Source organism: Humulus lupulus, chromosome X (genome assembly GCF_963169125.1).
Source record: "Humulus lupulus chromosome X, drHumLupu1.1, whole genome shotgun sequence".
In the NCBI taxonomy this organism is placed as follows: domain Eukaryota; kingdom Viridiplantae; phylum Streptophyta; class Magnoliopsida; order Rosales; family Cannabaceae; genus Humulus; species Humulus lupulus.
This window is the reverse complement of record NC_084802.1, coordinates 165,382,137-165,526,315: the sequence shown is the minus strand read 5'-3', so window position 1 is coordinate 165,526,315 and position 144,179 is coordinate 165,382,137.

The following is a 144,179-nucleotide window of genomic DNA, read 5'->3' as shown; positions in this document are numbered from 1 at the left end:
AGGATAGGATCCTTTATTATACTATATATGTATACACAGTTTATGTAAACTGATGACTTCACATGTATACTAACTTCCTTTTCCTTCTTTCAAGACAAAGAAATGGCACAACCAGGAGATCCCAACATTCGCACGATTTTCCGATAGGGAAAAACCAGCTCGGGGCCTGCCATAATGAAACCCCAATTCACAGCAAACAGGATGCCTCCTATGATAGGGACTACCTCCAAATCCCCGGCTAAGGGGAAAGGCATGAGCTCGGCCACTGCGACTGCTACCGCGGTGGAGAAAAAGGGTGCTCCTCCGCCTCCTCCTCAATTTCCATCAGTCCCTACTCTGGACCAGACAATACAAGCCGACCCCCAGCTCTGATTGTTTCGACCACCACCGTACGTATCCCCGTCTACCCTTAGGACTTGGAGAAGATCCTCGATAACTTTCGGGGGACTCTCTATGAGACAGCGAACCACATGGTGGAGCACATATACAAGGACAACCCGATGGACCCGAGGGTAATTGAAGAGAGGAGCCTAGAGAACGTCCTGGAGTCCGCCTTGGGGATGACCCTCACAGTAAGATAGTTGTCGTTAGTTAAACATGCATATATTATTTTTTCCTTTTATTTTACCCCAGTATCCGCCTAACTTGTCTCCTTATTTTTATTTTTGTAGTCGGTCCTGGCTCAGCATTGCAGCATAGCTCGACCTAGAGCTAGGAATAAGGAGCTTCAAGCTGAGCTCCAGGTTGCGTAATCTGCTCTAGTTGCTGCTCAGGAAAATGAGCGGGCTGCCAGAGCTGCCCTTGCAATTGCTCAAAAAGGTGAGCTCAATGCCTAGGCTGCCATTGCATCGTCCCATGAAAGTGATCAGGCTACAAAGATTTCCTTGTCCGCTCTTCAAGTTGAGGTCGCGAAGGTCAAAGCAAAATAGTTGGAGGCCGATGTTGCTATTAAAGAGGGGAAAGCAGCCTCATTGACCTCCATGGAGAGCATGTTGTACCATTGTTGGGCCTTCAACGAGGATGGTAACTTCTCCACCCTGGCTCCTAAAGTGTGGGATCCCTACCTCGAGAAGTTCAAAGATCGGATCCTACAAGAGCAGTCTGAGATCGGGGATGCTTCCACCGCGGGCGAGCAGGAGACTGAAGAGGTTACATCCTCAGAGCGCCCTGAAGGGGCTTCATGGCGTTTTCTTTTTGTTTTTTTTGTTCGTAAACATTTGCCATTTGGCTTAGTTTGAGGTTATTATCCTCGAGACAGTTTGTTTTTAATTGATGTATCTACCTTTTTTTCTATTTGTCTTCTCCTTGATTATTTCTCATGTTTATGCTTTTCTGGACTTGCACACTCAAAATCTTAGGAATCGACTTTTAGATTGGGATAGACATTTTGAACTTGGTTATATCCAAAGTTAATATGTTGATTTCTATCATACCTATCAAGCATCAGGCCTTGGACCCAGTTATATACGAGATTTTAATTATTTCAAACTCAGTCCATGTTAGGTTTTACTGTTATCTCAAGCTTCTAGGGAAGCCATCGAATTTACAATTTTGCTAATTTCTAAGTTTTGGACCTGGTTGACTCTGGGATACTTTTGTATGATTTAAAACTTAGTTCATGCTAGGTTTATTGACACCTCGTGTTTTTCTAAAAGAAAACATCGATTAATCAATTTTACTAACTTCTAAGTTTAGGACCTAGTTATATCCAGGATAGTTTTGTACTTGGTTATGTCCAGGATTTGAAGTGTTTAAAATGTTCTGATCCATCTCGGGTTATATGCCCCCCAAGTAACCAGAAAGTGACCTTTCTCAGTTGCTTGGACAAATGTTTTCACAAGAAATAATACATAAATAAACTATTTGAAAGACAAGAAATACACAGCAATCCCTTCATTTATTAATCAAATGGCTTTTATAACTAAGCCTTACATAGATGGATGGTATCATCATTGATAATACTTCTTCAGGTGTGTGGCATTCCAGGTCCGTGGGACTGTTTCCCCACTCAGTCGAGCTAATTTGAATGTTCCTTCATGCACGACTGCCACTATTTGATAGGGCCCTTCCCAGTTCAGACTAAAGTACCATCTTTGGGGTCCTTGTTCGCCAAAAAGACCCTTCAGAGGACTAGGTCGCCCCAACCAAAATTACGCTTTTTAACCTTGGAATTAAAACAACGAGTGATTTTTTGTTCGTAATGCGCGAACTGTAGTTGTGAATCCTCTCGTTTCTCATCAATTAGGTGGAGAGATGCCTTGAGCAACTCATCATTCTGCTCCTGGCTGAATTTCTGGAGCCTGTTCGTGGTTACTTTTGTTTTGATGGGAAGGACGGCCTCGCTTCCGAAAGTCAGGGAGAAAGGGGGTCTGTCCTGTGGATGTTCGGTGGGAGGTCCGATACACCCATAGTACCTGCGGGAGCTGCTCAGGCCAGACTCCCTCGGCTTCGTCTAACCTCTTCTGAAGATTTTCCTTGAGGGTCTTATTCATGGCCTCGACCTGCCCATTAGCCTGCGGGTATGCAACCGAGGAGAAACTTTTAACTATGTCATGCTTTTCACAGAACTCAATGAAGAGATCAATGTTGAAATGAGTTCCATTATCTGACACGATCTTCTTCGAAAGCCCAAATCGGCACACAATGCTCTTAACCACAACGTCGAGGACTCTTTTTGAGGTCATGGCTGCCAACGACTCGGCCTCTACCTACTTCGTGAAGTAATCGATGGCCACCACCGCATAACGAACTCCTCCATTTCCCATCAGTAAAGCTCCTATTAAATCAATTCCTCATATTGCAAATGGCCATGGGAATGATATCATTGTTAGCTCAACCAGCGAAGCTCATGCAACTCTGGCGAATCGTTGGCATTTCTCACATTTTCGAACATGGGAGATGGAATCTTTTGTCAAATTGGGCCAAAAATAACCATGCCTTAATATTTTTAAGGCCAGGTTATGCCCCCCAACATGATCCCCATAGAAGTCTTCATGCACTTCCTGAAGGATAGTTTTAGCCTCCTCTGGTAGAACACACCATAGCGTAGGCAAGGAATGGCCTCGTTTGTAACGACCCAAATTCACTAATAAGGCTTAAGGGCCTTGATTAGTTTGCCTGGAGGGCATAACGGGAATTAAGTGTGACTTTAATGAGTAAAATGCATGATTATGATTTAAAAGCATGTTTTATGACTATTTGAATATTTGAGATGCATGACTATGTGTATTAGTATGCATGTAGGCCTTGAATAGGTTAGAAGGGCATAATTGTAATTTTGGCCATTATGGGCATAACTGTATTGATATATGTGATAATTGTCGAGACCACATTATTATGTGGATATATCTGTGATCTGTGACTCGAGACGATCCTAGTGAGCAAAGTAGCAAAAAAGTCATGGCAGGGATTTATACCCGGCTCGGGGTGAGCCTAGGGGTATAAATGGGAATTTAGTGAGTATATTGTGGTCCATTTTGACATCGAGGAATATTATTGGTGATTAATTAGGTATCGGGAACTAAGCAATAAATATTAGAGACACTCGAGGAGTTAGCGGGAATTGGAGTGAAATGACCAAAATGCCCTGAAGTGGATTAAAAGACTTGAGATTAAAGGGGAGGGTAGTAAGGTCATTAGACTTGCAAGGGATAGATATGCTGAGGTTTTATACTTAGTGGGAATTGTAGAAAAGGGTAGAAGGCTGAGGAAAGGAAGAAAACGAAAGGGAGAAAACAGAGAGTTACCTAAGGTCGGTTTATCCTTTCTTTGTCAGTTTCTTGAGTATTTTTGGGTTAAAGCTCACGGAGGAGCTAAGTTAGGCTGAGCATCAAGAATCCTAAGCTAGGATTGGAGAATTGGCAGAGGTTTAACAAGAACAGCCTAACACTTGAGGTAAGGCTTTGTAGTTTCTTCAGTTACTGGTTCTGGTTTTTGAACTATGTGTATAAGCTGAGTTTGATGGGAACTTTAGGGAATTCAGGCCAAAGGGTGAGGAAGAGCATGCTAAGGAGCTGTAGAGGTGGTCTTGAAATTGAATTCCCATTAAAGGTATGAAGTTCAGAGCTTTAACTTTAATGTTTTGACTGGTTTCTGCTGAGTTTTGAGTTTAGGGTCAGCTATGGTGAATTTTGGCATTAGGGATGCATGTGCTTGAGTTTTGGGTATTTGGGGTGCTTGGGATGAGTGGAGTGTGTTAATAAGGTTGTTTTTGAGTTTGGTGAGGGTTTGGAGAAGTTTTGGTTGAGTTTGGTTCGAGGAAATTGCAGGAGGGAAAATTGGGAGGTTGCCTGTCTGTGACTAGCGCTACAGCGCTAGACTTTGGGCACTGTAGCGCTAGGCCAAGCTTCCTGGGGGATTTCGCTTCTGTTTGTAGCGCTGTAGCGCCCTCCTAAGAGTGCTGTATCGCTGCCCTATTTTCAGAAAGGGATTTTAGGGTTGTTTGGAAGGGTTTTTGACCAAGGGTTTGGGGTTTGATTCCACCACCTTGCTTGGTGAAACTAGAATTTCCCGGGGGGCTCGAGATTGGTCCCGAGGCTAGGTTTTGGACTTGAGGTTTGGTGACGACTTTGACCTATGGTTGTGTTTAGGTGAGCGCTAGGGCTCGAGAGGGATCATGCTCAAGGAGTCAAGTGATCAAAGCTAGCAAATCGAAAGGTAAGAAAACTGCACCCAGTTATATGTTTGTGATGGGACTAAGTGCTCTCGATATTTGTATTATGTCAATGATGGTATCATGCCATGGGACATGTGATAGCGGCCTAAGGGTTCCGTACACAATATTTGCGCACAGGGCGCAGCTTAGCCACTGGTAGCCGAGGACAACTTAATATTCACTGAGCTCGGTTTAAGCGGGCCAGAGTCAGTGGGATAATGGAGGGAGCAGCCTGAGGGCGCTAGCCCTAGTTATCATTTGTGAACTGATATATGATATGAGTTTATATGTTTAGTATGTTGAATACTTGACTATTCTGAGTGTTGATATGATTAAGAATATCCGATGCAACATGAGATATTGGTTTGTCTGTTGATTGCTTATGCTCTGTTGTTGTGTTTTCTTGCTGGGCCTTGGGTCACGGGTGCTACGTGATGCAGATAAAGGCAAAGGCAAGTTGGACCAATCCTAAGATGGAGAGTCGCGGGGTTGAATGTACATAGCCAGCTGTTCCATGATCGAGGAGTGGATCAGGACAGAGATTGCCTAACTGTCTGTTTTTCCTTAATATGGCTTAATATTGTATTTAAACCTTATATCTTTTGTAAATGGTCTTTAATCTTAATAAACACACAGTGTAATAGTCTTGGCTATCCAGGGCGCTAAAACATGGTATCAGAGCGTCCTAGGTTTATGGGTCCTGAAGACTGGCTGGATATGTACATTCGCCGCGAGAGACAAGCTCAACTTAGGGTATGGTAATTGTGTATACCATATTATGTGTTTAAATGATTTGAGTGTGATATGATCGTTGATATCTGTTTGATGAATAGGGAGCATGAAATACAGATAGGGCCTGGCCCTTGACTATTGCATGATGTTATTGAGGCGTGCTTATTAGCACTGCTGTGCATGTGAATGAATATCTGGATAAATTGCTATATTTTGATTGCTTGTGAATGATTGGAGTTCCAGTGATGGATCATGAAAGGATTATTACCCTGTCATCATAGCCTAATTGCTGAGTCGTTGATTGCAGATTGGCTTGAATAGTTATGCGTTCAAGAAAATCTACACGACTAGCCGGCAAGTCTGGGGCTAGAGATGATGATCAGGGCCAGACCCCTCCGCCAGTCCCTGAGAACTGGAAGATGTTAATGACAGACATGCAGGCTCGGCTTCAGAGCCAAGATGAACAGATTCGAATTTTGTGGCAGCAGTCTCCATCTGGTAGTGTTGCCCCTGTTGTGCCACCTGCAGTGGTACCTGTAGTACAGCCAGTTGAGGTTGGGAATAAATGGGAACGGTTGTATGAGCGATTTAGGAAGCAGCAGCCCCCGATCTTTGAGGGAGGACCAGATCCATTGAAGGCTGAGCAGTGGATGACTATGATTACTACCATTCTTGATTTCATGAGGGTAGAAGGACATGACAGGGTTACCTGTGCAACTTATATGCTGAGGGAGGATACTCGAATCTGGTGGGAGGTGGCATCACAGACCAGAGATGTTTCTGCATTGACATGGGAAGGGTTTAAAGACTTCTTCAGTCAGAAGTATTATAATGTTGCCATCAGGGCAGTGAAAGTAAATGAGTTCGTGGGGCTGGTTCAGGGCAGTATGACAGTTACAGAGTATGCCTTGAAGTTTGATAGACTTGCAAAGTTTGCACCAGATCTTGTGCCTACTGATGCAGCTAGGCAAGACAAGTTCATTAGAGGGCTGAATGCTTTGATAGCCCGAGATGTGAGAATTACCACAGTTCCTGAAGGGACAACTTATGCTCAGGCTGTGGAGAAGGCTCTTACCGCTGAGGAAGCAGAGAATAATATATGGAGAGAGAGTGTTGTAAGGAGGGTGGGCTGCATGGCGGTGCCTCCATAATTTAGTTCTGGTAGGGGCGGAGGCCCCAGTGATTTAAAGAGGAAGACCCCGGAGGCTTAGATCGCTCCTGATCCTAATAGGAGAGATCGGGGTACTCAGGGTGGCCATCAGGGAGGCGTTGATATATGGAGGACTTATCCAGAGTGCACGAGATGCAAGAGACGCCATCCGGGCGAGTGTTGGGCTAAAGCCTGCTATGTGTGCGGGGTGGTGGGACACCTCAGGAAGGATTGCCCGACAGTGAAGAAGAGAGAGACAGGGAAGGTGGACAGCTTGACTCCAGCTCGAGTGTTCACCCTGACGCAGGCCGAGGCCGAGGCTAGTCCCTCGGTAGTGACAGGTCAGCTTTCTAGCACTGGCACTTATTTTACTGTGTTAATTGATTCTGGTGCAACGCACTCGTTTGTATTTGATAAGGTGATTGATAGACTGTGTAGACCTAGTGAGTATAGTACTTCAGGGTTTGGGACTATTTTACCTACAGGAGAGCTGGTAGTATCTAGCATGTGGGTTAGAGCACTGCCAGTGATAGTTGATGGTAGGGAGTTATGAGTAGATTTGATTGAGTTGAGTATGGAGGACTTTGATATGATCTTAGGTATGGACTGGCTGGTTAGATATGGAGCCAACATTGAGTGCAGGAAGAAGATGGTGACTCTTGAGCCAGAGGGCAAGGATCCCTTTGTTTTTATGGGAGCGGTGCATGGACCCCGCGTGCCCAAGATATCTGCATTGAGAGCCAGAGACTTGTTACAGGGTGGTTGTATAGGTTTTCTGGCTAGTGTGGTGGATACCACCCGAGTTTAACCAGTTGGGCCAGAGGAGACAAGATTGGTTTGCGAGTTCTTGGATGTGTTTCTTGAGGATTTGCCTGGGTTTCCATCGCGTAGAGAGATTCAGTTTGTCATTGAGTTGGCGCCAGGGACAGAGCCAGTGTCGAGGGCACCATATAGGATGGCACCAGCGGAACTGAAAGAATTAAAAATACAGCTGCAGGAGCTTTTGGATTTTGGGTTTATCAGGCCTAGTTACTCACCATGGGGTGCTCCACTTTTGTTTGTGAAGAAGAAGGATGGGACTCCGAGAATGTGCATCGACTACCGAGAATTGAACAAGTTGACCATCAAGAATAAGTATCCCCTACCAAGGATTGATGACTTGTTCGATCAGCTGCAGGGTAAGACGGTGTTCTCAAAGATTGACCTTCAATCTAGTTATCACCAGCTGAGGATCAAGGATGAGGACATACCTAAGAAGACCTTCCAAACGCGATATGGGCACTACGAGTTCTTGGTCATGTCTTTTGGTTTAACCAATGCTCCAGCAGCCTTTATGGATCTAATGAACAAGGTGTTCAAGGATTTTTTAGATCAGTTCGTTATTGTCTTCATCGACGACATCTTGGTGTATTCTTGTTCAGAGGCAAAGCATGAACTTCATCTTCGACAGGTTCTTCAGAGGTTGAGGGAGCATCAGTTGTACACCAAGTTTAAGAAATGTGAATTCTGGTTACCCGAAGTGACATTCCTTGGACATATCATAGGTGCAGATGGGATTAAGGTGGATCCATCTAAGATAGAGGCGGTTAGGGATTGGCCGAGGCCAAGGAATGCCTCGGAGGTGCGGAGTTTTCTTCGCTTGGCAGGTTACTACAAACGATTTGTAGAGGGCTTCTCGAAGATAGCACCACCGATGACAGAATTGACACGGAAGAATCTGAAGTTTATCTGGTCACACAAGTGTGAAGGCAGTTTTCAAGAGTTGAAGCGATGGCTTATCACAGTGCCGGTGTTGAGTCTTCCTTCGGGGGAAGGGAAGTTTGTTCTTTACTGTGATGCATCGAGGTTGGGCTTAGGCTGTGTGTTGATGCAGAATGAGAATGTTATAGCTTATGCATCACGACAGCTGAAGGAGTATGAGCAGCTGTATCCTACCCATGACTTGGAATTGGCAGCAGTGGTTTTTGCACTGAAGATTTGGTGACATTATCTATACGGGGAGAAGTGCGAGGTATACACTGACCATAAGAGCCTGAAGTATTTCTTTACATAGAAGGACCTAAACATGAGACAGAGGCGTTGGCTAGAGTTGGTAAAGGATTATGATTGTGATATTCTTTACCATCCGGGGAAAGCCAATGTGGTGGCAGATGCATTGAGCCGCAGAGGTCCAGGTCAGTTGTATAGTTCTATTCAGATCTCAAGGGAGTTAGCTGATGAGATGGTTAGAGCAGGGATAGAGTTGGTGGTAGGCCGGTTGGCTAATATTACTCTGTAGTCGACCCTGCTAGAGCAGATCAGAGAAGGGAAGTTGGCAGACGCTCAGTTACAGAGGGTTAGAGAGGATGTCTTAGCGGGAGTAGCTAAGGAGTATTCTGTTTCTGAGGTTGGACTACTTCGGTATCAGGGACGGATTTGTGTTCCTGCTGATGAGGGGGTCAGACAAGGGATAATAGATGAGTCTCATACGACGCCGTACTCACTTCAACCGGGTGCCACGAAGATGTATCAGGATCTGCGGACTTTGTATTGCTGGCCCAGGATGAAGAAGGATGTGGTAGAGTACGTTGCCAGATGCTTAACCTGTCAGCAGGTGAAAGCTGAGCATCAGCGACTGGCAGGGTTACTTCAGCCTTTGGGTATTCCTGAATGAAAATAGGAGGACATTACTATGGATTTTGTGGGAGGCTTACCCAGGACAGTAGGACTTCATGACTCGGTGTGGGTGATAGTGGATAGATACACCAAGTCAGCCCATTTCCTTCTAGTGAGGTCAACATATACTGTGGATCAATATGCTGAGTTGTATGTGAGGGAGACCGTACGTCTCCATGGGGTTCCTAAGTCTATAGTGTCAGACCGGGATCCTATCTTCACTTCCAAGTTTTGGGGTGGTTTGCAGAAGGCTTTGGGGACTCAGTTGAAGTTCAGTACAACCTTTCATCCTTAGACTGATGGACATTCTAAGAGGATGATCCAGGTATTGGAGGATATGCTCAGAGCATGTGTGATTGATTTTGAGGGCTCATGGAGTAAGTATCTTCCATTTATTGAATTTTTGTATAACAATAGTTATCAATCAATGATTGGAGTGGCTCCCTATGAGATGTTATATGGGAGGAAGTGTAGATCACCCATTCATTGGGATGAGATCGGTGAGAGGAGATATTTGAGGCCAAATATGGTCAGAGGACAAGTGAAGCTATAGAGAAGATCCGAGCTAGAATACTCACTTCTCAGAGCAGACAAAAAAGCTACGCTGATCCTAAGCGTAGAGACGTGGAGTTCCAAGGTTGGGGACCACATTTTTCTTCGAGTTTCACCATTGCGAGGGGTGAGGAGGTTTGGAAAGAAGGGCAAGCTAAGCCCTAGATTCATTGGACCTTTTGAGATCTTCGAAAGGATTGGTCAGGTGGCTTACAGGTTAGCTTTGCCACCATCGTTATCTGGGGTTCATGACGTATTCCATGTCTCTATGCTTCGGAAGTACGTCTCAGATGTGACCCATGTATTGAGGTATGAAGATTTGGAGTTACAGACAGATTTAGCTTATGAAGAGCAACCGATTCAAATCTTGGATCGGAAAGATAAAGTATTACGAAATAAGGCGATTCCTCTTGTTAAAGTGTTGTGGAGGAATAGTAAGGTCGAGGAGGCGACCTGGGAGCTTGAGACAGCGATGCGGGAACAGTATCCTGAATTGATCAGGTAAATTTCGAGGACGAAATTCTCATTAAGAGGGGATAGTTGTAACGACCCAAATTCGCTAATAAGGCTTAAGGGCCTTGATTAGTGTGCCTGGAGGGCATAACGGGAATTAAGTGTGACTTTAATGAGTAAAATGCATGATTATGATTTAAAAGCATGTTATATGACTATTGGAATATTTGAGATGCATGACTATGTGTATTAGTATGCATGTAGGCCCTGATTAGGTTAGAAGGGCATAATTGTAATTTTGGCCATTATGGGCATAACTGTATTGATATATGTGATAATTGTCGAGACCACATTATTATGTGGATATATCTGTGATCTGTGACTCCAGACGATCCTAGTGAGCAAAGTAGCAAAAAATTCATGGCAGGTGTTATCCAGATTTCCGGATAGCGTTTAGATTGATATCCTCGGGGAAGCAGAATTACCAATGTCTTTCACGGTAGGCGACCAGAGCTCGTGGATGGACAGAAAGGCTTCGCCTCTCCTGTTTAGTGTCCGGATTACTCTTCCAAGCAAACACGACACGGAAACTCGTCAACCCTCCCGGACTCCCTAAGGGGTATCCTTCGGGGAAGCCCCTTCCAGGAGAAGCTCTTCAAGCGGTCTTCGCGGAAACAGTTCCGTGCCTCGCACGGAACAAAACCAAGCGGTCGAGTCATGGAGGAGGCATATTTGGAATGATATCCACCTGACACAGGATCCCGCCTGACACGCCCGACAGGTCAAAGCCGCACACATCCCAGCACGCCTAAGGGTACCTTTTCGCCTACTATTCCGCTGACAACTTGGAAAAGACGGCTGACTTTGTGTATTCCCCATACTTTCACATAAATATACCCACATAGAGTCTTGTAGCCATGCTACTACAGTAATTGTATCCCCTATTTATGGCTGGTGTAATTAAGACTCATGTACGTAGAGAAAAACCCTAATCCGAAACCCTAGCTATAAAGACCCCTTCATTTTACAAGGAAGAGGGACGGCCAACAAATCACATAGCAAGAACTCTACTAAAATCTCTCTAGCTTCATCTTCTTCAAGAGAACCCGAGAGAAACATTGTGAGTGTGTGAAGTTCTTGTACACCAGCCATCTTACTGTAATCCTTTCCAAGTATAATAACATCGACTCGTGGACTAGGGCTTGTTAACGCCTGAACCACGTAAAAACACTGTTTGTTTAGTTACATTTTAGCATTTCTACAGTTCTAATCTTTTTAATATTCTGTTTGTATTCGTTTCCGAAAAACTTGGTAAACATTTTGGTGCTTTCATTGAGAGCTGTAGGAAGTTGTTAGTCAGCTCTTTTTCTGTGTACGTTTTTTGTATTCACTTCGTGCTACAGAGATGGTGACTATGAGAAAATCCGCGGTTGACAAAAATGCTAGGGTCAACCCCGATACTGTGATGGAAGATGCGGTGCAAAACGAACCCTTGGACTACTAAGGTGAAGACCCGACATCCCGCCAGGATCGGGTCAGTACCGAAGATACGACATACCTAGAAGACGAAGAAGAGTATGCCCAAGACGGTTATTACAAGGACGGCTGCTACTATGAGAAGGACCCAGAACTGGTCCAAGTAGCCGAAGAACTGGAGGTCACCAAAGCCAAGCTTGCTGAGCAGAAGCGCCTCTCCGAAAAAATGCAGCGCATGATGGAGCGCCTCCAAAGCAAGTTCGGAGACCTAGGCGACTCGGACGAGGACGCCTCTGTTTTAGGTGGTGCTGATGCCGCTATGCCGGATCCAGCCGCTGCCGGACCATCCAAAGCCGCCCCTAACAAGGGCAAAGAAAAAGTTGGAGAGCCTGTACGTGCTGACGCCCCTGCACCTCCTAAAGGCGTGAATCACCAGGCCGACTGCCCCCCCCCCCCCCCCCGCGCGCAGAAGGTCTCTGGCGCTCCTAAGCCCAGACGTCCTTCAGCCCCAAGGGGGCACTCCGTGCCTAAAGGGCCCGGTGCTAAGGCACCCAGGCCTAGGGGAAGGAACAACCGCCCCAGTGATTCCATCAACCAGGACGGTCGGGCTGCGAACTCGCACTCCGAAGACAGTTGGTCCACGGTGGACCTAAGAAGAAGGTTGGAGGCCAAGTATGAAAAGGCCAAAGGAGAAAAGGCCCGGCCTCGCGGAGATGACCTCCGAAATCATATTAATGACAAGCTCCGGGGACGTGACCTCCCGGAGAGTGATACGAAGAGGCTCGAGGAACAGATTGCTGCCTTGACCAAGCTGGTCCGGAAGCAAAGTGGAGCCCTGTCAGACTCTGAGGAGGAAGACCCGGAACCATGTATTCGGAGGATCGCGGAAACGTCCCTCCCGGATAACTTCAAAATGCCTCACATAGAATTATATGATGGGAGGACAGACCCGCGTACCCACCTAGCTAAATACAACAAAATGATGCAAGTGGCGCGTGTCAGTGAGGACGCCAAATGCATGTGCTTCTCACTCACCCTTACCAAGTCCGCGGAGGACTGGTGGAAAAGATTAGCTCCCGGATCAATCCACAGTTGGAAGGAGCTACAGTCCGCATTCAGGAGGTAGTTCATTGCTGCCCGCGACCACGACATGGAGGTTGGATCCTTAACCAACATCAAGCAGCAACCCAATGAGAACCTCAAAGCTTTCATTCAGAGAATGATGGAAGCTGCTGCAAAGACCAAGGTCAGCGATGACATGAAGCTGATCGCCCTTCAATCGGGCCTTACTGTCGGCTCCCTGCTATGGGGGGAAATGCAAAGGAGACGGGCAGAAACGCTGTCCGAATTCATATCAAAAGCTCAGGGAATCATCAACCTTGAGGATGCCTACCAGCAGGCCTTTGGAGTTCCCCCGGCTCCAACGTCTTCCGTGATAGCGCCGAGCTTTGCTTCGCAAGCTCCCGCACCAGCCCTCACGCTTCCAGGAGCCCAATTCACTCCAAGTGTGTATGGGCCTTCCGCGTCTGCTCAGACGCCGAGTCAAACCCATTTCTCTGGGTACGGAGCTGTACAAACCGGATGTAGTATCGCTCCTGGCATGCCGCAGCCGCAAGCAGAAGGCCCAAAACAAAATTTGAGCCAATCGCGGAGCAAACGAAGCGGAAGAAACTCCAACCGGGGAGACCATTCAAAGAAACCCCGGAAGGACTATGAGCCCAAGTTCACGGAGTATACCAGTTTGATAGACTCGTGAGAGAATGTCTATCGGGAAACCTGTAATATGGTCAACTACAGGAAGCCCTCGAAAGTGTCTCACGGAGGAAGGCGTCCGCGAGACTCCAATAAGAGGTGTGAGTTCCACGGAGACGTGGGGCACACCACGAACGAGTGCATTCAGCTGAAGGATGAGATCGAGTCCCTGGCAAGAGCGGGACACCTCGGTCAGTGGGTGAGGATACCCATTATCTATCCCGGACAGGGGGTAGTTCACGGAGCTGCATATTCCTTGGGACAGAGGGGGACCGCTAGCGCTCCTGGAGCCGGTCACCCCCAAGCTCCCGGGTCTCAGTTCCCAGCACTTCCTGATCCAACCGCTCCGGCACCCATTGCCTTGTTGGCTCCAGGACCGGGAAACCCATATCCGCCCGGCCTTGCTCCGTAACCCGTTGACGGACACGTAGCCACCATTTCCGGAGGACCGCACCTTGCCGGAAGCACCCGCAACTCCCAGAAGAGGTACTTGAGGGAGTTAGAACACACCGGGGAGATGTGCGCCTTGGTTCAATCACCTGCTCAATGTCCCCGAATGATGGACCTTCCCATCACCTTCACGGAGGACGATGCTCGACATGTGCACTTCCCCCACAACGATCCCCTCGTGGTGGAAGCCCAAATTGCCAATAAGAAGGTCTCACGGATCTTGGTCGACAACGGAAGCTCCGTAAACATCCTTTTCAAAGCGGCCTTCCACGCGATCGGATTAACCGATACAGACCTGACCCCATGCCCCATCCAGCTTCAAGGGTTCAATGGGGATGCACTCATGCCATTAGGCAAAATTCAACTTCCAGTCACCCTCAGGGGAGAAAGCGACGCTTGTGCCTTCAAGCACAGCACATTCGTGGTGGTCGACTGCCCCACGGCGTATAATGCCATCCTAGGCCGACTGGTCTTAATAGATTGTGGGGCCATAACCTCGATACGCCTCTTATGCTTGAAGTTTCCATGCGACGATGGGCGTATCGGCACCCTCCGAGGAGACCAGCGAAGTGCGCGAAGCTGTTATAACGTCTCCGTCCAATCCGTCTACACGGTCCAGGAGACGGTTGCTGCCATTCCTTTGGCGGAAGAATTACCAGAAACTGGGGGTGCTCAAGAGGCATACTTTGACGAACTCGACCCAAGAGTGGGAATCGAGAAAGCGATAGAGCCGATGGAGGAAGTCGAAGAGGTGATCCTCAACCCGGGAGATCCCACCAAAGTCATTCAGGTGGGGAAAAACCTGCCGTCGGCCATTCGAGATAAGATCGTGGCCACTGTGAAGAATAATCAGGATATCCTGGCATGGTGCCACACAGATATGACGGGGATTAATCCTAATGTTGCGTTCCACGCACTCAACATAGACCCCTCTGCAACTCCAGTTCGCCAAAAGAGGAGGCCGTTAGACCCAGTGAGGGCCGAAGCCGTCAAAGCTGAAGTGGACAAGTTGATGTCCATAGGCTTTCTCCAGGAGTCATGCTATCCCGTGTGGTTGGCCAACCCAGTTCTGGTCCCAAAACCCGATGGGTCCTGGAGAATGTGCATTGACTTCACGAACCTAAACAAAGCCTGCCCGAAAGATTGTTTCCCTCTTCCGCGAATCGATCAGATGGTAGACGCTACTTCCGGGTACGAACTCTTATCCTTCATGGATGCGTACTCTGGATACAACCAGATCAAGATGCATGTCGCGGACCAGGAACACACCAGCTTCCTCACGGACAAGGGTGTCTACTGTTACGTGGTCATGCCTTTCGGTTTGAAGAATGCTGGGGCGACGTACCAACGTCTAGTAAACAGGATGTTCAAGGACCAACTGGGGAGGAACATGGAAGTGTACGTGGACGACATGTTGGTAAAGTCCAAGACCTCCGGGGACCACAGTGACGACCTTGAGGAAGCTTTCGTCGTGATCCGAAAGTACGGAATGAAACTGAATCCAAAGAAATGTACTTTCGGGGTCTCGTCTGGGAAGTTCCTCGGTTTCATTGTCAGCTCCCGCGGAGTGGAAGCCAACCCTGAGAAAATTAAGGCATTCATAGATATGCCTTCCCCCGGAAGCATAAGGATGTCCAGAGCGTTACCGGAAGGATAGCTGCCCTCAGCCGCTTCGTATCCAAGGCCACTGAAAAGTGTATCCCCTTCTTGAATGTGTTGCGAGGAAACAAGAAGTTCGAGTGGAACCCCGAATTCGAAGCAGCCTTCCAACACCTCAAGGAACATTTAACCCGAGCTCCCATTCTATCCAAACCTGTCGAAGGAGAGGCGTTATTCTTATACTTAGCTGTGACTGAGCACGTAGCGAGTGCCGCTCTCGTCCGGGAAGATGGCCGTATCCAGCTCCCTGTGTATTACGTAAGCAAGAGGTTATTGGACGCCGAGTCCAGATATTCAATGATCGAAAAACTCTCCCTCTGCTTGCTAATTGCTTCACGGAAGCTAAGGCCATATTTCCAGGCGCACACCATCAAAGTACTCACCAATCACCCTCTCCGACAAGTCTTGCAAAAACCCGAGTCTTCTGGCAGATTGCTTAAGTGGGCCATGGAACTGAGCCAGTTCGACGTCCACTACCAACCACGTGTTTCCATAAAAGGTCAAGCTCTCGCGGACTTTATTATGGAATGCTCGGGAATAAATGACCTCCCGGAAGATCCTGTCCCGGAACTTCCCACCTGGAAGGTCTACGTAGACGGAGCCTCAAATGAAAAAGGAGCTGGAGCAGGGGTCATCCTAATATCACCCCAAGGGCATCAGCTCCAGAGCGCCATCCGTTTCGCGTTCCCAGCATCCAACAACGAGGCAGAACACGAAGCCATGTTAGCTGGATTACGACTGGCCAGAGAAGTCGGAGCCCAAAAAATCGAAGTATACAGCGACTCCCTACTTGTGGTAAACCAAATATCCGGGGAATACCAGACGAAAGGCGAAAAAATGGCTGCCTACGTGTCTCTCTCCCGCGGCCTACTGCAGCATTTCAAAGGCTACCAAATCTGCCAGGTCCCCCGGGACCAGAACTCACTCGCGGACACGCTGGCCAAGCTTGCAACAGACCCGGAGATCGAACAGTATGGCCTGGTGCCCATCGGGCACTTAGAAGCACCCACTACCGAGACACAGAGGGTAAATGCCATCATCGACCATTCCCATTCCTGGATAGGACCCATCCTCAGATTTCTCACCACCGGAGAGCTCCCCACTGATAAAGCTGACGCAAGGAAGCTCCAATATCAAGCTCCCCGATACGTGGTTATGGATGGAAAGCTTTACCGCAGGGGGTTGTCCATACCCTTCCTTAGGTGTGTTGCCGGAACCGAAGTCAGCGCCATCATCCATGAGGTTCACGGAGGCTTCTGTGGCGATCATACCTCCGGGCTGAGCCTCTCCAAAAAGATCCTTCGACAAGGATACTTTTGGCCCACCATGAAGAAGGATTGTGTGGATTATGTCAGAAAATGTGAGCAGTGCCAGAGGTACGCCAAGGTTCCGCGAGCGCCGCCTACAGAAATTACCTTAATGACCAGCCCCTGGCCGTTCGCCGTTTGGGGCATTGACCTAGTAGGTTCCCTTCCAACTGGAAAGGGTGGAGTGAAGTATGCCATAGTCGTTGTAGACTACTTCACCAAATGGGCTGAAGCTGAACCTATGAACACGGTCACATCTAAAAAAGAACTGGACTTTGTCATCAGGAATATAGTGTGTCGTTTTGGGCTTCCACGAAAAATTGTGTCCGACAACGGGAAGCAATTTGACAGTGAACACTTCACGAACTTCTGTGCTTCGCATGGAATTATCAAAAGCTTTTCCGCAGTCGCCAGACCCCAGGCTAATGGGCAAGTGGAAGCTGTAAACAAAATATTAAAGACCACGTTGAAGAAAAAACTCCAAGCCTGCAAGGCTCACTGGCCGGAAGAACTTCCGCGAGTACTTTGGGCCTATCGCACAACAGAGAGAACTTCGACGGGGCACACGCCTTATTCCATGACCTTCGGTTGCGAGGCCGTCATCCCAGTAGAAATTATGATCCCCTCTCACAGGCAGGACACCTACGACCCTACCCGGAACCACGCCCTTCTCCAGGAGTCCCTGGACATGATCGAAGAGCTCCGGGAGCAGTCGCAGGTCCAACTAAAAATGTACCAAGGCAAGATAGCCCGACACTTTAACACGAGAGTCAAGAGCCGTACATTCGAAGTTGGGGATCTTGTCCTATGGAGAGTATTTCCTGCTACGCAGGATCCGGGAGTGGGAGTCCTCGGACCCAACTGGGAAGGCCCCTATGAAGTCCAAGAAAAAGTGGGCCATGGGACGTATCACTAAAAGAGACTCGACGGATCTAAAATCCCGCGCGCCTGGAACGCGGAGCACCTCCGCCGTTACTACCAGTAGGCCCCGGACCATCTAGTCGGAAGTCCTTGGTGAAATTAGCAAAAGTGAAAAATGTGGAAATAATCCTCCCTGTTGTAAAGCACGTGCCTAGCAGGCAAATTTAATGAAACACGGAGAGATTCACTCCACTTTTACTGCACTTTTTATCCCTGTGTTCAAAGCTGCGTTTTAACAAGTGACCACGCGGTCCGGAGACGTCCGGACCCCACGCTCACTTGGGGGGGTATACATGGCTAAGGAATAGCCATACGCCCCTTGAACAAAACATACACAGAACACCACTTATGTGCTAGCATTGTGTTTGAAATTTTTAAATTGTTTGAAATGTTTAAATTGTTAAGCTTAGGTTTATTTGTTGCCATGAACATGCTTGCATTACGTGTCATATGTGCATTATGTGCTTATGTGAAAATTGCCATTGAAATGCCTGCCAGTATGTATCATGAAAATCATCTCCTGTGTAGCCCAGCGATGGACAGGACTGGGGGTTGAGGCACGTTCATAGAGCTACGCCGAAACACCCCCAACTCCCTGACAAGTCCTTTGCAGAATACTCCGCGATCGCTGTAGAGCTTTGCTTCGCAAGCTCCAGCTCCGGGTCCCGCAAGGTGAAAGATGGCAAGATCCGCGATCGCTGTAGAGCTTTGCTTCGCAAGCTCCGGCTCCGGGTCCCGCAAGGCGAAAGATGGCAAGATCCGCGACCGTTGTAAGCCTTGCTTCGCAGGCTCCAGCTCCGGATCTCACAAAATAATGCATGGCGAGCTCCTCGACCATTGCAAGTTTCAGCTCCAGGAGCAGACATGGTCGATCCCCCACTCACAGCAGGCCTTGCTTCGCAAAGCCCCTGCTCCGGGATCACACCTGGTGGGCGTGGCGATTTCCCCGACAGCAACGAGCCTTGCCTCGCAGGGCTCCATGCCAGGTCCCTGAAGTTGGCCACCATGAGGTTCGCAACAACAGCAGGCCTTGTTTCGCAAAGATCTAACCTTAAGTCTAGCGACGCTCACCAAAAGAACTCCCGTTCCAAGCCATGGAATGGCTCACCTTAAGCAATCCCAGCGAACAGTATAACTACAAGTCTCGGGATTGGCTATTTGCCTTAGGAAAGCTAAAGTACGGTGAAAGGAGCCTGGCCGTTGGAACCAGGAAACCTTCGTAACCTAGAAACTATGTGGGAAAAGACATCAGCCGTTAGAGCTTCAAGTGGGAAGTGCATAGGTTCTGGCCGTTGGAACCAAAACCTCATGCGCCCCTACAACAGTTTCTACCGTATAAAAGTCTACCCTAAGCGCAAAGATAAATAAAGAACTCGGCAGAAAAGAAAGGAGAATGCTATCATTATGGCAAATATGTCTGCAATGAGAAAAGAGTACAAGGAGCTTCGCCCCAAAGAAAAACTCAAATGAAAAGTAATTAAAGATAAAACCCCTTCAAGCATTGGGGGTGGCTTCAACTTCCACGACCGCGGCCTCGGGGACATCGGCTTCAACTGAGGCTGGTGGAGTCGGCTCATTGGAAGGCGGAACTTCGTCACGAGAAGGTTCAGAGGTCCCCGCCTCTCCGGGATCTCCTGCCTCAGGGGCTCCAGCACGTTCGTCAATGTTGTAAGTTCGGACGTACACCTCTGGGCCTTGATCCCACACCTGTAGCTTCTCCCTCATGGCGTCGGCATCCTGTCCCAGATAGCCTAGTACCTCCGGGTTCACTTTCCAGAGTTGATGCATGAGGACCACATGCGATATATTAATCGTCCTGTTCAGTATCACCTCGGCATCCTCCTTCTCCTTCAAGTGCTCCGCCTCGGAGGTTGCCAGCTGTGCCTCCGCGACAGCTAATTGAGCCCTTAGTTTGTCCATCTCGGCCTTGGAGGCATCCCGCTCTCCCTTAAGAGAATCAATCTCCTTGCGCTGCTCCCTATTTTGGCTCAGCACGGATTGCTTCTCGGTCACATGCCCCCTGGCAGTGAATTGCAAGGCCCCGATCTCTTTATCCTTCTCGGCGAGCCCCAACTCCAGCATAGACACGAGATCCTTGCTCCTCTTATGAAATTGCTCCTCCTCGTGCAGCTTGCTCTGAAGAGTGGAATATTCCTCTTGCTGCTTAAGGAGGAGATCATTTTTTTATTGCAAGCGGGCTTCCAAGGTGTCCTTCTCCACCCTGGCTTGGGACAGCTCTTCCAGGAGCTTGGAGTTTTCGACCTTCATCTCATCCGACCGCTGTCTGAACTCATTCTCTGCCTTGGCCCGGTACTCTTGATATTTGGCAAGATATTTCTTGTCCGCCTCTCCCTCAGCCGTGCGCCGGACCTGATCAATCTTCTCCGAAGCCTCCAAGGCCTGTTGAGTCAGATTCTGCTTCTCCGCCTCCAAGGCCTGGCGAGCCAGCTAGCTCTCCTCCAGCTGAACCAGAACTGCACCAACCTCCTGGAACGAGCGTTCCGCGATCATAGATGCCTGCAAGGAAAGACAACAGAATGAGTTAAGCCGGACCAAAAGACAGATGATCCCAAAACACAACAACTGACGGCTTACCCCGGACAATTGCTGCTTCACAGCATGTGTCAGTAACAGCGGATCCTTACTGCTACTGATGGCCCATTTCTCATAATTGAGCTCGCACAAGCTCAGGGCCATGTCCTCCATCATCTCCGCTCCGAACGGCGCCAATGCACGTCCAAGCCTAGGCACCAGCCTTTTCTCCAAGGCCGGGCCATCCAAAACCGCTCCAGCCGGGTGAAGAGACCTCACCCCCTCGGCCAACTCAGCTCTCTTCACGGCAGACAAGTTGTCTGCCCTTCCCTGGGTAATGGCCTTCTCAGACTCCAACCGTCTCTTCAAAAAATTATCGGCCCGTCTTACACCCTCCAGGAGGGCAGCGGGGAAACGGGTTGGTTTCTGCGGAAAGTGGAACTTCAGGCCAGGCAGAGGAAGGTTGGTTGTCTGAGAAGAAGGAGACCCCAAAAGGGTGGACCCCCTTTGGGCTGGAGGAGGAGGCAGACGGGGTATTAAGGCCCCGGTCTGTTGCTTTTGCTGCTGCGGCAGCGGAAGTACTTGCCCTTGTTGCTGCTGCTGGTTTGGATGTTGTTGTTGCTGCTGCTGTGACGTTGGTGATTGTCTCTGTTGTTCTTGTTGCTGCTGTTGTTGTAGTTGTGGTTGCTGTCGTTGCTGTTGTTGTTGCCTTCGACCAGGAGAAGAGTGTCTAAGGCGTTTCTTCTTAGCGCCCTCAGCATCTTCTCCGGGATGCTTGCTCACCCCAGTTGTCTTCACGGGGAACACAAGCCCTTCCCCGTCGCTGCTGCTACTCGAGACCATCATAGTCTCGGAAGGCCCGTCAGCAGGAGACTTCTCTACCCCCGGAGACGCTTGCGCCTCGCCGCTTTTCTTCTTGGGGGTGGCAGATTTACCCCCCCTACCAGCCTTGGTCTTCCGTCCTTTCCCCGTGGATGGGTCTTGGCTGGTGGCAGCCTTCTTAATTAGCAAAGTAACTCTCCCCAACATCTTGGCTTTTGGATACTCTGCAAGAAACATACGAAGCAAGGTTAACGAACCAACAAGCAATGAGAAAAAAGATAAGCGGAAGACAAGTCAATCAACAACATAAAAGCACAAGCAAGTCGGCCAGCAGAGAACAAGAAACAAGAAAAAGAAAAGTTTGAAAGGGACAACCATGCACGAGAAACATGGATGGCCTTCCCCGAGCAAAACAAAACACCGCTTCTTGCTCCAGGAAGCTCCCGTACTCCTTGAAGTCCGGGTATGACATGCTGAAGGAAGAAGGGTCAACCATGATGACACCTTCTGGCAGACTACCGTCACTCAGACACCCGAGAAGTTCATCTACCCTATCGCAATATCTGTCGAAGGGTATCCTACGTGGATCTAGCATAAGGAAGCGGGGATCAAACCCCATCTGAGAGGTCCAGGAAACCTCAGACAGGCTGGGGGTGTGGATCAATCGAAAACTAGTCTTACCTCTCCCGGAGGTACTAGCCCCCGGAGCCCCTTCGTTAGGGTAAGCCGCGGCGTGGCGCGCCTCGATCTCCTCTTCCTCCGGCTGGGGGTCGGGGAACCTCTCCGCTCAACTAGGAGATAAAGTATTTTCGTCCCGGGCTGCTTGGGTGATCACCTTGGACAGCTCCAGGGCAATCTGCTCCCGGATGTCAGCTGACACCTGACTTTGCCCCTGCCACTCACTGGCTCGATGTTTTGGAAAGAGGCGAGTAGCCCATACTCCCTCAAAGATTCGGAGGTCACAAGTCCCTCCACTTTCAACTCTTCCTCATAAAGCCCTTCGTAGAACTTGGACCTCCTTATCATCTCATCACAGCGAGGTGTCCGCGGAATGACTTCTGCAAAATTCAAATACAAGCATTAGAGATCCTCCCAAAAGGCAAATCAAACGCAAAGAAACAAAGTTGAAAAGGAGAGGAAGGAGCACTTACCAGGGATTTTGAAGTCCAAAGATAGGGCTGGCACCCTCTTCAGCGGGAAGCCAGTCGTCAGGAACCAGTACTCCCGGAGGTCTGGAACCCTCGCGGTATGACAGGTGGGGCACATCACGTCCGGGTGCCTTTCCAGCCTGTAAAACCCCACCTTGTCTGAATGACCCCTCATAGGCTGAGACTTCAACCCGTAGAAGTACAGCACCTCCTCCGGAGTAGGAGCTTCCAGTTTCCGGGACTTGCAAAAGATGAACCACCCCGCTAGGAGCTTGTAGCTGGGAGGAATCAACTGGAAGGGGGCAATCCCCGCCTTCACACAGAAATTGGCAAAGTAACTTCTTAGGGGCAAGTGCGCCCCACACACTATGTGTGCCCAGCTCCAGGCACCAAAGCCCTCGTGACTCTGGCTAGCCGACTCGCCCAGCACCGACAGACGGTGCCACATCAGACCTGGGATGTTCTTCAGGCCTGCCTCGGAGGAATACAGCTCCAGCATGCCATAATTCCTGAAAAGGTTCGGCTACTGGTCCATCTCCCAGATTGAACTATTGGAAGTCGGTGGGCTAGCCGCGACCACTTTTGCCTTTCCTTTCCCCTTTGCGCCGGCGACAGGGGAACCCTTCTCCTGGGCAGAATCAGCCTCCACCACAGCGAGGAGTTGTTCCTTTGAGATGTTCGTCACTGAGCAAAAGAAACAAAGAAGAAAACACTCTAAGCAGTCAGCACCCTTGTCATACCCTAGTGGTATCAAAGGCGTCGGGGAGACCCTCCCCGAAAACTGCTTGGAGAGGCTCCCATGGAGCTTACCGAGGGGTTGGCACCGTGCCACCCGAAGGGCAGCAAGGAACCAGACCCAGACTCAGAGCCTAAGCCCACCAAAAGAAGTGTTTTTCCAGAGAAAGACACCCTAAAGGCGTTCATGCTTATGCCCTAAAACAGCAAAACAAGGAACGACTTTCCAAACGCAAATCGTCAAAGCATGCAAAAAAGGCTACTTATCGACTCACATCAATCACATGCCTACCAAAGCCCTATTCACGCATGCACATAAGCGATAATGGCAGAAACCCCAACTCTAACAACTACCAACAACCTAAGGTTTGGGAGGAAAGAGCAAAGTAGAAATACTTACTGATATTCGGGTAGTTGGAGGCTGAAGGAGTAACCGGATCACTGCACAGCACGATCGCGAGAAGTAAAAGCTGCAAAGACGAACGGCGATTCAAACCATGAACTTCGGCGAATAAACCCACTACCAAATCAAAAGAAAAGTTTCTAGATCCCTTACCAAAAGAAGTGGCAAGTTCGAAGGAACGGAAGCTTGGAAGCCTGAGAGTTTGAAGGTTTGGAAATCTGAAAATCCAAAAGATAGAGAATTTGAAAGCGTAAAGAGGAAGAAAGGTCCGTTCCCTCGTTTTTATAGCAGGGAAGAAGTCGTTTCGAATTCCTCAAATGGACGGTCCCGATCTTCCCATTCCGTGTGCATCAGATCCAACGGTTGGAGATGAAGCGACGATCCTATTTATGACTCCTCGGATGGGAATAAAGTATTTATTTCCCATCATTATACCACCTCGGGCCCAGAGTACCATTAAAGACTGTCAAATCATTACTCAGATGACTGACGCACGCATACTCAACCAGTCGCCTCACGCACACGTCTTGGTCGCAGAACCATCCCCAGCATGACGCGTGGTCCTTGCCGCACTTGTGTACTTGAGTTCAAACAGAAGAAATTCCCTTTCTTTTTCATACTAACATTCAGGAAGGAAAAAGGAACCCTTCCGGGAACACAGAAGGTGGCCCCTCGCCTAATCTAAGAAACTGAAGTACCTGGAGGACTGTACAAGCTCCCGGACCTCTCAAAGCTCCGTGACCTTGGGGGGTAAATGTTATCCAGATTTCCGGATAGCGTTTAGATTGATATCCTCGGGGAAGCAGAATTACCAATGTCTTTCACGGTAGGCGACCAGAGCTCGCGGATGGACAGAAAGGCTTCGCCTCTCCTGTTTAGTGTCCGGATTACTCTTCCAAGCAAACACGACACGGAAACTCGTCAACCCTCCCGGACTCCCTAAGGGGTATCCTTCGGGGAAGCCCCTTCCAGGAGAAGCTCTTCAAGCGGTCTTCGCGGAAACAGTTCCGTGCCTCGCACGGAACAAAACCAAGCAGTCGAGTCATGGAGGAGGCATATTTGGAATGATATCCACCTGACACAGGATCCCGCCTGACACGCCCGACAGGTCAAAGCCGCACACATCCCAGCACGCCTAAGGGTACCTTTTCGCCTACTGTTCCGCTGACAACTTGGAAAAGACGGCTGACTTTGTGTATTCCCCATACTTTCACGTAAATATACCCACATAGAGTCTTGTAGCCATGCTACTACAGTAATTGTATCCCCTATTTATGGCTGGTGTAATTAAGACTCATGTACGTAGAGAAAAACCCTAATCCGAAACCCTAGCTATAAAGACCCCTTCATTTTACAAGGAAGAGGGACGGCCAACAAATCACATAGCAAGAACTCTACTAAAATCTCTCTAGCTTCATCTTCTTCAAGAGAACCCGAGAGAAACATTGTGAGTGTGTGAAGTTCTTGTACACCAGCCATCTTACTGTAATCCTTTCCAAGTATAATAACATCGACTCGTGGACTAGGGCTTGTTAACGCCTGAACCACGTAAAAACACTGTTTTTTTAGTTACATTTCAACATTTCTACAGTTCTAATCTTTTTATTATTCTGTTTGTATTCGTTTCCGAAAAACTCGGTAAACAGCAGGGATTTATACCCGGCTCGGGGTGAGCCTAGGGGTATAAATGGGAATTTAGTGAGTATATTGGGGTCCATTTTGACATCGAGGAATATTATTGGTGATTAATTAGGTATCGGGAACTAAGCGGTAAATATTAGAGACATTCGAGGAGTTAGCGGGAATTGGAGTGAAATGACCAAAATGCCCTGAAGTGGATTAAAAGACTTGAGATTAAAGGGGAGGGTAGTAAGGTCATTTGGCTTGCAAGGGATAGATATGCTGAGGTTTTATACTTAGTGGGAATTGTAGAAAAGGGTAGAAGGCTAAGGAAAGGAAGAAAAAAAAAGGGAGAAAACAGAGAGTTTCAAAAGGTCAGTTTAAGCTTTCTTCATCAGTTTCTTGAGTATTTTTGGGGTAAAGCTCAGGGAGGAGCTAAGTTTGGCTGAGCATCAAGAATCCTAAGCTAGGATTGGAGAATTGGCAGAGGTTTAGCAAGAACACCCTAACACTTGTGGTAAGGCTTTGTAGTTTCTTCAAGTACTGGTTTTGGTTTTTGAACTATGTGTATAAGCTGAGTTTGATGGGAACTTTAGGGAATTCATGCCAAAGGGTGAGGAAGAGCAAGATAAGGAGGTGTAGAGGTTGTCTTGAAATCGAATTCCCATTAAAGGTATGAAGTTCTGAGCTTTAACTTTGATGTTTTGACTGGTTTCGGCTGTGTTTTGAGTTTAGGGTCAGCTATGGTGAATTTCGGGATTAGGGATGCATGTGCTTGAGTTTTGGGTATTTGGGGTGCTTGGGATGAGTGGAGTGTGTTAATAAGGTTGTTTTTGAGTTTGGTGAGGGTTTGGAGAAGTTTTGGCTGAGTTTGGTTAGAGGAAATCGCAGGAGGGAAAATTGGGAGGTTGCCTATCTGTGACTAGCGCTACAGGGCTAGCCTTTGGGCACTGTAGCGCTTGGCCAAGCTTCTTGGGGGATTTTGCTTCTGCTTGTAGCGCTGTAGCGCCTTCCTAAGAGCGCTGTAGCGCTACCCTATTTTCCGAAAGGGATTTTAGGGTTGTTTGCAAGGGTTTTTGACCAAGGGTTTGGGGTTTGATTAAACCACCTTGTTTGGTGAAACTAGAACTTCCCGGGGGCTCGGTATTGGTCCTGAGGCTAGGTTTTGGACTTGAGGTTTGGTGATGACTTTGACCTATGTTTTTTTTTAGGTGAGCGCTAGGGCTCGAGAGGGATCGTGCTCAAGGAGTCAAGTGATCAATGCTAGCAAATTGAAAGGTAAAAAAACTGCACACGGTTATATGTGTGTAATGGGACTAAGTGCTCCCGATATTTGTATTATGTCAATGATGGTATCTTGCCATGGGACATGTGATAGCGGCCTAAGGGTGTCGTACACAATATTTGCGCACAGGGCGCAGCTTGGCCACTGGTAGCCAAGGACAGCTTAATATTCACTGAGCTCGGTTTAAGCGGGCCGGAGTCAGTGGGATAACGGAGGGTGCAGCCTGAGGGCGCTAGCCCTAGTTATCATTTGTGATCTTATATATGATATGAGTTGATATGTTTAGTATGCTGAATACTTGACTATTCTGAGTGTTGATATGATTAAGAATATGCGATGCAACATGAGATATTGGTTTGTCTGTTGATTGGTTATGCTCTGTTGTTGTGTTTTCTTACTGGGCCTTGGCTCACGGGTGCTACGTGGTGCAGGTAATGGCAAAGGCAAGTTGGACCAATCCTGAGATGGAGAGCTGTGGGGTTGAATGTACATAGCCAGCTGTTCGATCGCCATGATCGAGGAGTGGATCAAGACAGGGATTGCCTAATTGTCTGTTTTGCCTTAATATGGCTTGATATTGTATTTAAACCTTATATCTTTTGTAAACGGTCTTTATTCTTAATATTTTTGGGATCCCGTGGAAACAGGAAACATCTCTTTATGAAAAGTGTGACTTTTGAGACCAAAACATTTTAACCCTAGTTCCTTTATATTTCAAATCACGTTTTTAATTAAACGACTTGATTTGCAAGTCTAGCACTTTATAAACACACAGTGTAATGGTCTTGGCTATCCAGGGCGTTACATCGTCGGTACAATGTCCCATCCACTACCACATATCTTTGATCTTGATAGAGTATCCTTCTCGCGTCTTTTCTTTCTTCGGGCAGTTTTCCGGTTGTAAGATATTCTATCATGGGAGTCATCCAGGTCGGCCTAGCGTCAATCATCTCAACCTCCGTCACGCTTCCTGCCATGCTTGGACTTTTCAAGAATTCCACTGGTACTACGTTCAAAGTCTCAACTTCCTTGGAGGTGGCGAGCATCGCCAACGCATATGCATTAGCATTCTGCTCGCGAGGGATCTGTTCGACGGTGCCATACTCAAATTTTGATAGCTCTTTCTTCACCTTGGGTAGGTAAGCTGCCATCTTGGTACCCCGCGCTTGGTATTCACTTAACACTTAATTGACCATGAGCTGGGAGTCTCTATAACATTGGACGGCCTGGCCTTCAATTCCTTTGCCACTCTAAGCCCAGCTAACAAAGCCCCATACTTGTCTTTGTTGTTCAATGCCTCGAACTCGAATCGTAGCGCAGTATGGAATCGATGCCCTTCCAGAGAAATCAATATGATCCCAGCTCTGGACCCGTTCTCATTAGAGGAGCCATCCATGAATATTATCCCCAACATCTATACTGGTTCTTTCAAAATCTCTTCTTGAAATCCAGTGCATTCAGCCATGAAGTCAGCAAGGGCCTGGCTTTTGATTGTAGTCTGTGGTACTGCAGTATTTCAGACTGGCTGAGTTTGATTACCCATTTTAATTGGCGTCCCTAATATCAGGCAAAACGCCATCTTTTCCATTAGGGGATATCACGCCTCAACTCTGAGAAGTCTTTTGCTGATTTAATATACTGGTTTTTGAACTCGATCTTCTTCTCGGACCAATACGGCACTGGCTGCATTTTCTGTCACAGCCAAATAAAGGAATAGGGGCTCCCCTACCACTAGTTTAGGCAATACTAGGGGTTCGACCAAATGCATCTTTAGATAGAGAAATGCCAGTTCACACTCCTCAGTCCATTCGAATTTCTTATTTCCCCGAAGCAAGTTATAGAATGGCAAGTATTTGTCCGTGGATTTTGAAATGAACCGATTAAGGGCGGCCACTCTTCCAGTATGACTCTAGAATTCTTTACACGAGCTGGGTGAAGGAATCTCCAATAATGACCTGATTTTATCTGGATTAGCCTCTATCCCCCTTGTATTCACTATGAATCCCATAAACTTTCTCCACGCCACTCTGAAAGTACATTTCTAGGGATTCAACCTCATATTATATTTCCACAGGATCTCAAAACATTCATTTAGGTCGGATACATGGTTTTTGGTAGTCTTGGATTCGACTAGCATATCATCAATATACACTTCCATGTTTTTTCCGATCTGACCAATGAACATGTTGATAAATAACAATTTGTAGCCCAGGAGTTATTTGTTATTTACTCTAAAGGGCATGACTTTATAACAGTATACGTTTGTTGGTTTCATAAAGCTAGTGTGCTCCTGGTCTGCAGGATTCATCGCAATCTAGTTATATCAAGAATACGCATCCATGAAGGACATGGGCTCGTGCCCCGCAGTGGCATCTACCAACTGATCAATTCTCAGCAATGGAAAGCAATCCTTGGGACAAGCTTGGTTCAGGGCAGAGAAATCGATGCAGGTCCACCACTTTCCATTAGGCTTCGGGACCAGGGCAAGATTCGCGACCCAGATTGGATATTTTGCTTCATGAATGAACCCGCACTTTAATAACCAAGCTACTTCTTCCTCCAACGCCTCAGCTCGGGTTGTTCCTAATCGTCTTTGTTTTTGGGATTTTGCGAGTATGCTCTTATCCAAGTTTAGGGTATGCATGATCACACCCGGACTTCTTCCCACCATGTCTTCATGAGACCATGCGCAGACTTCTAGACTCCCTTGCAAAAGTTGTATTAGCTCTGTTTTTCTCTCATCGTCAAGATTTTTCCTGATCTTAACGATTCTCAAAGCGTCATTGGGATTTATTTTTACTTCATCGAGCTCTTCGATAGCTTGGAGTTCTAATTTATCCTTGCCCATTCACGTCGATATCATCGCTTGGGGCGATGCCTCTATCCCTGGCTTTCTGAGGTTCTTCCGTCCCGAGAGCAACTTCTACTTCCTGGGGCTCCTCGCCTCTGTCATGTACGACCATTGTTTGCTGTCCAGGTTGGGATTTTCCCTTCATGGAAATGCTATAGAATTCCCTGGCAGCAAGTTGATCACCTTTGATTGCCATGTGGTGGATAGAGGTTAAGGCTTCAAACATCATCAACGCAGGTCGGTCCAAGATCGCATTATAGGCCACTGGACAATCGACCAACACAAAGTCAAGGAGTCTGGAGACAGTTCATGGACCTTCTCCCAATGTCGCCACTAGCTCGATCGTTCTGATGGCTACTGACCCCTCACCTGAAAATCCACATAGGATCATGGAAATTGCCTTTAAGTCAGTTACAAAAAACCCCATTTATTCTAAGGTGGACCTAAACAATAGATTCACAGAACTTCCATTATCTACTAGTATCCTCCTAACTCTTCGGTTGGCGAGCTGAACTGTTATGACTAAAGGGTCGTTGTGTGGGAATTGGACATGGCTGGTGTCTTCTTCCGTAAAAATAATCAGTTGCTTTTCTAACCGCTAGTCCTTTGATAGTCGTTGCTCTAGGACGAACTCCACTCCATTGTGAGATTTTAGCTAATTGATATATCTCTTCTGGGCACCTCTGCTCATGCCTGCCAGGTGAGGACCTCCGAAAATGGATGCTATATCTCCTCCTGTGATCGGAGGAGGGTTGTCTTGATTCACCTAGTCTCCATTTTGATTCGTTGGAGCCTCCAGAGTTGATTGAATGTTTTGTCCAGTGGGCTGTCTGGGAGTTCCTCGATTCCAGGCGTACTCAGCCAAAGGTCCTGCCCTGATGAGAGTCTCAATTTCATCCTTTAATTGTCTGTAGTCATCAGTATTATGACCGATATCATTGTAACGCCCAACTACCTTAGAGCCATTACTAAGTGAGTTTAAAACGGAAATTGTGCAACTAACTGACTCTACGAGGTTTCTAAAACCAAAAGTGTGACTTGATCAGAAGTTAAGGCTGTAGTCTTTGAAAATGCTTAGTTTCATTGAAAACATTAAGTGTCAAACATCTGGGATCCCAAAATAAGGTTCACAAAATATTTACAACTCAAAAATAGATCTACACCTGGTTAACTATTAAAAGAATAAGTTAATACAGCCATATACAAAATGCCTCCAACCAAAGCAGTCGGGCAGGCCGAACATGTACGCGCCGCCCCCACGCTCTCCATACTCATGGCCGGTTGACTGACTCTTTGGTTTTACCTGCCACACAGAGCACCCGTGAGTCGAAGCCCAGCAAGAAAACTCATACAGTATATAACATATGCATAAAATATAGCTGACATATAATCCACTGATATATAGGAAAACCCATCAGACTGAACAAACACGGCCATGCCGCCCCAGAGGCCTTACCAAAGCCTGGGGTCTCGGTCCTTACCATAAGGATAACTCATGTATCCATTGGGTCCCACCCTGGCTACAAGCACTCCATGTGCTAAGCGTTACTTCTGGCCCCAAGGCCGTTCTCAGCCTTCGCCGCTCTTGGCCTTAGCCGTTCATTTCATTATAATCACACATATAGTACATTTCGAAATAATCATTCAAGCATATAATAATTCATTTAAGGTTATACATCCGCACATAATACAATCTAGGGCCTTGCCCTGCAATAACACTGTGGGCCCATGCCCTGTTCTCGGGTACTACGGTTTTCTTACCTTTGAATTCGGTAGCTTTGATCACCTAACTCCTCGAGCACGATCCCACTCAAGCCCTAGCGCTCACCTAAACAAAATCCATAAGTCAAAGTCATTACCAAACCTCAAGTCCAAAACCTAGCCTCAGGACCAATCCCGAGCCCCCGGGAAGTCCTAGATCCACAAAACAAGGTGGTGGAATCGAGCCCCGAACCCTAGGTCAAAATCCCTCAAACATAGCCAAAAAACCCCTTTCTGTGAACAGTGCAGTGCTACAACGCTCTAAAGAGGGCGCTATAGCGCTACAAGCAGAACCACACATACCCAGAATCAGGGCATAGCGCTACAGCGCCCAAAGACTAGCGTTGTAGCGCTAGTTGCAGACTGGCAACACCCAAAATTGTTTTCTGCGATTTATTTCAACCATTTCAACCCCAAACTTGTCCAAATCTTTCCCAAACCCAAAAACAAACTTATCAACACCTCAAACTCATCCCAAGCATCCCAAGAACTCATAACCCAAGCTCAAGCAACCCAAAACTCAAGATTTACCATAATGAACCCTAAACCCAGAAAATCAGTCAAACATCAAAGTTAAAGACTTAGAAATCATACCGTGGATGGAAATTCGACCTTGAGTTAAACCCTAGACCTTATTAGCTTGCTCCTTCTCAACCTTGACCTGAATTCCCCTAAAATCCCCATCAATTCAACTTAGATACATAGCTCAAACCAGTCAAACCCTAAAACTAAAACTTCTAAAAACTTACCTCAATGTTTGATGTGTTCTTGCTAATCCCTTGCAAATCTTCAAGTATAGCTTAGGATTCTTGATGCTCAGCCTATCCTAGCTCACCACTGAGCTCAGCTCCAAGAAAAATGAAGGGAAATGGTGGGAGAACCACAAACCGATCCTTTGAAGAAAACCCACACTGTTTTTCTCTCTTTTCTTTTTCTTCCTTCTTTCTTTCTTTTTCTCAGCCTTATAACTCTATTCTACCAATCCCAATAAATATAAAGCTTCATTTAACTTATCTCTAAAAAGTCTAAAGACCAAAATTCCCTCCCTATTAATTCTAAACCTTTTTGTCCATGTAGGGCCATTTTAGTCATTTTACCCAATTCCCACTAATTCCTCGAGTGTCTCTAATAATTTCCCGCTTGCTACCCAATACCCGATTAATCACCAAATATACATTCCTCATCATCAAGATTAACCTCAATATATTTTCCAAATTCCCATTTAAACTCCACAGGCTTGATCCAAGCCGGGTATAAATTCCCGCTTTGACTTTTCCGCTAACCCGCTCATTCTAGGATCGTCTCGAGTCACAGATCACAAATATCAACACAGTCATGCCCAAAATGGCCAAATTACAATTATGCTCTTTCTAAGACAACCAGGTCTACATGCATACTAATACACATAGTCATGCATCTCAAATAGTCAAATAGTCATATACCATGCATTAAATCATAATCATGCATTTAACTCATTAAAGTCACACACAAAATCCCATTATGCCCTCCAGGCACACTAATCAAGGCCCTTAAGCCTTATTAGCGAATTTGGGTCGTTACAATCAGTGTGGAATTGACAAAATTTCGAGGGATCTCTCTTCTCCCTTTTATTCTTTAACGGTTATGGCTTTTTCCATGGAAGGCGGGCATAATTCGCCAAGAAGATGCGCTCTCTAGTATCCGTCAAGTCAGAATAAGTTGCATAGTTCGACTTAAACTTCTCCACGAACTTGTTTTTCTTTAACCTGCTCTGGCTTCCTTCACCATTTCCCTTTCTTTTACTACCCCCTTGGTTATTCTGGGCAATGGTTAGAGCTGTAGCACCAGCCACTGTGGTTGCCACTCCAACGGGCTGGACAGGGGCTTGGCTGGTTCCTACAACAGAAGCTCATGCCTCTTCTAGATTAATCCATCTCTGGGCTCAATTTAGGAACTCATCCATAGTGTTAACTCCCTTTCTTTGAAGCTCCTGCCATAGGTCCCCTCCCATGAGGATGCCCATCCTCATTGCCTTGAGTTTAGAACTCTCGTCGGCGTCTCTAGCTCGGGTGGCAACGTTGGCAAACCTACTTAGGTATGCTTTCAATGGTTCCCTAGGCTGCTGCTTTACATTTGCCAGGGAGTCAGTGTTAATCCGAGCTGCCTGAGAACCCTGAAAGCTGTAACGCCCTACTTCCTTAGAGCCGTTACTAAGTGAGTTTTTAAGACAAAACAGTGTGCAATGAACTCGCTAACCGAGGTTTTGAAACAAAAGTGTGACTAATTAAAAGTTAAGGCTATAATCTTTCAAAATGCGTCGTTTCATTAAAACTTCTATTATTAAACATTTGGGATCCCAAAATAAGGTTTGAAAACTAATTGCATCTTGAAATAAGGTTACAGTTGAGAAATCATAAAATCATAGATTATTACAGCCATTTTCGAATAAACCCCCAACCAAAGCAGTCGGGCAGGCCAAACATGTACGCGTCGCTTCACGCTCTCCGTACTCATGGTTGGTTGACTCAGTCCTTGCTTCTACCTGCCACACGGAGCACCCGTGAGCCGAAGCCCAGCAAGAAAACCCAAATAATACATAACATATGCAATTCATATAGCTGGCATAAATCACTGATAACTAGGAAAACCATCATAATAAACAAGCACGGCCATGCCGCCCCAGAGGCCTTACCAAAGCCTGGGGTTTCGGTTCTCACCGCGAGTATAACTCATGTATCCCTTGGGTCCCACCCTGAATATAAGCATCCCATGTGCTGTGTGTTACTTTCGGCCCCACGGCCGTACCCGGCCTACGCCGCACTCGGCCCTTGCCGTTCATTTCATTATAATCACAGATATAGTACGTTCGAACAATCATTCACACACATCATGATTCATTTAAGGTTAAACATATGCACATAATACAATCTGGGGCCATGCCCTGCAATCACACATGGGGCCATGGCCTATTCTCGGGTGTTATGGTTTTCTTACCTGTATTCCGAGCCCCCCTGATGCACTCACGCCGCGAGCACGGTCCTCTAGCACGAGCCTCTCCAATAACCTAGTCACAACACACAAGAAACATCCCTCAACACTAATCAAATCAAAGACCGCTTCCCGGGACCAATCTCGCACTCCCGGGACCTCTAAAACCTTAAAACAACACCCCGGAGACATCCCCCGAACCCCCGGAGCAAAGGCCTAAAATTGCCTAAAAATGCCATCCTGAAATTAGCCTTGTGCCGCGGCACCCAGATAACCAGAGGCTCCCCGCCGCGACATGCAAAACCCGTGCCGCGGCACGCCCTCGCAGACCCAGAATTCTGGGTTTTTCCTTCGCGTTTTCCCGAGCTTCAACTTCCCCAAATCACCCTAAACCAATACCTAAACCCCAAAATCAATTTCAAACATCAAATGAACCATCCAACAACTCATAAACTCTAGATTCAAGCTCAAAAAACAAACATACCCAACAATCCACCCTTAGATTGCAAAAATCAGCAACTTCAAACTCAAACATTAAAACTTAACTCAAGCTATAGATTTCACAATTCAAAATAGAAATCAAACTTAATTGCTCATAAAATCCATACCTCAAGTAGAGAATCCACCCTACAAGCTCCCTTGATTCACCTCCTAAGCTCCCACTTCAGCCCATTTTCCTCTTCTTCTTCTTCTTCTCATTGCCCTAACTCTCCTTCTCTTTATTTTTAGCAAAGCCATCATATAACCCAAATGCCCAAACCGTGACCCACTAAAACCCAGCTGAGAATTGCCTATTACCCTTGCCAAATGACCATTTTACCCTTTCCTACTAATCCTCCTTAGCTAAACCTCAAAGGGCACTTAAGTCTTTACACTTGATTTCAATTCTATCACTTTTTACCTTAAAACTTGTTACCCACAGCAGTAACTAATGGTTACCCAGGTTACTAAATCTCCAATAACCATTACCCGCTAAATCTCAACTTAACCATAAAATTCCCGAGGTACCCCTAGGCTCCTCCCGAGCCGGGTATAGAAATCCCGTTGTGACTCTTGAGTTAATTAGCTCTCTAGGACCGTCTCGGCACGTGCATCACAATAATAAAACCACACTCACGTGGTACAATTCACAGAATACAATTATCACATATCAATACAGTTATGCCCAACATGGCCAAAATTACAATTACGCCCTTCTAACACGATCCGGGCCTACATGCATACTAGAAAACATAGCCATGCATCTCAGTTAAACAAATAGCCAAATAACATGCTTTAAATCATAACCATGCATTTAACTCACAAAATCACACATAAATCCCAACCTGCCCTCCTGGCACACTAATCAAGGCCCTTAAGCCTTATTAGCGAATTTGGGTCGTTACAAAAGCTCTTTTGAAATCCGCAGAGAAATTCTTCCACTAGCTGATAGAGTGCTTTTTGTACTATTTGAACCATTGCCTAGCAGGCCCGATCAGAGTTGAGGGAAATATTAGGCACCTTAACTCTGGTCCAATGTTGTGGCCCATCATCAGGGTGTTGAACAATCCCAAATGGTCAGATGGATCTCCATCTCCATCGAATTTTGATAAATGGGTCATCCTGAAACCCAGCGGGTATGCGGTTGTCGCAATGTTCGGGGTGAAAAGCTCGAGCTCATCCCCTGAATCATATTCATCTTTTTATTTTTCTGATAGGAGTCTTTTCATCGGCTCCTCCATCTGAGCTAACCTTTCGAGGGTTCGTTCTTTGATTCCTTGTTTATTATAGGGCTGCTCAACAGCTCCCGTCCTACCGTACACGTTTGGCGCGTTGTTGTCCCTCCAAGTTCGAGTTTGGTATGGTGGGACATTCCCGTTATCACGTACTTCGGAAGGATCTCCCTCTTAATGAGTGTAACTAACTCCATTTTGGGCTGAAGATCGTTCTGGGGATGGACTTCAGGGCTCTGAGCCGAACTCAGGTGATTTCTCAAATCTGTAATGGACTTGCCACTTCGACGGCTCTCAGTCCAATAACTCCCATTAGCAAAGATTAGTGCTCACGGTTGAGGATGAGGATCAGGGATACTAATCAAGGCCATTAAGCCTTATTAGCGAATTTGGGTCGTTACAATCATTGTGGAATCGACAAAATTTCGAGGGATCTCTCTTCGCCCATTTATTCTTTAACGGTTATGGCTTTTTCCATGGAAGGCGGGCATAATTCGCCAAGAAGATGCGCTCTCTAGTATCCGTCAAGTCAGAATAAGTTGCATAGTTCGACTTAAACTTCTCCACGGACTTGTTTTTCTTTAACCTGCTCCGGCTTCCTTCACCATTTCCCTTTCTTTTACTACCCCCTTGGTTATTCTAGGCAATGGTTAGAGCTGTAGCACCAGCCACTGTGGTTGCCACTCCAACGGGCTGGACAGGGGCTTGGCTGGTTCCTACAACAAAAGCTCATGCCTCTTCTAGATTAATCCATCTATGGGCTCAATTTAGGAACTCATCCATAGTGTTAACTCCCTTTCTTTGAAGCTCCTGCCATAGGTCCCCTCCCATGAGGATGCCCATCCTCATTGCCTTGAGTTTAGAACTCTCGTCGGCGTCTCTAGCTCGGGTGGCAACGTTGGCAAACCTACTTAGGTATGCTTTCAATGGTTCCCCAGGCTGCTGCTTTACATTTGCCAGGGAGTCAATGTTAATCCGAGCTACCTGAGAACCCTGAAAGCTCTTTTGAAATCCGCAGTGAAATTCTTCCTTTAGCTGATAGAGTGCTTTTTGTACTATTTGAACCATTGCCTAGCAGGCCCGATCAGAGTCGATGGAAATATTAGGCACCTTAACTCTGGTCCAATGTTGTGGCCCATCATCAGGGCGTTGAACAATCCCAAATGGTCGGATGGATCTCCATCTCCATCGAATTTTGATAAATGGGTCATCCTGAAACCCAGTGGGTATGCAGTTGTCGCAATGTTCGGGGTGAAAAGCTCGAGCTCATCCCCTGAATCATATTCATTTTTTATTTTTCAGATAGGAGTCTTTTCATTGGCTCCTCCATCTGGGCTAACCTTTCGAGGGTTCGTTCTTTGATTCCTTGGTTATTATAGGGCTACTCAACAGCTCCCGTCCTACCATACGCGTTTGGCGCGTTGTTGTCCCTCCAAGTTCGAGCTTGGTATGGTGGGACATTCCCATTATCACGTACTTCGGAAGGATCTCCCTCTTAATGAGTGTAACTAACTCCATTTTGGGCTGAAGATCGTTCTGGGGATGGACTTCAGGGCTCTTAGCCGAACTCAGGTGATTTCTCAAATCTGTATCGGACTTGCAACTTCGACGGCTCTCAGTCCAATAACTCCCATTAGAAAAGATTAGTGCTCATGGTTGAGGATGAGGATCGGGGATACTAATCAAGGCCCTTAAGCCTTATTAGCGAATTTGGGTCGTTACAATCATTGTGGAATCGACAAAATTTCGAGGGATCTCTCTTCGCCCTTTTATTCTTTAATGGTTATGGCTTTTTCCGTGGAAGGCGGGCATAATTCGCCAAGAAGATGCGCTCTCTAGTATCCGTCAGGTCAGAATAAGTTGCATAGTTCGACTTAAACTTCTCCACGGACTTATTTTTCTTTAATCTGCTCTGGCTTCCTTCACCATTTCCCTTTCTTTTACTACCCCCTTGGTTATTCTGGGCAATGGTTAGAGCTGTAGCACCAACCACTGTGGTTGCCACTCCAACGGGCTGGACAGGGGCTTGGCTGGTTCCTACAACAGAAGCTCATGCCTCTTCTAGATTAATCCATCTATGGGCTCAATTTAGGAACTCATCCATAGTGTTAACTCCCTTTCTTTGAAGCTCCTGCCATAGGTCCCCTCCCATGAGGATGCCCATCCTCATTGCCTTGAGTTTAGAACTCTCGTCGGCGTCTCTAGCTCGGGTGGCAACGTTGGCAAACCTACTTAGGTATGCTTTCAATGGTTCCCTAGGCTGCTACTTTACATTTGCCAGGGAGTCAGTGTTAATCCGAGCTGCCTGAGAACCCTGAAAGCTCTTTTGAAATCCACAAAGAAATTTTTCCACTAGCTGATAGAGTGCTTTTTGTACTATTTGAACCATTGCCTAGCTGGCCCGATCAGAGTCGAGGGAAATATTAGGCACCTTAACTCTGGTCCAATGTCGTGGCCCATCATCAGGGCGTTGAACAATCCCAAATGGTCGGATGGATCTCCATCTCCATCGAATTTTGATAAATGGGTCATCCTGAAACCCAGCGGGTATGCGGTTGTCGCAATGTTCGGGGTGACAAGCTCGAGCTCATCCCCTGAATCATATTCATCTTTTTATTTTTCTCATAGGAGTCTTTTCATCGGCTCCTCTGTAACGCCCTACTTCCTTAGAGTCGTTACTAAGTGAGTTTTTAAGTCAAAACAGTGCAATGAACTCGCTAACCGAGGTTTTGAAACAAAAGTGTGACTAATAAAAAGTTAAGGCTGTAATCTTTGAAAATGCGTTGACTCAATAAGACTTCTAGTATTAAACAATTGGGATCCCAAAATAGGGTTTGAAAACTATTTACATCTTGAAATAAGTTTACAGTTGATCAGTACTAAAACCATTGATTATTACAGCCATTTTCGAATAAACCCCCAACCAAAGCAGTCGGGCAGGCCAAACATGTATGCGTCGCTTCACGCTCTCCGTACTCATGGTTGGTTGACTCAGTCTTTGCCCTACCTGCAACACGGAGCACCCGTGAGCCGAAGCCCAGCAAGAAAACTCATGCAGAACATAACATAAGCAATTTATACAATTTATCATAACAGATAATCCACACATAACCAAGTCAACCATTAGACTAAGCAAACACGGCCATGCCGTCCCCGAAGCCTTACCGAAGCATGGGGTCTCGGTCTTCACCACAGGATCTCACACATATCCTGTGGCTCCCGGGCCCTGCCCTGACCATAGCATCCCATGTGCTAGGTGTTACTTCCGGCCCCGCTGCCGTTCTCGGCCTTGCCGCCCTCGGCCATAGCCGTTCAATTCACTATAATCATATATATCATAAATCAAACAACATTCAAACAAATATCAATTCATTTAAATCTGCACCCTAACATGTAATGCAATAGAGGGCCATGCCCGGCAATCATTTCATCATGCAACATGCAATATAGGGCCGTGCCCCGCAATCACACTATGGGCCCATGCCCTATTTTACGGGTGTTATAGTTTTCTTACCTTAATTCCAAATGCTTTAAATAGAAAAAAATGATGGCCCCCGAGCACGATCCACTCCCCGAGCTCTAGCTTAACACCTAGTCACAACCAAGATAAAGGATACCAATAAGATAAATCTCAAATGAGTTCTAAACCAAGTTCTAGTCCCCGGAACATTGAACTTCACCAAAAATATAAAAAGATTCAATCCCGAGCACCTGTGGTTAAATTCCCAAGCCTAAATTCTCAAAATCCCAAAATTCCTTAAGCGCCGCGGCATGGCCCAACCATGCCGCGGCATGGCCCCCAAACAGGGCCACAAAAATGCCCAGAAACAGGTAAGGGTCGCGGCCCGCCCCCCATCCTCAACGCATCTTAGCCTTCAAGGGCCGCGGCCCTCCAAGAACCATGCCGCGGCCCGACCCTTCGAACCCAGAAAACCCACCATTTTCAAGCTTAAAACCTCACCTTAAGCCATCCCGAAGCTCCCAATTCAAAACCAATTAATAATCACAACATTAGGATGGTTTAACCAACACAATTCCACCAAAAATCCAACCTAATACTCACCAAGATCCCAATTCCAAATTTCTGAAATTTCAAACCTAAAACTCAAAACCAACCATGGAATTCTCAATTTCAACCATCAAACTTTAATTTAAACCTTACCTCAGTTGTAGAATCGTTTCCCAAAGGATCCCATGACCTATCTTCAAAGTTTCAAGCCTCAAACTCCACCTTGACTATCAAAATCCATAAACATTCACAACCCAACAAAATCTCAGAATTTAACTTGAGAAAAAGAATTAATTGCTTACCTTTACCCTGATTTGTTCTTGATTAACTCTTGAGCTAAACCTCCAAATCCCACCATCAATTTTTAGAAATTCAAGCTTGATTTCTCCTAAGATTTCTGTGGATTTCATGAAAGAAAGAGGAAAGAAAGAAGAAGAAGAGAGGGTAGAGGCTGGGTCGGTTTCTCTTAGTCTCCAAATGGTTTATTTGTTTTGTTTTTATAACTTAAGCTGGTTACCTCAAGGTTCGAGGTACCAAAATGTCCCCGAGGCAAAAATGGTAAAATCCCCCAGTATTCCCGCCTAGGCATCCTAACCTTAAATATATCTCCAATTATTTACTTTCATAACCCAATATCAAAAATACTCCTTGACTTGCCCAAAGTCAATTATAATGCCCCGTTGTGACTTTTCCCCGCTATCCAGCTCTAGGATCGCCTCGTGCCAAAAGTTACCAATCACGGATATACCCACATACCACTGTGGTCTCAACAATCATCACATATTAATACAGTTATGCCCAACATGGCCAAAATTATAATTATGCCCTTCTTACACAATCCGGGCCTACATGCATACTAATATACATAGTCATGCATCTCAAATAATCAAATAGTCACATAACACGCTTTAAATTATAACCATGCATTTAACTCATAAAATCACACATAAATCCCAACACGCCATCCTGGCACACTAATCAAGGCCCTTAAGCCTTATTAGTGAATTCGGGTCGTTACATCCTCCATCTGGGCTAACCTTTCGAGGGTTCGTTCTTTGATTCCTTGGTTATTATAGGGCTGCTCAACAGCTCCCATCCTACCGTACGCGTTTGGCACGTTGTTGTCCCTCCAAGTTCGAGCTTGGTATGGTGGGACATCCCCGTTATCACGTACTTCGGAAGGATCTCCCTCTTAATGAGTGTAACTAACTCCATTTTGGGCTGAAGATCGTTCTGGGGATGGACTTCAGGGCTCTGAGCCAAACACAGGTGATTTCTCAAATCTGTATCGGACTAGCCACTTAGACGGCTCTCAGTCCAATAACTCCCATTAGCAAAGATTAGTGCTCACGGTTGAGGATGAGGATCAGGGATACTGCCGTGTGTCCATGTGGCACGAGTAGGGGTAGCGGGAAGAGGATTTCTCTTGCTGTCCCCATAAGCAGGAACATTTCGCATAGAACGAGGCAATGTTGGATGTCTTATGGGCGATTGGGGATGCCAAAAACGCCCCCCGAGGTAAAATAGTCAAAATTCCCATAATATCCTCTTTATGTCACTAACTCCCAATATATCATCAAATAATCATTCCCATTACCCAATATCCCAGTAATGTGCTAAATACCCCTTCACTTACTCCGAGTCAAGTATGTGTCCCGTTGTGACTTTCCCATTAGCTTACTCCCTTGGATCATCTCATGTCGAGTAAACCAAACATATCCACATAATAATGTAGTACAACACACATACCACATATATGCCAAATATACCCATAACGGGCCTATTGACACGGTTTTTCGCCAACAACGAATTATGAAAATAGCTGGAATGAATTAGTGCTTAATGATAAACCGCAATAAGAGAAATAATACTCAAGAGCACCAGAAAAGAACTCTCAAGAACATTCGTCTTTTTTATGTGGTTCAGTGGTTAAAATACACCTAGTCCACGAGTCTATATTATTATTGTTTCTCGCTCTAAATTTTGACAGAGTATTTGTATTACAGAAACTAGTACCCTTTTTTCCCTATCCAAGATCTTAGTATTTATAGAGAAAATCCTTGGATAGGCCTAGGGGTAATCACGTGACTTAACCCTCAGTTTGTTTATCTGTATCACACAAATTATAAATATAACAATTTATCCTTAGGTATGGTCAGAACATTAGGTAAAACTTATCATGGATCCTCAGAGATAATCAGACATGTCATGCTTGACTATGCACGATCATTTGTGTCCAGTTTTATAGGGATCCACGGACATGCCATGTCTTACCATGCACATCTATATAACGTATCCGGGTTTCTAAAGATCCAAGGATACGTCAAGTCTCTAGCCTACCCCGAGCATAATATATCGTGAGCTCATGTCACAGGTGCAATGCCATATAAACTTTACAAGCTCATGCTTATCGCTTTGCATTCCCTAGCTCAAGATATTGTCCCATGGAGCCGTGCTATATTCGCGGAGAAAATACGGACTTATGGATCATCTGTTACAGTTCTATATTCGCCAGCTGTACACGAGCTAAATAAAAGACTCGTGCTGAATTTTAGGACGTACAGGGCCAAATTACAAAAATTACCCATTTAATCAGAAACGGCCCCACATGCATATATACACCAAAACATGCATATCAAGTCATATTATAATATAAGTCACCTAATCAAATATTGATACACATATATATCACATAATCACTAAATTTCCATAATTTGCCATCCTGGCCCCCTAATCAAGTCCCTGAGCCTTATTATGAAATTTGGGATGTTACATAAAGTAACTCGCCCTAAAACATCACTGAGCTCCAATAACTTTCCCAAGTGATGACACCTCATTGCCATCCCCTCACCAGCTCCAGAAGCATATGTGGTCTTGGAGGGCTCTTGTGAGAGTCGGGTCTGGATCTTGGCAAGATTACTTCCCCAAAGCTCTGCATCTAGAAATGAGATATCCCCTTCCTATTTGTATGCCCAGCACCGATTCAACATCTCCTCCACGGCATTCATTGCTTCTGCCGCATCCAATTTTTCCTATTCCGCATCCTGCTTTGCCTTCTCGACATCTTTCTTTCCCTTCTCACCATCTTACTTGGCTTTGGCCTCGACCTCAAAGAACCTGGTTTTTTATTCATCAACTTCCTCAACATTCTGTTGAGATTGTCGATATTGTAAATGCTGGCTCACCTCAACAACCTCGTCCTTGGCTATTCGTTCATTCTCTTGTGATGCCGCCAGGGCAGCCTTGAGTTCCTTTATTTAAGGTCGGAATTGGGCGATGCCACAGATCTAAGCTAAAATAGATGACAAATAAAAGATTCAAGACAGGATTTGCTCACAAAGGTAAAAGCAAAAAGGCAAATACTAGTGGGAAGAAAGATAACTAACAGTCAACTTCATTCCCAAGGCAGACTCCATGACATCCCCTGGGGAATGCTAATCTATGGCCCTTGGGTCCTTGACATTTTCTTGGTTGGCATGACCTACCATGTTGTTCTCCATGTTATGTAGGGACCCTCGAAGTGCCTCTAGGATCCTTGCCACCTCAAGGGTTTTAACTGGGTGCTGAATAGATAGGGCTTCCCCTGAACAACATGGGGAACCGAAACAGGTTCATCACGAGGACAAGGACGAGGAGCGTCAAGAACGGTAACTGTAGTTACCGGATCTGGTGGTTGCGTATGTTTTGCGATTTATAAGTGGAGTTGGCACCTTTATACTTTTCATGAGAGTCGATGGCGACTCCAGATTTGGGGGCACTACTCTTTGATATTCTCTCTTTCTTGACTACGGGCCCAATTCCAGCCCCACTAGATTTGAAAGCACCGTTCAGGTCCTTATATTCGCCTGCAAAAGGACGAGCAAAAAATTCAGATCCAATAAATTATTAGTTAGGGTAAAGAAAGGAAAAGAATAGAGCATGAACCCTACTCTCTGAGCTAGAGGAGGAAACTACTGTGATTGGCTCTGGGTTACGAACCAGACTGGGTAAAACCTCTAACTCTTGGACTATCGGAAGAGGGGGGGGGGGGGGGGGGATTCTAATTGTAATGCCCTAGATAACCAAGACCATTACATTGTGTATTTCAAAATAGTGCAAGACTTGCTAATCAAGTTGTTTGAACAATATTGTGATCCTAAAGTGAACCATCAAGTTAGAATTAAAAAATTTTGGTCATGAATGGTTAATTTTTATTAAAATAGATGTTTGACACATGGTATAAGTGGTAATTTACAATCCCAAAAAGTTAATACAACAAAAAGCCACTCTAATGGCAAAATACAAGTTTTAGGGCACTGTCCCTGTACTTTCCCACGGTAGTGGCGGAGGAGCAGAGTTGACTATGTACACTCCACACCCAGAGCTCTCCAACTCATGGTTGGTCCAGTTTCCCTTTGCCTTTACCTGCACCACATAGCACCCGTGAGCCAAGGCCCAACAAGAAAACCATAAACAGCAAATACATATAGCAACAGTACTATTTAACCAATCATAATACAAGTCATTCAGAAATTCAACGGAATATGAGTATCAAGCTAATAAAGGTAACATGTATTTTCACGCATATATTTTAATAAGTAATACAAATGCTCAGGGTGGATGCCCTTAGGCCGAGCCCTCTATTTATTAAGCTGACCTCGACTCGCTTAGGCCAAGTCAACTGTTTATTTAGCTGACCCCTACTCACATTGGCTGAGTCGCGTCCAATGCTCTAATCGCCAGCCCTAACTCACTTAGGTTGTACTTTCACATATATCTAGATACAGGGAACCTTAGTCGTAAACACAACCACATCGGTGCAGTTTTCTTACCTCGAATCCTGAGCGGAGTATTAAGAACGGTCCCAAGCACAATCCTTAGTCCTAAGCCTTAGCGATGAACCTAGTCATAGCGTCAATGGGTAACCATCAAATTCCTAATCCAAAAGAATATTTAGGAAATAAAAACTAGCCTGTGGGACCTCGAATTCTACTAAATCGGGTAGTAGATTCGTCCCAAGCACTTAGGTTCAAATGTGCAGCCTCCCCGAGCCTACAAACTATTCTAGGCCAAAGTTCTATAGGCGGGCCACGACCTGGCCTCGAGGGACGAGGCACGCCTCAAGTTAGAGGCACAGCCTCATGCATCTAGGGGAGGCGGGCCGCGACTATCCCCCTTAGGGCCGTGGTGTGCCCTCAAGTCAGTAAGCCCTCCTAGGGCATTCTGAGCATGCGGGTCGCGGAGCCCATGAGCTGGGTCAAGGCATGCCCCTGCGAACCCAGACTTGCCTGGGTTTTCGTAGCTATCTACCCAGCCAAAACCTCGAAAATCCATCAAGCCATTCTCCCAAACCTATACAAATTTCAAGAATAAATCTAGGTCTCTCAATTACATATTTTAAAGAATAAAACAACAAGAATTTTACTGAAGCTACCTTTCCAATTAAGAAACAATTGATCTATAAAACCTCAGTCCAATTTCCTACCTAAACATCTAAATTCCCAGCAGAAAAAAAAGATGGAATTCCATAATCAAGAACCTGAATCCTTACCTCAATTGTAGCTTAACTCCTCAGCAATCTTCTAACTAATCTCAGCTTAATTCCTCCAAGTTCCCAACTAAATTCTTAGTTTGGTCACCTTCAATTTTCTTCAAATTCACTTAGGTTCTCTAGAGGGAGTGAGTGCGATAACGTGTGAGAGAAGGGAGAGAAAATTATGTATGTTTCTAATACCTTCCGAAGACTTTGTAGTAGTACTTCCGAGAAGGGAGAGAAAACTCTGTTAACTGTCGTGGTTGGTTGTCGAGAAAGCCCAGTTTTGTAGTAGTACTTGTAACCCTGAACTAAACCAAGAATTGAGTCTAGGACTCTTAACCAAACAATCTAGGCATTATAATTACCCTAAAACCAACTATGATTACCACCCCAACTCAAGAATTACAGCAACAGCAAAACTCAGCCAAAAACCTATCTTAACAGTCAGAATTTCAACAAGAATTAAGACTTAACCCTTCCCTCAATGGTGATTTCAATCCTAAGCTTATCCTTTAGTGGTCCTAGCTCCAATTCTTCAGTCCCCAAGCCTCAAACTCTAAGATTTTCAAGCCAGCTCTCAAAAATTCCAAAAGTTTCCCCAAACTACAAGAGAGGGAGAGAGAATCGCATGAAGGGAGAGAGAGAGAGAGCTGAGAGGTGTTTTCTAGTGGATTCCTATGATTGCCTAAACTTATCCCTCACACAAATGACAAAAATACCCTCCACCTTATCCTTAGCCTCCTATCGCTAATTCCTCGAGTCATCCTACAAATTCCCAATTATTCCTGACATGCCCAACTAATTATTGAATACTTACATGTTACTCGATAAATCCCAAATATACGTTAAATTTCCCAAAATACCCCTAGGGTCACCCCGAGCAGGGTATTAACCTTGCTGTCACTATTCCTCTAATCTGCTTACTAGGATTGCCTCGAGCCATATACTGCATATATATCCACATATTAATGTGGTCTTAATCATTTAACGCATATAATTACATTTGCGCCTGCAAGAGGCCAATATTACAAATATATCCTTATAATAAGAACAGGCCCACACACATATTTAATACTTATAAACATGCATATAAATATACCATATTATCATCTAAGTCATGCATGTCACGTAGTCACGCATTTAATAAATTAATCACACATATATCCAATCATGCCCTAATAACACGCTAATCAAGGCGCTAAACCTTATTTGCATTTTTTGGACGTTACTACTATCCCCTCCTACTAAAAATTTTGTCCTCGAAGTTTACATGAATAATTCGAGGTATTGATCCTGCATAGCTGACTCTAGCTCCCAGGTCGCTTCCTCAACCTTGCTATTCCTCCATAGGACTTTGACTAGAGGAATCGTCTTGTCCCTTACAACCTTATCCTTTTTGTCTAGGATCTGAACTGGTCGCTCCTCATACGACAAATTTGTTTGTAGCTCCAGATCCTCATACCCCAATACATGGGTCGTATCTGATACATACTTCAGAAGAATTGAGATGTGAAACACATCATGAACTCCTAATAATGACAGTGCAAGAGCAAACTTGTAGGCTTCGTGCTTGATCCTCTCTAGGATCTCAAAAGGTCCTACGAATCTAGGGCTCAGCTTGCCCCTTTTCCCAAATCTCCTTACCCCTCTCAATGGCGAAACTCGCAGAAATATGTGGTCCCCTACCTGGAACTCCTCATCCCTACACTTAGGATTAGTGTAGATTTTCATTCTATACTACGAAGAGGGCAGTCAAGCTCAAATTATCTCAATAGCTTCAATATTTTTTTGAACCATCTCCAGTCCCAGCTCATCCCAATGGATGGGTGACCTACACTTCCTTCCCTACAGCATCTCGTATGGAGCTACTCCAATAGTTTATTGATAACTATTGTTGTACAAGAACTCAATCAATAGGATGTACTTACTCCAGGACCCCTCGAAGTGTAGCGCACATGCACTAAGCATGTTCTCCATTATCTAAATTGTCCTCTCAAACTTCTCGACTATTTGATGATGAAATGTTGTACTGAACTTCAACTGAGTTCCCATAGCCTTTTGCAAACCACCCCAAAACTTGGAGGTAAATATTGGATCCCGGTCGGATACTATAGATTTTGGAACCCCACGGAGACATACAGTCTCCCTCACATACAGCTTCGTATACAGGTCCATAGTATAGGTTGTCCTCACTGGCAGAAAGTGTGCTAACTTGGTGTACTTGTCTCCTATCACCCACACCGAGTCATGTTGCCCCACCGTCTTGCGCAGACCTCCTACAAAATCTAGGGTAATATCTTCCTACATCTACTCAGGAATAGCTAAACGCTGTAACAACTCTGCTGGCCGCTGGTGTTCATCCTTTACCTACTCACAGGTTAAACACTTGGCTACATACCCAACCACTTCCTTCTTCATCCCAAGCCACCTATACAAAGTCCGTAGATCCTGATACATTTTTTTTGGTGTCCAAATGGAGTGAGTATGGTGTAGTATGAGATTCATCGACAATCTCTAATCTAATACCCATATCCATCAAAACACAATTCTGATCCTTGTACCTCAGCAAACCCATCTCTATTATGGAATAATCCATAGCCACTCCACCTAGGACATCCCCTCTAACCTCCTACAATTGCGTATCACCCATCTAGCCCTCTCTTATCCTCTCCAAGAGGGTAGACTATAAAGTAATATTGGTGAACTGACCTACAACAAGTTCTATCCTTACTCTGGTCATTTCCTCTACCAATGCCTTCAATATCTGCTTCAAGCTAATCAACTATCCTGGGCCCCTCTAGCTCAAAGCATCTACCACTACATTGGCTTTTCCTGGATCGTAAGGGATGTCACAGTCATAAACCTTCACCAATTCTAGCCAACGTCTCTGTCTCATATTTAGGTCCTTATGAGTGAAGAAATATTTCAAGCTCTTATGATCAATGTATATCTCACACTTCTCTCCATACAAATAATGTCGCCATACTTTTAGTGTGAATACCACCGCTGCTAGCTCCAAATCATGTGTAGGGTACCACTTCTCATATTCCTTCAGCTGTCACGATGCATAGGCAATAACCTTCCCACTCTGCATTGGCAACATATATCCCAATTCCAGTCTCTATGTGTCGTAGTACACTACAAACTTGTCCCCATCTGAAGGAAGAAACAACATCGGAGCAATAATCAATCGTCACTTCAATTCCTGGAAACTACCCTCGCATTTATCTGGCCATATGAACATCAGATTCTTCCGTGTTAATTCAGTCAACAGTGTGGCAATATTCGAAAACCCTTCCACAGAGAGTCTGTAGTATCTATGTAATCCAAGGAATCTCCTAAGCTTCGAGGCATTCCTTGGCCTCGACCAATCCCCAACTGCTTCTAACTTGGCCTTATCCACCTTAATCCCATCTCCACTGATAATATGTCAAAGGAATGTTACCTACGGTAGCCAGAACTCAAACTTTTTAAACTTAGTGTACAACTAATGCTCCCTCAATCTTTGCAACACCCATCAAAGATGCTGCTCATGCTCTTCCTCTGAACAAGAGTAAACCAAGATGTCATTGATGAAGACAATCACAAATCGATCTAAGAAATCCTTAAACAGCCTATTGTTCAGATCCATTAATGTTGTTGGGGCATTGGTCAATCCAAACGACATGACTAAGAACTCATAACGCCCGTACCTCATACGGAAGGCTGTCTTCAGAATATCCTTATCCTTGATCCTTAGCTGGTGATAACTAGATCGAAGATCAATCTTCGAGAATACCATCCTACCCTAAAACTAATCGAACAGGTCGTCTGTTCTCGATAGTTGGTACTTGTTCTTGATAGTCAACTTGTTCAAATCCCTTTATTCTATACACATCCGCAGAGTCCCATATTTATTCTTCACGATTAAAACTGGAGCACCTCGTGGCGAGAAGCTAGGTCTGAAAAATCCCAAATCTAGTAGCTCCTACAATTGTATCTTCAACTCCTTTAGCTCTACCGAAGCCATCCTGTATGGTGCCCTTGATACTGGTTCTGTACCCGGCGCTAACTCAATGACGAACTAAATCTCCTTGTGCGGCAGCAGTCCCGGTAGGTCCTCGAGAAACACGTCCAAAAACTCGAATACCAGTCTAGTCTCTCTTGGCCCCACCAACATTACTCTAGTGGTATCCACCACACAGGCTAAAAAACATATACAACCTCCTTGTAATAGGTCCCTAGCCCTCAACGTTGATAACATAGGAACACGGGGTCCATGCATAGTACCCACGAAAAAAAAAGGCTCCTCACCCTCTGGTTCGAAAGTCACCATCTTTTTCCTGCAATATATAGTGGCCCCATATCTGACTAGCCAATCCATCCCCAAAATCATGTCGAAATCATCCATAACAAACTTAATCAAATATACTGATAGTTCCCTATTGTCCACCGTCACTGGTAGTGGTCTAATCCATCTCCTAGAAACTACCAGTTCCCCTATAGGCAATATAGTCCCAAACCTCTCAATATAATACTCACTAGGCCTATGCAATCTACAAATCACTTTACTAAAACACAAATGAATGTGTAGCACCAAAGTCAATCAACACAGTATATGAAGAGCCAGCGCTAGAAATTTGACATGTCACTACCGAGGGACTAGCCTCAGCTTCTGCCTATGTCAAGACAAACAATGGAGTTGGAATCAAGCCGTCCACCTTCCCTGGTTCCTCTTTCTTCAAAGTTGGGCAATCTTTCTTGAGGTGTCCAACCACCCTACACAAGTAACAGGACTTTCCCCAGCATTGGCCCAGATGGCTCTTCCGACATGTAGCACACTCCGAGTAGCTCCTCCATGTCTCACTGCCTCCCTGGTGGCCACCCTGAGCACCCCAGCCCCTCCAATCATGACCAGAAGTGGTTGAGGTGTCAGGGGTCTTCCACTTGTGATCACTGGGGACTCCGCCCCTGCAAGACCCTGTGAGTGGAGGCATTGTCTTGCGAACATCCAATCTCGCATTATTCTCCGTCCAAATCTTGTTCTCTGCCTCCTCAGCAGTGAGGGCCTTCTCAACTGCCTTAGCATAAGTTGTCTCTCCAAGTATTGATGTGATCCTCATATCTCGGGCTATCATAGCATTAATCCGTCGAACAAATCTGTCCTGCCTAGTTGCATCTGTAGGCACTAGATCATTTGCAAATTTTGCTAGCCTGTCAAACTTCAGGGAATACTCAATAACTATTGTGCTGCCCTATACCAACCCAATGAGCACATTCACCTTTGCTGCCCTGACGACAATAATTTATAATTTCTGGTTGAACAAGTCTCTAAACCCATCCTAACTCATGGTTGAAACATCTCGAGTCTTGATTCTACCTCCGACCAGATGCGGGCATCGTCTTGAAGCATATAGGTGACACAGGCCACCTTGTTTTTACCTTCCACCCTCATGAAGTCAAGGATGAAGGTAAACAAACTCATCCACTATCTAACCTTAAGTGGTTCTAGCCCTCCCTCAAAGTTGGAGGATGTTGTTTCCTGAATCTTTCATAATGCGGCTCCCACCTATTCCCAATCTCAGGCGGCTCTACAACTGGAGCCACAACTGGTGGTAAGTTAGGTGCAGCACTCCCGGGCGGAGCCTGCTTGTAACGCCCTACTACCTTAGAGACATTACTAAGTGAGTTTAAAATGTGCAATTAACTCGCTAATTGAGGTTTTAAGGAAAAAGTGTGAATAAACCAAAAACCTGAGTTATAAACTTTGAAAATAATTCCATTTACTGAAAATCATAAAGCGTTTAACATTTGGGATCCCAAAATACTGTTTAGAAATATTACAACTCAAAAATATAATCAGAGTCGGCTAAATGACAAAATCTAGGTTCAATACAATCATCTCCCAAAATACCCCTGGCTGAGGCGACCGGGCAGGCCAAACATGTACGCGCTGCTTCACTCTCTCCGTACTCATGGTTGGTCAACTTTCCCCTAGCCCTTACCTACACCACAGAGCACCCGTGAACCGAAGCCAAGCAAGAAAACCCTCACAAGAAGATAACATATGCATATCAAACACTTAGCATGTAAACATTGCCATCAATAGGCGCTTTACCAGGCCCTGGGTTCGTGGTCCATGCCGTAAGGATATCCCACGTATTTTTTACGTTTTCACCCTGGCAACTCGCACTCCGCATGCTAAACGTTGCTCTCGGCCCCTTGCTGCACTCGGCCTTGCACTCCACGTGCTTAATGCCATTCTCGGCCCCTTGCCGTTCCCGGCCTTGCCGACCTCGGCTTGCACCGTTCCCGGCCTTGTCGACCTCGGCTTGCGCCGTTCCCGGCTTTTGCCAAACTTTCCCACATATGCACACATAGCATAATAAAGCAATTACCAAACATGAATAAACTCTATAAAAGGGCTACGTCCTGCAACATAATCATATAAGGCCATGCCCTACATACAAGCTCTATGGGAACAACATTTTCTTTCCCTATGTCCCGAGCTTCCCAAGCACCGCGATCACGAGAACAGTCCTCTAACCCGAGCCTCGCTGAAAACCTAGTCACAACACATATATAGCACCCTCATTACTAATCAGTTTATAATCATCCCCTGGAACCAATCCTGTGCTCTCGGGACCTCACATTCCCCCCCACTAGGTAGCAGAAGAATCCCCCGAGCCCCCTGGGCAAAAGCCTAAAAATTGAAAATTTCCCATGCCCAGAAATGGCCAGCGCCGCAGCAATCCCCTATAGGGGCCACGGTGCCCAGAATGGTGCCCTTCCCTGATGCATCCTAGCACCGCGACACAGAAGAACAGGACTGCAGCGCCCATACGTGAACCCAAAAATCTGGGTTTTTACCTAACATTTTCCCGAGCCAAAACACTTCCAAATCATTACCAAGACATACCTAAATCCCAAATTCATTCCAAAACCCCAAATAGACCATATGGCAACCCAATAACATCAATAACAAACCCAAACATACATTCAAACCCAAGATTCACAAATTAGTTAAAATCTTCATAAAACTTAGACCAGAACTTACAAAACTTAAACCTCCCTTCAGAAATCTTAAGGCACACCAAAAATCAACCTCAAAGATGCACGAAATTCTTACCTCAAACTGAAATTTGACTCTGAGCTTCTTTCAAATCCAACTCCAGGATTGATTTCCTTTGATTCTCAAGTTGAACCTAGCCAAGCTTCATCCCAAGAATCCACCAAGCAAAAACACATATCAGCTCTTAACCTTAACATTTCTTAGCAGAATTCAATCAAGAAACTGATTGAAACTTACCTTTGAGCCTAGGTCAATCTCCCAATTCCTAGCCTTGAATCCCTTGATTTATGGTCTAAAATCCTTCAAATTCAACCACCTTAGAGAGGGAGAGGGAGAGCATCGAGTGGGAGAGAAAGAGAGCAAATTGTTTCCCTTTTTCCTTCTTGTGTTTTTGCCAAAGTATTCTAGTATCTCCCAGCCCCTTAATTTAGTGTACCCAGCTGCCAAATGACCCAATTGCCCCCTAATTTAACCTAAGTCTTCACATGCCACCAAGGGCGATTTAGTCTTTTGACATATCCCGCAAAATCCTCGAGTATACCTAAAAATCCCCATTTAATCCTGACACAAATAAACCATTACTGAATTACTAACCACTACTCAGTAATTCCCGAACACATTATAATATTCCCAAAATACCCCTAAGCTCCTCTCGAGCCGGGTATTTGACCCTGTTGTGACTTTCTAGCTAAATAGCTCCCTAGGACCGTCTCAAATCGTGCACCGCAATCATATCACCACCCACACGTGGTATCAATCACAATACACATAAATATAACATACATGCCCTCAGCGGGCTAAAATTACAAATATGCCCCTAACAATCAAATGGGGCCCACATGCATATTTAATTCACCTAAACATGCATTTTCTAATCACATATTCATTAAATTCACATATTAATACAATATAACAATTATAGCCCTCCAGGCACACTAATCAAGGCCCCAAGCCTTATTAGCAAATTTGGGTCGCTACATTGCTGCCTCAGAAGGAAAATCTCTTCCTCCAGACTCTGAAATCTAGCTTGCATGTCAGCAAGAAAATGCTGCAAGTTCTCAGGGATTGGCGGAGGGATCTATCCCTGCTCATCATCTCTAGCCTCAACCCCGATGCCAGCTAGTCGAATTGATTGCCTTGGAGGCATAATTCTCCAAGTTTATCTGCAATGAACGACTCGGCTTTTAGGAAACGATAACAAGTTTATAATCTCCCCACAGTCCAATGCCAAAACTCAACCAATATAACATAGTTATAGTGCGAGGAGGCATTTAAACAATCATTCACATACAGTAGCAGTGTTAATAAGCACACCTTATCATATTCACATAACAGTCAAGGGCCATGCCCTATTAGTATATCTCCTGCTCCTTAACAAAACATGCAGATTAAGCCTTTATATTTCATTTAAAGACTCAAACATGTAATCACATATATGGTTATAGAACCCTTAGTCGAGCTTGTCTTTAGCGGCGAGTGTCCATGTCCAGCCAGTCTTCAAGAATCCTTAAACCTAAACTATATTGTACCAAGTTGTAATTCCCTAGGTAACCAAGACCGTTCCACAGTGTGTTTAAAATAGTGTTGGACTTCCTAATCAAGTCATTTGAACATAAATGTGTTTCTAAAGTCAACTGACAGGTCAAGGTTAAAAGATTTTGATCAGAAAATGGTTGACTTTCATTAAAATAAGAGTTTGATACATGGGATCCAAAAAATAATGTTTACATGCCGATTACTGCCCTCAAAAGTTAATACAACTCTAGACAACCTAAATGGCAAAATACAAATTTGCTCTAGTCCTTGTATATTCCTTGACCATGGCGGTCGAGCAGCTGCCGATATACATACCGCCCCCAAAGTTCTCAAACTCATGGTTGGTCTAGCTTTCCCTTGCCTTTACTTGCACCACATAGCTTCTATGAGCCAAGGCTCAGCAAGAAAACTAAATTCAACCAGCATAGATAACAACAGTGTGTGCATAGTAAACTTTAGTTCAACTAGTTCAATCAATAGCATAATACAAGTACTAAGCTAGGTAACAATAACAGTTTAATCCAAACATATAAATCAATCTTAACTCATTTAATTAGTTGTCGGTGCCCTTAGGCCAAGTCCCCTAGTTATTTAGCCGATACTGGCTCGCATAGGCTGAGTTGCATTCAGTATGCATAACATCAGCTCTGACATCCTTAGGCCAGACTTTCACATGAAACATAGCAGACATACAAGTTGCGAAGCACACAATAGAAAGCAGCTCAAGCTAACCTGTCTGTCCAGATATTTCCAATCATAAATACATTTATAATCTCACATATATCCATTTACAAGGGATCTCAACCCCAATCACAACTCGAGTCCAGTTTTCTTACCTCGGATCCCTAGCAGAAGATATATATCGATCCCGGGCACGATCCTCAATTTTGAGACTTAACAATAACCATAGTCACAAGTGAAAATGGATAATTATTAAAATATAATCCAATTAAATGCTTTGGAATAAAATACTAGCCTCCAGGACTTCGAATTCGACTAAACCGAGTAGTAGAATTCGTCCCAAGCACTTAGGTTCATGTCCCCGAGCCCACAAACCCATTTTTGCTAAGGCTGCCTAGGCCGGCCGTGACCTGGCCCTAAGGGTGGTGGCACGCCCCAAAGTCAGAGGCCCCAGCCTCCATTTCAAGGGGTAGGCAGGCCGCGACCTGCCCCTTTAGGGCCGTCAATACACCAAACATCTATTTACATAATACATCATTATAAGACTATAGAAAAAGTATTATAATAAAAATTAGAAAAAGCGCTAAAGTTAACTAAGTGAAAACAAATGGCGGTCTTAAGTGGCAAAGTTATAATTTTCCATTATCTAGTTTTCCTTTGGTCAGAAAAAAAGAAAAAAACATAACTCATGCTTGTTCTCTACATATTCATCTTTCCATTTTTTTATTCTTCTCTTCCCATGGAAGGTTTAGCAACTCTAAACTTTGCTCCCCTTACTCCTTGATGGACTCTTCTTTGTTGCTCTCTGTCACCGGTCACTCTCTCTTCTTAAGGAACCCTTTTTTCATCACACTCTGTCACTAGTCGCTCTCTCCTACGTGAAGCCCTCTCAGCTGTTCTCTTTTCCTAGAAAAACCATCTCCGTTGATTTCTCTCGCCATTTGAAGCTCTATCCACCGCTCTCTCTCTTGGAGAGGCCTTCTATGCTTCTATCTCTTACTGGTGAAGCTCTTACAGACACTTTCTTTAGGATCTAAGGTAAGAGCACCTCTCTATTCAAGACTGTTTTGTACACCTTTATTAAATTTAGGGATTTGTATAATCTCAAGATATGTCTTCACTTTCAGGTTTTCTTTGATTGTTAATTCTATAATGTTTTCATCTATAATGTTATTTCTATAATCTTAAGATGAAATTTTGCATCTATTTTTTATATAACTATATATAAATAACACAGCTTCCTCTCACATGGCAGTTTTGCCTCATCTGAATTGGTCCCAAACACTCTCTATGTTACAGCTATTTTGTTTAGGAGTGACATTGTCATCTTAGTCCATGGTGTTTGTCACTTCTTCTGAAAGGGTATGAGATGCTAGTCGTGGACATGATGAAGATTGATGCTTTATATATACATCTCAAACCCGCCCTTCTACTGCATTTCCCGATAATTTCTCGAGTCATCCTACGAATTCCCAATTAGTCCCGACATGACCAACTAATTACCAAATACTTACCCGTTACTCGATAAATCCCAAATATACGTTAAATTTCCCAAAATAACTCTAGGCTCACCCCGAGCCAGGTATTAAACCTTTTTGTGACTATTCTGCTAATTCGCTTACTAGGATCGCCTCGAGTTGTATGCTACAAATATATCCACATAATAAAGTGGTCTCTATAATTTAACGCATATAATTACATTTATGCCCGCAACGGGCAAATATTTTAAATATGTCCTTATAATAAGAACAGGCACACACACATATTTAATACTTATAAACAAGCATATAAGTATACTCATATTATCATTTAAGTCATGCATGCCATGTAGTCAAGCATTTAATCAATTAATCACACATATATCCAATTATGCCTTCCCAGCAATCGAATCGAGGCACTAAACCTTATTAGCATTTTTGGGACGTTACAATTGGGACCCTCATCTGCCCCACAGAAATCGCAACAAATGTTTGCATAAATCCAATCTAGACATTAGCGAACTAAAGATGAACTCTGAAAACTGAGGCAGCAGGATTCTCCTTGGGATATGGTGTTAGAACTGTGGCACCAGTGCCAGCCCAACCTGTGATGGAGAACATGTGGGAGCCTTTGTATGAATGGTTCAAAAAGCAGCACCCTCCCACCTTTTGGAGCGGTCCAGACCATTGCAGGCATACCAATTGATGAAAATGACTTCTTCTATCCTGGATTTCACAATGGTCAAAGGGAACGAGAGGCTGGCTTGTGCCAGCTACATGTTGAGAGAAGATGCCCGTATCTAGTGGGAAGTTGTGTCCCAGAGGAGGGATGTGACCGTATTGACCGTGCATGAATTCAGAGATGTCTTCAATGAGAAATACTACAGTGTTCCAATCCGAGCTATAAAGGTTGATGAGTTTAATAATTTGACCCAGAACAGAATAACTGTTATAGAATATGCTCTAAAGTTTGATCGGTTGGTGAAATTCGCGCCGTATTTGGTGCCTACAGATATGGCACGAAAACATCATTTTGTGTGGGGGATGAATGTGATGATAGCCCGGGGGGTCAATATAACATTGGATTTGAGGACTACCACTTATGCCAAGGTAGTGGAGAAATCCCTTACAACTGAGCTGGCTGATGATTTGGTATGGAGAGAGAGCGCTGCAAGGTGCGATGCTCGGAGGACGGTGCCTCCCTTCACTTTTTCTAGTCGGGGTAGTGGCCCCAATGAGCAGAAGAGAAAGGCCACAAATTCTTTTGTTTCTCCTGGGATTGAAAGGAGGGCACGGGGTGCTGTTAGTGGCCGTTAGGGCGGGGGAGAGAATAGGAGACGCTTCACAGTGTGTCCATGGTTCAGGCGACGACAGCTGAGGTAGTGCAAAGTCAGAGCATGCTTTATCTGTTGGAGTGTTAGTCACTTGAGGAAGGACTTCCCACAAGCCAAAAAAGAAGAACCCAAGAGGAGTGACAGCGTCACCACAGAAAGAGTGTTTAGTTTGACCTAGACCGAGGTTGAAGCTAGTCCCTTGGTTGTGACAGGTCAGATTTCTAGTGCTTGTTCTTCTTTTACTGCATTGATTGATTCAGAAGCTACTCATTCATTTGTGTCTTCTAGGGTGATAGACTGTTTTGTGTAGACCTTGTGATTTGTATACTAGAGGATTTAGGACTTTGTTGCCAACTGGGGAATTGGTAGTCTCTAGGAGATAGGTTAAAGCATTACCAAAAGAGATAGACAGTATGGAGTTGTCGGTGGATCTGATTGAAATTGTGATGGATGACTTCGATATGATTATGAGATGGACTGGTTATCAAAGTACGGGGTGACGATAGACTGGAAAAGAAGAATGGTGAACATAGAACCGGAAGGGTAGGAACCCTTTGTGTTTTTGGGGATAGTGTGGATAATAAGTGCTCATGATCTCTGCATTGAAGGTTACAGACCTAATGCAAGAAGGTTGCATAGGATTCCTAGTAAACATAGTGGATACCTCTATGATCGTTTCAGTTTGACCGGATGAGGCCAAACATCGTGGATACCTCTAGGATCATTTCAGTTGGATCGTTTCAGTAGACTTGCCAGGCTTGCCACCACACCAAGAGATCGAGTTCTTCATAGAGTTTGCGCCAGGGATGAGGCTAGTATCTAGGACACCATATAGAATGACTCAAGCAGAGTTGAAGGAACTGATGGTCAAGTTGAAGGAGTTACTGGATCTATTATTCATCAAACCCAGTTTTTCGTCATGGGGTGCTCCAGTGTGGTTTGTCAAGAAGAAGGATGGGACCTTAAGGATGTGCATCGATAATATAGAGCTGAATAAGTTGACCATTAATAATAATTATCCATTGTCTAGAACGACGACTTGTTTGACTAGATACAAGGGAAGAAGGTGTTCTCTAAGATCGACCTTCGGTCCGGCTGCCATCAGTTGAGGATTAAGGAAGAGGACATACCATAGATAGCTTTCCATACGAGGTATGGATATTATGAATTCCTGGTTATGTCCTTTGGGCTGACTAATGCCCAAGCAACTTTTATGGACTCAATAAATAGGGTCTTCAGGGATTACCTGGATAAGTTTGTAATTGTATTCATCGATGATATACTGGTGTACTCCCACTCACAGATAGTGCACGAGCAACATCATCGTTTGGTACTAAAGCGATTGAGAGAACATAAGCTATTTTCTATGTTTAGTAAATGTGAGTTTTAATTGCCCCAAGTAAAATTTCTAGGCCACATTGTCAATAAGGAGAGGATTCTAGTAGACCCAGGGAAGATTGAGGCAGTGAGAGATTGGTCGAGGCCGAGCAGTGTACCAGAGGTTGGAAGCTTCCTGGGATTAGCGAGGTACTATCGGTGGTTCGTTGAGGGATTATCGAGAATAGACACACCGTTGATTGAGCAGATGCATAAGAATACCAAGTATGTTTGCCTAGATAGATGTGAGTACAATTTCAAGGAGATGAAGCGGCGACCAATCACCCCTCTAATACTGAGTCTTCCATCAGACAATGAAAAGTTTGTAGTCTACTTTCATGCTTTGAGGCAGGGTTTGGGGTGTGTATTAATGCAAGCTTGAAAGGTGATGCATACATGTCTAGACAACTGAAAATGTATGAGCAGAGATATCCCACTCATGATCTAGAACTGGCAGCGGTGGTGTTCACACTAATGGTATGGATGCACTATGTGTATGGTGAGAAGTGTGAAATATACGCCGACCATAAAAGCTTAAAGTATTTCTTTACTTAGAAGGATCTGAATATGCGCCAAAGGAATTGGTTGGAGTTGATGAAGGACTACGACTATGATACTTTGTACCATCCACTGAAGGTCAATGTTGTGGTCGACTCATTAAGTCAGAAGGACCCAAGGTAGTTATTCAGTTCAAGGCATATATCAGAAAAGTTAGCTGAAGAGATGACTAGAGTGGGAATTGAATTGGCAGTTGGTCAGCTGGCCAATACCACTCTTCAATCCATGCTCCTTGAGAGGATCAAGGAAGCACAAAAGGAGGATCCTGAGTTGAGGAAACACAAGGAGGATATCTTGGCTGGATTGGCTAGAGACTTTTCTATTTCAGAGGTAGGCTTACTGAGGTATAAAGGTCATATTTGCGTTCTGAAGGATTCTAGAATTAGGTGAGAGATTCTGGATGAGTCTCATACAACTCCCTATTCTCTAAATCATGGTACGATGAAGATGTACCAAGACTTTGGTGGCCTGGGATGAAGAAAGACGTGGTGGATTATGTGGCCAAATGTTTGACATGTCAGCTAGTGAAGGCTGAACATCAAGGGCTAGCAGGGTGTCTGCAACTTTTAGGTATTCCAAAGTGGAAGTGGGAGGATATCACAATGTACTTTGTGGTGGGATTACTGAAGACAGTGGGAAACATGATTCTATGTGGGTGATTGTGGATAGGTACACCAAATCAGCCCACTTTTTTCCTGTTAGAATGACTTATATGGTGGAGCAGTATGCTGAGTTGTATGAAAGGAGATTGTGCGAATCCATGTGGCTCTAGGGTCAATAGTGTTTGACAGGGACCCCACCTTCACCTCTAACTTTTGAGAGAGCCTGTTGAAGGCTATGGGCATGCAATTACGATTTAGTAATGACAATCATCCTTAGAAGAATGGACAGTCTGAGAGGATGATTCTGATACTGGAGGATATGTTAAGGGCCTATGTGCTGGAATTTCGGGGATCTTGGAGTAAGTATCTCCCTTTGATTGAGTTTTCTTATAATAACAACTATCAGGCGACTATCAGAGTGGCTCCGTATGAAATGTTGTATGGGAGAAAGTGTAGATCACTTATTCATTGGGATGAGACAGGTGAGAGGAAGTACTTAGGTCTTGAGGTCATTCAGAGGACCAATAAGGCAATTGAGAAGATTAGAGCTCGGATGCTCGCCTCCAAGAGGCGACAAAAGAGTTACTCAGACTTGAAACGCAAGAGTGTAGTGTTTCAAGTCAATGATCATGTGTTCCTCAGAGTTTCTCCTTTGAGAGGAGTGAAACCATTTTGAGTGAAAGGCAAGTTAAGTCCTAGGTTTGTTGGCCCCTTTGAGGTCCTGGAGCGAGTTGAGGAGGTTGCATACAGATTAGCTATGCCTCTAGCTTTATCAGGGGTCAACAATGTGTTTCATGTGTCCATACTCGAGAAGTATGTATTAGATTCTACACGTGTGTTGAGTTATGAAAACCTGTAGTTCGATCAAGATATGTCCTACGAGGAAAAGTCAATTCAAATCCTACACTGGAAGGATAAAGTCGTGCATAACAAGACCATTGCCTTGGTGAAAATGCTGTGGAGAAAAAACAAAGAGGAAGAGCCAACTTGGGAGCTTGAGTCTGATATGCGGGATCGATATCCCGAGTTATTCAGGTAAGTTTCAAGGATGAAATTTCTGTAAGGAGAGGATAGTTGTAACACCCCAAATTTCCTAATAAGACTTGGTTCCTTGATTAGCGTGCCAGGAGGGAAATTATTTATTTAATTATGTTATTACGTGTGTGAAATAATTATATGACTAGGAATGCATGGTTAGGGGAATTAAATATGCATGTGGGCACGTTCTTGTTAATAAGGGCATACTTGTAATTTTGGCACATTGCGGGTATAAATGTAAATTATATGTGTGTTGTGCTTGACACCATAGGATTGTTGAGATATATTTATGATGTGTGATCCCAGACAGTTCGAGGGAACGGAATAGCGGAATAGTTACAACGGGGTCGAATACCTGGCTCGGGGTGAGCCTAGGGGTATTTTGAGGTAAACCTAGGGCATTTTGGACATTTTGGGAGTTGAGGATAGACTCAAACTAATCTTAGAACTCTAGAGCTAATCAGAAGACCAAAAAAAAAAAACAACTCTCTCAGCCTTTCTCTTTCTCTCTCACGATGCTCACTTTCTCTCTAACTAAGCTTAGAAGTTTTGGTGAATTTTGAGGAAATTGGCTGAGGATTTGAAGAACTTGAGGCTTGAAGTGCTTGGGGAATTAGCTCAAGTCGAATTATCAATTGAAGTAAGGATTTTGGTGCAACAGGGCTCTCTGAGGGAAATGGCCAATTTAGGGTTTTAAGCTTGGGAACCCAAATTTAAGGGCTCGGGAAAGGTTCTACTACCCGGTTTTGTAGGATTTGAGGTCCCGGAGGCTATAATATTATTTTGGAGTTCTTCTTTGGTTTAGAACCTGACGAATTATTATTATTGCGTTGTGACTAGGTTTAACGTCAAGGCTCGGGTTTAGGGGATTGTGCTCGCGAATACACTAGTCAGTCAACTGGAGACTATACGGCGGTGTGATTATGCCATGTTTGTGTGATTATGACTATACAGCAAAGGTCGAGATCGACAAAGGACGGGAACGGTGAAGTCCGAGATCGGCGAAGGCCAGGATCGGCGAAGAGCATTTTGATTACAGGCTGAACAGCAACAAGCATGTTGAATACCGGCCACCGTGGCATGACCATCTAGGGTGTTGTGCTCACCAGTTTTGTGAAGTCCACAAACCTAGTGTCTGGTAAAGCACCTGGTTCGACATAGGCTGTTATGTGAATAGTTTGTTATATGTTTATGGTTGTGTATTTATTTGATTGAATTGTCATATGCTATATGTAAAATTTTCTTGATAGGCCTTGGCTCATGGGTGCTCTATGGTGTAGGTAAGGGCAAAGGAAAGGCCGACTAAGCATGAGTTGGAGGGCATAGAGCGACGAGAACATGCTTGGCCTACCTGGCCGCCACGACTGGGGATTGTTCGAGGAACATGTGATAAACATTTGGTTTTGTCACTTAGGTCGACTTTACTCTAACTATTAAGTTGTAAATATATCTTGAAACAGTATTTTGCGAACCTAATGTAACACTTTTATAACTTTAATGAATTTCCAATCCTTTTATACTTATTTTCATTAATGAGTCTTTATCTAATTTAATCACACCTTTTAGTCTAAAACCTTAATTAGCGAGCTAATTGCACATTTAAAAATCACATGGTAACAACTCTAGGGCAGTAGGGTTTTACAGGCCAAACCCTATTTTGCCGCTTAGTTTGGTTGATTGTAACATTGCAATTGTAATTAAACTTTTTAAATGTTAGTTTGGGATCTCATGTATGGAAGTAAACATTTTAGTGAAACAGTTAGAACTTTTGACCAAAACATTTTACCCTAAACCATTAGTCACATTTAGTTAGACGGTTATGACCAAATGATTTGTTTAGTGAATCTAGCACTATTAAAAATACATAGTGTAATAGTCCTTTATTAAGAGGAGGTTACAACTTGGTATTAGAGCGTGCCAAGATTAAAGGTTCCTGAAGACAGGCTGGGTATGTAGACTCGCCACTAAAGACAAGCTCAACTCAGGATTTGGAAACTATTTATGTTGTTATGTGTTTAACTGCTTAAATAGGATATAAATTCCTTGTTTTCCTACTTAAACATTTATACCTTCATATAATGAATTTTTTGAAATCTTGTGGGAGAGATCCCATATAACTACAATTTATCCATGTGTTGAAAACAGAATATAATTATTACCGTTAATTTTCCCTAGTTATATATATATATATATATATATATGGATCTACATATATAGATGATCTCTTTCCATTTAGTTTGACCCTATTCAAAAGAAGATGTGATTTTTAGAAAAACCAGGCCTTTTTTTTTTTTTGCCTAGTGCAAATTAAATAGTTCGAAAAATATATGAAAATTTTAAATGAAAAAAAAATTCTTCAACGTGATTTTTTGTTAACTAATAAGAACTCAAAACAATGATGTAATTAATAATTACTATTATTCCGATAATTAATTTTCAAACAAACAACTAGTGTAAACATATAAATTTCAAAATTTGAGACTTGGAAGTCACTTATCCATGTGGTGGACAACCTCTACCTCTTGTTCTTGTTCCTAGTAATGTACACATGTTGATGATGAGCAAATCATGTTCTTGTTGCTTATTTAAATGTAGATTTTCAAGGAGCTAGTTTGGATGATAACTTTTACATTTTACCAAGATAGAGGTTAGATATTGTTCGTGTCTAGCCTGTAGGGGAAGAGTGTAACCGTGACCACAAGAGAAAAAGCCAAAACAATAAAAAATAATCAAAACGCTTGGTTTACAAAGTATTCTTCCCAATGTACCCAGAGCAAATGTCAGAATAGTAGATGGAGTGCATTAACATTTATAATAGAAGATATATATTCCAAGCTTAAATGGGATAAATACAATCCTCTATGAGGTGTGGAGCATCAAATATTGGACAACTTTTTTTTAGAATAAGCTGGTTTGAAGACCAAAGCCCATTTGTATGCAATGAATAAGCATAAATGTTTGATACGACACTTGTAAAACCTTAGTATAACCTAAATTTAAGTTAGCAATTGCAGGGTAAGAACCTGTTAAATTCTGATATATATGTTCAAGATAACTGTATTTTCAAATGAATATGCATGTTCACTTGAACTTTGAGAGATAGACCACCTTCAAAAGACACCATGGGTTATAGGCCATGTTATCAAGAAGAATTATATGAATGACAAGACTAACTGATTGCAAGCCAATATAATAAATGACATCAAACACAATTTTCTCATTGAGATGACTTACCTAAATTTATGTATTTTCTTATTGTTCAGATTAATTTTTCATTTTATGAAACTCCTTAAAATATTTTCTTTAACGTTATTTAACATAATTCTCAATATTACTTAAGTTCGATTAATTTTGTTAATGAATTTGATTTTTATTAAAATTATAATTCTTATATGTCTTCTCTATGATCATAGTTTTATTTTATGTTTTTCTTATTGTTTTTGTTTTTGTTTTCTTAAGTTGAATGCAATTCAATGGCATCTAGATTACAAGATTCAAAATCGAAAACTATCTAGACATTATCGAAATATATTTGTTACTATTATTTTTTTAGTAGAAAAACATATGCAACTGTTCATGAAACACGTGACCTCCTAGATACGCATCAAGTCATGATGCCTAGTGAGGAGCTGATCAGTGAGAACCGTCAATGGTCTCGAGGGCCAGGAAGCACGCGACCTACAAGGACAGTTAAAGGTTTTGAGTGCCTGATTGTCCGCTCATGAGAAACACATGGCCACTTTGACGTGCATGCCCTCCTACCTCTGACATAAGTGGTGGTTACCTTGAAATCATAGGGCTTCCTCCCTTTCTCATTGTGCCACAAGGGATGATTGCCAAATAATCTTGATGCTTGTAGTAAAGATAGGAGCAACTTCGACCACAGCTTAAAAAATTTCACCAAATCATTGATGGAAATGAATGTGACGTCAGAACCATAGATTGTAATGACCAAGCTGCTAATTGATATCTCAACTAAAAATTAATGAGGATCCGTGTAGTTTAAGAAAATGTATACATCATCTACGTGTCCCCATGATTTTTAGATGGCAATTTTTTGCTACCTTGTTGGTACCTTCTCCTCGATGGAGAACTTTCTGCCTTAGGATTGGGGGACACAGAAAATCTGCCTTCGAATCAAGATTGCGGCAGCATTGATGTGCTGCATAAAATTATGACATCAATTAGTTATAAAATGCATGAATATATGAATTCAATATTAAAATTTACTTACCAAACCATCAAGCCAACTCAAACTATTTTTGATAGTTAGAAACCAAAAATGCGAAACCTCCATACTCTTAACATTAATTAGTTTGGTGTTATAAAAAATGAGTCATCGAACAAAACACCTTTCTTGTTTTATTGTCAAAAGTCATAGGCTGGATGGACTTGAGACATTTTGATGATGGATTACTACTGTCCTCATTGTTAGGATTTATTCTCTAAAAGTAGGTAGAAAGACATTTTGTTGATTTAAATAAAAATATATTTTTATTATATTTGAATGTTATAATTATTATTTTAATTATTTATATAAATATCAAGAAATTTATATATTCATTTATGAGGATATGATCTTGTATTAGTACAAAAGAATTAGAATCATATACAATGAATAAAATAGTCAGTAACACATTAAACTAAAGAATCTTTAATGAATGGTTACTAGTACAGTTTACTAAGCAAACGGGATGCAAGAAGTCTAGATTCAGATTGTTGATGAGGATAGAGACCTTGGTAAATGTGTTATATATAATAGTGATTATATATGCAGAACCGATTTTAATTAACTATCTTTATAAACTTGTCATTTGACATAAAAATTTGATTCTTATCATAATAGATGATCATTTGTAGATTAGTCTAAATTCTGAGCATTCATGAACTCATGTTTGTGTTTATTGGATTTTGATTCACTCGTTAGGATTTCTTAGTATAATGAGGCTAATGACTTTTGTTTTAGAGATTCAATATCATGAATGGCTAGGAACATAATTTTACAATAATAGAATCCATGCTTTCCTAATCGATAGAATATCGGTTCCCTTAAGGGTTAATTCTGGAACATAAATAGTTACTGAGATGAAATCTATACATTGATTATAGATTAATTATTCGCTAGTGAATTAATGGTACATAAGGAACAAAAGGTAATTAGAACGGCAAAATGTCAATTTTTGCCAACACTAATTAACGAACAATTAAATAGAGGACGATACTACATTTATTGATTACATTAATGGACTACAAGCGAAAACTCTGTAAATTTAATTCTATAAATACTTAGAGTGCAATTCCATATTTATAGCGGACTAATCATGGAATTAATAAATTAGATTATTGAATTAAAGAGTTTAATTAATAATATGGTTTATTGAAGGATCGTATTATAGGTCCATGGTCCCCGGGTTGCCTCTGTCCTACATTGTCTGTTGAGATTGGTAAAATATAATGGTTAAGAGGCTTCCACATTGAGGTGCATCACACTTAACATCTTTCACCTAAAGAGAAGTGAAAACATGAGATTGTGTAGAACACATCTAAAAGTAACTTTTATGGGTCTAAAGTGATACAATAAGGTATCCAAACATTCCCAAAATGTTTGGTAGCAATTTTAGGACCATTGGAGGGCCCTAAAGCTAGAGGGGGTGGCGGAGCGTCACCCCCTAAGTAGCGTAGCATCGTCACAATGCGAAGAGATTCAAAAGCCCTCGCCTGATAGTAGGCGATATATCGCCTGACAGAAGATACATCGCTTGCATGCATGTGATACATCGCCTTGGCGGTCTTTTAGGGTCGTACAATTGACGTAAAATGCTCCAAATTATGGGTTTTAAATGCTCTAGTCCTATTGATTAGACTAATGATGATGCCTACACTATATATATGGGTTATTAGAGTTGAAAGGTCTTGATCACACTTTACAACTCCCTCTCTAACCTCATTCTCTCTCTAGTTTTCTAAGAGCATTGCTTGACTTGCATGAGTTTTAAGGCTAGTTCAATCTCAAATCTCATTCTACTAAGTTGAAGCTTGAAGAAATAAGGGAAGGCTTGGAATAGAGATTTCGGACAAAAATATTCTTATTGTGTATAAGCCTTAGAAGTTCCCCAAGTTTGAAGATTCAAGTTGCTCAATACAGAGGTTATATCTCTCTAACCCTAATCTTGTATTTGGTCATTCTATCAAGTTTTTATTGTTAGTATTAATGATTAAATGTATTTGCGTTCATCTTATCATCATTTAATCATGTAGTTTCTCATATTCTAGATCAACATTCATATCATGAACATGTTTATTTGATTATCAATAATTTCATTCATACTTCGAATTTCGAACTTGATTAACATCTATAGTTTTGAATATTGTATCATTTCTATTATTAATTGTTGATTTTCAAAGAGTAAAGCCATATATTCCCAACAATCAAAATCTCTAATTCTAATTACTTTCATTTTTGTGTTTTGAATAATCAACAACAGGAGAAATTTGTTTACCTTCTACAACCTTCAAATCCTTGCTTCAAGCACTACTACAAAATACCCTTTACGGGACACTTTTTTAGGACACGCACATAAATGCAAATCCTTAAAAATATTTATGGAGTGCTTAGGATACTCATTGAGAGTCCTGAAAAAACACAATTTAGGACTCGCAATGAGTGTACTAAAAAATATGTAAGTCCTAAAAAAATCTGGGCTAAAAAATGAGTGTTTTACTTAACAATTTTAAGGACTTGCTTTGGGAGTCCTTAATACTCTTTAAGGACTCGCTTTGCAAGTTCCTAAAAACATCTGGGCTGAAAAATTAGGAATGGTGACTTTTAAACACTCTCTTTGCGAGTCCTAAAAGAGTATTAAAGACTCTCAAAGCAAGTCCTTAAAATTGTTAAGTAAAAGAGCACAAAAACTTTTAAAACTAGATTTTTTTTGTTTCTAAATTTTTCATATAATTAACTTTTGTATTTATAATAATTTTTATATCAACACTTAAATTTATTATTCTTTAACCTATTTATAAAATTAATTATATTATTAACTATATTATTCTTTAATATATTTATAAAATTTATATTAGTTAAAAAAAATTGTTTTATTAAATTGAAAATATTGTAAAATCATTAACGAATAGTCTAAATTATATGAATATATATAGGTGGAAAATTTTTGGAGCCAAATGAAATAACAGGCGACAATTGAAATAATAGGAGGCAATTGAAATACAGATTTTCTTTTTTTATTTTCTATAAAGTAACCTATCTCATTCTCTCAACTCTCTTCTCTTAGACTCACCCTCTCTCTTCTCGTCTCTTTATCTCCCTTACATCTAACCTCTCAGATCTCTCTCCAAGTCTTCTCTTGTAGGTGGCTGGCGTAGGAGTCTTGACAGAGACAGCGACGGCGACGGGGCTCGACCGAATAATCAACACTCTAGGTTTAGTTTCTTATTTTTCTATTTTTTTTCCTTTCCACTCGTAGTAACACGTTGAAATTTATGTACTGTCTACTCTTCTCTCTCACATCATTCACACTCGCACTCCCTCTCTTTCTCATTCTCTCATTCGTTCTTCCTCTCTCAGACGCGAAGGAGTGGATGCACCAATCTGGGTGCTTAGTAGAGGAGTGGCCTTCGACGGTGCCGTGGGTGCGTCTGGGATGGAGGTATTTTTTTTCTCTTATTTTCCTTTCTGAATCTGAGTTTATAATTTAATGTTTTAAGGTTATTTTTAGGTCATAGGGTATGAACAGATCTGTTTTGATTTCAAAATTGTTTATACTTGTTTTTTTATTTGATTTTTTATAGTGTTTGTCGTGTTTGGTGTGTATGGGATTTTGACTTTTTCGTTTACGAGTAATTTGTATTTGTGAACTCTTTAGCTCTTGCCTCTATCACCATCTCTCTCACACTTGTTATCACTCTCTCTATCTCACTATCTTTGTGTATGTCATACACTCTTTCTCACACTTATGTATATATATACATATAAAGAAAAAAACTAAGAGTGGCTGCCATGTGTTTGATAAAAGTCTTCAATGAATTCTGCTATAAAACATTTAGGGGCAAGGTAGAAAGTAACAGAGTTTGGTTTTGTAATTTTGACTTGATGACTCTATCTCTATCTTTTTTTTTTGGATGAATCTTTGTTGTCTCGTTTAATATTTTTAAAGATAGATCACACGGTTCTAGCTATTATTTTTGGGTGGTTTTAATTTTGTCAACTGAAAGCGTGTGATTTTTTTTTCTTTCAAAACCCCTAAAAATTTTGTCCACCATAACATCTCCTCTTTCAATTAGCAGCTGATCACATTAGGGACCACACCATGCCATTGCAGTCCATCTTCTCTCAATCTTCATCATCTGAGGTGGGCTATTTCTCTCTCTTTTTTTTTTTACATCATTGATTTTTTTTTTAGAATGCTTGATATTGAAGACTAAACTTTGAATCTTTTGGCTCTTGATTTGGATTTAAATGCTTGATGAAGACTTATCTAAAACCTCTGTCCACTTTCTTATCTCATCTTTGAAGTAGCAGCTGACCCCACCACTACACCATGACAGTTCCAATGTGCATCATTTGAGGTGAGCTCTCTTTCTCTCACTGCTCTCTTTTACATCAATGAAACTCTTTGGATTGAATGATTGATATTGTAGACTTGTGCTTTGAACATTTTGCTCCGTTTGAATGCTTGATTTGAAAACTTATATGTGTTGCTTTTATGTATTGTGTCTGTATGTATATATATATTATTTTGCATAAAGGAATCCTCCAATAATTCATGTTTTGTTTTTTCTTTGGTCAAAATACTTTCATTTTCTCTTTCTCATTTCGTTTTCAAGTGTTCTTCTTTTTATATTTATTTTTTTATTGTTAAGTCTTCTAATTGTATTATATACAATTGATATTTTGCTTCTTATATTTCTATCCATGATATTTTCTTTTGCTCTTAATTTGGTTTTCATGACTTTTGAGGTTTCTGTGATATTATGCCAAGTTATGCATTCTTAGACTTAGTTTGAGACAATATGAAATAATTTGGTTATTGCATTTTTATGACTATTTTATACAATAAAATAAATTAGTTGCTTCAGAAAATTAAAGGATCCCCTGCTATAGAATTAGAACAATGATAATCAAAGATTAGATTTAATAATTGCTTAACTTTTGTGAGTCACTATTGACTAATTGATTATATACTAATCCCTATAATATACTAATACAACATATTGAATAAAATGATGATAATTTCTATGTCTTGTTGTTTCATATATAAAAAAATTAGTTGGCAATTGTATATTAAATTGATGGTGACTCTTGTAATTATTGTATCAGTATGGTTGTTCATTAAAAAAATTAAAGGGTTAAAATGAATTATGTTTTGTATTGTGTGTATTAATGAGAAATGAGAATCCAAACTATTTAGATAACGTGACAAATTATGTGATATTCAGCCAAATGTTAATATATCATATAAAGTTTAGTACTCATCTTGTCCGTGAGCTTTGCTATTTTAATTGTCACATCAGTTTTGGTATCAATATATATATATATATATATATATATTAATCAAACTTACCTAAATATGTTTCAAGACATTCTTTATGCTTAGATTGATAAATGTCTTTATTTTGGCTCACTTGTTAATATGAATAGATCTATAAATTTCAATGTTATAACAAAGATTACATGAATGATTTGTGTGTGGTTTGGACATTTTTTGAGGCATTTCGATTGATCATGAGCAAATATTAGTGAGTAGAATAAGTTGATTGAACACATGACTTGGTTTTTGGTGTCGTGGTGCACCTTTGCTTGTGATATTTGGAATGATAGGCATCAAATAGAGCATAATTGTAGTTTACTTGGATATGATCAAGTCTACTTTTTATGTCCCAATTTAATATAAATGTGTAGTTTAATATATTGTTAGGATGCACATTGCCCGACATAATTGTTTACCTTCTTGGCATGTGAAACCACCATGGACATAACACTGATTTCATGCTCGATTAGACTCCGTATAGACTTTGTGTTGATAGACTCTATGTTGATTATTGTATCCCTGTATTAATTTAGTGCTCTGTTATACTCCAAACAAAAAGGAAACTAATATATAATTAAGCATATCATATCATGTAATACATTAATTAAAAATTTGCGCAAATAACTTTGAATTGTGGTTTTCTATTTTGCGTATACTTTCAAATTTGAATTAGATTTATAAATTTGGATTAGGCTTATTCACAATTTGTTGTGTTAGTTTAAGAACTTTGTATTTAGATCTTCTAAAACAACTTGTGTTTTTTCTTTGCAGAAAAGTTGTAAATTTAATTGAAAATTTCAGTTTAGGTTTGGTCCTTCTATTTCTCTCACATTCTCAATGCGGTATGCTTGTGTTACATATTAATGATCTATTATATTTATGTTCTCGGTGCTCTTATTTATTATTATATTATCTTTTCTTTTCTTGCTGAGTACCATGGACCTAGAATCTGATGCATATTACCTACACAGTGCATGTCTTTATATGTGTGTATATATGTATATTAATTTCTCATTGTTTATTGTATATTTGCTAATGTGCTATGAATGATTGGTAATTTTGTTTATTAATGTCTATGTGATTTGATAAACTAACTAACTTAAGCACTTTTAAATTGAGATTGACAGATATGTATTCTTTAGTTGACAGGTATGTATTCCTTAGTTTAAAGAACTAAGACTAACTACTTAAGGCATGAGAAAGTGTCGATATTCTTAGCTGTACAAGGGCTGTACAAGGGTCCTGTTATAATAACTTGAGAATTTCTTATTTTGATGTTCTTCACATTTTAGTCAAATTTGCTTTACTTGATAGGAAACGTTGAGGGGAACTATGGTATATGAGTGGTTGAAATGACCATGGCAATAATATTTTTGGCTATGTAAGTTGGGCATTTGGTTTTGTACATAATAAAATAGCCGTACACTCGTTGATTTACTTACTGACCTCACATGAAGCTTGTAGAGTAGTCTCTGAAAGTTCTTTTGTACGAGCATATTTTGTTCTTTTATTTATGAGCTGATATTTGATATTTTTTATGTCTTTTGTAGGGCCTAATTTGAAGTAATTTGGATACAGTTGTTAGTTTTGTTCTCTTAGTTTTGAAGTACAACATATGAACTTGAGATATATGGAAACTAGTGATTTTCTGCTAATTGTGGCCATTGCAACTTGCAAAGCTATTGAGTGTTGAAATTTTTGACTTAATTACTTGTGTTAATATAGGGTTGCCTACAAAATAATCAAACTACTCTGGAATGAAATCTTTTTCCTTGGATACATTTTTGAAACCAAGTATGCCTCTCTTTCCCTCTACATATTGAAAGAGGTTTATTAGTCACTCCATTGGGACTGGGAGGGAGGTATTTATGAGAGAACATATAGTTTTATGGTATCACACATGTATTAGCAGTTAAAGAACGAAAAACTTTTGTTGATAGATTTTTTTTTCCACTCCAAAAACTAAATGACTTATTTTTTTTCTTGCTTGGGAAACCCCATGTATGCTTGTTTCATTTTTTGGTAAAGAATATAGTGAAGTAACGACTTTATATCATGTTTATTAACTATTGAATTAGCTTAGAAACTATTGAAAATATGATTTATAATATTTAGCATCCAAGAGGATGAAATAGTGTAGTATTTGTTCTATATTGATATTTGAACGGCTGTAGGTAGCAATTGAGGTCGTGAAAAGGTAGCAATCATCATAGAGACTTCCTAGCTTTTAGCAACAAGAATATAACACTAGTTAAAAGATGGGACTAGGAAAGTTCGATGAAATTTTCATGCTATATAACTTTTTATAGGTTAAGATCTTGGCAGGCAATTAATTAAATGTATTGTTTTGTAAAAAGGTTTTGGATAATAAGTTGATAGCAATATGATTCTTTTGAGAAGTTTCTGAATTACTTGAGATTTTGGCACTAAATAGATCCATGCATTATTGGTGAAATACAACTATATTTTTAGTTCTATATCTTGTATTAATTTTCTATTTCTAAGTATGCTCTCTTCCCCTAACATTTTCATTATATGACAAAGGATACTAGCTAATCGGCAATCTGCTGCTCACTCAAAGGAAAGGAAAGCTCGCTATATGTAGGAACTTGAGCGAAAAGTTCAGATTCTTCAAAGAGAAGCTACAACTCTATCTGCCCAACTCACACTCTTTTAGACTCTTCAAACATTGGTAGTTGAAGTATTTAGAATCAAAAATATATTTCACTAACTTTGTATACATTTCTTGTTTAATATTTGGTGATGATAGAATTTGACTTTAGTATAAACTATCATGTAATATGATTTTGTAAGCCGAGTAGACTAAATATTGAAATTATATTTTTGAGTAATTAATAAAAAAATATTTTTGTTGTATTTTCTATTGAAAATTTTATAAATCTAACATATATAATATATTTGGGACTCTCAAAGGGATATATTTTTTTTTAAATCAAAATGAAAATTGTAGCTGCAATTTTTTTTAAAAAAAAGTTTACTTTTAAGGGCATGAAAAGTGAGTCCTAAAATCTTAATTTAAAAACACTCAACAAGATTTTTTAGGACTCACATTGCGAGTCCTAAAAACAATCTTTTAGGACTCGAATATTACTTAAAGGCACTCAACCTGATTTTTTAGGACTCGCGTTGCAAGTCCTAAAAACTTACTTTAAGGCACTCAACGGGAGTTTTTAGGACTCTCAACATGAGTCCAAAAAAACCTCAGTTTTTAAGGCTCTCAAATAGAGGATTTGTGCCCCGCGAGTCCTAAATACTTTTTTGGGACTCGCTATGCTAGTCCTAAAAAGTCTCTTTTGTAGTAGTGAAGATTTGGTTTATGTTGAACACATAACAAGGAGAGATCAAAAGAAAGTTTTATTTGGATATGCTCTACATGAATGAGGATATGGATTCAATGTCTTCATCGACAAAGGATAAGACAACTCAAGGGGGTTACATGCTTAAGGAGATTGGTATCATGAAATTTATTTTTTCTAAATATGTAGATTTCAAGAATTTGAATAAAATGTTTGTACTACCATATTTTTGTTAGTTTGAGATTATTTCTAATATTAAGAGTACAATGGAGAATTTTAATAAACAATTCAAGGGTTATTGTTATACATGCTTTATCTATAAAGTTATTGATCATCATGTGAGAAATTGTAATTGTAAAATTAACCATAATGAGATTAGGGTTAAGGTAATTGATGTTGAGATCATTGCACTTTTAAATGAATTTATTTTGGTCACTTTAACTGATGATGAGATCTTGGTGAATTTGATTAAAGTTAAGGCATTTAATGAGGAATGCATGGTAACCCTAATTGATACATTCGACGAAGAATGTATGATAACCCTAAAGAGAATTGACATAGTTCATGCATGTAGTGATGAGACTAATGAAACCTTAAGAGAATGTGAACATGTCGATGCAATTGATATTGATATCATCACAAAAGAAAGTGAAGATGCTACTGTCAATTCATTTTATGTTGAGATCATTGCAAACCTATGTAAAGATACCATGACCAATGCATTTGATGTTGATCATTGCATCCTTGAGTAATGTTAATGCAACAGATCACATATAGAAAACTTAGCAGTAATAAACATACTCAAGTTGGCGTTCAACTCAATTAGATGACCATAGAATCAAATGAGTGCATATCACACTTCCAAAATGGCTCAGCCATACGGCCTGCATTCCATATGCTTATGTCGATCACAACCTTAAGCCCAGCATTTCAATCATATTCAATCAAATGAACAATTCATACATAACACAGTCATTCACGTTTATATAAATATTCAAAAATATGATTGTAGTCATAATTATTTACCAGGGGTCAAGCCCTAATCACAATCCAGGTGAAGTTTCCTTACCTCAAGACTCAAGCATATAGCGTATGGCGATACCGAGCGCGATCCTTACTCCTGAGCCCAACGGTATATCCTAGTCAAAACATAACAATGGATAATCATCAAGAGCTAATCCAATTTGAAAGCTTCATGGTTGATCCCTAGCCTGTGGGTCCTCAAATTCTACTAAACCATGTAGTAGAATCCTTCCTGAGCCTTTATGTTTGGGTTCCCGTACTCAAAAACTCTATTTGGCTAATTTTCCCCATTTTGAGATGCGACGCCCCTCACTAAGGGCCACAACGTTCTACAAGTCAGAGAGCCCTCCAAGCCAATTCTTCGAACAAGCGCCACAGCGCAGCCCACCAGGCGCCACTCTGCCAAGGTGATTTAGAGAACTACCCCAACCTCTGAGTTCATGCGAGTAGCGATGCTCCAAGAATAGCACTGCGACGCAACCCCGCGAACCTATATTTTTAAATCTTTTCTTCGAGCCAAATCCCTTAAAACTCACCCTAATTGACCACCAAATCCCAATTAAACCCCAGAGTCTCAACAGCACAACATAAGCAACATATAATCCCCAAGAACCAAACAAAATTCTTCCCACAACTCAAAACGAACCCACAAGTTTAAAACTTATAAAATCTTAAACGACACATGAATTACTTCAAAAGCCAGAGTAAATCTTACCTCAAATGAACAACTACGACCTCAAGCTGCTTCCTAGCCCACTCAACAACTTCAACACCCACCAAGATCACCTACAAGCTTAATTACCCATGAATTTTCTCAAGGAAAAACCAAAGTCTAGGAGTGAGAGAGAAACTAACGAGAGAGAGAAAGGGAGATAAAGTAATGTGTTATCTAATTTCCTTACTCTGAGGGTTTGGTTTGACTAGGCTAATCTTATGCATGAAAGACTAAAATGCCCCTAACATTTACTTAGTTCTTTAATGCCCCCAAGGGCAATATAGTCATTTACCACATTTTCCCGCTACACCTCAAATTCCACTTAAGATTCCCAATTAGTCTCACTAATCTTCCAAACACTAATATTTTCCCCCACTAATAATTCATATTCTAATATCCCTAATAACTTACCAAATTACTAAAATATTCCCTAGGCTCACCCCGAGTCGGGTATAACTCCCTGTTGTGACTTTTCCGCCATATTTCTCACAAGGATCGCCTCGTGTCACCCATCTCAAATACATCCAGATAATAATGTGGTCCCACTAACAAAGCACATATAATTTACAATTATACTCTCAACAGGTCAAACACATTTAATGCACATAAGCATGCATAAATAGTCATTTTATCATACAACTCATATACTTTACATAATCATACATATATTCAATTAAATTAACATATTAATCCATATATGCCATCTCGGCACACTAATCAAGGCACTAAGCTTTATTATTGAATTTGGGACGTTACATGGGACTTGAAGTCCAAATGGGAAATGAAAAAAGATCCAAGATACTTGAAAAAGGTTGCATTGATGTGTTCTTCACTAATGGAAAGAAAGTGCCACTAATTTATGTTTCCTATGTTCCAGATATGACTAGAATCATTATGAGTGGAAGTCTGTTAAGTAAATCAGGTATCAAAATGGTGTTTGAATTCGGTAAACTCACTTCGACTAAATTGGGCACTTTTGTGGGAAAATATAATACATGTGATGGAATGATCAAACTATGTACTCTTGATAGTGACAATAATGATATGGCATCTAAATCTTGCAATGTGGTTAATTCCAATTCTATTACTTTGTGGCATAATAGACTTGCTCATATAGGGTATAGCACAATTAAAAGAGTTGTTAAATGTGGATTGATTAATTGTGTTGTGAATGAGAGTGATAAATGGAATTGTGTGGCAAATCTAAAATGGTAAAGAAACATTTTCCAAGTGTTGATAGATGTTCAAACTTCCTAGATTTAATACATAGTGATTTATGTTTATTGAATGTCATGCTAACTAGAAAAGGAAATAGATACTTCATGACTTCTATAGATGATTGCTCTTGGTATACTTATATGTATTTTCTTAAGAGTAAGGATGAGGCATTTAATGTAATTAAAATCTATAAAGCTGAAGTAGAAAATCAATTGGAACGGAAAATAAAGACTCTTAGAAGTGATAGAGGTGGTGAGTCCTTTTAAATGATTTCAATGTGTTTCGTGAACAACATGACATTATACATGAATGCACTGCACCATACACTCCACAACAAAATGGAATAACAGAAAGAAAGAATATGATTTATCTTGAGATGATTAACTCTATGCTTTTACACGCCACTGCTACAAAGAAGGCTTTTTAGGGCTCGCGGAGTGCTAGTCCTCTATTTGAGAGCATTAAAAAGTGAGGTTTTTTATGGCTCACATTGCGTGTCCTAAAAGAATATTTTTAGGACTCATATTGCATGTCCTAAAAGATCCCATTGAGTGTCTTTAAATAAAAATTTTAGGGCTCTCAATGCTGCCCATAAAAGTTATATTATTAAATTTTAAAAACTTAATCTATATTTATTTTAAATTAAAAATTATTATTTAAATAAATAATTTATATACAAATCTGAAAACTCATTGATTAAAATAAAAAAACTTATACATTCAACAAGATAGTTATAAAATCTAAAAATATAAATTTTGGAACAAATATGAATAATCTAGAAGCTTATACATTAAATGTTTTAAACTTGTACCCAATCCAAGAAAAGAAACAATCTTGATGTTTGCGTTATAGATTACAAATATAGCAAAAATGATAAGTCTTACAAGATGTTTGAACTAATTCATATTCATAACTTGCTAATCTTTAGAAATCTCTATTCTAATTAGTTGTAGAATAACATGTGATTTTATAAAATTAACTCAACCCAAGTTCATATGTTTTCTAAGAAAACGGGCAACATAATGACTTCAAAACGAACATTCCTAAATTTTAAAAACCTGCACACATAGCATATAAACAGTCCCAGTGAAGTCCAATAAAGTCACAGTATGCTAATTAACTCATAAAACATACTATCAACTTACGTAATTTCCTAAATCGCAATGAATTTATAAAATCCAAAACAATTAAAATCGATGATAGAAATTATACCCAATGCTCGGGATAGTGAAACGAGGTTGAGGGTGGCATTGGCAGCTCGAGACGAGCCTTTGTCACCTCACACTATCACTAGTAAAAGCTCACGCTAGAGCACTGGCAACAACGGCAGCTGCAATGGTGACGTCGCTGCTTCAACAATGGGGTTGGATCCGGAAAATAACTGGGCTTTAAAGCCCTGACCTCAAGGAGGCTAAAGGTGGTGATCGTTTGGCTCAAAAAGGCACGTGGTAGATGGATCGAAGAAAGAATGTCTCGAATTTCCATGGATTCCGATGAGTTGCAACTCTAACATTGAGGGGTTCGTTGGAAGCATTAGGTCGTACATGAGGCAGAGGGTGCATGGGTGTCAAAGGTCGACGATGTCCTGCATCTTCTGGGGTGGCGTGTGTAGCTGGTGGTGGTCGTCCTAGTTATGGCCAGCCTGGTGGTCATCGGGGTTGACAGAGCTAGGATACGTGAGAGAAATTGAGAGAGAGAGAGTGTGTAAGGAGGCTACAAGAAAAGAGAGGAGAGAGAAGGGGCTGGTGCAATTTTAGGGTTTTCTAATTTTTGTATTATCATTTTTTTAATTAATTATTAATAAAGCTTTAATTTATTAATTTATTATTATTTTTTTAGGTCCCACTTTGAGTGCCCTAACACTCTTTTAGGACACTCAAAGTGTGCCCTAAAAAATCTCCACTGACTCAAATTTCCTCATAGTCTTTTAGGTCTCGCGTTAGTAATTAGGGCTCGCACTACGTGTCCTAAAAGTTATTTCTTAAGGAGTCTCACTGAGGGTCCTAAAATTTCTGGGAGATGTTTTTAGGGATCGCATCTAGGTGAGTGGAATAAAAAAGGGTCCTAAAATCTAGTTTCTCTAGTAGTATGCTAAATTGTGTAATAATTTGTTGGGTGAAGCATTGCTTGTTGCGTGTCATATATTGAAATGAATTCCTAAGAAAAAGAACAATGTATATCCACATGAGTTATGGAGACAAATGTAGTCTAACTTAGGTTATTTTAAAGTGTGGGGGTGCATTGCTTATTACAAGAGCACGGAGCCTAAAAGGACCAAGCTGGGTCCAACGACTGTAAAGTATGTATCTGTTGGCTATGCCTCAAATAGCAAGGCATATAGGCTATTAGACTTGGAGTCTAATGTGATAATTGAATCGAGAGAAATGGAGTTCTTTTAGAATATGTTATATTGTGATATCAACTCTCAAGAACCCACAGGTGTTGGAGAATCTCTTAAAGAGAAAGATCCAATGGTTGATGAGCAACCAATATTGTTTCGGAGAAGCTAAAGGCTTAAAGAGTTGGGGTGAATTGAGAAATATTCTCAAGTAGAGATACTCTACAGTATACTTGAAGAAGTCACATGGATATATCATATGACTCTTCAAGTTAAGGATGATCCCAAAATCTAGCAAGAAGCAATTTCTTCGAGAGACTATGCTCTTTGGAAGGAGGGACACCTTCCGCCTGAGCCCTCCAGCCCATCCTCGCCTGATGACTGTCATGGGGCTGCTTCTGCTTCCCCTCTGCCCTTAATTTCGATCTTCCCTAGCTTAGTGCTTCCGCAGCCGGTCCCCTAGTGGAAGACTCTTGCTAGGAAGAGAAAATGGAGGGTCAAGTGTTCTGTCTCTTCCTCACCTTTTTCTTTTGGTTTTGCAGATATGCCGAGGGCACGACGATAGGTATCTACCAATGAACCAGACGATGCTCCTTTACTGGCATCCGAACTGGTGTCACATGTGTCAGAAAATAAACTGAGAGAAATTGTGAAGCACTATCGCGTTCCTCCGGAGTTCGCTTTATACGCTCCTTTGGAGACATGCCGGGCAGACCGCCCTAGGACTGGCTTCGTGGCACTTAGTGAGCACATCCTGAAGGCGGGTGGTACCATCCCGTTACACCCGTTCTTTGTTGCGGTCCTCAATTACTTTGACCTTGCTCCACTTCAGCTGGCACCCAATGGTTGGCTAAATTTGAGCTGCCTTTTCATTGCGTTCGCAGTACTTGCCAAACATGCCCCTACGGTGCTAGAGGTGCACTTCCTGTATAACCTCATGCCCTCTCCCAAGTCCAAGGGCTTCTACTATTTGCAAAAGGCCAATAACGAGGTCCCTTTGATAGAGGGCTCAGTGTCCAATCCGGGCTCCTGGAAGCGGGAATTTTTCTTCGTAAAGGGCCCTTTCTCTGTCCGTGAGGACTTCCGCGCCACCCCCAGTAAGTACCCTGAGCCTCCTTTTCTTTTTATTGGAACTTACTGTTTTATACTTATGTTTGCTTTGACAATGGCGTGGGTCATGCAGAGCAACATCCCATTCCCGTGGTCGTTGGGTCGGAGGCGGACGCCGTGATGGACCTCCTTAATGCTGACCCCGCCCTGAAAAAGGCAGTGTTCTTATTCACCGTGGAAAATCTGAACCTCAACAAATTGTCCCCAATCTCAGACCCCAAGTTGCTATGGACCATCCCTGGGTCCAAGAAGATGACGGCGGTGTTAGCCGAGCCTTGCCCAGACGAAGGTGAGGCTGAGGATGAGCCGGAGGAAGCCCTCCTTAAACGCGAGGGACCTCACCAGCTGTCTTCATCTCCTGGGGGATGTCTTCCTTATGCCTCTTATGACCAGGACATAGCCTCCCAATCTCAAGGCCAGCATGCCGTACCGAGGTGTTTTTTTTTGCCCCGACCCTAAGGGCTATGATTCTTTTACTCAAGCTCCCCTCGACCCTGGTCCATCGAGGGCTTACTTTGCCAATCTTCCAGCACCTCCCTTCTGATCTATTGAGGCCTCACTTTTCCACTTTTCCTGCGCCCCCTCCCATTTCAGCGAGCGGGTCATCTGTCCTTACCCAGCCAGATGCCCCTGGCCTGGATGGGGTGCCCTGGGTGAATCGTATGGCGACCTCTTACGCACAGTGGTTCATCCAAATCGCCTCGGACCTCCCTGAATCTGACTGGAACAGTCTTGGGAGTTTTGCTCTGTCAGACCTTGGGGAAACTCTAAGGCGCACCACTGCTTGGGTGAGTTCATGCATCTTGTGTCGGCCCTATTATATATAGATGTACATACATCTTTTTTTGTTACTTATTATTTCTGTTGTTAACTTTCTTGTGCAGGCCCATATTGTGGCTCAGCGGTTTGCCAACTCAGCTAACAATCTCTCCGCGTCAAGTGCTGAGAGGGACCGTCTCACGGGCCGGGTCAAGGAGCTCGAGAAAGAGCTTGAGGACACCCAGACTGAACTAAAATGGGTTCAGACCAAACTTTCTGTCTCGTCAAAAAGGAAGCTGAAGGCTGTTGCCAAAGCCACGACGCTGTAGGAGAAGGTCACTAGCCTAGAGAGCGAACTCTAGGGGACCAAGGCTATCGTGGCTGCATCGCAGGAGAGAGTCACTTATTTAGAGGTTGAACTCGAGGCTACTAGGGCCGAGCTCCAGGCTGTTAGGGCTGATGTAGCCACGTCGCAGGAGAGAATTGCTTCCTTAGAGGCCGATAAGACAGCTATCGAGTACATGTCCATAGACCACGCCCTTTACGGTGTGTGGAGGCAGGATCCCAACATTGATTTTTCTTCTTTCGATGAGCACGCCGTTGCTCGAGTGCCCGTGTGGAGCGCCCGTGGCAGGAGGCCCTGAGGTCGTCATATCCTCATTTCTATCAACTATCCCACTGTGGGCGTATGCCACCTTGAGCCTTTGTAATATTATTGTTATTATTTTTATTTTGTGAATCTTTTCATGTTATCAAGAGTCCTTTTTCAATATATATATATACATGTGTGGTTATTTATCTCTTATTCTTCTGCATTTGAGGTCTTTTTGAGCCTGTATGATGGGGTTTGGTAGGTTCCCCTTTTTTATTTACCACGCTAGAGGTCCTTTGGAGCCCATGTGAAAGGGTTCACTGGGACCTTTTTTGGTGCCTCTTGATTACTTCTATAAGGATATTTTGACCCCTTGGGTTCTAGCTATCCTTTTATATATTCTTGCGTGCGCTTATTATTTTTTGCGAGAAGCGTCCTTCTCGTCGTTATTCATAGTACTATTTTTGCAAAGGTCTCTTTTAGGACCCTTTTTGGCTAGACAGCTTTGTGGCTGCTCTAGGCTTATTGGTGGGTGCTCTCTCTAAGGTCTTTCCTCTTATGGGAGCATCTGCCTTTATTTGGAAGTGTGTTGTTGTCGTTTTTTTTTTGTAAGACCCTTTGGCCTCCTTGATGTTCACAAGGGTAGCTAATCCTTGTAAACCCAAGGGATGCCTTGTAAGGTCCTCTCCTGTTTTATATATATATAAGGACTTCGCTTAAGGCCCTGATACAAGGGGTCCTTTTGGGATCCCCTGTTAGAGGGTCCTTTTTGGGATCCCCTGTTAGAGGGTCCTCTTTAGGATCATGGTCCCTTTTAGGGTCCTCCTGATAGAGGGTCCTTTTTAGGATCCTCCTGGTGCATAGGGTCCTTTTTAGGATCCTCCTGATAGAGGGTCCTTTTTAGGATCCTAGTGCAAGGGGTCCTTTTTTGGATCCTCCTGTCTGCTGTACGCTTTATCTTCACGGGCCACTATTGCACCCCCAAGTGTCTGGTGAAGTTTACTTCGGCAGGCACTTTGATTGATGCCCACATAAGGTAGAAAAAATAGCGTGCGAAGATGTGACCAGTTTCATTCATAGAATTCAGGTTACAACGATACATATAAGACTTACATAAAAAAGGAACTTACACCTACTTGGGAGGTTATCTAAGTAACCTCTTTGATTTTTGTCTACCAAGCTAAGATAACATGAAACACGCTGAAAACCGATACTTCTAGCATTGGGTGTGGGCGCCTCACTGGTAGTACTTCCTAAGGTGCTCCGCATTCCATGCTCGAGGTATGACGGTGTCGTCCATGTGCGCCAGCTTATAAGTGTTTGGGGGTATGCACTAAGCGACTTGGTAGGGCCCCTCCCAGTTCGCCCCTAGCACCCCCGCCCTTGGGTCTCGCGTGTTGGGGAGTACCTTTCTTAGCACTAGGTCGCCAACTCTGAAAGTTCTCTCTCGCACCCTCGAGTTATAATACCTTGTTGTGCACTGCTGGTATACCGCCATTCTCATTTGTGCTTTTTCCCTTTTTTCTTCTAGCATGTCCAAGCTCTCAGCCAGAGCTACGCAGTTGGCCTCGTCCCCATACGCCTGTATCCTGAAGGAATTAACCTGCATCTCAACTAGGAGGATGACCTCGCACCCATATGCTAAGGAGAATGGGGACTCTCCAGTGGTCGTGCGCGGGGTGGTTCTGTAGGCCCATAGCACATTTGGCAGCTTCTCCACCCAGGCTCCCTTCATCTTCTCTAGCTTGGTTTTCAAGTTCTTTTTAAGAACTCTGTTAACAGTCTCCACCTGCCCATTGGCTTGTGGATGTACTACTGCTGAGAAACTTCTCTTTATCCCTCTTCCCCTACAATATTCCACAAAGGCTCCCCCCTCAAACTGGATGGCGTTGTCGGAGATAATTTTGTAGGGCACTCCGTATCTATAGACAATGAATTTGTTGACGAATGAGGTGATATGCTTGGCTGTTATCTTCACGAGGGGTTCCGCTTAAACCCACTTGGTGAAGTAGTCCACAGCTACCACTGCGTACTTCGCTCCTCCCCTACCCGCGGGAAGGGCGCCGATCAAATCTATCCCCCAGATAGCGAAGGGCCAGGGGCTGGTCATGCTAGTTAACTCATTTGGGGGCCTCCGAGTGTAGTTTGCGTGCCTCTGGCATTTGTCGCATTTCTTGGCAAAGTCATTTGCATCTTTCTCCATGGAGGGCCAATAGTACCCTTGTCTTATGGCCTTCCTAGCCGTGGAGGGTCCGCTCTCATGGTTACCACACTCACCCTCGTGTATCTCATGCAGTACTTTTAGCGCCTCCTCCCCCTCTACACATCGCAGAAGTGGCATCGAGAACCCTCTCTTGTATAGAACCCCGTCTACCAAGGTGTACCTAGCTACCTTATACACCAACCTTTGGGCCTCTTTCTTGTCCACAGGCAAGGTTCCTTCCTCCAGGTATCTCTTAATCGGCTCAACCCACGACTCTTTTGGAACACTAACCATGTGTATGTCCGTGCTTATGATGTTGGGTCTAGGTAAGTACTCCACGAGTATCGACTCCATGATATCCCCATCCTTAGTGGAAGCCAGTTTTGTGAGGGAATTGGCATGGGAATTCCTCTTTCTTGGGATCTGCTCTATGTTGTATGCCACCAATCGTCCCAAATAGCCTTTCACCCTTTCCAAGTATGCAGCCATCTTGGGACCTCTCGCCTGATATTCTCCTTATACCTAGTACACCACCAATTGTGAGATGCTAAAAATATGAAGGCGTGTCACCTTTAGCTCCTGGGCTAAACGCAAGCCTGCCAGGAGCGCTTCGTACTCCGCCTCATTGTTGGAGGCCTCAAACCCAAACCGAATTGCACAGTACATCTTGTGTCCTTCGGGTCCCGTCATCATGATACCTGCTCCAGACCCTCCTTCATTGGATGCCCCGTCCACATGCAGGCTCCATTCCTCTAGACCCCTTCGTTTTTCCTCTATGACAGACCGCTCCCCTTCTTCACTTCTTCCTCCATTCGGCTGACTGGTGAACTCCACTATGAATTCTTCCAACACCTGTCCATTGATGGAAGCTCTTGGGGTATACACGATATCGAATTGGCTTTACTCGATCAACCATTTCATCAGCCGCCCTGAGGTCTCAGGTTTATGCAAGACCTTCCTCAAAGGACTATCCATGAGAACTTCGATTGCATGAGCATGGAAGTAGGGTCTCAACTTCCTCGAGGCCACAACTAAAGCATAGGCCAACTTTTCAATTTCTGGGTACCGGTTCTCCGCATCCACCAACCGCTTGCTGATATAGTACACGGGTTGTTGTTGTTTCTTCTCCCCTTTAACCAAGGCCGCGCTTACGGCATGTTCAGACACTGCCAAGTATAAGTATAGCTTCTCACCTTTTTTAGGTTTTGCCAACAGGGGTGGCTTCCCCAAGTGCTCCTTCAGCTTAATAAATGCATCTTCACATTCCTCATCCCAAGCGAATTTTTTGCTCCCTTTTAGGATGTTAAAGAAGGGGGAGCACTTGTCGGTTGACCTCGAAATAAATCTATTAAGGGCCGCTGCCCTTCCCGTTAGGCATTGTACTTCCTTCTTGTTCTTAGGTGGGCTCATTTCTATCAGGGCCTTTATCTTATCAGGATTAGTCTCGATGCCTCTGGAGTTGACCATGAAGCCCAAGAATTTTCCTGAGGATACACCGAAAGTGCACTTGATGGGATTCAACTTCATTCGATACTTCCTGAGTGTGTCAAACATCTCACCAAGGCCCTTGTTGAGCTCTGTAGCATTCTTGGTTTTTACTAGCATATCGTCAACATATACCTCCATGTTCCTCCCTATCTGGTTGGTGAACATCTTATTGACCAACCTTTGATAGGTGGCACCCGCGTTCTTCAACCCGAAGGGCATCACCTTGTAGCAGTAGAGTCCTTTATCCGTTATAAACAACGTATGCTCTTCATCAGCTGGGTTCAAAGGAATCTGGTTATATCCAGAGTAAGCATCCATGAAGCTCAGTAATTCATGCCCTGCCGTCGCATCTACCAACTGATCTATCCTCGGGAGCGGGAAGCTGTCCTTAGGACAAGCTTTATTCAGGTTTGAGAAGTCGACGTAGGTCCTCCATTTTCCATTCAGTTTTGGGACTAGTACTGGATTCGACACCCATACAGGGTAAAATGACTCGCGGATAAACCCATTGGTCTTCATCTTGTTGACCTCTTCCTTTAAGGCTGCATACCTCTCTGGGTCTTGCGCCCGCCTCTTCTGCCTAACGGGCCTCGCTTCAGGGGAGATATTTAAATGGTGGCACATAACGCTGGGATCTATACCCACCATATCTTCGTGACTCCATGCGAATACATCTAGATTATCCTTCAAAAACCTTATCAACTCCTCCTTCACGTCGCTTTGCAGGCTTTTTCCTACCTTCAGTTTTCTCAACGGTTCCTCCACTACTATAACCTCCTCTACTTCCTCCATGGGTTCTGCTCCTGACTCCTCCATGATTCGGGGGTCTAGCTCCTGCGAGCTCCCCGCAGGCACACGTAGCACCTCGTGTATCACCATGGCCATTGGTTCCCGCGGTTTCACAAGCGCGCGGAGGGAGGTGTTGTAGCACTTCCTCGCTTCTCTCCATTCTCCTTTCATACTAGCGACCCCTCCTGGAGTTGGGAACTTGAAGACCAAGTGATATATAGAAGTTATGGCTTTCAATTCTCTTAGGGATGGTCTCCCCAATACCGCATTAAAAGCTGAAGCACAATCCACTACGACAAAGTTAGCCATGACTGTAGTCTGCCGGGGTTGCTCCCCCATGGTGAGTGCCAATTCAATCATCCCTAGGGGTTGCATTGAGTCCCTCGTGAATCCATATAGGGAAGATTGGCAGGGCTTCAGGTGACGAATGCCCAGTCCCATCTTTTCCAAGGCAGGGCGATACAGGATGTCCACTGAGCTCCCATTGTCCACCAGGACCCGATGCACACGCCTATTGGCCAACTGAACTGTCAACACTAGTGGGTCGTTATGGGGAAAATGTACCCCCCCGTGCATCCTCCTCAGTGAATGTGATCGAGTCATTTTCTCGCGTGAAGCTTTTCGGGGGTCGTTGCTCCAAACTCATGACACAGGGTGGCGGACTTCGCCTAGCTTCCCTAGCATACCTATCTCGTCCCTTCCGAGAATCTCCAACAAATCCTGGACCTCCGAAAATGGTTTGGACTTCCCCCTGTATCTCTGGGGCTCGCCCTTGCATCTGGGGTGTCGCAGGCTCATCCTCCGGCTTCGGCCTTTCTCTCCTGACATATCGGCCAAGGTTCCCCCTGCGGATGAGCTCCTCAATTTCTTCCTCTAAATAGATTCACTCTACTGTGGTATGACCGATATCCTTGTGGTACTGGCAGTATCTACTGGGATCCCTTTTGGACCGATCCTTTCTCATTGGTGGGGGCTTTTTGAAGGGAACTCGATCTTCGTTGGTGAAGTAGATATGGTCCCTGGAATCCGTTAGGTTCGTATAGAAAGTGTAAGATGTGTCCCTATGACCGCTCCCCCGCTTGGTCTTTCTCTGTTGATCATCCCTCGACCCTTCATACGCCTTTTTCTTCTTCGCTCCATTTGACCCTTCATTAGCTAGGGGCTTTACATTGGACTCCTCCTTTCCTGCCTTTATGTTCGCATGGCCATCCTCCACACGAATGTACTTCTGTGCCCTCTCATAGAAGTCATCTAGGTCGGTGACTTCCCTCTTCAGCATTTTATCCTACAATTTGCTTCCTGGGCGCACTCCGGCTGTAATGGCCATTTTTAACTCCCGGCGGGTCATGCTCCCCACTTTAGCGGCCTCCATGTTGAACCTGTGAATGTAGCTATTTAGACTCTCCTTTTCTCCTTGTTTCACATTGGCAAGGCTGGTACCTGGCATCGTGTAGTCCCACACGGCGTGGTGCTGTTGGAGGAATTCATCAGAAAACTGTTGCCAGAACCTTATGGACCCTGGCCTAAGTCTTTTGAACCATTTGTATGCGGGTCCTTTCAATGTGACAGAAAAGCAGTGGCATTTGGCTCCGCTACTAATTCCCCTCAGCTTCATCAGATCGTTAAACGCGTCTAGATGGTACTTTGGATCTGTGCTTCCTTCGTAGGGGGTCATATTAGGTTCCTTAAAATTGGCAGGGAGCCGGATGTCTTGGATCTCCCTCACGAAGGGTGACTCATGGTCGAACTCTTCCTCAAAAGCTTGACCTCCAGAGGCGGTGACAATCTTGCTTTGGAGGCTCCTCATTTATGTGTCCAGGTCCTGCCTCCTCTTGCTTAGGGAGTCCCTTAAAGCGGACGGGTTAAGATCCCTCTTTCCTTTGCCCTCTCGAGGCGCCATAGGGGGCGTGGTCCTTTTACCCGCCCTCTTCTTTTTGAGCTCCTCCCGCAAATCTGAGGGTGCTCTCTTTGAGGTGACCTCGTCATCGTTGCGAGGGGCAACATTGGTCTTCGGCTCTGGCTTCTGCGCCTGCTTCGGTGGTTTAGGATGTTCTCGTTGCTTCGTTCGGGTGGTGTTACTAGTAGAGTATCGAGTCCTCCCATCTTCTACCGGAATGGTGGTCTCTGCCCCCTCCTGACCCTTCTCTTTTCTCTTGGGCAGGGTCACGCTTGACTTACCTTGCAACAAGTCATTCAGCACCTCTTGCATATTCTCCAGGGTGGTCTCTAACCTTTGGTTCTTACGGTGCAGCTCACGTATTTCCTCTTCGTAGAACCAAGATTTAGAACTCGAGCTCACGGAATGGACCCGGGGATGTTTATCATGTCTACGCGTCGAGGGGCCCGGGTCCTGCCGGCCGGAGTTCGGTACTTGTGGTGGTTTGGGAGGTGGGAACTCGTTGGCATTCCCAGGTGGTGCGGTGGTTGTCCTTGGAGGATTCTCACTGGGCGGGATGGCCGATGATGAGACCTCCCTATCATCATCCTTGTGAACCTCAAGGTCCCTTGGGGGTTCCATATCCCTGGGTGGGGGATGATCCTTGACGGAGGCCTTCAGCTAAACTCCGTTAAGGTGGACTTCCACCTCTCGTGGCTCCCTGAGTCGCTTTGAACGTCTCGGCATTTCTTCTTGCTGGGAGTAATGGTAGAATAGTAGCTTGGTACTTAGCTTCCCCCAAACGGCGCCAAACTGGCTGCGCCACGAGAGCCTCGTGAGAGATGGCCTCGCCTAGCCTCGCCACGGCTACACCCAGAGGGCCTCCCGAGAGACGGTCTTGCCTAGCCTCTCCGTGGTTGCGCCTCGAGGGCCTCGTGAGAGGCGGTCTCGCCTAGCCTCGCCACAGCTGCGCCATGAGGGCCTCGCGGGGGAGCATCTCGCACCCTTCACCTCGGGATGGCTTCTCCTATGGAGAACTATGGAAACCCCACTGTTCGAAAGTGAAAGCCCAGGTATGATTCAGAAAGGTCATGCGAGTATAATCTTGTACGGGGTATGGCTGTTAAGACCCCGTACGCCTGACCATAGCACTCATGCTAGACAAGTAGTTGGAGCACTAGGAGAGAAGACATGGCCTACATGCTCCCAACCAGATGTCAGAGTCGACACCACTACCACCTGTACCACTCCTCTGACATTCGTATGGTCGAGTAATGGAGACATCCTCATGGTACCTGGCCATGTACTAGTGTCAACACCACTACCTCTGAAACCACTCTCCTGACAGTGTACCCGTGTACCGCTTGGTCCCCTGGACCACGATGTATCCAGGGCCATTAGAGCCTACTATAAAATGAACCCTAATTCCACATGGAAGGGGGTTGGAAAAATTACTGTAGCAGTGCACCATAATCAATACGAACTGATTTCACCATTCTTCTTCTGCAATTATTCTTGTAGTTCCTACCAAGATTTTTAAAGCTTTTCTTTTGATAATATCTGCGTTGCAATTTTTCTAACTTAACTTAGTTGACGAGTTCTCACCGTCAACATACACTAATCACAAGAGTTTGAAGTATTTCTTCACAAAGAAAGATCTGAATATGAGGCAGAGATGTTGGTTGGGGTTGGTAAAGGATTATGACTATGAATCTTCTATCATCTTGGAAAGGCCAATGTTGTGGTAGATTCCTTAAGTCGGAGAGGTTCGGGACAGATAGTTAGCTAGAAGCAAATTTCAGGGAAGTTGGTTGAGGATATTACTAAAGAAGGAATAGAGTTCGTCGTAGGTATGTTGGCCAATATTACTCTTGAATATACACTTCTTGAGAGAATAAAAGAAGCTCAGATGAATGATCCTCAATTAGTGAAGCATCGGAAGGATGTCTTAGCTGAACTATCTAAGGAATTTACTTCCAACTCTATTCCAGCACTGATGATCTCTCTCTGCAATGGTGCCTTTATTATACTATGGGCAAAGACACTTCCATGTCCCCACCTACTCAATGTGTCAACTACTACATTGTCCTTGCCTTGGTGGTATAAAATTTTGCAATTCGTCTTTTACTAGTTCTAACCACCTCCGTTGCCTAATATTCAGTTTTTTTTAAGTGAAGAAGTATTTCAAACTTTTATGATGGGTATAAATTTCACACTTGTCTCCGTATAGGTGGTGTCTCCGTATCTTGAGTACAAAAACTAATGCTGCCAACTCCAGGTCAAGTGTATGATACCTCTGTTCATATTCCTTGAGCTGTCTCGAGGCATAAGCCACTACCTTTCCATTTTGCATCAGCACACATCCCAAGTCGTTGTTGGATGCATTCACAATGCACCACAACTTTCCCCCTTCAGTGAAAACACAAAGAATAGTTGTCGAGATTAATTAATCTTTCATGGTCTGAAAACTCTCTTCACATTTCTCAGTCTAGGTGAACTTCTGGTGCTTCTAGGTCAGGATTGTCCAAGGCATAGCGACCTTGCAAAAGCCCTCCACGATCCTTTGGCAATAACCCTCTAACCCTAAGAAACTTTGGTCCTCAGAGGCATTCTCGGGTTTCTTCAATCTTACCTCGGTCCACTGCTATTTCATCTTTGGACACTAAATGCCCTAGGAAAGTTACTTGTTCAAACCAAAATTCACATTTAGAAAACTTAGCATAAAGTTGATGTTCTCGAAGTGTGTTGAGCGTCAGTCTCAAATGCTCCTTGTGCTCTTTCTTAGTCATAGAGTAGATCAGGATGTTATCTATAAATAGCACTACAAATATGTCCAAGATGTCCTCAAATACTATGTCATATCTCCCTTGTTCATTTTAAACTGATGGTACTCGGATCACAAAATCAATCTTTGAGAACACCGCTGCCTCTGGCAGTAGATCAAGAGGTCATCTATCCTAGGAAAAGGATACTTTTTCTTAATGGTGATCGTATTGAGTTCTTGGTAATCGATGCACACTCTCATACTTCCGTCTTTCTTTTCAACAAACAGAGCTGGTGCTCCCCATGGTGAATGACTAGGTCGTATGAACCCTTTGTCCAACAATTCTTGTAGCTGGGTCTTGAGTTCTTTCAACTCTATAGCTGCCATTCGGTAGGGTGCTTTGGATATTGGTGTTATTTCTAGTGCAAATTCAATCACCATTCAATTTCTCTGTCCAGGGGTAAACTAGGTAACTCCTCAGGAAATACCTCCTAGAACTCACAAATAATGTGTACTTTCTCTCTAGGCTTATCCACCACATTTGCAAAAAAAAAATTGTTGAACACCCATGATGCATCATGTTCCAAGCTTCTAGCACAGACCCGATGGGTGTGCGGAATCCTGTCACTTCACCCTTAAAAGAAAAGAGTTCCCCTTCCTTAGGTCTAAACTCTACTGCCTTTCTCCGACAGTCTATCGTTGCTCCATATAAGGCTAACCAATCCATGCCAAGTATAACATCAAAATCTGGTATGTCTAACTCTATGAGGTTTGCTCGGTAATCTCTGCCCTCGACTACTATGGAAGGTGACTGTAAGCACCTAGTTGACGACATAATGTCTACTGATGGTAACATGGTACTATAACTATGCTCAAATAGTTTACAAGGAAATCCAAGTTTATCAATTACATTTATAGCAAGATAAGAGTGAGTCGCTCCAGAATCAATGAGGACTCTACATATCATACCACAAATAGGAAGTTGACTTGTGACAACGGTATTATTGTTGGCTGCATCACCTTTCGGCAGTAAGAGGTGATGGTTGTTCTTGCCTTAACGCATAGTCTAATTCCATGCAACAAAGGTTTACAAGTAATTTCCCTTTCCTTTCCTTGAAATTTTTCCCATTAAGCCTAGGAATAGTGTTAATGTTGGCAATTATTGTGGCTGGAGTAGATGAATTAACTGAATATAGAACAAAATAACTAAACAAGCTCACATAAGAGTCCATATAAAAAAAAAAATTCAAATTAAGGTTAATCCCATCTCAAGATACCAAATACAATATTAATATCAAGTCTTTCGACAATAATATTATTTGTAAACGGTACTCTTGTTGCAGCAATCAAACATTGACAATAAATCATTTCAAGCAATATGTCAATCTTTGGATAAACATATTACTCACATGGGATATCTTACAATTGTCACATATTTATCACCACAGGTATGCATGAAATTTGGCCAAATATTAACTTACCTTTGGGTCATTTAATAAATGCATGAATTACAAACACACAAGCATCTTGATATTTTAAATAAATTAATCTACATAAAAGAGGTCACTTTAGTGACTTATTGTTTCAATTAACTAATTTAAAATATTAGACATCCATAAGAAAATTCTCAAAACCAAAATTTAAATTTAATTGTTACTTAAAAGATTATAAATCATTAACCTTTTATTTTTCATTAAATATAAACCAAATTGAAAATTTGTGCAAAATTATTTAAACGAAACTGTATATGAATATATAAAAAATATTTAGTAACTATTCCATATATATAATATACCAAAAAGAATAACTAGGTCTTCAATTAATCTAGCAAACTGGTGGCTCTGGTACCACATATTAGGATTATAAAAATACACTTAAATAACACACATAAACACTAGTATTCAACATAATATCCCAGATCTTAATCATGTTACTAAAAGTGCATAAATGATAAACACTAAAACATGTTTCTATAGAACATTTGCTAAATCAAATATGAAGATGAACAGGAGAGCGGAAGCACTAACCTGAAGCCATTGATCTTCCAAGAATACACTTTTCTTGTATGTATTTCTCTGTGATTGGGAAGGAGAGAATACCAATGATTGTGTTTCTTGGGGACCATTACCTATTTATTCAAAACTGATTATTAAATCAATTTTGGGTATTTATAATTTGGCTCCTCATAAAATTATAAATACAACTAATGGTATCTACACATTATTTCCATGACATTTTAATACCCTATGATACTTATAACATAATTGGTCACTTTATTTAGTATAAAACATTAATACATTAATACATATGTGCCCATAATAGGATTTTAATCCAACAATATATTATATTGAAAAATCCTATTAGAGAACCTTTTTGTTATTTTTCTTATGTTCTTCATGAAAAAAAAATAGAAAGAAAGAAAAGAGAAAGAAAAGACTATTTCCTAGACATGAAAGATAAAGTCTTATGAATAAGAATATTTCCTTAGTAAAATTGTTCTAGAGGAACAACAAGGTCGAGGAAACGACTTGCGAGTTAGTGTCAGATATGCGAGACCAGTATGCCGAGTTGTTTAGGTAAATTTCGAGGACGAAATTTCTATTAGGAAGATATAGTTGTAGTGTCCCAAAACTCCTAATGAGGTTTAGTTCCTTCAATAGCATCCATGTATAGCAACCAATGAATTATTGTGAATTATTTTATTATATAGTTGAGTATGCTTGATTATGTGCAATTTATGTGTTTAACGATCCACTTTTGGTGAAAATGGGCACTTTCTTAATTTTGACATGTTGATGGTATATTTGTAAATTTTATGTGATATGTGGATTGTGACCACATTATTATGTGGATGTATGTGATTATCGGCATGGTGGATCCTTCCAAGCGATAGTAGTGAAAAATTCACAACGGGAAAAATACTCGGCTCGGGTCAACCCTAAGGGTATTTTGGAATTTTCACCTTTTGAGGATACTGGTGAAATAAATGTAAGTGATAAGATATTTATGCTTGATGGACATTACTTGAATAATTTGGAGATTAGTGGGGTAATTCGTAGAATGGGCAAGATTACCATTTTTCCCTTGGGGATTTGGTTAGTGTGCCAATGGGAGAAAGGGATATTTTGGTCATTTGGTCAAGAGGCAGCAGACATCTGATTGAGTCCCTCACTCTTACTTGTTCTCCTCTTTTCCCCCTTCCTAATTTCTTCTACACTTCTTCATTTTCTATTCAAGAGTTTTCAAGTCTCGGTCTAGTCTTCAAAAATTGGTTAGGTGTGTAGAAGGACTCGACCTCCCAAGTGGAATTATGAGCTGCCAAAGCCACAATCATCATAGGAATTTGAAATAATGAGAGGTGTCAACTTCTCTGCTCTAGTTGTTAAAAGTTCTTCGTTGTTCTTGAGTGGGATTTGGGGATTTTAAGTAATTGTCGAAATTTAATGATGTTAAGTTATTTAGATGCTAGTTTAATGATAGAAACAAGCTTAGAACTATTTTTGTAACTTGAATTCATATTGAAAGCAAATGATTGTGTTTGATTTTCGGATTTGGGGAAAATAGGTTTTGAGGACCCTAAAGTTCTAGTTTATGTTTTTAGTGTGTAATTGAGGTCTAGATGTTATATGTTGGTTGTATAGTTTATTTTTGAGAATCAAATTTGGGTTGAATTAAGTTTGAGAAATCAATGGGAAAACTGAAATTCTGGGTTCGCTATAAGTTTTCCAGGCCACTAGAGCGACTGTGCCCAGGGTTTGGCGTGACCACGCTAGTGCCCTAGAAACCCCAAACGTTCTGAGGGTGTGACTGTGCCAAGAATTCCTAAACACCATTTTATTGATTTTAAGTATTTTCAAATGGGATTTTTTGGGATCTATCTTAGGGACCCAATCAGGGATTCAGAGTACATACTCAGATTTGATCTTAAATTAGTGTACAATAATTGTTTTGATTAGGGTTTCAGAAGGCTCGAAAATAGGATCGCACTCGAGGTCGTCTTGTTTCTATCACTAGAGTCGAGATAGGAAAACTAGCATATGCACAAAGAGCGGGCACTGGCCCTGACAATGATAAGTAAATGGTTATGACTACATACTTTGAAATTGAGCTAGGGCTATATACCCTTGTTGCATATCTGTGTTTGTTATGTTTAGTTGTACTAAATTTAACTATGATAGATCGGCATGGACCGTATTTGGCTATAATGATGTGGAATGTAGGTCATGATAGCAAGGCCATTATTGGAGTGTGATATACACTCACTGAGCATAGGTTGTAAGGTCGGTGCCTGGTGAAGCACCTTGTTCAGCGTAGGTCGTGTTAATTGTTTATATGATTGGAATGAATGTGTTTAAAATTTGTGAATCATGTTAATTGTTATTCATGTTTAAAATGATTACTGTTATGCCTTATTGAGTTTTCTTGTTGGGCCTTGCCTTGGCTCATGGGTGCTCTATGGTGTAGGTAAGGGAAAAGGGAAGGTACACCAGCTAGTTGGAAAGCTTGGCAGTGGTGCATACATGTTTGGCTTGTTTGACCTACAGGGTTAAGTTATTTGATGGGCTTGGGGTTAGTCTGATATATTTTTTTTTTGCTTAATTAGGTCCACTAATTTTGAGAACAATGGTTGTAAATATAATTTGTTTAAAACATATTGTGATCCCATGTAAACTTTTATAATTTAAATAAAAAAGTTTGTCTCTTTAAATCAAATTTTAGAGTTTTATCTTTTTGTTTAACTCTAACACACACTTTTGAGTCCAAACTTCTCCCATGGCGAGTTAAGAACTATTTTAAACACACATGGTGGTGGTCCTAGATTAGTAGAGCATCAAATCTACTGAGATATTGGTCTCAACCATATTTAAATGGTTATAATGTTGAATTTACAATAAGGATCTAAATAGGATTGCCAATTTTTGCATCAGGTTCAAATAGATCTTATTACTCTTCCTAATCACAAAATCAGGTAAGTAAAGGTAGTCAACTACAACACAAAATTATGTTTTGAAATGATGTTTTTCTCTTATGAATATATTATATATGTATATGTATAAGAGTAATGATATTTACAAACTATGTCTTCAATTTATGGTATTACTCAAGATCATTATTTCAATCAAGATTATGAACTCTGTATTCAGATTTTTAAACTCTTATGCATGATTTTTTCATATTACCTACCGAGACGACCTAAGGTCTGGTTATATTATGTTATGCTATGTTATGATGCCAATAGTTAGGCTTGGTTTGGGATCACTACCCCTAGTTACCCATTGGTTGTGCGCAAGTTACTTACACAAGGCCCACATAAGGAAAATATTCTACATGTTTTATGAAATTAAAGTTATTTTTGTGTGCTTTATATTTGTACTTTTTGGATGTTAGCTCCTCTTTATGTTGCTTATGTTGTAGATAAGATGTGGACACCGATGAACATGGAATAAGTGAGTGCATGTTAGTATATCCAAGCAATATATACATGATGACTGGGAAATGGACGTCTCTATGCATGTTCTGCATTTTAATATTTTCTCATTGATTGTCAATAATTGGATTGTGGTATTTCTAACTATTATGGTGTTTCGTAAACACTATTAATACATACTTTTTATGCACTCAATAATAGTTAATAAATTATTTTATCTTCAAAATTCTTAGTCTTCACTCATATTATTCGTATAATGCATATTGATTATTAAAAACACGAATAAGAATTTATTTTTGTATGTTAACAAGTAAGTCATTACAATATTTGTCATAAGGGTATCCATATCAAGATGTGGAGGTGCAGGTGCATCAACATGCTCTACTAATGGATCCACATCCTCGAATATACCAACCTACATTGCAATCTCAATCTCCTTAATATCTTGAGCCTTCTCATTATTGGGCTTTGAGGTTTCTTCAGTGGTGTCAAGACCTCAAGAAAAATTGTTATCAAATCATGCTTTACCCTTGATCGATGTAGAAAATTGAGGCTTCAATAGACTACCAGCACAAAAACTAATCACAATATTAGGATACTATTAGGATGAATAACAATAAATCTATGGCCACTAAATAATATTCTTATTTTTTTTTCTATTTAGCATGGTCGCCATGGATTTTGTGGTCAATACCTTGTCACTTGTCTAACTCAATATCTAGGGAACTTTTGGCCCAAAGTTGTGCCAAATACTGGAGCGCCTATGCAAAGCCATGTACTTTGTTTCGATCTAGGGAGTTTTTACTGCTTTCTTTCTTCGTACTTTCTTCAAGTTAAGTGCACAAGTGCACCATATATTTCTTATGGCCTTTCCATGTCTTCTATAAAAACCATCTCGCCCAAGGAAACAAATATTCAAGATCCTCAACTAAGTATAACATGACCTTCAACCTTGTGGCACTAGGCTTGGATTGAAAAGTAGATCGTCGACTAAGAAATATAGGCCAAGTTTCCAGATGTTCTCCTATGTTCCCCTAAGAAAGTTGTTTTCGAGGATGAAGATTTTACCGTGGTTGCATAATTAAATAATCATCGATGATCTGTCCACTTTTAAGTATTATGATAGAATCAACCTCATTGGGAATCTCATAAAAATCCCATCCCATTATAAGGGTAAACTCGATAATTTTGAATCTCACTCGAGTATAACTAATGAGAAAATGTATCTCATCTTCACTCTTCCCTGAAATCATTGGCAACAATAACTGATGTAGAAGTACTCTATAAAACTTGTAGGGACGAGGGTGACACGAAGAACTGCTTGAAAGATGATTCATCTGCCCTGTCCATGAAATCATGCCAGTCAAACTTGTGTTTCAATTTTTTGAGGACAACCCTAACAAAGACTATAAGTCTTCTAATGTGGAAACAAAATTTTGAAAACCGAACTATCAAAATGTTCGATGATAATTGAGAAAGTTTCAAATATCATCGAATTTAATATTTTTCAACAAAAAATTAATGGCTATTGAGACATTATTGAACACCTCCATGGCCATCCAACATCATCAAACAAACATTAAATAAAATCAATTTTGTACATTTAAATGAGTAAAATAACATAAATATTATTAAAAAAGATATACATTTTAAATAAAGTAGCTCTTGAAGTCATACATGTCAATTTTCTCTCTTCTATCAATTAGCATAATATTCTTCCGACTAGATCCTTAAATGTTTCAACCATCATCATCTTGTAGCACGATGTATACAATAACAAATATTTATTTGGATAGCTAATTTTGATAAACTGCACGTTGTTATCATTTTCTTACCAATTAATTAATAAAATCTGTACCACAAGAAAAAGTACTATTAGGGTCGATAGATGTCGCCCCTAATAATGCCAAAAGTTACCTTTAAACTGTCGCCCCTTATAAGTCGACCTTAACATTCATTATGAGTAGCGACAAAGTTGATCGCCCCTACTAATCAAACATTAGGGGCGACATTTTTTCCCCTAACACTTTGATAGTCACCCCAAATAATGGTGCTCCCAGAATCTGTTTTTGCCCCTAATAATACAATATTTGTGGTGAAATTTTTGCCCCTAATACTTTAAAAGTCTCCCCTAATGATGGTGTTTGCAGAATCAATTTTCGCCCCTAATAATACAATATTAGGGGTGACTTTTGTATTAATAGGGGCGAAAAAAGTCACCCCTAATAGTTTATACCAATAAAAATATATTTATTAAAATAAAATCTAAAATATTTTAAACCATATTATTTAATTTATAAAAAAATAATCCAAATTAAATATGTATAAAAATAATAATTTGTTCAGATTACAAAACTAATATCCATATATTAATTAAAAGTAAATGTTTAATATTAAGAACTTATCTCGCAAATTCACAGTGTTGTTTTTATTATCCCCTTCTGATGCATACAGTGTCTACCAAGTCTGCACTGGCTGTGGTGTCTGCGAAGGTATCGGCCACAAATATTGTGGAGGTAACGATGATCCTCCAGCTCAATACATGTATGGATAAGGATAGGGCAAAGGTTGAGACAACAATCCAATCATATGAGGAGGCGGAGGTTGAGACGACGCTCCACTCATATAAGGAGGTGGGGGTTAAGATGGTGCTCCACTCATATGTGGAGGTTAAGCCTAAGGGTATGGAGGCATCGACCAATGATTCACGTATGGATGATCTTGAGGTTCAGTGGCATGTCGAGAATGCTTCTTGAAGGATGAAAAGCTGAACTTAGAGACATGTGAGGTGTTTTAGGTTCGGAAGATGAATCTACATACTTCTGGTAAAACCGTTGACATTTATTATACATCTCCACGTTTGTTGTCAAATTTTTTTAGGTGGAAGCTGCTGATACATGTACTGAAACTGTTCATTCATGTTCTTCAACATATCATCCAATTCACGTATATCATCAACTGATTGGCGAGGTGGAGCATGAGACTAAGTGTATTGGGAGGGAAGGGTTGACACTTTACCTTTTAATTTACGTCAAAGTCCTTGCTCGTGGCTAAGCGTTTCACCAAGAACTTGATGTAGTATCTTCATTTGATCAACCGAGAAAGAATCATTGGTAACAGATTCAACTGCTTGCTAAGTCTCTGCTTTAAAAGTTGACCTCAACTTTTCTTGTTTTAAAAAAAACATTAGAAATAAAACAAAAACATAATTATTTAAATTGACATATAATAAATTTAAACTTACATAATCTTGTTCAACATCCTTGTTGACAAAATTCTTGTTCTTTTTTTTCGAGTGATATTCCTTTCATTGATCAATGAGGTTCAAGTTCATCTAATATAGAAAATGAGAATATTAGAGAACTTACAAATTAATATTGCTTAATTAAGTTGACATTTTCACTTAGTTTTTTGTGTCGAGTGGTCGCTAATGATTTTGTTCTTTGTGTTGCAGAGTATTTCATTTGGTCTCGGTTGATTTTGTTCTTCTTTGATCGCGCAATAAATGTTGTAGTCGAGAAGAAATCACAAATTTCGTTTCAGTGATCGTTGTTGACATCTTTGGATGGATTATGTAGGACCTGGTCCCAATCATCTGGTCCTTTATAGAACTTTTTGAAGTGGGGAGTGTGCCGCTTAGTTTTCCTATCACGGTATCTCTCAGCCATCTCAGCATGGATACCATGCATGAGGGTGTCATAATCATCCTGCCCATCTATTTGATAGAAGTAATACAATAAAAAGAAAACATGTTAATAATATTGGAATTATAATACAATTATTATTAAAGTAAATTCTATAACATTTACCTTAACTTTGTTAATGAAACTGTCATTAAACTGTTTTTAGACGTTTGTTGAAATCCTTGTAATTTCCTGGACATAAAGATGTGACTTGGGTGCCCAAAAGGCGAACAAAATAATCATTTTTAGTTCCCACCACCTTGTACGTGATGGGGTCAACCACTAAAGGGATTGGAGGTCCAGCTACTCACCTTCTGCTCTCTAATTTTTTCCCGAGGCAGGCCCTCGTCCTTTTCTCTTTGGGGGGGTTGTTGTATTGTTTTATATATGCAAATCAAATAATTAGTATTTTGTATAGTATGATCTCATTAGAAATACATAAAAGATAGAAATTAAAATACCTTTAGTCGCAACTAGTTGTGATAGTCAAAGGATCCGACGGATCTTGACCACCACCGTCTCCGTCAAGTTATGAAGCTACATCTTCTGACATCTTTGAACTAAATATGACCGAACTTATTTGTTCGTGTGAAAATCATATATATATATAATATTTATGAATATATAGTTTTAATTACAACATAAAATTAAAAAAATCAACAGCATAACAAATGTCGTTCAATAGTTCCAATATATATATTTTTTAAATATATAGCTTTTCTTAATGATGTACCAAAACTAAGTAGAATGGTCACTATCATCACTAATCAAATTAACATCTGCCAATGAGACAGGATTGGTGTTATCATCACTAAGTTCAATAAGCAATTCTTCATCGCCATTTTCTTATTCTACGTCTTCGTCTTCTTCTTCATCATCATTTATAAAATCATCATCGTCCTGAACAGTCAAATACGAACTTGGATGAGTTTGTGTAATGTACAACATCAATATCAGCAATTTGATCAAAACTGTGTGGAATATCCCAAACTTGCCAATGATTCACTTCATCGACCAATTTCTAAGTTCGACCTCTAAGTAGATCATCGAGATGGAAAACTTGTTTCGATTGACTAGGAAGTATGTATGGTTCATCTTTATACCATTCACCGCTCACATTTATACTAGTGACATTATTTGCGGTAATTGTTTTCTCTTTTTATTCGGATCCCTGTTGAACCATTTCGATCGAAACAATTCCATTAAATATGCACCAGCATAAGATACCTCCAATATTTCTTCAAGTTGTCCATAATAGTTAAAACTTTTTGTCCCAACAACAAACACTCCACTATTTTGTGTCGTACAATTTTTGTCTTGATTGTGTAACATATTGAACCCCATTTACTATACATGCTTGATAAGAGTACGCCAAGAGATCGAACCCAGATGCTAAAGCAAGCAATTCATCACCATACTCTAACGACGCGAACTTGTACAAGTCATATATCTAAATATAGCAAAACATATTATAATGAGAAACTTATATTTCAATCTTACCTTCTCATGAAATCAGGAATGAAAATATTTTTTTGTGTAAAGGTTATTGTAGCGACCCAAATTTGCTAATAAGGCTTGGGGCCTTGATTAGCATGCCTGGAGGGCGATAACTGTTATATTATATTAATATATGTGATTAGAGTGCATGCTTAGGCGATTAAATATGCATGTGGGCCCCGTTTGGTTGTTAGGGGCATAATTGTAATTTTAGCCCGTTAAGGGCATAAATGTGATATTTGTGATATGATGGTGATGTATTTGTGATGCACGTTCCTAGACGGTCCTAGGGAGCTGTTTTGCTAGGAAAGTCACAACGGGGTCAAATACCCGGCTCGGGAGGAGCCTAGGGGTATTTTGGGAACATTATTACTTGAATATGAGAATTATTGAGAAATGGATAATGGCATTTTGGTAACTTAGGTAACTATAGGTAACTCTTGAGAATAGTTACTTTAGGTATGGATGTGGTATTCTTGCAAGAGGATTGGGAAAGTCTAGGTTGCCCTTGAGGATTAGTTAGAATATAGATTAGAAGGGAGGACAATTGGGTCCTTTGGCCTTAGGAGAGGATAATATTGGCTGAGGAAAATCAGATACGTTATTTTACTTAGGCATGAGTTAAAGGTCTTGTGGGAAGTTTAGAGGAACCAAGAAGCTAAGGAAGGAAGGTGGAAAGGAGTTGAGTTTCTTTGAGGCTAGGAAGGAAATCAAGGCTGAGAATTGGGATAACTAGACTCAAGCAAAGGCCAAGGTAAATTCAGAGGTAAGATTTCATATTTGATTTTTAGGTTTCCTTGCTTATTTTGAGAATTTGAGTTGAGTGCTGAAAGTTGGGTTTTGGCTTAGTAATTGTGGAATTCAGCTTGAGAATCAAAGGGAGTCAAGCTTGGAGTTGGAATTGGAGGAAGCTCAAAGTCGAATTTCAGGTTGAGGTAAGAATTTCGTGCATCTTTGAAGTTGGTTGCTGGTGTGGTTTAAGATTTTTGAAGGGTGGTTTAAGTTTTGTAAGTTCTGGTTTATGTTTTGTGAAGTTCTTGACCAATTTGTAGATCATGAGTTTGAATGTGTATCTAGGCTTGTTTTTTATGTTTCTGAGTTGTTAGATGGTCTATATGGGGTTTTGGATTGAATTTGGGACTTGGGTATGCATTAGTATTGATTTGGGAGTGTTTTGGCTCAGGAAAATGTTGGGGAAAAACCCAGAATTCTGGGTTCGCGTAGGGGCGCCGCGGCCCTGTTCTTCCGTGCCGCGAAGCTAGGATACATCAGGGGAAGGGAACCTCTCTGGGCGCAGCAGCCCCTAAGGGTTAGTGCCGCGGCGCTAGGCCAATTTTGGGCAGGGGAAAATTTCAGCTTTTAGGCTTTTGCCCAGGGGGCTCGGGGGACGCTTCCGCCACCTTGTGTGGGGATTCGGGAGGTCTCGAGAGCTCGGGATTGGTCCCGGGAAATGTTTTTGAATTTGTTAGTAATGAGAGAACTATGTATGTGTTGTGACTAGGTTCTCAGCGAGGCTCGGGTTAGAGGACCGTGCTCGAGGGTTCAGTACTCAAGAAGCACGGGACACATGTAAGAAAGTTGTTTTACCCATAGAGCAGGGCGAGGCCCCATAGTTGCGTTGCAGGGCACGGCCCTATGTGATTATGTGTTGAGTGTATCCCATTGATTATGTTAGTATATGCTTATGTTATGTTTAATTATGTTGTGTGTGCATATTTGTGAATAATCGGCAAGAGTCGGGAACGGTGAAGGCCGGAAATGGCAAAGGCCAGGAACGGTGAAGGCCGAGAACGGCAAGGGGCCGAGAGCAGCGTTTAGCACGCGGAGTGCGAGTTGCCCGGGTAGGACCCTAAAATATACTTCGGATATCCTTACGGTGTAGACCACAGCCCAGGGCCCGGTAAAGCGCCTGGGACGGCATGGCCGTATGTGCTTAATCTGTTGGCAACTTTGTTATATGCTGAATGGTTCGTATGCGTACGTTATCTTTTTATGTGGGGTTTTCTTGCTGGGCTTCGGCTCACGGGTGCTCTGTGGTGCAGGTAAGGGCAAGGAGAAAGTCGACTGACCATGAGTATGGAGAGCATGAGGCGGCGCGTACATGTCTAGTCAGCCTGGCTGCCACGGCCAGGGGTATTTTTGGAAGATGCTTGTAGTGAACCCTATTTTGTCGTATAGTTGACTTTAAGTATATTTTAAGTTGTAAATATTTATAAATCCCAAATATTAAACGTTTTATGATTTTCAGTAAATGAAATTATTTTCAAAGTTTATAACTTTGTATATGGTTTTGTTACACGTTTGCCTTAATACCTCAATTAGCTAGTTAAAAGCACGTTTTAAACTCACTTAGTAACGGCTCTAAGGTGGTAGGGCGTTACAGTTATGATCCCTGCTATATCCCTCTGTTTGATCTCACAAAGGTGTTTGTTTTTGATTAACATAGTGTTACCGTTATAGTTGAAATATGTTACATTAAAAACAACATAAAAATTATAGATAATTAAATTAACCTACTCCAAATAGACTTCAATTTCAGAAAAATTCTCCAGGATGAACCACTTAGCTATGGACCGAGTCTTTTCATCGAGAGACACTTGAGATCCCTGACTCAATTGATAACATTGAGATTTAAACACTGAAAGGTGGCTTATGACATAAACTATATCCACATTTCAGTTCAGATTATTAAATTTAGTTTCCACGCCTTTGAAATTCATGGAACAAAATGTTAAAGTCTCATCTTGCCACATATCCTTCAGCTATGGACTCTTTAGGACGGGCTTTATTCCTGACGTATTCTTAAAAAAAAAAATTCATGTATCTTTCAAAAAGATACACTCATTTCATAAATACCGACCCACCCAATAAAGCTTCTTCTAGAAAATGCAAGACCAAATGTATCATTATGTCGAAAAGAGTTGGAGGAAAAATCAACTCCATTTTTCATAAGATGTGAGTGACCTCCCTTTCATCTTGCTCTATATCATTTACATTCAAGGTACGCAAACATAATTGTCTGAAGAAATTTCATGGTACTGATATAGTGCCCGATATAGATTCTGGTAGAAACTTCCGGATACCCGCTGGAAGTAATCGCGGTATTATCACATGACAGTCGTGTGACTTTGACCCAATGATATATTCATCAGCATCAATCACTTTCTTCTTCAAGTTAGAACAAAATCCCTCTGGTAGTTGAACACTTTTAGGAATTGACAAAATTCTCGCCTATCTTCAGGAGTTAGCACATAAGGAGCATTGGGTTTCATTAACTTTTTGTTCTTATCTTCATATATCCACAATGTGTCCCTAACCCCCATATTCTTCAGATCATGTCTTACATTAGTAGTATCATTAAACTTATCGTTATACAAGATAGTACCAAGTACACTGTCACATGCATTCTTTTCAACATGCATCACATCTATGTTGTGTTTTAACTCATTCGTACTACATTACTCAAGTTCATAAAAGATGTTTTTTTTCTCCAGTTACCATCCTTCACACCTCTTTTTTGTTTCAAACCTCCAAACCTCTCATGTTTCCCCAGGACTAGAGGTGGTAGGGCATTCACTTGATATAAGATATCCTCACAAGTAAACTTTCTTCGAGGACGTCTTCTCTCAACTTTTCCGTCAAATTGAGTATCCTTTCTCAAGTGATGTTTACTGGCCAAGAATGGTCTATGACAAACATAAGTTGTCTTACCAATCACTCGGATAGAGGATGTGTCTTCATTGCATGTAGGACAAGCCTTATAACCCTGATCGCTCCATCCAGACAAACTATTTCAAGCAGAAAAATCGTTCACCGTCCACAGAAGGGTCGCACGTATCCTGAACATGTCATTATTTCTACCATCCCTTGTTTCCACATCGATAATCCACATCTCTTTCAACTCCTCCACCAGTGGCCTTAGAAATACATCCATGTTCTTACCTGTTTATTTTGGCCTAGAAAGAAGGAGAGTCAACATGAAATAAAGGTCCTTCATACATAGCCATGGTGGGAAGTTTTAGTTCATCAACACAACATGCCACATGTTATACGATAAACTCAAGTTTCCAAATGGATTAAACCCATCAGCAGCCACGCCCAGACAAACATTTCTAGGATGTCTAGCTCAAAGTCATTCCATGCAGACCCATTAAACGGATGACACACTACCCCCTCTTCTTTCAAACTCCCAGTATGATGCCATAACATCTCTTCTTCTTTTCATTAATCCTCCTACTACTCCTGCATATCATAAATGAATCGTTAGATGCATGCTCATTATAAAACAAGCAGCAATCATATCTACACACAAGGATTTATTAGTATCCCAACCCTAATTTACTTAGTTTTTTTAGCCTCTTAGTGGGATGCATGAGTTTTGTTATATTTCGGAAAAGCAAACTTTAATAACTTCAACAATTCATCAAATGTGTTGTTCGGTATCTTACTCCCCACTTTCAAGTGCATCAACTTAACTAAAAAGTTAAGCAAGATATCCACTGTTAGCTTCTTCAGCATTGTTTGGTAAAAGGAAATCTTCAACGACATCACACATCTCATCAACGGGCTCATTCTCATTGAACTGGTCATAAACAACATCTTCCTTGACTTCGCCATGATAAATCCACTGTTCATAACTCTATTGGAAACCCTGTTAAAATATATGTGTCTGAACGACATCCACAGTTTGCAGTATAAGATTCAAGCATCTGACGCTTGGACATCTTATTCTTCCTTCACAATCTTTGTGCTATAACACCATATTCATGAAGTTTTGGAGACCATTCCAATAAGAATCACAAGCACAATTTCTCAATTTCATCAAACTCTTATCGATCGCCATCTACGGTAAATATAAAAACATACGATTAAAAAATTAACTATGTGTGTGTCTTGTTCCACCTTTTCACTCCATTTCTATAAGGGTAATAACAATTCTCACTATGTGATAATAATCATCCTATCATTTATATGGTAATAACTTCTTATTACCAAACAAAAAATACAATTTTCAAATATTATGTCGTTTTATAATTTGTGATGATAATTTAAAAAGTCAAATACTATCCCCGACCCCATTCCGACCCCAACCTCGATCCCTAACCACGACCTCGACCCCTAACCACGACCTTGACCCTATTCCATCCATGACCCTCGACCCTATTCTGACCATGACCCTCGACCCACAACCCCGAATCCTATCCACAACCTCGACCCACGACCCCGACCCCTAACCACAACCTTGACACTGTTCTTACCCTGATCCCAACCCCGACCCCCGATCCCTAACCACGATCTTTACCCACGATCCAGATACCCTAACCAGGACCTCGACCCTATTCCGACTAATAACCACAACCCTGACCCGATTTCGACACCAACCCCGACCCGATTTCGACCCCAACCCCGACCCTATTCCGATCTCGACCCATAACCCCACCCCCCACTCATGACCCCGTTCCCTATCCCCAACCCCTACCCACGACCCCGACCCTGGTCCCCGATCCCCAACCCCTAAACACGACCCCAACCCCCAAACACGTCCCACAATCCCCGACCTCAAACCACAACTTTTACCATATTTCGACCCCAGGCCCTATCCCTGATCCTATTCTAACCCTCGACTCTATTCCGACCCTATCCCTAATCATATACCGACCCACGACCCCCGATATTTTAAATATTATAAATTAATACACAAATCTACAAAAAATTAGGCAGCATCTCCCCAATAATAATGACATAGACATATGTGAATAGTTAAAAAAACAATTCATACAACACACAATAATTTTCTTCCTTATATCTCTGCAACAAACAAAAATTTATCAAAACCTGCTTCTCTAATCCGTACAAGTTCATATCCTTCTGTTATCATCGTAGCACAAAATATTTATCTCATAACATACTTTACTATGAACGAATATTTAGGATATTTAAACTCCTCTAACAATTCTAATTGATTATAATAATGTTAAAACAAGAAATAAGACCCACATCTTTCAAATAAATTTTTTTCATAATCTTTTAGTTCTAAATAATTTATGTTCTGCATAATAAACACATAAACTCTTTCACAAAACCAAAATTAAATTAAAAACATTGACCAAATTATTAATTGCAATGTACCAAATTAATTAAAATAATGACCAAAACTTTAAATTTTATTTTCTAAGTAACGAATTTATCAATAAACATAACAACACATAACATATACTGATTAATAGAGGGATCCAAAAAAAGAGCTCCAACAATTACATCAGTTTTTTTTCTCCTAAATACAAAACAAAGTTAATAAAATAAAATATATATATATAACACATATAAAAACACATAAAGTTAGTAATATAAATAACACACATATATATACACGACACAATATATCTATTTAAAATATATATATATAAACATATATACCAGGTGGAGTTGGTGGCAACCGGTGGTAGTGGCGGTAGCGGAACGAGAGAGAGAGAGAGAGAAAGAAAGAAATGGGTTGGTTTAGGTTTGGAGGGTTGGGTAATATGTTTTTAGGCATATATTTTGAGTTTCAGGGATGGAAAATAGATTTTCCGATGATTGGGCTCGACTAGACAGCAGCTAGGGCTGATGGTCACGAAGTGTGAAATGAAGGAGACGAAGTGCACAAGCTTGATTTAAAGGACTTTTAGCGGCGACACTAAAAATCAAACGCATCGTTTTAATAATTTTTTCTAATTGTGAGTTGATTATTAGCGGCAACACTAAAGATTAAAAAAAAGTTACTGCTTATGTCCCAAAAAAAATTTGGTTGGAAATTTCCCACGAATTGTTTGAGATATTTTTTATTTTTATTAGTGGCAACAACTGTCGACGCTAATAGTTGAACAATCGCCTCTAATTATTTTTGTGGCTAATTAATTAAAATTGGTGTTATACTATCAACGGTTATGTAGCGTAGCCGGTGATAATGACATTATTAGGGACGACTTTTTTTTTTTTTTTGGTCAAGAAGAATAGAAAACTTCATTGAACAAAAGACAATTACAAACAAACAGCCCAGATTGACCTCAAAAAGAGGAACAAACCGAAACTAAAAAATCAACAGCTAATTACAGAGAATATGTTCAGTGAATAGCTGATCATGAGCTGAGATAGTGTGTCTATACATTTTGTTGAGCCTAAACTTAATTGTGAATTTTATATCCTGAACTAAACTCAAAACAGATGAAGAGTAAGAATCATATATACATCTATTTCTATTCTTCCATATGTTGTAGACAACTGCAGCAAAAATCATGTTCACAATGTCTGCCTTAGTACCATTCCTGGCTCTAGTCAGCCAAATCTGCCAGTGCTGGAACACCAATGGCCACGCCTGAAACCCCAGCCAATCGAAAATGCAATGAACCAACTGGGAAGACAGAACACAGTCAAAAAACAGGTGAGAGTGAGTCTCAGGACAATTCTCACAGACCGGGTATAAGCTTGAGGCAAGCTGAACGTTCTTCTTGATGAGGTTGTCTCTGGTTAGAAGGTGGGAGTTAATAATTTGCCACAACATGAATCTATGCTTGGGGAGGATTTGTTTGCTCCAAACAGACCTATGATACTCCACTTGTTCCTGAACCAGCTGGCTGTTATACAGCTTGCCAGACCGAAATTTTCCTTGCATACCAGCTGATATAATAGCAGCAGAGCCAAAGAAAATCTTGATGCGACAGAGCTTTCTCCAATACCAGCTACAATCGCCTTTCAATTCGTAATTCCAAATGTTGACACCTTTCAAATAAATGGCGTTAACCCACTTGACCCAAAGCAAGTCTGGTTTAGCTGAGACAGCCCAAATATATTTAGCAAGAACTGAACAATTCCATAAAGAACCATCTCTAAAACCCAGCCCCTCATAGGCTTTAGGGAGACTAATCTTGTGCCAAGAAGGTATGTGCAGTTTGCTCCGCTGTCCTGAGGAACCCCAAACAAAGCCTCTACATAATTTCTCTATTTCCTTGATAATGCTCTGGGGTAAAACAAAGATGGACATCCAATAATTTCTAAGACCAAGAAGAACTGAATTGATAAGCTGAATCCTACCCGCAAACGAGAGATGCCTACTCGCCCAATTCTGTATTTTCAGCCTATACTTCTGAATAATCACCTCACAGTCGGAATGCTTCCATTTAGTTGGTCTCATGGGGACGCCGAGATACTTAATGGGAAAGGATCCTTCAGCAAGATTAATGTCCTGAGCAATTTTGGACCTTTCAGAATTCGGGACACCACCAAAGAAAATCTGAGATTTGCCAGAGTTAATGGACAGCCCAGAAACAGAGGTAAAATTATCAAGAACTGCCTTGACACAATGAACAGCCTGTTGAGAACCTTTACAAAAGACAAGAAGATCGTCCGCAAAACACAAGTTAATAAGCTTCAGACTTTTGCACATGGGATGATATCTAAAAGAGGACTTAAGAGCTGCAAATTGAAAATTTCTGGTTAAGTACTCCATGATAAGAACGAACAATAAAGGAGACATGGGGTCGCCTTGTCTCAGCCCCTTCTTCCCTAAGAACTTGCCTTGGATTCTACCATTAATCACAAGAGAATAGGAAGTACTTCGAACACAAGTCATAACCCAACTAATGAATTTCTTGGGAAAGCTGAGAGCATTTAGAAGATCCTCAAGAAAATCCCAATCCACCGTGTCATAGGCCTTACTAAGATCAATTTTAATCGCACATCTAGAAGAAGTAGAAGCCCTCCCATAATTTTTTATGAGGTCTTGAAATATCATAATGTTGGGGGCTATGGTGCGACCTTTGACGAACGCCCCTTGGTTAGACTGAATAATATCAGGGAGCATAATCTCTAGTCTCTTACAAAGCAACTTAGCCATGCATTTGTAAAGAGTAGAGCAACACGCAATGGGCCTATAGTCAACTGCCTTAGACGGGCAAGCCACCTTCGGGATTAAAGACAAAGTAGTCTCATGAAGGTCATGAGGAAAACTACCTGTCTCAAAACATTGCAAAATGGCTGTACTAATCTCCTCCCCTATATCCTGCCAAACTGCTTTAAAGAACCCAGAACCATAGCCATCAAGCCCAGGAGATTTGGTGATTGGAATACTAAAAAGAGCCTCCCTAATCTCCTTCTTAGAAAACGGTTTCAGCAGCTGCACCTGTTGATCAAACGACAGCCTAGGACCCATCTGAATAGCCTGGAGGTTCAGCTTACAAGAAGCTGAACTGGCACTACCCAACACCCCTCTGAAGTGCCCCACATAATGAGACATAACCTCAGAGATATTGTCAACTAATCCGCCTTCATTATTAATAAAAGAAACAATACTGTTATCAGCCCTTCTCTTCTTTAAACTGGCAAAGAAAAATGAAGTGTTCAAATCTCCCTGACGAAGCCAAGTAACTTTACTTCTTTGGACAAGAAAACTGTAGTAACACTTTTCCTGCACTGAGAATAAATCCGCAGCAAGTTTTTCCTTATCCTGATAACACTGATCATTAGGGTGAGCTTGGGCTTGCATCCGAGCACCCTGATAAGCCTCTTTAGCTTTCTGGTAGCTAGCACCGATATCACCAAATCTATCCCTATTGAAAACTTTCAGCCCATGTTTAAGTCTCAGAAGCTTGAAATAGATAGCTTTAATACCTGAAGCTTTGAGAGGAGCCTTCCAACTAGTTAGAACTTTAGTCCGGAACTCAGGATGCTCAGCCCAGAAGTTAAAATACCTGAACATTTTGGGTCCCAAAATTGCTGAATATTGAAGCTTCACACAGCTGGAGCAGTGGTCTGAAGTAGATTCCCAATTGAAAAACATAGTAGATTGAGGGAAGCTGTCAAGCCATTTTTCATTATTAAAAACGTGGTCAATTTTTGAGTAAATTCTAGCCTGACCTTCTTGATTATTAGACCAGGTGAAGTAGGAACCTACACTTTTTAAAGGCTCAAAATGCACATCAGCTAGCCACCGAACAGAATCTTCCAACTCAAGAGCAGAGATAAGTTTTCCTCCCTGTCTATCATTGCCTGAAAAAGGAGCATTAAAATCCCCTAGAATTAACCACGCTTTGTCTAACAAAAATGGTCTCTGCAGCTCATCCCAAAGACTGCGTCTCCCATCAATAGAGTTAAAACCATAGACAAAGGTGACCCCAAATCTATGCGGAAAACAACTCATCTTGACCAAACAGTGAACCGCCTGAGCAGATTCCTCAATGATAGTAACACTCACAAACTTTCTTCTCCATAAAATAAGTAACCTTCCTTCAGTGATAGTACTAGTATGGTAATCCCAGTTCGGCAGCATATCCATGAAATTGCTTATTTTACAGTCTTTCAGTTTGGTTTCCAAAAGGCCACAAATACCAATATTACTACTATTACATATATCTCTAACAGGGCTTTGTTTAAATTTGCTATTGAGCCCTCTAATATTCCAACAGAGAATGTTACAGCTATCCATTAGAAGTAATGGGAGAAGAAATACCTCCTTTGCTACCCACCAATGGCTCTTGAAGCACCACAAACTTGTTACTTCTCTTATTTTTTTGCACTTCTTCCTTAGTCTTACCATCTTGTCTCTGTCCCTCTTTTGCTTTAACAGTCACCTTTTTAGGGGTGATCCAATTATGGTCGGTCTGTACTCCCTCTCTTTCACCTGATATCACATTAGATGGAGCTGAAACCTGTGTCATTTGAACCGAACTAGTCTCTGGAACAGGATGCGAGGCCTCCTGTATCTGCATAGAAATCTGCAATTCATTAGTTTCGTCACTCTTCTCACTCTTCTTCACATTAGGTTCCTTCCTAACCCAATTCACAACTTTCTCCTTCCGGCAATCTGTCATTGAGTGGCCAAAACCAGCACAGGTCTTACACTTGACTGGAAGCCATTCGTACTCAACCCCCTGTTCCAGAATCTGGCCATGTTCATTAATGTATTGTATATGCTTGGGGGGCTCATCTGTGATTTCCATTTCCACCAGCACACGAGCAAACTGAATGCGAGATCGCTCCTTAGTGAATTTATCCACCATCAGCGGCTTACCAATTGTGCTCACTAAGGCACTGAGACATTTGCTACCCCAGTATTGGAGCCCCAAATCATGGAGGCGAATCCACAAAGGGACAGAACGAACTAAGCGAACAGCGCTCAAATCAGTAGTCCAAGGCCGAACTATAACAGGTTTTCTGTCAAAGTGTATAATACCATTTTCTAGAACATGATCTCTTGTGGCTTCGTCATTAAATTTCACCATAGTTAAGCCCATAGTCATTCTAGCTATTTGCACTATTCCCAAATGACCCCAGACCCTTTTAAGGAAACCTTCAAACACTGCCATAGGCGGATTGGCACCTAAGACCATACAGATCACTGCCGAGTTCCAATTAGCGGATTGAACCTTGACCTCCTCTACATCCATTCTGGCAAATTTCCGACCCTCCCTGTATATTGGTTCTGTAAATTCAAGTTGTTGCTCAGAAAAGGAAAGATGTGCCGCTGAAAAACCCTGCCATTGTCTCTGAGCAGACCCTAGAAAATCTTCCTCTGTCACCTTATCCGCCCATGAGGATCTCTGAGCGGTCGATTCTGCCTTATCTGTCTTCTCCGTTACGACTTTTTGTCGCCCCTAAAAATACATTTTCTTGTAGTGACTATGCGCTAAATTTTCACTACAACATCACCAAAAATATGGTGAAACAATTTTAATTAATGACCCTAATAGTACTGTTTACGTGGGAAATGTATTATATTTAAAAAATCCGATCATTAAATAAATAATAAATAGGCGAGGTTTCATTTCACCCATTAGTACGCTTATTATCTAGCCAAAGCTATACACTGTAGTTCTTTCTTCTTTGAAAGATAATAAAGAAGCTAATATAAAATAATAAACTATATAATAATTAGAGATGATGTAAATATGTAGTCTAATTTTGTATAGATTATACTAAGATCTTAATTTAGATTAATTTGTTTATTGACTTGTTTTAACAATTATATTATGCATTTGTAGAGGTAATAATTTTTATTTTCATAAAATACTCAATTTCACTATAAAGTTATATTTTTACGGTCAAACATTTTTTTTTTCAATTTTACGGTTGTTTTTTTTTCTTTCTAATTTTGTGTTGTTTTCAAGTAATTTTTAGGTTTTTCTTTTTTTGTTGATTAGTTGTTCTAATATATATTGTATTTTTTTTTTCGGTTGATGCAGTGAATCGTTTTTAGTAACTTTTCCTAAGATTGTATTTTTGTAATTATGAAATTTTGAAAATTGTATTTTTGAAAATTTGAGTATGTATTTGTAAAAAAATAAAATAAAAATAGTAAAAAAAAAGTGTATTTAAGAAAACACCACAAAAAAATTCCCTAAATGATCGAAAACGTGAAAAGCGCAAATTTTCAGTTCTATTATTGTCAATTTTTCCAAATATTCCTTAGTCATACGACAATAACACTTTAAAAATAAAATAAATTAATAAATTCCCAATCCTATACAGTCGCTAGCTAGGGTTTACTGAGCTATTAGAACATGACAAATTCCGGGTTATGATTCGTTGCTATTTTATGCCTTTATTTTATCCAATTAATGAGTATAAATTGGACGATAAAGTTATATTCCTAGATTGTGCACTAATTACACGCAGTAAAAATATATAGGGAAAGATAAGGGGATGTTATTTTTTTTCAAGTACCAGTACATCCTATTTATATTATTGGTACATTAATAAGTTGTATGTCAATTTTTCTATATGATAATATATATGGTAGTTATAACACTACTATAAAATAAGAGTTGTATACTTCATTTAGGAGATATTAAAAATCTACAATATCTCACACAAGGGGAGACATTAGAAGTTGTCTTGTCGTAAGGGGGTTTTCAACGTCTCCTATTTGGAGACGTAGGAGACATCTCATGTTTTCTACTGGGAGACGTTGAAGGGTGTCCAAAAATGAGGACTTTCAACGTCTTCTATTGTGAGATGTGAGATCTCTTCGACGTCTCCCATTAAAAGTCTCTAGGAAATCCTTCAACGTCTCCCACGTCTCCAAAAGGGAGACATTGAAGGATCTCCCAATTTTTAAATAAAAATAAATTAATTTAAAATTATTAAATTGAAATTGATTTAATAATTAATTAAATGAAAATTTATATAATTAATAAAATGAAATTGTAAATTTTCATTAATAAAATATTAAATTATTTTACAAGATGAGCAATATTTGTTAGATAGTAGATATGTAAAATAAACAAATATTGCATTATATATGAATAAAGCGATTAAAATTAATAAAACATAATAAAGGAGTTGGTGACTTTGGATTATTGCTAACATATTTGTCGCTCATTCTTCTCGCAACTTATCAAGTTGTGCCTTTGTGTATTTTGTACTTGTTAACTTCAAAAATTACAAACTAAAATATATTAATTAATTATTTGATTACATTTATATGTGGTTACAAAAATAATTTGTCAACTTTAATTTATATATATCTATCATTCTCAAGTAATGTTTTGGACTCATAAGTTCAATCAAATCGTTCAACATCTTCATCATGTGGTATCCAAATGCCATATTGTCCAGTTAGTGTGGACACTGATTATTTAAAAGTAAAAGTAATTAAATTAATTGAGTTAGTAAAAAATATGTAAGCATTCTACTTAATAATTATAAAAATTTCAGTAATTTAAGTTGCAAATAATTACTCGAGGTTGCTTAATGCGTAGATTATCATGGATCTATACATTAGGAAGGTTCACAGAGAAAAAAAATATTGAAAGCGTTGACATTCACTGATACAATCTCCTCACAGTTATTCAGATCTAAGTTCACTAGGTCACAACAGTAAGAATGGCATGCATATGGCGCAAATATAGGAAACATCCAATGTTTACTGCATAAGAAAAGCAAAAACAAATTAACTCAAATGCCAAACAAAGAAAGTATTGATGGGTCGGACAAATGACAAAGTCTTAAACTTACCCGTGGTTCCAAGGGATAAGCATAACTTGTTCTATTTATTTTACTACAGTACATCGATTTAACAGATTTTGAACATGGGCATCAAATGAACTCCCTTGAGTGACTACAATATTAAGATTCACAAATAAAAACTTATTTTGGAGACCTTGTTGTATCACATATTTGTAAATCAACCTAATAAAAAAAACAAAAATATAATTTGAAAAAATTGTTATTTGAATGAATAAATCAAATTAGAAACTTAAATGAAACAACCTTTGTGTAGAAGACGACATCTGCTTGTCCAATCTTTTCATGTCGAACAAACTGAAGTATGTCATCCTTGCATATGTAAAAGTGTGGCATATCGTGATTGAAAACTTCATACTCGATGTCTGGATTGACACACTCTTCGTTATTAGCCTGCTGAGATAGGATATTGTATAACTTTTCCAATGGAGTGAGGGGCAGGTGTGTTAGAGGAGACTTTAGTCATCTTCTTTCTCGTTGTTGTTGTGTTGACGAAGCTTGTTGTCATTGTGATCTAGTCCTGCATGTAGAATGAGTCTGTGTACAATAATATTAAAAATTAAATAAAATATAAACAAATTAAAATAAAATAGTAAAGATATTTATATAAAAATATAACACACCTCCCGATATATATCTTAAGATATAATGACCAAATCCTTAGGCCACGCTATTGGCATCCCAATGGCTTGAGCAACAATGAACATATCCAAATAAGGATATATGAAAGGGAAAGGAGTCGTTTCCTTAAGAATGCTAGTACTCACAACTTGGTAGTTATTGCCTGCCCCCTTTCAATGAATTTACCTAATCCAACAATGTTTGAAATCAATCCAACGGCTAATTGGCATGCTTGCCCCTGCGCAAGAAACAAGTTATATACAAAAGAGCATGCTGTAATAATAAAGAAATCAATTTGATGAATATTCAACAAAAGTTTAATTACCTCTTGCAAAAGCGATTGTAGTTCAATAATTGTATATTCTGCTTGTGGCACTGGTGGGTTAGGAGTATAGTAGGACGCATGCTCTGTTGACCCTAGTGGGTATGGCACATAGTAGGACGACTGCGATCCTGACACTGGTGGATCGGGCACAAAGTACAATGGTGGCGCAGGTGGGACTCCATTGTTGGATCCTGACTCGCTCTATTGGACCATGAATCTTCCCAAGAGTTCATCTTATTGTTGAAGACACTCTTTTAGATGTTATGCTTGTTGACGATTTTCTTCTTCTTGTTTCTGAAATCTTTCTTCAAACTCATTTCTAATAGTTTCATTCAAAGAAGAAGCTTTCGATTTACTTTTCCTTGAGGAAGGTTGTGGAGTGTCTTAGTATAGTGTGCGAGTCACACCATGCCCTATAGCCCTAACACATCCTCAGGGCTCGGGAATGCTCAACGCCCTCATCAGCACATCATTAGGGCCATCAGAGGCCCATGTAGCCTCAGTTTGAAGTTGCCGGTAATGATCCTGTGAAACAATAGTCATAGAAAGTTATATCACATCCATATGTACAAGCTAATTTGATATACCCATATTAATGAATACACTTACAATATTTATTTGAATCTGAGAGTGTTGGTAACTAGTTTACCATGTGCGCAGCGGAAAGCACGGGTGTTGGGCCCAAGATTTTAAAAAAAATTATTTAAACAAACATTAAAAAATCAAATCCATTAACATGAAATACATTTATCATAAATAAATAAAAGATGAGGATTTACAAGTTGAAGAATAATCAAGAATTCTCGCTACCATTTTGTATCTCCAACGAACATTCAATCGAAAGTAGTCTTTCAAATACTCAAACCAAGATCTTTCAAGATGTAACTCTACACTTCAAGACGTGTGTGGGAACGTTGAATAATTGTAGGAAAATTTCTGATTCATGTAGTGTCCCGGAATAATTACTTAGCTAGCTAGATAGTAGTTGTATTAGTAGTAGTTCGTATTAGTTAGTAGTATGTTAGTTACCATGGATTTTGGTTCAAGTCGGGACTTAGTTGGAAACTCATAGCAACAGTTATGGATTTTATAAGTTTAACCTATAGTTTAAGAACATTAATTATAACATAAGAATTGATTAATATTGCTAGTCCTAAATATATTATTATTATAACCTAAGATTTAGATAGAACCATTAAGAGCATGACACTTGTCATAATCATGATTATTAAGGAATTAAGTATTTTGATGAACAGTTTTAATAAAAGAAAGACCTAGAAGCTCTAGAACCTTCCAGCTGCTGTTAGGATCGTATTATGACTCAATCAAAGTTGTTTATCCAATTCAAATTATGCTGAAAAAGTGCAAATACGTCTTTGATATATCAACGTATGCCGATATATCGCAGCATAGGGGTCGATATATCACCTACGAAAGATACGGAAAACACGTCGACTTTGCACGAATGATCGAACAAGGCTCAAGAATACAGTGCTGGACTTACTAACAAGTCATTTGGACTAAACATGTGGTTAACCACTAAGGTTTGGGTACTAAAAAATTTTGATCATTTCATAAACATTTCCATTAAGTTAAAGATAAGTTCTTTACATGGGATCCCAAAAACATTAGTTTTAAAGTCTGTTACAAAACTCAGATTACACTTTAAGCCGTCCTAAGCAGCAAAAGCTGGGTTTAACCCTAGTTCCTTTGAGCATCTCGGCCGTGGTGGTCGAACGGACTGCATATGTACATATCACTGCTAGTTCCCTCTGACTCATGGCTGGTTGAGCTTATCTTTACCTTTACCTGCACCATAAAGCACCTGTGAGCCAGAAGACTCAGCAAGAAAACTTAATCAATAGTTTAGTGAATAAACAACCGTCAAACAATAATAACTGAATCCAATGCATCTATTAAACTCAATTGGAGACCATAAAGTCACCCAAGTGCATGTCGCACTTCCTTTCCAATTGTTGGCATCCGAGCCAGTCAAGTGCATGTTGCACCCCCAGGGTGGCCCAGCCATGGTGGCCTGCACTCCACGTGCGTTATGCCAATCTTAGCTTATAAACTAAGTCCCTTATGCCCTTCACTTATAAGTCAAGCCACCACGTGCCTCCAACTTATAAGTTGAAGCCTTTAGATTTTTAACTACTATGAATCTCCCAGAGCCCATCATATTCTCAACTAATAAGTTGATCCCCATTTAACAGCCTATTAACACCCTAGTTTATAAACTAAGCTTCACAGTCATACAAATAGTCTCAGGTTCCATTTAGCATACTTATCACACAGCCATACCATGCATTATAACACATTCGCTCAACAGTCATAAGCATAATCATAATTATGCGCGTTACAGCGTACCTAATCAAACATTCACAACATAATTATAATCATGTTCATCACCTTAACTAAGCTCTAAGAATGCATTCACATAACAAGTGCAGTTTTCTTACCTTTGGTCCGTATGCGGGTTACTAGCGACAATCCTACGAGCATGATCCCCGATTCAAGCCCTTAGCGAAAACTTAGTCACAACCGTGATAAAGAAGTTCCCATCAATAACAGGTAAATAACAACTTCTAGACCAACTCTTAGCCTCCGAGACATCAAATTCCACTTAATGAGAAAGTAGGATCGATCCCGAGCCCAAACGGTTAAGTTTCTAACCTAAAAATCCCATTAAGGTCAATTTTCCCTTAAGAGCCGCGGCCCCTCACAGCCGAGTCGCGGCCCGCCTCTGATTCCAGAGGCTCGGCCTCTCTGAAAACCAACGCGCGCCGCGACACACCCCTGAGGCGTCGCGGCCCGCCCCTGCAGCCCTAAAATCCACTTCGCAGGCCACGACTCACCATAAAAGAGTCGCGGCTCATCACCACGAACCCAGAATTTTCTGGGTTTTTCCTGCAACCAAACCCAACCAAACTCATCCAATTTCCTCCCACTCCTCCAATATAATTCCCATAACCTATATATTCATTCTTACCAACAAAACCCAACCAATTATCATAATACAACTTATCAAAATCCCCAAACCCAACCAACCATCTATCAACATGCAAAGACACCATAGCTTTAAATAACCCAACTGAACTAACATGAAATCCTTCGATTCAGAACCTTACCTCTGTTATAAGACTCCAATGATAATGGCTTCCAATAATTCCCTGGTTTCAAGCCTTCCCTCCAAGCATAATCCTTCAATTTGATCAAAATCACCTAAGCCCCAAGAGAAACATGTAGAACGTGATAGAGAGCAAGAGTGAGCTGCTGAACTGCTTTCCTCTAATTTCTCCAAGCTTCTGATAAATTCCCAACCATCTAAATCCTAACTTTGAATGGGAATGACTAAACTACCCCTTGTCCTAAGCTTATACCTCAAATATCCATAAGGGCAATTTTGTCCTTTGCTTTAAATCCCGCTAACCACGATTACATCCTATAATTCCCGCCACATCCAATATTCTCACACGGTTAATAGCAAATTCCCATTACCCACTATTTCCTGGTAATGTACTAAATTACTAGAATACTCCAAACTGGGCATCTAGACCCCGTTGTGACTTTTTTGCTAACTTGCTCATCGGGACCGCCTCTCGTCAAGTAACCCAAATATATCCACATAATAATGTGGTCTCAATCACACAAGCACATATTCACATTTATACCCCAAACAGGTCAAATTGCTAATATACCCTTCTTATAAGAAACGGGCCCACATACACATATTTAATATCTTTAAAATACAAACATAATTATATTATAATATAATTCACATAATAACTCAATTATTGCCTCCAGGCACTAAGCCTTATTAGGAAATTTGGGATGTTACAATGTATGTATTTTTGAAAGTTTTATTTTTGAATTATAAAAATACCCTTAACCACTTAGACTTGCCTTTGAACGATTTCGACCGAGTTCTGGGCGTCTGTTGAACGAAAATTCAAATTTTTTTCATTTTATAATCATTTATTTATTTAAATTAAAAGGGGTTAGTTTCACTCCTTGAACTCTATAAATAGGACCTAGTGCTCAGCCATTTTCTTCATTCTTCAAGCATCTTATCAGAGCCTCCAAAGTGCTAGGTTACTATAGAGAGATACACTTGGGTTTTGGGTTAAAACTTTATCATTCTAAGCTTTTATAAACACTTGGGAAGTGAGAAATAGTGTGATTTCGGTATTGAGGTTTAGACCAATCCATAAGATCATTCAAGGTATTCCTATTCCTAAATTAAGTTCTATATGGTTCTTAAGTTTTCTTTTATTTAGATCCTAACTCTTGTTTATGATTCTTGATTAGGTATTTAAGTTCTTGAAACTTAAGGTTCTTCTTGGTAAGTTTCTTCTTGGATGGTTTAGTATTCTTTTTCATCTCTTTTTCTTTAGATTCTCACCATTTTACTGTTGGTTTATAGGAGTGTTCTAATCCCGTTCTTGTTCCCAAATATTCCGGCTTTTGGTAAGGAAAATAGGATAGATTTTATGTGTTTATATGTTATGATATGTTTATTTTATGATATGATATGTATAGTATATTTTATAGTCCTTGGGCATATGACTTGTCTAGCTAGCAAGCCCCAAGAATTTATGGGCATATGACTTGCTTAGCTAGCAAGCCCCAAAAATTTATGGGCATATGACTTGCTTAGCTAGCAAGCCCCAAGAAGTATGATGGCCATTGGATTCCTATATGATATATGTTTAATAGTATATGTTTATGATATAGTCTTATGCTTATGTTATAATAGATCTTCCTTGCTGGGCATTAGGCTCACACCTTTATTTTTAGTGTGATGTAGGAAAATGATATGGAAGGCGGAAGGATTCTTGGCAGCTTGGCTTGTGTGTTAAGGATGAATGGACTGAATGTCGATCGAGGATGACGTTATTTATGTTTAGTCTTTTGAATTATGTTTCTTTTGTAATTCCGCATTTAGTTATTGAACAAATAATTTAAAGTCATGTTTTATCTTTTATTAGACAATGGGTACCCATACCATATTTTACATCTTATTTTGTAATTTGCACAATATTTATTTTGGAGTTTTAATAAAGTTATGATTATTTCTTATGTATGTTTTCTCCAAAAGTAGTAGCTATGTCTAATAGTTTTTAATGGTCCAAGGTCTTAGAAATAGTTGGGTCATTACAATTCACAAGATATTCTCAACACATAAGATCTTGGAATATTAGGTCTGAGATAGTTTTCAGGGATAAAAAAATAATACGATCGATTTTTCTCTCTGTCAAAAGTCTTATTATTCTCTTTCAAAAGTTAAATGAAACTATTTCCATCTGATAGATTTATAAAATAATTAATTAAATTTTTGAAATTCAAAATTCAAATTATAAATCAATTGTTAAATAATTAAATAAATAAAAGAAATATCCAAGACCCATTCTTGAACCTTGTTACACGCCAACTATAGCGTATGCACTGTAATTGGCATGTAACACATCCATGATTTCAAGGATGTGTTCCAACCATGTTCTTTTAATTATTATTTATTCAAAAATATATAAACCTGATAACTTATTTATCAGAATAATTAAAGAATAAATACAATTTAAAATTCAAATCCAATATGAATTATTAGAATAATCTTTTCACAATATTTAAATAAATCAAGCTAATTAATTCAAAATTAATTATCTTAATTATTTAAATGCTATTTTCGAAAATAGTATTTTATTTAAAACTAACTTTTTCAAAAAATATAATTAATTAAATTATTAATTTCAAAAATTAATATATTAATTCATTAATTTGTCTCAATTACATATTTGACCCTAAAGAACAAATTTCTTCCAAATATGCAATTTTCCTAATTTTTCCCAATTTCAACTCTTACATATTTGACCATAGATTACATGTATTCATAATACTAGTGAACCATACTTACAGTATTTAATCGAAACATTCCATATAACTTTGTTTTACCGCGAACTGTTTAAATTCGTTCCCTACAATCTTAACCCTCTCGTACCAATACAAGATTGTAATCACGATAACTAATTTGAGAATTTTATGATATTCATATATAATTATTCTAATTATACTAATAAATAAACAATATTTGCAAAAATTCATTTCAATTATTTATTTCATAAAACATTGTTCAAAACATATGCTTTAAAGGACAATAATCCCAACATAGAGGTGTCTCCATCTAGCTCCACTTTTAATTTTGACAACCATGCTCCACAAGTCTTCCCTATCAAGTTCAGCCAGGCCTTTTTCAAGTTTGTGGCATTAAAATCTCTTCAATATGGACATAGTATCCTCTAGATAGGTTGTGGTTGTATTTATTCATTGCCCAATAAACCTGCATCTCCTCTTTTGTTTTACGAATCTCGGGAGATAATCTTGAGTTTATAAATTTTATCCATTAATCTTCTCTTATGACATCCTCCCATCAAATAGAATAGATGGCGACAACTCATTTGGTCTTTTTTTCCAAAGCGTTATACATATGTACCCTTGTGAGGTTAGTCTTCAGATTTCAAAAGTACTTTCCGGCATCTTTCAATAACTGTTTCTTTTGTCTATTGTCCAAATCATAAGCTTTTTGCAACTTTGAAAATAATAATAATCATATTATTATAAAAATATATATTTCAAAAGCATTAACTGAGACATAAATAATATAGCCATACCTACGTTATACTCAATATTTTATTTATATCCAACACTTTATCATCATTCCAACTAGCAATGTTGATGGATGAAGTTGATCGAACTACAATTCCAAGCTATGATGAAAGATTACTTCTATTATTACCAATCGCTTGACCGTACTCATTGTATTCAATATGTAAAAAATCTCCTTCACTCTTTTTTTGTGTTTTTAGCCATGTAGGTGCTCCCTCTCACCTTTCCTTACCATCTTCCACTGGCTGAGAATGAGGGTCCTCCTCATCATAACTACAACCAAAATGATCACTCTCCATTTTTTGAAACATAAAAATCATTATCATAACATAGAATAATATTTTAATCAAAAGATAAAACCAAAAAATTAAACTTGATGAAAAAAATCAATCCTAGGTCTCGAACAGTGAATGGATTGATGATAACGAAAGACAGATCATATATCACAAACATATAAAACCATTCAAACGTTACTATCATCACCAATTTCATCATTATCTTCTATTTCCATGAATGTGAAAAGTTCTTCTTCGAGATGTGTATCACATAAGTCACCATCTTTGATATTGTAAAGCACGCCCTAATTCTATTCTTTTATAAAACATCACTCAACATTTAGTTAATAGAAATATGCCATTTAAAGGAAAATCTCAGTGGGGGCTTAGTAAAAACTTGCATATTGGGCCCAATAGTTGAAAAATAAAAAATCTCTCTTTATGCGATATTCATAAATAAAATAAAAATAAAAGTTTATGTCCCATTGACGTAATTGTTAGGAGTATGTCCTAAAAGCATGTAAAAGACATTTATTATTTTGATGAATAAATAAATACAATGGTTTATTATTGTTATATTTAGATTATTAAATTATTGTTTGAATAATTTTGTAAATATTAGAAAATTTTTATATTCATTATTGAGGATGTGATCTTGTATTAGTACGAGAGAATTAAGATCACATGAATGAATAAAAATAGTCCACAACAACAAATTGATGTTATGGAATTCTTTAATTGGGGTTGTAAGTACGGTTTGTTGAGATGTTAATACAAATAATCTAGATTCGGATTATTGATGTGGTAAGACATCTCGGTAAATGTACTTTATATAATATGATTATATATGACATGGACCGATATGAATAAAATTCTTTATCCAAAAACCATTTAACAATAAAGACTTGTAATTCATATCATAACTTATGGTCATTTATAGATCAACCTAAATCCTGAGTGTTCATGAACTCATCTTCATGTTTATTAAATCTTTTGATTCATTCGTTAAGGTCTCTTCATAGAATGAGGCTAATGACTTTTGTTTTGGAGATTTAATATCATGGATGGCTAGGAACATGTATTTACAATACGAAATCTAATCTTTTCCAACGGATCGTATATTAGTTCCCTTAAGGGTTAATTTTGGAACTAAATGATTTTGATCTTAAATCTATAATTATATTATAGATTAATTATTCACTAGTGAATTAAGGATACTTAAGAAATAAGAAGTAAATTAGAAAAGTAAAATGGTAATTATTCCATTCTAATTTATTAACTAATTAATTAGAGGGTTGAACTATTGTAAGATGGTTATATAATTGGACTTCTTAGAGTAATATTTCTATAAAAGTATATCCATAACATAAAGAGTACAATTTTGAATTTATAGTGGAGAAATATCATAATTAATAAATTAACTATTATAATTAAAGAGTTTAATTATTTAGTTTCAATTTATTGGAGCTTAATTTTATAGGTCCATGGTCCCCGAAATGGCTTAAACAAACACTGACAAAGGTAAATACAAAAATTGGCAAAAGGACTTATTTGATAATTAAATATTTTTCTACGCACTAAACATAATTATTGTATAATTATATGTAATTAATTAAATGAGAATTAATTAATTATTTGATTTAACAAAAATATAATTAATTTTGAATTAATTTATTTTTTGGGATTTTTGGTATTTAAATAATATGAAAAAATTGGGAAAAATCACATGCCTTCCTTGGCATGTGGTACACGTATAGCACAGTGCACAGTCACTGTGCTTAACGCATCAGAAGCTCATGGAAGTTTCTTGGTTCCATAATTTTAGTTATTTAAATATTAAATAAATAATGAGATATTGTAATATGATTAAAATATTATTATTTAAACAAAATCTGATAACTAATTAGTTATTTTCAAATTGTTTAAAATAACTAATATTTTATTTTTAATATATTGGATATATTAAATATAGGATATTAGTTTTTCAGAACGATACTTTTCAGGGATAGAAAATATATCGTGAAATCTCTCTGAGAAAAAGAGAACAGTGATACAAACATAGGTCACTGTTCTTCACAAACTTAGGTCCAAACTTTATTAGATCTCATGTGTTGAGAACATCTGATAAATAGATTTTGCCTATTATTTTGTATAACGAGCCCACACTCATTCTTTGTGTGCTAAGAATATTTTGGAAGATCTTGGTGTGAGATCTCAAGAATTTTTGCCATACAAAAAGATAGCTGCAAGGAAGGACTTGAGGTAATTTTCTATTCATATCTTTGATTCAATATATATATGTATGTGAAGAGGTAGATCTAGAAATCTTGTGGGGTTAAATTAACAATTTTGATTGTTGTTCCGCTGATTTGATCTATAAAAACCAACAAATGGTATTAGAGCCATCTTCACACACATATATATATTGAATCTGTGTGGGTTTAGTTTTATGCATTTATTTATTTTTGATGAATGAATGGATGGCTTAATATGATTGAATGCATGAGAATGTTGAATCGTTAATTGTATGGTGTTTTTGGGTTAGGATTTGTTTATGATTAGATCATTGTGTAAGCCATAAAGGGGCATAGGATTTATGTAATTTTATTTGGTTTTTGACACCATAAAATTGTATTTCCGATCACACAAAGTCAAAATGAAATTCGGGATTCAGAATTTAGCCACCGTTTCTCCAAGGCCACCCTCCGAGCCGCTGCCGGGGACATCGTACAGACGTCAGTACGGTTCCGTACAAAATGGCCTCGACAGCACCAAATGGTGGCATGTGTCCCCGTCTTGCTGGTCCAGATTTTTTTTTATTTTTATGAAATTATTTTGTTATTTTTTTTAAATTTTAAAATGTTAAATGTCCCATTTATTAGAAATTTGATATTTAAATAATGAGATAATTTGAAAATATTATTTAATTTTTTTTTTAAAATAACAGATTTTAATTCAATTTATTTCAGTTTTAATTCAAAGTTGTTTTTAATTAAAAAGGAAAATAAAATAATGATTATTTAAAAGTTTTGTTTCCCGAGCTGTTCAGGTAAAATTTCGAGGAAGAAATTTATGTATGGAAGGGATAGATACAACGTCCCAAATTATCTAATAAGGCTTAGGGCCTTTATTAGGGGGCCAGGATGGCAAATTATGGAAATTACATGTTTATGTGTTTTATATGCATGTATTATGTGATTATGTGAGTTATATTGTTATATGACTTGATATGCATATTTAGGTGTATTAATTAAACATTTGGGCCCAATTCTTATTAGAAAGTAATTTTTGTAATTTGGCCCGTTATGGGTATATTTGGCATATATGTGATATATGTGTGGGACCACAGTATTATGTGGATATATTTGGGTTACTTGGCACAAGGCGATCCTAGGGAGCAAGCTAGTGGGAAAGTCACAACGGGATCAATATTTGACTCGGTGTGAGTCAGGGGTATATTGGGTATCTAGTACATTACTGGGTTATTGGGTAATGGGAATGAATATTTGATGATATATTGGGAGTTAGTAAGATCAGAAGGAAATTATGAGAATTTTGACTATTTTACCCTCGGGGGCGTTTTTGGGACCTTGAGCATTGAGATTTATTTGAGGTTACTTAAGCTCGAAGTAACCTGTTAGAAAGAAAAATACGTTCAAAATACTTTTTCTCTCTCTTCCTCTATCCCTTTTTACCATTTGTCACATTTTTTATGGAAACTCGAGTTTTAGGGCTCGGATTCATGCAAGGATCGAGTTATAGCTATTCTAGGAAAAATTGAAGCTTATTAACTAGTGGATTTAGCGAGAAACGACATAATCAGAGGTAATTTACGCTTTCCATTATCAAGTTTTCGTTTCCTAAAGTATCTTAAGTTTTGAGGTTGGATTCTATATTTTGATGAGTTTTTAAGTTATTTGAAGCTTGGGTTTTGATGGTTTTGGGCCATTGAGATGATTGGGAACTTTTTTTTTTTGGATTTGGATATGTTTGGATTGGTTTATGGGGTGTTTTGAAATGTGAAAAATGACTGTTTTGGCTGGGTTCCAGATCGGGCCGCATCCCTGTTCTCGGGCACCGCGGCCCAAGCTTGAAGCAACGGTCTCGTATATAAAAGTTTCGCACACAAAGGCAAAATTAAAAGGACCTCAAACGTAAAGAGTTCAACATATAAAAAAGGACTAAAAGAAGTTCCATGCATAAGAAAAAACGTAGAGGGTTACACAACATCAAAAAATATATAATAATAAGACTCGGAGAGGGGCCTATAGGTTCCCACCCTGACTTTCTACTTTAGGAAGCGAGGCACTCGAAGATGCCTGTCACAAATGTGCCCCCAAGGGTGGAAGAGCATCATCAATGGAATGCAGGACAAAATTCCTCTTCGGAATAGGAGGAGGGGTGTTGAAAGAAAACTCGCCACCTATTACTGGCGATAGGATCCGGGAAGTGACGTCGTCAGTGCAACAATTTTTGGTAACCTCTCCAGCCCCGTCAGCCAAGATCTTAAACAAGAATAGTTCTCGGAGTAGTGATAGTCTTCATCATCGTCAACATCGTCTATGGCCTTCAGGATGGTAGACTTGGATGAGATGGAGCAAAAGGAAATGGCTTGGTCTGGAGACAGCAGCTTGGACGAATAGAGATTGCCCTCAGTGAAATGGCTACAAGCCTGCTTGCATGAAGTTGGCACAACAAGGACCTTTTCCAAACGATCGCGGGCTACCGAACTCAAAGCAGGGTCGACAACCTTCTCAAGACCTATGGTCATGGAAAAGAAATAAGTACAGTTAGGCAAACCAGAGGAGAGAGATAAAGACAAGTAAAAAATAACATAAAAAAATAATATATGTATATACGTAGGTAGAAAAGGCTTACTTGATGTGTTGAAACACGTATGTTGAGTAGATACGCTGTTGGTGAAGAAAAAATCATTCTTCCAATAACACCTATTGGAAATAGAGCCCTCCACGAAGGGGTACCCTATGAGAGTCACAACATTCTGGAGCTGATAGAAGTCGTGGGCTATTGGGTTCGTCCTTAGAGTAAACAGATGATGGAACTTATTCATTGAGGGCCCCTGAAGGTGCAGTTGCTTGTATAACACATACAAACAACTCATCACAAACCAAGAGTTGGGAGATAGCTGAAGAGGTTCTATCTCGAAATAGTTAAGTATCTTAACAAAGAAGTGGTTAAGTGGCAAGACCCTTCCGCACTTGATCACTAAGTTGCTGAAAGCTACAAGCCCCTCTGGCAGCTCAGACACACCATCATTACAAGATGGAATGACGAAGCTGGTATCCGGTGACATTTGATTGGCCTTCAGCATGTTAGAAATTTTAATTCGGGTAAGAGTAGACTCGATGTTTGCTTTATTGGAATCGTCAAGGATCTCCCTCGGCATGTTTGATACTTGGATAAAAGCAGCAGGCAGTTTGAGAGTAACTGACTTCATGAACCCCCTAAAAGGCCCTCTACATATCCTACGTCTACCTGCTTATTGGTTGACCCTATGACGTTCGGCCATGGACAGACAAAGAAACGAGGGAAAGACCATGGAGAGAAACTCAGGTTCAAATGGATCACAATCAGCACCCCCATAGGTAGGATCCCTAGAGTGTGGGGCCCATCGCCATAGGAAGATGGCGGTTCAGGTGTCAGGTTTTCCTCTAGGAAAACAATTTTTGCTATGCAATCATGAAGGGTTGATTTTGGTTGGGTGACATATGTTTCGTGCCATGGAGAGAATCCTAAACCCCCACCACTGGTAATAGATTCGAGTTCACTCTCAAGGCCCTATGCCTTCTGCCTTAGGTAGGATAACCTTTGCAGGTAAAGCATTCGTACACCTGCATTTGTAGAGAGTTTGTAAACGACATCCTCAAAGTCGGAAGATGAAAACTTGATAGGCTCAACGTCAGGCGAGACTTTAAAACACCGTCCAGATGCCACGGTAAGCTAAGACTCGACGGCGTGCGTGCGTGAAGACAACCTTATATCAACAACATGAGTGTAAATGGTTTAAGACAAGGACCTGTGTATATGTGCCTAACACGACATGGGAATAAGGAGCTCTTAAGGCAAAGGTATATACTAACCTATGACCCCAACAAGAAAATAAAAAATAAAAAGGACATGCATATATCAATCGGAGGAAGGCATACCGAGATGTGCGTATGCGGGTCCTTGGATGAGTGAGGGTGAACCTTTGGGTGTGTGAAAATGAATCATCGGATATGCGAGGGGTGGATCTTGGGGGTTGTGAAGATCACCTCCTAAGTGAAAACACTTTATGCTCCTTTTAATGCAACACATGGGACAAGGAAGATAAGTTCAAAAAAAGAAAGATGAATTTAATTAAAAGGGGCAAAAATTACCTCAAGAGCCCTTGGAAATAGCTTCAATGAGATACCACTAGGCTAAGTAAGTTTTGGTTTGAAAAAATGAATCCAAGCCTTAAGGTAATTAAAACGAGAGTCAAGACTTCCTACTCTTTGGTTCAAGTTTAGGGAGAATTGTGGAGATCAAGAGCCTTGGCAACTTTGGGATCCGCACATAAAAATGATTGACCACCACTCAATTACAAGGATGCACTTTGATCACCACCCTAGCTATTTGTTTTGTTTTGTGTTTCTTTTTACACTACAAAGAAACACACCAGCACAATACATTTTGTGTTTTTTCATACACCACTAGATAACACACCAATGTTGAGCCTTCTAAACCACCTAAAGTAAGGCAAAGCTCAAATGCCATTCATATCACATAAGGAACATAGGAAGAAGTCTACAAGAAAACTTAAAAGTGTCCTTATAGACTCGAGGGAAAGTGTGAATATGGAAAAATTATCCCAAAAGCATCACACACTAAGATCCTCACATAGGTACACAAAGCACTCCCGCCTAATGGCCTCGCTATGCGGGCCTGGGCAAACGCAAGTCGCCTCGATGAATGGCCAGGTGCCGAGATACATGAAGAAGCAAGGGCCTCGCACAGCGAGGCCCAACTCGCCCAGACACCAAGATGAGCCTCCGTATTCGCCTGTCGCGCACCACGAAGGAGAAAAGGCTTCGCATAGCAAGGATCGACTCACCCAGATGCCAAGATGCTCCCCTGCGGTCGCCTGCAGCATGCCTTCGAAGGATTATGGGCTTCGCATAGCGAGTCCCTACTCGCCCAAACACCAAGATGCGAGCCCGTAGTCGCTTTTCATGTGCCTCAAAGGAGAAAGGGTCTTGCATAGTGAGGCCCGATTCTCCCAAGCGCCAAGATGCGCCCCTGATGTGTGTAAGGGTGCCCGAGCCCCTCGTGCCTTATGCTGCGAGCTCAGCACAAGGATTCCCAAGAAACTCCTCAATATAGGGAATAAGGGGCATACATTAAGGGAACCCATAGTACCCCATTGAAGAACCCATAAGTTCTTCAAAACTTAGTAGAAAATAATGATACTTAGAGCAAAGGAAAACTTGGAAGACCTGAGATCCACCATCGTGTACGAGGTACCTAGACGAGTACGGGATGTACGAACCTGAGAAGGTCATAGGCATCCCCCAAGCGCCCCAGTGGGCCCCCAAAATATATCTTGGGAACCCCGAGCCTAGTTCCTAAAAGTCAGGAAACATGTTTTTGAACACCTAGCATGGTCACGTCCACAGAAATTTTGGGGTTTCCATGCCCTTAGCGCGGTCACGCACACCCATCGAATGGTCGTGCGAATGAAAAATCTTGGGCTTTCTACATTGTAGTGCGGTCACGCTAGGTCCCTGGAACAAAAAAAAATTGAGCCCATAATTGATGTTCTTCCCTAAATGAAATTCCTATGAATTTTTGCGATTTCCAGCCACCTCAATTCGACCAAAATAAGATTTCCAGCAATTTTACACAGAATTTCGACCCCAAATCAATGGCATAACCCATATACCACCTCAAAACACTATTTAACATACAAATAAGACCTTGACATCCCAAATGGCTTCTTTGAGTTCTAAACTCAAACTTTTGTTCTAAAATTCAATTTTCAAGATTCAAATTCATAACTTCAAATTGAATTTATGTTGTTATTAAATGAGAAAAAAAAGAATACACTGCCAGGTAGGATATTTTTAAAATCTAATTAATATCAGCCAATATCATACATATATAGATATATTGAAGAACGCATAAACATAATAGAATTTACCTCTCATATACTATCAAGTGTCCTTGAATCTTTTCATATAAATCAATGATCTTCCTATCCTTTCTGAAAGCTCATACCTTAGTTTTCCAAGTCAATCCTCAAACACACAAGAACGTGTGTGGGTACGTAGGATTCAAATGTTGATTTAGACACTCCATATGTAATCAACACATGAGATCTAGAGAGGATCGAGAAGAGGGAGGTTATAGAAATTTCTGGAATTTCAGGTTTAGGAAATTCTATCGTTTCTTTTATTGAAAGAGAGTCTGACAGTAAAAACAACTTCTAAAACTTATATTCTAAAAGAATAGTTTCGTTCAGGTCTATAAAGATAATTAAATAATTTAATTAATCTTTATTTTATTTAAAATAAAACTAATTAGTTACAACTTATTTAATTATTTCATTTAAATCATATTTTAAAAAAAATAATTAAATATAATTAAATTAACAAATTAATTGGAAATTCAAAATTCAAATCCTAGGGACAGGAATCCCTAAGATTGGCGCCACACACTTACTATGCAATGAGTGTAGTGTGAGCCACTCTCTTTACTTCCCTGATTTTCTCAGTTATTTGTTTAATAAATATTTAAGATAATATATTTATCCCAAAATAAATATTAGTCAATTCAAAATTAACTTTGTCTTAAAATATTCGTTTTAAATAAATAAATAAATATCTAATAATAAGATAATTATTAATCTATATATATATTAATCAAAGCATGATTAATATTTATTTTAACATAATGTTTTTCGAAATAAAAATTATATAATTAAATAATTAATTAATTCACAATTATTTAATTACCCATAATTATCACATAATTATTTCTTTGTCCTGTAAAATTAATTCATTTGCAATTATGTCATTCACTCTACAAATCTTTCATTTTGACATTTTTACCCTTGATATTGTAGGACAGAGGTGACCTGGGGACCATGGGCATATAATATGAAGCTCCAATAAATAAGAATATTAATTAAACTCTTTATTCTAATAATCTTGTTTATTAAATCCAAGATTACTACACTATAAATATAGAATTATATTTAAAGATTTTTATCTTGTACTCCATTTATGTAATCAATAAATGTAGTTTTGTTCTCCATTTAGTGATTCATTAATTAGAACTGGTCATAATTATCGTTTTACCGTTCTAATTACCTCTTGTTCCTTAAGTACCTTTAATTCACTAGGGAATAATTAATCTATAATAAAAGTATAGATTTGAGCTCAATAACTATTCAGTTCCAGAATTAACCCTTAAGGAAACAAATGTTTGATCCGTCATGAAAGTATGGATTCCATTGTTGTAAATCATGTTCCTAGCCATTCATGATATTGAATCTCCAAAACAATAATCTCTATCCTCATTATGCTAAGAAACCTTATCGAGTGAATCAAAAGGTCAAATAAATACAAACAAGAGTTGAGGAATACGCAGGAATGAAATCTTTGTGGCAAATGGTAAGTTTATAAAGATAGTTAATTGATATCGGTCTTGTCATATATAATCTCTATTATATACAGTACATTTACAATGATATCTATCCACATCAGTAATCTGAATCTAGATAACTTGCATCATGTATGCTTAGTAAACCGTAATATTAACCACTCAGTAAAGATTCCTTACTATAATATGTGACTGACTATTTTATTCCTTCTATATGATCTTAATTCTCTTGTACTAATACGTGATCATATCCTCATAAATAAATATGTAATTTTCTTGATATTCATATAAATTATTCAAACATTAATTATAACATTCAAATATAATAAAATTGAACTTTTATTTAAATCAATAAAAAAAATTTATATGCTCTTAGGGCATAAATCCTAACAATGTATGCATCAAGTTAATAGCTTAAGCAGTTTCTATCATCCATAGGTACACTTATACAACATAGGGTAATGAATTTTCAAAACAAAATTCAAAATCCCCAAATTTTCAAGAACATGAAGAACAACTTGAACTAAATGAAAATCATTGTAGAAAAGGAGCTTACGTCTCTGAACTTTTCAAAAATCCTAGCTTATTGATGCTCTTAGCATCTCTTAATCCCACTTTGAAAGCTTGAATCTTCTCTAGACCCCTCAAGTGGGAAGGAAGGAAGGCTCTTCAATGTGTAAGGAGAGAAACCATGAGGAAATGAAGGCTCTTGAATGTGCAAGGAGAGAAACCATCAACACTTAGACATTTTATCTATTCTTTTCGTCAAAAGACCATCTTTCTCTCACATTTACTTAACCTCTATACTAACCCCATGGGCATTTTGGTCATTTTCCTAAAAATCTAATTACACCACTATTCTCCAAATTTATTAACTAATCCATCAAACATATTTATTCTAGTACTTAATTTTATTTTACCAATTGTCCCAAATTATAAAAATTCTCAAAATTCCTAGGCTCGACCCGAGTCGGGCATTACTCCCAATTGTGACTTTTCTACTAAAACTGCTTGGAAGGACCCACTCATGTCGAATATCACATATATATCCACATAATAATGTGGTCTCAATGCACATACATACAATAATTACTAATATATCATCAATGGTTAAAAATTATGAAAATTCCTCTTTTTAACAAAAGCATGTCTATAAACACATTTAATACACTTAATCATACATACTCGATTATATAATAATATAATCCACATAAATTCAACTCATGTCCTCCGAGCATGCCAATTAAGGTGCTAAACCTTATTAGGAGTTTTGGGACGCTATAGCAAGATTTTCCAATCATCTTCTTTCTACAAAATTGGAGTTTGTAATCCTGGAACAGAGTAGAGTATTCATAAGCATGACCAAACACATCAAAGTCAATGGACACATCAGCGACAGAATCATGCATAGGCCAACCATTTACGATCTCATATACTTGTGTCAACTTAGACAACAATGGAGATGGTTGTTGCATTTCATGTGACAATGGAGCCTTAGGTGCCCGTTTTGGAACTAGTTTTTTTGTTCTAGGTACTATTGGTAGAGAATCTTTTTTTCAAGTTTTTTACTAGCGTAGCCATCTGTCACAGTCAACACAGACAATTCAAACAAATGAAACAACACACAACTTTTCATCTATTTATCATCGCAGCGCACAAAATTTTGAGAACCTACTTCACTAAGACATGTAAGTTTTCATCTTTCCGTTCTCACTGCTGCACACAGAATTCTCACAACCTACTTCAATACGGATGAATATCTAAGATATTCAAACTCCACTAAAGTTATTCAATTTCTATTAAAAATTGTAAAAGATAGAAAAATAAATAAATCAAATACAACATACATCTTGCAATTTGCTACTGTAAGTCCTGATTTTCCCACGGGCTGATTAGTGAGCTGAGATATGGCCTAATCATGACTACCACGTGGACATCCCCAAGACCAGAGCTGCCATCGTAAGGTCCTACCTCCTTAGCTCGAGGTAACCTAAGGGTTCGCTAAGATTGCTCAAGGACTGAGTCTGGACTCTGAAGGCCGAAGGTCGAGGTAAGCATCCAGCTCGTGGTACCAGCTGGAGTTGGAGGCTGTGACCTTTTATAAAGTCAACCACGCAAGGTAAAGGTGCATATATCAGACATCACGTGTCTGATATACCCCTGACTTCTCGGACACGCAGCAGGAACGTGCGTATTCAGACACCCACGACTGGTTTGGGCCGTGTGGCCCATTATCTCCTTACCTATTGATTTGACCACACTTATGTGTCAAGTTTAGGAATTAATCATGAATGTCACAGAGTTGACATGATAGGTAAGAAGGTCACGGGATGACCTTCTTACCAACTCCCAGGTGCCTTCTCCTATAAATATGGAGACCTTGGGAGTTAATAGAGGTTGGATTCTCGATTGTAAGAAATACCCTGTAATCAAATACCCAGTATATAGCAATAATACTGACTAGTGGAGTAGAATGATTTTAACCTTTGAACCACTTAAAAAACGTATTTTGAGTCACCATTTCATTTTCTAAGATCATTTATTTGTTTCGGTTCAACCTAAGCACTAATCCCTTTCTCTTCTTTTCTTAATTACCTGTTGGCGAAGAACCGCGTCAACAGCTACCAATCCAATGCTTTAAGACCAATCAACATATGAACCTAAACATTAATATCAACATTATAAAAAAAAAATAGAAAGGTTAAATGTTGACATTTAATTTTAAAAATTTCACATATATATAATTTAAATAGAAAATTATGTTGATTCCTATAAAGCTTATACCAAGTGTTTCAAATCACGAAAAATATATATTTTTTTAAAGGGATTCACTCAAACATTTTATAAATCATAAACACATTATTCTGTAATTCTTAAATAATTAGTAATAAATAGAATAACATTCATGAATGCTTCTTAAACTTTTTACGAGAACTACTCTTCACAATATTTTTCTCACTAATCTAATTTTTAACCTTGTTCCATGGATCCTATTTACTTTTTCTCTAGTATTTACTTTTTAACGTCTTTTCATCAACCCAACAATGAATGTTCAATTTAAAAATATCTACAAGTGGAGAGTTTTATTGGAAACTTTTCAAATATTAGCTACCACTTTCATTTTTCTTTTAACTAGTGTCGTATTTTATTGAGAAAACAAAACTAAAAATAAAAACTTTTTTTTCAAGAATCTGTTGTGATTTGTGCTGTGAAAGCGTATTTTTGTATGAATGATTACTATTAATTAAATAAAGTTAATATTTTGCACTCATATTTGTATTTAATTATACATGTCATTTATCATGACGATCCAATATTATTGATGTGGTCTTGAATTAAGTGTATGTATAATGATATATATACAGGAGGTTTTAGTTCGAGATAATAATATAAAAATTGTCCATAATAGCTAAATAAAGTGGGGACTTTATTAATTAAGATTATGAGTACAGTCTATTTTCTGTTTAAGAGAGAATAATTTATCCAAACTGTTACATGTAACGACAAAAAGAGATAGAGGTATCGTACACGATATAGATTGTATTGGACTGAGACATGATGAAAGAAAGAACTTCTGATAATCTCCGTTAAAATATAAAAGTTCTACATTCATCAATCGATGATCATTTGAGACTTGACCTTAATCCTGAAGTGAGTAATGAACTCCTATTTGTGCTTTTATGATTTTTGACTTATCGGGGAAGGTTCAATATTCCTACGATCAAATTCCTGATATCTTGGAGTGGTAGAACTACAAGTGGCTGGGAACATACTTCACGGATATAGAATCTGCTCCTTACTTAAATGAAAGCAGATTAGTTGTTCCTTTTAGTGTTGATTTAAGACTTGAACATAGAGCACTCAATTTATGTTAGAGAACTTAAATTTCATGCTATAATTAGATTCATAGAATAATGTTCATTAAAGGATCTGTGGAACTAATTGATGAAAGCATAATTAGAGAGGTTAACGACATTAAGACCTAGCTCTAATTATGAACAACTAGGAGAGGGTAATAACTCATGCAATGACTAAATCAATGGATGAATTTATAGTTATAGCTTCTAATAATATAATATTGTACTTTTGAGAGTTCAACTATGAATTTCTAGTAGAATAATTCATAGTTAATAAATAAATTAATGGGACTAAGAGTTAGTGGAATTAATTAAATTATTGGAGCTTAGAACTACGGGTCCATACTGTGCTCGTACTAGCTCGATAACACAGAGGTTGGATTTTGATATTACAAGGAAATAATTAAAAATAATAAAATATTAATATTGTTTTTAATCTCACAAATTATTATTATTATTTGTGAAATAACTTTACATGGCAAATAAAATTATAATAATAATTTTTATAGAAAATTAATTTAATCATATTTAATTTTGTGGTATAATTTGTTTACTACATAAAATAATATGATAATGACCCAACAAATAGCATTTTATAGAGATAAAATACCACAAGGCACAAAGCCCTGTAGTTGGCGCCAACCATAGTCCAAATGGACTGTGGCCCACGTAGAGACCCAATGATAATAGGCTAGGTCTTATTTCTATTGTTATATTAATAAAATATTTTACCTATCTTTATTACAATACTAGTTTTAATAATAGTTCAAAAGATTTCATAACTTTGTCTCAAATCACAGCGAGACTTTATTGGAAATACATGCAGAGTTTGGATCCAATGTTCAAAACAAAAGAGACTTTGATGGAGTCTTAAAAATAACTAAAAATACATCCCATTGATAAATTAACATAAGAAAGACTCTAAGGCACTATGATGTTCTGGATCGTTTCCTCGCTCATTCGCTTCCGGCAACATACATACATACTTATGGAAAACTGACTTAGCTCACCATGCATGCCAAACAAGTCAATCTAATTTCTACCTGCAAGGGGGAAAAGTAAGGGGGGTGATCGAAAAGCCCAGTAATGAAGTACAAACAAGACATTTAAGCATAAGAGACATATTTCATATATTTTTAACATACTTTTCTTAAACAATCACTATCATCATAAGTCATAATCATAAACATCATAAGCATAAGCAGCCATAATCGTATATCATAAGAACGTAATCATAACTGTAATATGATTTGCATCATGAGCATAAAAATACAACGTAAGGTCATAAGCAACATAATCATAAGCATAAAGCATAAGATCACGGAACCCCTATTGTCCAATAATCACATGTGACTCCCTTTTGGTCACTTCCATGACACCATTTGGCCATAATTCACCTAGCACCCTTTTGGCCATGAATTTTCCTAGCACCCTTTTGGCCAGAATCTTAGGTACATCTGCCTTTAATAATATTGCAGCACTAGGTTAAGCAAACATAAACAAATCCATACATATCCATAACTAGAGTCCATTGCAAAGCAGAAATCTAGCTAACTTTCTTACCTCAGGTCCAAGCAAAATAACCGCGGGAATACTTCACAACGAGCCTAGAATAATAGTCAAAACATTTGTCTTAATATCATATAAAACACACATGAACGCATCTAAACATATTCAACATGTGCATGGGCCATGCACTAGTGACATCCAAATTCCACCACTTTCTAGATCCTAGTATAACTCATACACAAAATCATTCTTGCGTGTCACACAAAACATCATGAAAAATATAATGTTGATACACATATCAACTTTAAGGGTCTTCAAGCAAGGATCTTAGCCTAACTCAATTATCATATAATTACACGTAAAAATGCATTTGCATGTAACATGCATACGTTTGACCATTCTTGAAAACTATGCCAAAGTTTATGATATCATACACTTATTTCTTAACAATTTTACAAAAATTCAGCGAGTATTATTAACACTTAACTAATTACCTATTAATTTTTCTAGCATGCTTGCTACCATTTTGTCATCTTAAAACCATTTGAAATCATGCATCAAGACTTAATCCCAAAAGTCAAAACCAAAACTCACAAACTAATTGTGGCCTAAATCAACAATAGGCAAATGCTACCAAACTTTAATCCAAACATCTATACAAACTTGTTTAATATTCATAATTTATTTTTAATTATTTTTCCAAAACACCTAATCACATAAAATCATGACATTCACAATTATTAAAAAAAATTAAAAATTCATAGTTAGAAATACAATATCATAGGTCTTCTTAATGAAATGAAAGAACAATATATATGAAACTAATCATTTTCATCTTTAGCATACATCATGAAATCATGACTTTTCATAGCATAGCATAAACTCATCAATATTTTTAACAAATTATATAATCCTCATCATGCTCCTGTCAAACAATTTACCATTTTAGCCGAAACCTAAAATCCCATTTCTCAAAATCACCATGTCATCCATGCTTTCATTAGAACCTTTAATCAACAAGACACAAAACTATTTGAACTATATTCCAAAATCCCACAAAATAAGGCAACCGCTACACTATAACCATTTCCAAAACAAAAAGTTCAAAAAAAAAAAAAAAAACCTAGCAAGTTTCTAGTACGAAACCAAAAGTTGAAAATTCTTACTTTGATTTTCTTGATGGTGACTGAACCCAAAGTTTGTGTCCCTCTAGGATATGTCTCCAAAACTCAAACCTTGATTATCAAAACATATACTAATCTAAATTAGAAAAGGAAGGAGGAACATAGAATCCAAACTACAAATTAAGCCTTACCACCTTAGACCTTAACCTTTTGCTCTTCTTCCTTTCCTCTAGCACCAAAGCTTTGCCTTTTCCCTTTTTTTTTTCTTTTAATTTTGGTTTCAAGTGGCTAAAAGAGAAGACAACACTTTTCATCCTATTGAAACCCTATTGAAAAATCTAGGTGTGAAAGCTCAAATTCTTATCCCACAAAATATGCTTAAATCCGTCTGTTTCCTCCCTTTGTTCAAGCTTACACCTCATTTAAACCTTTATCCAATTGTGAACAAGAACTAAACTGGAAAGTCCTTGTCATCTTATCTCAAAAAGATGACAACAAATGTTTTCCTTTCCATATCTTTTCTATTCTTAATAAGAAGGAAAAATGCTCAAGACCCACATTAGGTCTAGATTCATACTTTCTTATCTTACTTCCATCTTTATTTCCTTAATTTAAAGGGCAAATACCATTTTGGACCTTGTGTTTTGCAAAAGTTACCGGTCAGATCATTTGTTTTGTTAAATGACAATTCAGACCCTCTGTTTTACAAAATGGAACAAAATAATACGTTATACCCAATTTTGGTCAAAAAAATTTGAAATATAATCTTTCATTCTCAACTCCTCGACCACTTTCCTTGCTTCTCTGAACCCATCGCATCACTAACGATCCAAGAATTGATCTTATAATTGAAATTGTTTTGACCAAAATTAGGTATAAGGTACTCTTTTGTTCCATTTTGAAAAATGCAGGGTGCGAATTGTCATTTAACAAAATAGGGGTCGATCGGTAACTTTTGCAAAACACATGGTCCAAAATTGTATTTAGCCTAATTTAAATTAAATAAATAAAATAAATCTCATTCACACACACATCCCATTCGACACACACACACAATTACATAAAAAAAATGCAACACATTCTAATCACATAAATTGTCACATCTAAAAAAAATGTAACACTAATAATTAAACAAACATTACACAATTATTTCAAATAAATCAATAAATCCTAATTCATACCAAACAATAATTCAAAAAAATTTAATAATCAAACGGTTAAAATAAAACAATGAAAATACTAAAATAAAATAATAAAAAATTCAGATCACTACAAATATAATATCATGAAAAAAGGAGAGAGATCAAATGCAATTAACGTTATTTGCTAAGAGGGAAAAATAGAGATCTTTGTTCTCCCTGAGTTCTGAGAACAACACTCTCTTATGTGTTAAGATTCAAAAGTTTGTTCTTGTGTATCCTACCAAATAGCATAGACATCCACCTGTCAGCTTCTCTTTGCGTGAGTCATAGTCATAGGCTAAGACGTTCTTTGATCGACACGTGCTCTACATCTAGAAAAAGTATTTGTAAGTTTCTATTTTATTCAAATTCATGCGCATGTGAAAGATCACATTCTAGTTATAGTTCCTAGAGTGATTCGTTCTTATGATTTAATAATTTTTATTATTGCATATAAATATTATCACATGCTTTTGCTGTATTATCGATCACATAATCAAAATCCAACAATTGGTACTAGAGACATGGTGGAGATCATGTGCCATGAATCCGATTTATGTTTATTTTGAATGTATGAACACGTAGAGCACATGTTTTATGAGTAGGCTTAAGGGTTGTTCTTATCTATTATATACTTTGAATATGTTTTATGGATATGATCAATATGATTGATCATTAACTATATGGTTCTTTTTGTTTTGATTTTGTTCTTAAATTTTTGAATTAGATTTAATGTATACCCATATTGTTTTGTTGAGTATAAGTTTTTTGTAATTATTTAAATTTATAGTTTTTAGAATTTGAGTTATGTTTTTAGAATGAGATGTTCTGCAGATATGATTGAATGATGAAAACTGAAAAAATTGTTTTATTTATTTTTTAACTGCCGTAGTGCTTAAATTGAGATTACAATTGTTTATATCAAGAGATTCATTAAATCGTTTGATCGTCTACCATGGTGTGCAATCGGTGATGTTCATATATTGATCAATTGTTCATCAATGTATTGAATCAAGTGGTATTCAAAGCACCACACGGTTGGTTGTATGAATTCATTAATTAAATATCATGTTTACTTCATAATGATTTGATCATAAAAGAGCATATAAATCAGGCATGACTTGTTAATTGACCAGTTTTGGTTCTTTGGTGCACTGTAAGTATTTTATGACGTACATATTGATCAATTCGTTATGATCAATGCATACATTATTGTCATCAGTGCACACATCGTGCAACACAAGGAAGTTTGTTTTAATTATTAAGATTAATTATTTAATTTAAATAAATAAATATTTTAATATTTGATATTATCATATTTATGGGAAATATTTGGGTTGTTAGTTTAATGACCAATTTTTTTTTATTTAATAAACAAAAAGAAAATTCTCTTCCTTAAAATGTGTGAATTTGGTGATAGTTTTCAAATTCAATTTTAAATTAATTAATTATCCTATAATTAATTAGATTCAAAATTAAAAAATTTATCTACAATATTAATTAAATTGTTTTATTGCCAATTAAATTTTTAATTGATAATTTTGGAAAGAAGAAATTTATGTCTTAATTCAAAATTAAGATAGTGAATTGTTTATTTTTCTTAATTTTATTATTGGGAATATTTGACTATTAAATTAGTCAAATACATTGTTTATGAAACAAGATTATAAGTTTTCAAGTCTTAATGAAAATTAAATGATTTATGGAAATAAAATATTAGTTTAGGAAATCACTCATAAGATTAATAATTTATTTTCATTTAGAGAAATAGAAATTTTTGAACACTTTAATTGGAGTCAAAATTTAGTTTATAGAAAATAACTAATTATTAATTAAATATAATTTGAGACACTAGAGGAGGTTACTTCTATAGTTCGGCAGAAAAGAAAATATTTGAATCGACAAATGCTACTTTTGTAGAAGAAGACTATATGAGGGACTTCAAACCTCGAAGTATGGTTGTACTCGAGGAGTTACTTGTGTTGGAAAAAGAATTAGAGTGCACAACGAAATTGGTATGGTGGGCCCAGTGTATAACACAAAAGGTTTTTCCATCTCTTATATAAACAATTTATATGTTCAAGAAAACACTCAGACATGAACATTAATATGCAATATTATTAATCTTGCAACATATATATAAATATAAATATATACATACTTATATATATATATCATATCCACATTTATAAAAATATTCAAGAACAAAAATATTTACCTCTTGAAAGCTATCAAGTGTCCTTGAGTCTTTTGGTTAATATATATATATATATTGATCTTCTTATCCAATATTTTAAGTACTCAAACCAAGATATTCCGGGGTGTTCTCTACACCTCAAAATGTGTGTGGGCACATAGAGAACGTGGGTTTATAATCTAGAAAGCACAAAAATATCTCAACACAAGAGAACTTTGATTATAGCTTGAGAAATGCTATAATAAAAGAACAAGATGACAATTTCTTGTCTGACAAATTTTGAAACTATTTATGAATCCTCACTCTCTTGCTTTCTTCTTGTTATTCTATAATATATATATATAGAGAATATGTATTACTTTATTATTCCTAATAATAATAGTAATATAATAATAATATCATATTGATGATAGGAATTGATTTATGTAATATCTGATTTAGGTAATATCTAATTTACCAAATTTGAAAAAATTTATTTTCAAATTATCAATTAATTTAATAAATAAATTAAAAAAAATACAAATACTTTATCTGCCCTGTCTTACACGCATGGCACAGTCCCTGGACTGTGTCATGCGTGTATCAGTATTTCCTTTTCAGAGATATTGCATTTTTCTTTTATTTATTTATTTAATTAAAATAAATCCTTCCCACAAAATATGATTATCTTTTTAAGGAAATGATCACAACCATATTTCAAAATTTGAATTTTAAATTTAAAATGATGATCATCATTATCATCATCTTTTTAAAATTCAATAAATTAAAAACTACTTTGACTTACCAATTTTATTTTCTCTCACTCAAATAAAATAATTAATTTCAAAATTTTATTTATTTATATATTTCGAAATTAAATATTTAAATTAATAAACATATTTTCGAAAATTTAATAATTAATTCCAAATTCATTAGTCAACCTCAATTATCATATAATTGTATATTTGACCCGAAGAATAAAATTTTATGAAAATTCCAAATTACAAATTTACCCTTGTATCAACTCTTACCTTGATATGGTGTTGATAGAGCCACCCTGGTGACTTATGGACCTATAATATCAAGCTCCAACAAATATTAAATTATTAATCAAAGCTCTTTGATGAATTAATCAGATTTATTAATCTCATGATTACTCCACTATAAATATGAGATTGAACTCTTGATAATTATAGACATATATTTACAGAGTACTTTATTAAAGAATATATTGTCTATGGATATAATCATTACATAAAACGTTAATCCTCTATTAATGGTTCATAATTAAAAGGGAATAAAATTACCGTTTTATCCTTTTTACTATATCTTGTTCCTAGTGTAACATCGACTTTACTAGTGAAGGTTGTGTCACAACAAGTTTGTGACGTGCGTGCTCATAACCTTTGTAATTCCAAAAGTCAACCCAATAGGGAATCATTATTCAATCTATAAGAAGGTATAGATTCCATATGTGTTAAACTATGTATCCAGCCATACATATCATCGAGTGCCCAAAACAATTGTTTTTAGTCTGTTCATTCTGACAAACCATAACGCATGAATCAAATGATCATATGACATATATAGGAGTTCATAGTAATCCCCGGATTAAGATCATCGTGTATATGATCATATGTGTTTGATTAATACTATGAAATAGTGTTTAAACAAGTTGTAACAA